A 142,536-nucleotide genomic window follows, 5' to 3' on the forward strand; every position below is an offset into this window, starting at 1 on the left:
AGGGGAAAAGTTAAGTTCTTTTGTTGATGATAGTGATGAGACTGTAAGTGTAGATCCCAAAGCAATATCAACACAACAGTTACAGGATTAGGGATGAGATCATGTTGTTCAGGCCCAGGGCTGTCACTTTGCACTTTGTGGCGTCAGACCAAGCTTGTGCCACCACATTGGCATTGAGCCAAAAGACAAGTGAGGTTGAGAGACTTTAACGTGATATATAAGAGGGGTTCGGTGCACAGGACCCAATACACAAATTAGACACAAATTTGTACACAGCATCAGGCTACAGAATTCACATCGTGCATTTCATACATTTGTTGCTACTTCTTTGGACCTTTCCCCAAACTGATTTACTTTGTTTTCTTTGTCTTGAACATATGGGACTGAAATTTTAACCATGCCCCCCACAAATGAAAAGAAAGACTATCAATAACACTGTATCATACCCAGCATATAAAGGGAAAGCAAAATTAGTTGTCACATATGATAAACAAACAAAAAAATTTACATTTTCACGTCTTTGAAATAGTAGTAATTCTACCAGTACAATCTTCTGTCATCAGAGGATTCCATTTTCTCACATAATCAAAGGCATTTAATATATGGAAAATACCTTTAAGCTTTTACCCTTGTAACTAATTTGTATTTTTAACAGTCTTAATAATTTCACTATTTCTGAAACATTCATAATGAAATTTTAGTATACCTGTGTATGTAGAGTATATGAATATGTGTTTAGACACATAGCCTGTGTATACAAATAACATATATATGAATACATCACAGAAAAAAAGAAATTAGATAAACTTCATAATTTGCTACTATGATGAAAACTTGAAGTTGATGTTCACATCCCTTATTCTAATTGGTCTCATGCATATTTTAACTTCTCGCATTCAAGAGAAACGTCAGTTGCACTGTCCTCATTAACAATGATCTAGAGAAGAAATTATATTTCATCAATTTAACTCTGCAGCTATTCCTAGGAAATGTAAGCTATTACTCTGTGGAATTTGCACAAATTTAAATATTTTTGATTGATTTATAAATATGCATGCTTTAATAGTTCTGTAGATGAAAAGTGAATGAAAACTGCTACAAATGTGTAGTGGATTTGAACAATTAAGTAAATGGATGGCAGGTGGTAGGAGCCAGATTTCACACTGTTGGAGTGAGAAGTCACAGATAGGCAAGGGGAGGAGGCTAGAATATTTCACATGGGGAGAGATTAGACTTGGCAACATCAGCATGAATTCAGGTTTAGCTTATTCTAGATTCAAATGGTTACATATAATTGGGGGGGGATGTATATGGTTATCTGCACACAGGATCCTCTATACATACATGTATCTTCTTGCTTCACCAGCTGAGAGAGCCTGGAAGCAACAATAGCTTAATACTCAGATCTTGTTTATCAATATCGTTCTCTAATAAAAGGATCTGGAGCTCCTGAAGCTTTGGAGAAATGGTAGATTCTAATACCAAGGCAGGAAATATGCAAGATAAACCTAGAGCATACTTAGTATCAGAAAGTAAGAAATGTTTGGGGGAAAAAGGCAAACAAACCTCATAATTATATTGATGGAAATATGTTGAAGAATCACAAGGCCAACTGGAAGCACTCCACGTGGCCAAAGATGAAAAATTTGAGCTACAAAATAAAGTAATACAATGTAAAGTATAAAGTATATGTGCACCAATGAGCCCATTCTGATATTAATAAATGATTTGAATAAATAAGAAAAGATGGTCAAATATTCCATATAGAAGAATTTCAAATAACCTATGTTGATACTGATCTCAGAAAAGTAATTCATAATGCTCCATCACTCCAGTGTGTACTGTGCATAGTGAATTGCATGTGTCCACTATGAAGCCATACATTGAAGTCCTAGCACCCAGGTGAACTTATTTGGAAACAGGGTTATTGCACGTGTAATTAGTTAAGAAAAGGACATAATGAAATAAGATGGCCTCTGATCCTGTATGATTGGGTCTTTATTTTAAAAAAAGAGGTTTGAGCACAGATATATACCCAAGGATACAACATGAAACAGAAGGCAAAAACTGAGATGATGGCTGTACAAACCACAGATTGCCAGCAAACTTCCTGGAATAGATTTTTTTTTTCTCACCCTCAGAAGTGATCAACACAGCTGACACCTTTATTGACTACTTCAAGCCCCCATGTTATAATTTGGATCTTGGCCCATATGTTGAAGGCTAGTTCCTTAGAGTGGCACTAAGGGAGAGGGTGGAATATTTAATAGATGGGGCCTAGTGGAAGGAAGTAGGTCATTACAGGTGTGCCCTAGAAGGGTACAACGAAGTACCAGGCCCTTTCCATCTCTCTCTTTCATTTCCCAGCTGCCATGAGGTGAACACCTGTGCTCCACCACAGGCTTCCACCATGATGTACTACCTCCACACAGACCCAGAAGCAATGGGCCAACTCTCCATGGTCTGACACCTCTAAAACTTTGTGACAAATTCACTTTTCTCCTTTTACATTAATTATCTCATGTATTTCATCAGAGTGATACAAAGCTAACACAATTCAGGGTTATGAGACAATACATTTCTGTTGTGTAAGCCATCCAGAGTATGTTCCTTATTGTCAGCCCTTGCAAACTAACAGTTATTTGGTTCCAAAAATAAAGAATGGAAAAAAGGAAAAAACCACTAATTATGCAGTGGGAAAGCCTAACCTACAGTCTCAGCCACACATGCAGAGCGATAACAACCGTGATGAATCAAATCAATAATACATACCCTTGACATGATGTGGTGACAAAAGTGCTTTATCCATGGTTGTCCTAAAAAAAAAAAAATACCATACCTCACTCTAGTTGGGAGAAAAGTATCAGACAAATCCCAAACGAGAAGAGTTCTTAAAAAAATGCCTGGACAGTACTACCCAAACTGTCAAGGTCATCAAAATCAAGCAAAGTCTGAGGGACTGTCACAGCTAGGAGAAGCATAAGGAGACATGACAACTGAATGTAATGTGGTATTTTGGATGGGATCCAGGAACAGAAAAGGACATTAGGTTAAAAGCAAGGACATTTGAATAAAGCATGAACCTTAATTAACAATAATGCCTCAATATTGGTTAATATGAAAAAGCATCACATTAATATAAGATGCTAATTATGGAGAAATTGGTTATAGAGTACAAAGGAAGTTTCTGTATTATCTTCTCAACATTTATGTAAATCTAAAATTTTAGAATAGTAAGATTACTTTTAAGAAGTGAAAAATATTGGATCAGCTACACATTAAGAAACGTATTTAAAATGCGTAAGATAAAGTACTTGAAATACAGGTATATTTTATATGAACCATGGCTTGCAATAATCCCCATGTGCTCATAAAAGTTAACATCCACATTAAATAAAAAATAGTATGATCATAAATTATTTATACAAATCACACAATTCATGTGGCAGAATGTATATTTCAAACATGATCTCCAACACTTTTTTAATCCTTTTAAAAACACAGCTAATGAATTATTTTCTCCTGTCAGTTTACTAGAAATCATAATAATCTCTGACATATTATCCTTAGACTGTTACATAAACAACTTGCGGTTCATTAATTTCAATTGAATTTTTTATGTTCTACAATAATTATCTAAAATAAAATAAAAGAGTCAAAGATTTATCAACAGATTTCATCTCCTATATTAAGTCAAAAATCAAACTTGTATCTGGCATGGAGTTGTTCTGTCTTTCATCATCTGTCAGAACATCTCAAAATCAACAGAAGCCAAATTAGACCACCTAAAAAAATATCAGAGGCTCAAAAATGCCAAGTCCTGTATAGTATATTACCTTTCTCAGTGGAATAACACTTTTTTTAAGTTTAATTTTATTGGTTCTTTTTATTTATATATGATAGAAGGATCCATTTGTGGGTTTCGTGTTTTTTTTTTTTCCTTTTTAAAAAATTTTTCTCTTGTATTTCAACATATTATACATACATAAAGTACAACTTCCCATTTTTGTAGTTGTACTGGTCATGCATTCATATATGAACATAGGAATGTTCTGTTTGATTCATTCTACAGTGTTTCTTATTCTCATCCCCTCTCTCTTCCCCATATTCTCCCTGTCCAATCAGGTAAACCTCCACTCCTTTCTCACCTCCACCTATTGTGAGTCAGCATCCATATATCAGAGATAACATTTGACCTTTGATTTGGGGGAACTGGATTATTCTACTTGGCATGATAGTCTCCAGTTCCATACATTTACCAGCATATGCCATAATTCCATTTTTCTTATGGCTGAGTAATATTTCATTGTGTATATATGTCATATTTTCTTTATCCATTCATTTATCGAGGGGTGCCTAGATTGGTTCCATCGCTTAGCTATTGTGAATTGAGCTGCTGTAAACATTGATGTGGCCATGTCACTATAGTATGCTGTTTTTAAGTCTTTTGTGTATTTACCAAGGAGGGATAGCTGGGTCAAATGGTGGTTCCATTCCAAGTTTTTTGAGGAATGTCCATACTGCTTAATAGGATCCATTTTGATAAATTATAGAAGTACGGAATATATTTTGTTCTAAATCAGGCCCCAGTACTTCTCCTTACCCTTCCCTTTCCCTACCACTGCTCCCTTCCTTCTATTGATCTTTCTACCATTTACCCATAGTTTTTTTCTATATTAATTTCTTGTGGATGTATGTGATGGTGAGATTAACTGTGGTATATTTACTAACAGTTCCATACATCCTATACAGGAATAAATAATTGCCAACTGGATTCACCCTTCGCTAATGATTAACATTCATCTCTCCTTGGTGAATCAACCAAGTTTCAACAGTGAAGACCTGTCAGTCTGAGAGTTTGGAAATACATTCATCACAGGAAATAGACTTTCCATAGCTATAGGAAACAGAGGACCAGAAAAGGGATTGAATCAGAGATCAAGTCACCAAAGCATTCAATCAGAGAAGCCATGTTCCAGTAGCAGATATGGAATCACCAAAGGGGAGTCACAAGTAGCTGTGGTCAGCAGGCCCAGAGGTCAGGGGAATAACTGAACACAGTGCTGGTACCTCTATGATTGTCTGTCACATATGGTTAGAAAAAGGCATTCAGAGAATAATGAGCATTGCTTTCTTTTTGTCTTCCACGTTTTAACAAGTATTTTCTACCCACTCTAATTTAGATCCACACCAGGAAATGTAGCTCTCACCTATAATCATTGTAGCCATTGTGTGTGCCCTGTGTATGTCCTGCCCTTGTAAAAATAAGACAAAGCTATGAAATGAGTCTGTGCTTGAAATCTTAGCCCATGTGTGTGCAGGACTTTGTTAGAACACTGCTTTGGCCAGAGTGCTCTCTTCATTGAATGACTGAGTTAACCCAAAAAATGTTTTTTAAGATGGATCCCATAAGTTGGAATTTCACAGTGGTGCTGTTTGACAAAGGTTCTCATCAGATATCTAAGAAAGCAAACAAGAGACGCTTGTGATGTGCTATATTTATGTCTAGTCTCGGTGCAATCAGCAGACATATTATATTGGAGACCAAATCTATTAAGAAGCAGAAACACCTAGGGACAAGATAAAGGAGGCAAGGCCAACTAGCAGGCTAGGGTTAGCAGTAGAGGGCCAAAGTAACCCTGAACACAAATGAGAGTAGTCGCAGCCAGCACAAATGGCTTTTAAAAGTGAGCATCAGACCCCTCAGGCTCTGAGTCAGACAGGCCTAGGCCTGAGACTCGGTTCCCTTGCTTAATAGTCATGGATCTCCTTGATCAGTGATTCATTTCTTCTAAGGCTCATTCTTGTCACTCTGTAATTGCATAATACTTTCCAAAAGAGAAACTACTTCAAACTTTGAGAGATAATAATAATAAATGTCCTAAAATCCAGCTCACAATGACTGGCTGACAGGAGGAACTCCATAAACGGTGGTCCCATGAAGACAGAAATTTTTATCTATTTGGTTTTTGCTAGATCCACAGCTCCTGCTTACTAACCTTTTGCTGTTCTTGTACTTCTTAGTATAAGATTGTGAAATGTACACTATTTATCAGGAGAGAGATCACGTCGTTCGATTTGTTTTGTTTTGCTTTTTTATCTCCAACACACTCAGGCATGCCCTACCCTCAAAATGTTTAAGGAGAATAAATTTGTTGATTTCCCAGTGTACTAGAGGTCCCAACATTCTGAGCTCAAGCATGAGAATCGGTCTGTTCTAAGATCCTCTCTTCAGTAGCACAGTTTTGCCACAAAACTCCTCACATGAATGCCTTCTTAAAGGTTTGTGGTGACCATTTTTGATTTTTACTTCTGACCTCAGGCACTGTGGCATATCTTTGCTGAACAAAAGGCTGTTATTTTTCCAACACTTGAAGTTGTATGTCATGCTATTGCTATTTTTTTTCTTCTTAACTTCTAGGAGTAGCAAATGCCACTGTTGTTTCATGTAACCTTTTCAGTGTCTTGCATATAAAGTGGGGACAAAAGTATGTCATTTTAAAGGCTAAAGCCATTTCTAAATTCTAGGGTGAATGTCAACATTCTCTCTTTGTTTTTATAGGGGCTTCTTTGGTGACCCTTTTAGTCACGTAGACATAAGGCGGTGAAGAATCGAAAATACAAGTGCTACAGGCCAAGCTACTGAGGATTCCATTTTGCTATAATATAAAAGGCTTTCTTTACTTTGAGTTGAGTCTGTCTTTGCAGAAATTATAATGTCATTAAAATATATTGGTTTCCTCTGGCTCAGGTTAGACAGTGAGAGTGAAAATGGAGTTAATAAAGTCACCCCAAACAACGGGATTCAAACTCCCCAAATATGTAAATAAACCAGCAGCTTGAAGAACACATCCAGTGTCTAAGAGAACACCAATCAGTGACCACAGTCAACATACTAAGAAAGAGAGTTCACCACCAGTTTTGACTTTTCCTTTTTTAAGTTACAATGTCTCTCCTTCTACAATTTAGATTCCACAGTCAGGCAGCCTGGACTTAAATCCTGGGTTAATTATTTATTTGATAAATATTCTTGGGAAATGTATATATACATCCTTTCTCAGTGCTTCAGAGTCTTATCTGTAAAATATGTATTCTCACCTACATCGTAGCATTGGTGGGATGATTAAATGCACACACATACAGTAGAAATAATATTCTTAGAACAGTGCCTAGTTCACAGCAAGTACTGGATAGGGGGTTGTTATTGATACCACCTGCAGCATTATCCTCAAGGGTTAGTAAGATCTTAAACACGCAGCATTGCAGAAGCTATGTTTAGGAACCTGTGTCTTTGCTTTGGGACAAAGTGTGCTCAGGAAAAATAAAGCAGTCGTGAGACAGACTATGGCAGGGAAGTGGTGAGGGAGAAAAGGAGGAAACAAGGAAAACCAGATGGATTTCTGGGACATATAAAGAATGAGCTCAGAAATTTGGGGAAGAAAACTAAATTTTCTGCAATTATCCTATAGAACAGCTCAGATTAGTTGTTTGTATATGAAATGATCAGGGAACTTGGCGGCATTGACTCTAACAACTACATATGAAAACCTGTGCATGTGCCAAACATTCAATCGAGTGTTAGAGATAGAGTTGAAATTTACATTTTCATGGGGAAGAAAGATAATGAGCAAGTAAACAAGTACACACAAGTTAAATACCTACCCACCAATGGTGGCGATTGCTTCTAAACATAATAGAGAGTAACTTCTCAGCATATATGTTACATATAAGAGGTCAAGAAGAGATTTTCTGAAGTATTTAGACTGAAAACTAAAATATAAGAAAGAAGAAGCCAAAAGGAGTTTACCAGGCAGAGGGAATTCAAAGTTCAAAGGCCGTGAAGTAAAATTTAAAAAGATAAAATTAAGAAAAAGAGGCTGGCTGTGTCCAAGGCGCAAAAAGGGAAACTGAGACAGAGTTTGGTGTGGCTGGGGGAGTTGCAGAGATGCTGTAGGGAGAAAGGCAGAATCCGAGTCATCTCTACCTTGAAGGCTTGTGGGAAAGGGCAAGGATTGTGAATTTTTTTTCTAAAACACAAGTCATACACAAGTTTTAAGAGGCAAAACGAAACCAATATTTTCTAATGCAAAATATTTATATAGCACTCATTATCAGCGAAGATGGACTATCCATGATGCTAAAGCCAATCTCTCCACTTATGCCCTAAATTTCATCCCTCCTTGCCTACTGCACCCCAGCAATTCTCCCCTATTTTCTGAATCACCCTGTTCTCTTAGTAGCTATTTCCTAACATAGAGATATGCTGTACTTTTTACTACTATCTTTAAAAATTCCACACTTTTCCCCTCTTTCCCACTTTAGTTACTACCAGAAGAAGGAAGGAAGGAAGGAAGGAAGGAAGGAAGGAAGGAAGGAAGGAAGGAAGGAAGGAGGACAAAATGACTTTTATAAGTTGTCTTCACTCTCTGGCTGCAATTTACTTCCATTTTCTTTTAATCCCCCTGTAAGTAGACTTTTGGCCACACTATATCACAAAAATTGCTCAAAGCCCCTTCATTCAGAGTTGATGGATCAGCAACCTTTGTCAAGGTTTGTCACTATCTCCTCCAGGAAACTTCAACCATTGGTTTTCAGGATACCACTGTCTCCTAGTATTCCTCTGACTTACCTGGGTGTGATTCAGTCCCTTGATGGGTCCTACCCATATCTTGTATCTCCAAATGTTGTCATATACTAATTTCATCTTTATTATGTCTATACCCCCTAGATTATTTATCCAATGTCATGGCTTTAAATAAAATCTATCTTGTGATATCTCTCAAATGTTTATCTCCATCTGAGACCTCTACCCTGAACTTCAAATCTACAATAAAACTATTTAGTGACAACTTGGATATCTTATAGACCTGTGATATAAAGCATGTTAAAAATAGCAATTGATGCCCATCCTTTGCCCTAACAAAAAGAAATAGCTCCATTTTTGTTAATGGCAACTTCATTAATTCAATCATACACATGAAACTTGAGGTCATTTTAACTCTTTCCTGTCATTCATCCTTCATCCAATTTATTGGCAAACCTATTTGATTCAAACATCAAAATATAGTCATAATCAGACTACTTATTGCCTCCACTTCTAACATCTCCAGTAAAACCCCCATAATTTCTGATATAGATGAGTGCAATTGGCATCTCTGCTTTTGCTTTTATTCTCCTAAATATATTCTAATAGAGAGAGAGTGGCCATAGTGATCTTTTTTTTTTTTTGAAAAAATTATGTCATACTTCTTAAACTTTTCAATAGCTTTTCGTTTTCTTAGCAGTTTAAATAAGGTTTTTTTTAAGTTTTAAAATTTTCAAGCCAGAGTTTTTTAAGTTATTTGGCCCTGTTATCATTTTGATGACATCTCCAAATACTTCTCTTTCACTTTGCTTCAATCTCAGCGGCCTGCTTGCTGTTTCTTAAACAGAGTTTCTGCTCTGTACTGGCTCTTCCTACTACTTGGACAGCTCTTCATCTAGACATTCACATGTCTAGTTCACACAATTCCTACACATCGGAAATAGATGACATGCTAGATATTTCCAGGGAGGCTATTTGATGTGGAATTGTTTAAATAGGTTTTAAAAGACAGGAATAACCAAAGACATCACAAAGGTTCATGTAAGAGAGTAAATACAGGAAAGAGTTACCAACTCTACAACTGGGAGAAAAAACAAACAAACAGGAAGTGTTTGGGTTATAGAACTTCCCAGCTCAGAGGAGTAGCCATGGAATTTTGACTCAGTCATCTGAGGATGGTGTTGGAATCTTGGGAACTCAGGAAAAACCCCATGGGGTTTGGTCCCAAGCCACAGAGGAAGAACCATGCTGCAGTCTGAATTATGTCCCTCCCAAATTCATATGTTAAAGCCTTAATCCCCAATGTTAGTGAATTTAGAGATACAGCCCTTAAAAAGGCAATTACAGTTAGGTAAAATGTCAAGGTTCATGAAGCAATATGACTGGTGTCTTTATAAGAAGAGACAAACGGAATAGCATGCACAGAGAATATCCATGTAAGAATATTTTGAGAAGGTAACTGTCTACAAGCCAAGGACAGAGGCCTCTGGAGAAGCCTTGATCTTAGACTTGCATCCTCCAGGACTATCAGAAAGCAAGTTCCTGTTGTTTAAACCACCTGTCTGTTGTATTTGGTTTTGGCAGTCAAAGCTATCTAATACAGACCATGATCCTTCTGGGCCTATGTCTCAGGGGATCAAATTAAGAGCCCAGGGAAGCAGGCCTAAAATTCAGAGATGGGGAGGATTCTGATTCTCCAAGAAGCCAGAAAGCCACTGGTTCAGAAAGTGCCAAACAAAACAGAAAACTAAGCTTATCTCTTTGTTCTAGAGTGAAAGGGTCATTTCTAAAGTGATGCTGACAGAAACAGAAAGGAAATAGAAGAACTCCCTTCTTTCCTTCTCCTGCATTCCAGTCTCCCTCTAGATTCTATTGGTAGAACTTAATAAGAAACTGAATGAAAATGGAAAAAAAATATGTTTTGCAGAATCCCAACCATCACCAACCAGAAAACTGCATGAGAATCACTTGATTCCTGGCTTCTACCCATAAACAGAAAAGATGAGTCAAGTCTCAAAATTGTGTTTAAGGTAAGCCCTCTCAAAATTGTGTTTATCAGATTGTCCAGTTGATTCTGAAGTTCAGCTGGGTTAGGAAATCTTTGACCTGAAACAAACTCTGCATTACATAATAGGGAAACTAAGCAAAGAACATCAAAGTGTTTTATGGCCTTTGACTCAGTTCTGGCTAAATAGAAGAAAAAAATAACACTTAACATCCTAAACATTTGTCACTAGCAATCACTGCCTGATTAACATGGGCTATTTGTTTACCATAATTGTTTTATTCACCCACTGAGGATAAACTGAATGTTTTGCATCCATTCAAATGCAAATATAATCAGGTATATTAGACTAAAATGTTGCATAGTATTTTGTTCAAATGCTTAGAAGATGGCAAATAGGCAAGCACCACAAACCCAGCATTTAGCCTTATAAGGTCTAATACATTGTTAGGGAGCTTGAGGAGAAATATGATAGCAAATTGATAAAATATTTAGGGGATAGAAATACTGAATGAAATAGCTCACAGCAAAGGGGGAAAGTGGAATAAATAGATCTAATGGATTTTATTTATACAGATTGAACAAAGTGGGATCTAAAATTAAAAAAAACAGATCTACACAAGATAAAATAAAATAATTATTCCAGTAAAATCTGAGCAACATTAGAAGGGACATAAAAACCCTTTCCTGAGTGAGTGGGAAAGCAACTCTTTGTGTTTAAGAAGCAGATTTGGTGATGACTAATAGCATTTCTTCAGTGTAGAGCTCTGAATCATAAATCTTTATGATGTAGTTTTAGAAAATGCCCTAGACCATTTATCAAAGGAACAAAATCAATGTCAGTGAAAAGAGCTCCATATTTACCCGGACCTCTGTGCATTTTGATGTAACACAATTTTTAAAACAATTTGCAATACTGGAACTTAATGGAGAAAAAATAGAGGATTTTATATTTAAGATTGAGATAAAAGCTCAACAATGTCTAATTACTACTCTCCCAAAAATGTATTAAAATATAATACAATTTTTATTAAACTTGTAATTTACAAAGGAATGACAATACTTCTTGGTGTTGGAATCTTATGAAAGTTTTTCTCTGAATTTCAGGCATTCTCCTTCCACTGACCACACAGTAAGCAGAGAAGTGCATGCACAGGACTTTGCATGACATCTGCTGGTTAAGTGTGTGTATGATGCAAAAGCTCATTTTTCTTTCCTCCAAATATATCAATGGATAACATCCCCAAGGCTACCCATGGGAGGATAATGCCCATAGGGCTGGAAGGCTTCCTTTCTGTCACTCAAAGTGTTCCATAGATCCATTATTTAATCCATGAGATTCTATTTTACCCAAATAAAAACTAATAAATTGGAGAATGAAAGCTAGCCTACATGGGACATTTGAAATTTCTCACAACCTTTGTATGATTATTTCCTTGAGTCCTTGTGTTTTCCTCTGAAATACATCAACTAGTTAAACCAGAAAAACGAACTGGTTTGGAAATTTGTAGATAAAGGAAAACAGGACAGAGTTCTAGTAATGCAGAAGGTATAGTTGGCAGCTTCTGATCTGAGGGTCAGGAAGAAGCCCTCATCAGTCAAAAAATATTTAACCTTACCTAATACCAGCAGCTCCAGAGGCTGAGGCTGGAGGATCCTAAGTTCAAAGCCAGTCTCAGCAATTTAAGGAGGCACTTAGCAACTCAGCAAGATCCTGTCTCTAATAAAGTATAAAGAAAGAGCACCTCTGGGTTCAATCCACAGAACCACAAAAAAAAAAAAAAAAATTCATAGTAACTTTTGGTAATAGCAGTGCTAATACGTTCTTCAAAGGAACTCTGTAGAAATATGATGGGAAAAGTGGACTAGAAACAGAAGATGGGCCTTCCTGCATCATTGCATAAAATATCACTATTAGAAGACTGTATTTTTAGTTCAGATACTTTCCACTGTTGATATGCAGATAATGCAGTGTATCCATTTGAAAATACTTGTAATTATTTTTGTTATTTTTGTACTGATAGTTTCTCCTACTCAGATCCATTCTCTGCTTTTCTGTTTCACAAGTAATGACCTGAATCATCCAGTTTCCCGTATTGACTGGTTTCTGAGTGGAATGGCCAATGAGAGGACCAGCAGGAAAACAGCTGGCAGGAAGAGTTGGATCTCATGGTGTTTCTCCTCCCTTTGTCTCTGCTCAAATGCTGTTTCTTTCATAAGCACAGCTCCTGTCTAGGGGCTCTCCTTCTGGTTCAGGAACTTCCTGTTAGTTACTTCCTGAGTACCCCACTCTCCTTTGTTTCCATGGTTTTTCCCATGCCTTTTTAATTAGTGACTTTAGTAATGACTCTTTATTTAAACCTTCTCTTAATGTCAAGACTTTTGATGGTGTATCTTGCTATCTGAGACTCAGTTTGCATAAAACAAAAGAAAGAGAGCAGCATGAGAGGGAAAAAGAGTTATGACAGGCCAGGAGGCTACCAGGACAAACCCTATATGTCATATATGAGCATGACTTCCACAAAGTGACACACTCAGGTCCGTGAAAGTTTCTACACCTAAAATAATATTGTGTGCATGGAGGTGGCTTTGTGTGTTGCTTCATTGGAACTTAAGCTCTATGAAAGAAAGGGAGTTTTGTGCTTTTAGTTTTGTTTTCATTTTCTTGTTATTTTTTGCCTATTGTCCACAAATAACCAAATATTGAGAATTGAGCATAAGTAGCTATTTATTAAGTATTTCATAAACTAAAGAAGTCACAGGATCATTATTTGGCTTCACAAATTACTGAATAAATGGGTGGCTGGATGGATGGGTGAATAAATAGTCATTGCCTGATTCTCTGTTTTTTTTTTTTAAATCATCTACATATTCTTGTATCCAACCTTGATTATTTCTCAGAGGTGTAGTAATATGTACTTAGAACTCAATAGACGACTCTTCGGAGATGTGCTATAATGGAGATGGCTTCTACTTAAATATATTGCACAGCAATAAAGAAATAAACTTCCTCTGATCTGAGGAAGTTTATTGCGAGGATCAAAAACATACTTACATATTAATTGTCATAGAAACATTTTTATAAAAACAATTGAGTCTCTCTTTATTCTGTGTTTTGGTTAAGTTATTTCACCTCTTCATTTCCTTGTCTTTTTTAACAGGATACAGCATCATACAATAGTCAAGAGCACTAATGTGTTGATAAAAGTTTAACAGCTGTCTCTCTAGGAATTAAAGACTAATTTATGCCATTTGTTGACTTCTGTGTTGTCAGCATCTCTCCTCATCTTAACAGTCTTATCTCTTATCAGACCCACACAGTCCCTTTTCCAGGTAAACATAGTCACAAATTATGAGCAATCAAACAAATAACTTTTTTCCTGAGGACATTATTCTGGCTACCATACCCACCATGGACAACTTCATGCCACTTACGTGACATCAAGTGGCTCACAAAGTTCCTAAAAATTTATTGGTTCCTGTGAATCAGAAGGAACTGACTCCTGCTACCACAATTCAGAGTGTGAGTTCCAGAGTCAGAATACCAGGATCTGATCTTGACTTTGCAATATACTGTTTGACATTACTTAACTTCCCTATAGCACAATCCTTCCCTCTGAAATGGTGATTGAAAAGATAGTACTTTTTCATTGGGTTTCAGAGTCAGCAACAGAGAAAATATAAGTACGGTAATTAGAAAACATAAATACTCGCTATGGGTTAACTATTATTTTTATGTTTGCATCATCTTTTTAAACATTTTTATGTTTGATATTAGGAGGACAAATGTTCCTTATACAAATAAGCTAACTACTAAATCCCCATATAAATAGTGATCCAGTAATTGGAAAGCTCAAAGCATTTATTTGTTTCCCCAAGGCACATTAACTTATGTTCATAATGATTACTTTTAAATGTATCAAAAGGCTCACAGGCCTTTGGAAACTTCAAAGGAAGATGCAATCAATTTGGCTGTTAGCATTACTTCCACTTTGTACTAGCCAAATTATTAGATGCCACTATGTAACTAAAATAACAAGAGTTAGGAAGGAAAAGGTCCCCTTAAGTGAACTGTAAAGATGGAGTGAAGTGGTCTTAAAATGTAGCCTTGGAAACACTTGGGGGTGTACTTATCTCTGTAAGTACAAGAGTGAAAGCTGAGGGAGGGCTGGCAGAGCAGGGGAGGATACTGACAAAACATCATCTTGAACAAAGCCCACTTACAATATTTTGTGTATTTGACATAAGGGGTTGGAATGATTACCCTATGTCCCTCTGAAGCCCTCTAACCAAATAAAAGTTCCCAAGTATTCTTCTCATTTCAACTGACCAAAATATTCCACATCTCTGGAAACAGAAGAAGACTGCCAGACTGTTCCTTTATTTAGTTGTTCAACTAATCTCCAATGTGAAGGTCCAGGAATTATTCTTCACAAAGGCTCAAACTGGGAAAGGACATGTGAGGCCCAGATGGGATGGACAAGTTTGCTTGTTGTGAATATAGGGAGTCATTCCTGAAGTACTAAGACCATGCAGTGTCAGGTCCATTCTGGACTAACTTATGTAAAGGGAAATAGAAATCTGTAGAGGAGGCATCCAGATCCCAAGTGCCTATGACTGAGGTGGGGGATAATGGGATATGAATAGATGGAGGAGCTAAGTAATCAACAAATAAGCTTTGGAATCCCACAAAGAAGCATGTCATTAAACAGAAAAAGATGATAAGAACAGGAAGTACAATGAATTCAGAGGAGATGACTGTAAACTGGAAAAGCCATGAATGAGGGAATCCGTTGATGTGTTTGGGGGACAGTGAGGAAGTCATTGGGCTCACCTTGCCTCTTATTTTGAATTCTCTCTTTTCAACTCAAAATATTAGATTGTTAATTTAGCCATCTTGCATTAAATTTTCCAGGTTTTTTTAATAAGGAAAAGAGAAAAATTCCTAAAAGCTATCAGTTTTTTTGTGAATATTTTTCATTTTCCTCATGTCACTTTCTTAGCATGGCCTGAAGACATTTTTCAAAAACTCTTTAGCCTCTTCTAGCGGGTGTACTATAAAGGAAACCTATATTTTAACCTCCTGGCCAGATTTGAATTTTTCAGGGATGCCAAATGTCAGAGGCCAAAACAGTCTGATGGAGGGAGGTTTCCAAATCAAAAACAGTAGGTGTGCTACTGTTCTGTTTCTTTTCAGGCCTTTGTGCCGTTTTTTTTTTTGTTTTTGTTTTTGTTTTTCTGTCATTTCAATGTGAAAAACAAAGGGTCCTGAAAATAATGTACTGATAAAAAAGATACTGAATAAAATCAAGGAGGTATGTTTATTATGGTTTCTCTACATTTTTCATCAGTCTTATATTTATAATTGTACTTTCCAAAATTCATTGTTTTGACCCTAATATATATTTTGGCATAATACACTGATATGATACATTTATATCAGATTATTTGGCTTAATTAGTAAACCTTATTTCCAAGAGCAGAGTTAATTGTTACTCCCTTTCTCTTCCTGATTCTGTAATTAGAAAATAACAGGGCCCCCTATGGAAGCATATAACCTGCTCTCCCAACAATGAGCAACAGAGAACCCAATAGAATTTATTAAGACAAAAACTCCAAGAACATGAGGGCAAAGACCTGGCAGTGTCTGATTTGTTTACTACTATATCCTCAGAACTGGATGCAATATTTAGCACATAGTAGACACCACAAAACATGCATTAAATGAACAAATGACTGGATGGATGGATGGATGCTTCCTAAAGAAAGAAACTTCTTCAAGTCATTAAAGTCATAACACTTAGTATCATATCTGACATGAAACTGGATGGGATTTGGTAATTAGCTTAATGAAAAAACAATTATGAATTATGACTGACTGAATGAATTAACTCATCTCCACTGGGGGGAAAAATGCACTATGGTCCAACAGGGATGGAATCTGCAGTGGTCCCTCCTTATCCACAGTTTCACTTTCTATGGTTTCAGTAATCCAAGGTCAACTGAGATCTGAAACCATTAAATGAAACAAAAGTCCAGAAAAACAATGATTTTATGTAACATTTATTATCATGTATTGTTATAATTGTTCTATTTTACTATTAGTTAATATTGTTAATCTCTTATTTTGCCTAACTTATAAATAAAATTTGATCACAAATATGTATATATAGGAAAAAGCATAGGATTTTCAGGCATCCGTGGAAACGTTCCCCTATAAAGAGGGACTAATATATTTCATCTCTGATGCTTTCTCTTATCAAATATATATTAAAAATTTCAATCTATCCACTGACTCTATCATCCTAATATTTCTAAAAGAAAGGCCACCTTGTTTGCCTGGTGAGCAGAAGCCCTAGCCTTCAAACTAACAAATAGTGAGTGTTGCACTTCCTCATTGATGCTTGTTAAGGGGGCATGGCAGGTTTGCATCTGCATGTGTCTGTGTTGGTCATGATGCAGATATTACTGTAGTTGGGCTCCTGGCTTTTAAGCTTCCAAGGAAAGTATCCTGTCAGAGTCCAGAGTCCTGGGAGAGATGTATATGTTTTCATGTATGTCTCACTTTCACTTGTCAGATTAATAAAAAAATTTAAAAGTGATAGAATTGGTGTCCTTCTCTGAAGCAAGGACCATAATCCATTGGTTTTCTATTTCTGCCAGAGCTCAGGGAGAAGCTCACTCCTGTTCTCACTTCCACGGCCTCAGGATCAATTCAGGAGTTTCCAGTGGATAGAAATCATTATTGAACTATAGTGTCCTTTGTACTCAGCCATAGTCCCTTGGACCTGCAACTCCAAATTTAAGTAAAAGCCTACCAAGAAATAGCATTTCTTCCTTTTTTTATTTCTTAGAAAGCATTGATATTTAGGGGCTTAGTGTGTGTGTGTGTGTGTGTGTGTGCGCACACTTCAAATATATTTTTTTTTCTCTGAACCCTGGGAAGACAATAATTGTACTTCTTGTCTACTTACAGAAAGCTATAGTAGAAAAGCTATTCTCTTCTTAGACACCTTTAGAAAATTTAGAGTATTGAAACATGAGCATATAAGACCATGTTGCCCTGTGCCTTTATGCCCTTGAAGATGATGATCAGTCTAGAGAAGAAGCCTATCCTACCTTATGTGCCTGGTAGGTTCATTGAGCTTGAATTGTGCATTCTCCATGTTCATGTTCTACTCTATATGAAAAGTATCACTCCTCCCATTTCCATCCATGGTACACTTTGTTCCTCTCTTCTAACTTGTAACATTTAAAGCACTGTATTATAATGATTTATGCTCGAATATGATAGTTTTGAGACAAAAACTGATTTATTCATCTCCTTCTGTCTTGTAAGACTATATACTAAGTAAAATGTTGGTTGAGTAGTGTGATGGATGTATGGATGGAGACAGAGATGAACAGATGGGAGGGATCTGCATACACTAGAGCCAAGGAACCTCAGCTCTGAACAGTGAAAGGGCAAACTCATTAACTTGCCTCAGGCCCCAAAGATGCAAAGGTAAATAAAGAATCTTCAATTATTCAGAGTTTTCAATAGAGCTAAGAAGTGATACAATGAAGAGTTTGTCTACTCGGTTTTCAAGAAATGCTTTCTATTAATAAAAATGGTAGAAAGTTTTTGAGCAGTTAGATCTGATTGGTAAGAACAGCAACAAATGTCTCAACCAGCAATAAGCAGGTGGCAGATGAGGTAAGATGGGGAGGGAATTGATTGCCTTTTCTCCCACTTGTATCAGTTGGGATGAACTCAGTCAGAGTGACTTAAATTGGCATATATGATAAGTCAAAGAGGATTCAGAGCTTTCCCAGAAATCAGAAATGGGATCATTGCCAGATGTACTGGGAAGCATTGTTTAAGTATAAAGGATTGCCATTTGGCCCTTCTTCTTAAAAAAAAAAAATAAAGTATAAAATGAAGACTTTTGTGAGTATAGATAATAATAATGTATTATGTATTTTAAAAGCTAGAAAAAAGGATTTTTGAAGAGTCATCATAAAGAAATGAAATAATGGCCAGGTACAGTTGCATGTGCCTGTAATCCCATCAGGAGGCTGAGGCAGGAGGATCACAAGGTCAAAGCCAGCCTTCACAATGCTAAGCAACTCAGGAGACCCTGTCTCTAAATAAAATACAAAATAGATATGGGAATGTGGCTCAGTGGTCAATTGCCCCTGAGTTTAATTTCCAGTAAATGCCCCCCCCCTCAAAAAAAAAAGCAATGATAAATGTTTGAGGATAAAGATATATCCAACTGGATCCATTATCGAAGGGCAGGTCCCTTCCATCTGATCCATTTGTAGACACAATGTATACGTGTATTGAAACAGCACATAGCAACCTATGAATATGTCTATGTATCAGTTAAAAAACACAAATTTAATAGATATAAAAATTAAGATAAAATGAAACTTTCTAGCTCTCTATGTTCATATGAATACATTGTCTTGTTCCATCAGTAATGATAATAGTAACTCACTAGTGATTCTCATTGAATTTCATAAGGGATTTTAATATGAAAGTTATGAAAAACTATCACCAAAAGAATCCTCACATAGTCACATTTAATACCTCCTTTTTGGTAAGAGGTAAGGTTCTTCCTTACTCCACCTGCCAACCAATTTGGATTTGTACATAAAGTCTATAAATTTTCACATTTTTTCTTTGTTGGGCTGAGAATTAAACTAAGCTCTTCATGTATTCTAAGTGCCCACTATCACTAAAATATGCCCACAGCCCTAAGTTAATATATTTTAATATTACAATTTTTAAGCTTTCAGAGACCACTTATGACATTGGTGTCAAATAGTCTTCAAGTTGACTTTTTCAGATATGTGACACATAAACTATAATATTGTCACCATTCTTCCTCCTTTCCCCATAGATCAACCACAAAACTCAGGGCCTCAGTATCCTGAGGACAGATTTCCAGGCAGCCATTACCAAGGGGTTTGAATTGGCGTGCAAAATGATTCCTGTTTATTTTCTCGGCCCTAAGCAGATTTATTGAGAGCCAGTACAGATGAAGAGATTCACAGGTTTTTATCTTGATATAAGGCAAAGCAGGTGATCACAGAAAAAAAAAAAATCCCTGTGACAAGCTTGTGATTATCAGTAACCAAACTGTTGGAGTGACTCTAAAAGAAAAAAATAATCTTCTCAACCCTTGAGAGGAATCAGTGGCATAGAATTAAAGAAATGCACAAGGAAACCTTTCTCATCTTATCAATTGACTCTGAATAATTACTCCATATTAATTTTGAACAACATCATGCTATGAGAATTGAAGAAGACATGCTCTGCCCTGGAAAGATTCCAACCAGAGAAAGAGCTCTGATGTTAAGCTAAGGAGGCATCAAGCACTATTAAGGAATAGAGCAAAAGTATAAACCAGACAGAGAAATCAGGTTTAAAAAAATAAATCAGCAAATGGCATGGTGTATTAAGTAATTTAAAAGTTTTAATGCAATGTTTCCCAAACTTCAGGTATTTTAAAAAATATTTTAATATTTCTGCATACTACCTGTATAACTATTTAACTGAGTTTTAAATTAATTAGTTTTTAATTAACATTTTTATTCAGTAGTTTTTGAATTACAGAAAAGTTGTAACATTTTACATTAATATGATGCATTTGTCATAGCTAGTAAACCAAGACTGATAGATTATTATTACCTAAAGGCTATAGTTTTTTTGATAATTCCTCAACTTTTACTGATTGTACCTTTTATAGATCAAAATTCCATCTGGAATACACATTACATTTAGTCATCATTGTCTCCCTAGAATCCTCTTAGCTGTGTCAACTTCACAGATTTTCTTTGTTTCTGATGACCTTGTCACTTTGGGAGAGTATGGGTTAGATAATTTTGTAGAGAATCTCTTGGTTGGAATTTGTCTGATGTTTTTCCCCTGACTGGGTTTATGGATTTTTGCAAGGAAGACTGCAGAGTTAAAGGGCCTTTCTTATCACATCATATCAGGATTACACACTATCAAGGTGGTTTACCTCTAAAGATATAACATGTTTACATTTCACTTCAACCTTCTATAAGTAGCAGAGTTCAGGTCCCACTTTTGATGGTATGATTGCATTTTCAAATATATTTTCACTCTATTTTCCCCTTGTGTTTCAGGGGGGACAATTTTCTGTCAAACTATCTTTAAGTTCACAAATTCTTCCTCTGCTGCATCAAGTCCACTGATGAATCCACAAGCATTCTTCATCTCAGTTATTGTCCTTTGTTTCTAACATTTCCATTTAATTTCTTCTCTGGCTTCCACCTTTCTATTGAAATTCTTTTCTCCTCATATAAAGCCTTAACATATTAATCATGGTTCATGTAGAAGTGTTCTGATAGTTACAACATCTGGGTCATATCTGAGTATAGTTTTATGCATTGCTTGGCACGTTGAGAGTATATTGTTATTTACTCATTCTTTTGCATTTCTCAGGATTCTGTTGAAAGTTTAACATTGTCTGCAGAATACTGAGATTAAGAAATGGGTGCCCTTCTTCTCTAGCTACATTTTCAGCTTGAGAGCTTGAAGGCAACAAAGTTGTCATTACAGTCAGAGTTGATTTGGATTTGAGTCCTCTTTTTGCTATTATCCCTTCAGTGGTTTACAGGATTCAACTTCCCCTAGTGTTACCTTGCAGCTAAGGGCAAGATTGATTTGCAGGAGGACATATACCAACCTTCTACAAGGAAGTTTCAGGTCTTCCCTGTGCTCCTGCACTTCAAAGAGGCTCTTGCTGCAAGCTTTTCTCCTTCCCCATCAAGAAATTGTTGTGATTTTTATTCTATTGTGTGCTTACTGGCCTAATGGTATATTTTTCTGTTACCCTGATGCAGCCTCATATCACTACTTAGGGCATTCTCAAGGATGCTTCTCTTGCAGTGGTAGCAGGCCTCTTGTGATCTGACTCAAAAATTCCCTGTGACTACCAAGATATATAACTTTTCCTGTTCTTAACCTCAATAGGTCTTGACCTTTGACTCGCATATGACAAGAGTTTTCTGCCATTAGCCCTGTGACAGAACCTCTTTTTCCTGGGGAGAAGCAGTCAAGTGAACTTTCTGGCTTTGCCAAGAAATGACCTCTCTCCTTCTCCAGGATTGAATCATGAGGGAAGCATTCTGTCTCTTCTCACCTCCCCCTAATCTTTCTTGTGAGCATATATGGAGTGCTGTGTAGAGCAGCCTACAAGGGAGTGAAAAATCCCCCTTGAATTGTCAGTTGGCAGAAGTTCTACATTGTCATCCTTACCCACATTCCACTTTTAGTAACTTAAAAAAAAGAAAAGGAAAGAAAGAAAGAAAGAAAGAAAGAAAGAAAGAAAGAAAGAAAGAAAGAAAGAAAGAAAAGAAAAGAAAGAAAAGAAAAGAAAAGAAAAAATTTAGGTGATTATAAACTTGCATGGAAGCCCCGTTTTATAGTTTGAATATGAGTAGTTCTCCAAAAGATCATGTGTGAAACAGTGCAACAATGTTCCGAGGTGAAATTATTAGATTATTAGAGCAATAACCTTGCTGATTAATTCATCCACTAAGATGTATTAACTGGATGTAATGAGAGGACAAAGTGTGGCTGGAGGAAGTAGATCACTGGGGATATGACTTTGAGGTTTATATTTTTCCTCTTGTGAACAGAGCTCTCTGCTTCCTTACTGTCATGTAATGAACTGCTTTCCTCTGCCATGCCCTTCCACCATGAAGTGCTGCCTCATCTCAGGTCCAGAGCTATGAGGCTGACTGTCTATGGACTGAACTCCTGAAAGCATGAATCAAAATAAGCATTTTTTTTCCTCTAAATTGTTCTTCTCAATTTTTTTGGTTACAGCATGAAAACTTCACTAAAAAAGAAATTGGTACCAGGAGTGGGGTTGTTGCTGTGTCGAACCTGAGCATGTGGTTCAGCCTTTGGAGCTGGTTTGGGGTGGGATGGTGATTTTTAGAACTTTAGTGATGACAATCTGGAAAAACTTTAGAAGGTTGTAAGTAGAGCTTAACGGGTGATTCTGGTGGGCCTCAGAAGATCAGAATGCTGATAAGACTGTGGAGAGTAAAGACTGAGCTCATGAGGTTTCAAAACATGAAGATTCTTATTGGAATTTGGACTAGAAGCCATTTATGTTATGTTCCAGCAAATAAACCATTTACATTTTTTTTCCATGTCCTGATACTTTCTATAGACTAAATTTAGAGGTGATGGACTAATTAATCTGGTGGAGGAAGTTTCAAAATATCACAGCACTCATGCAATGACATGGATATTTCTGATGGCTTTTAGCTAAGTTACCTATGATAACAAGGAGAAGAATGCAGAGCAGAAATATTTTTTAAAATATTTAGCCAAAAAAAAGTGCATGTAGAACTAGGACCAAGGAAGTTGTGGTTATTGAAAAGATTATAGCTACTAAAATGATGGTAAGTATTTTACATAGATACAACAGGAAAGACAGCTTAAGGGCATCTCATGAATTGATAAGACCATATCCATAACAGACTCAAGAATGTAAAAATAAATACTCCTTTGAGATGAGATTGTGGGAGCACCCTACTTACACAGGAGACCCTAGGAAGTGGTTTCCCTGTGTCTGGGCACACACACACTCAGAAGCTGCTTCAACTGTGGTCCCAGGAGGACTATTTACTACTAGATACACTGACAGATCTTGGTATCAATCATGATATGCTGATTCTGCAGGAATGCAAAATCATAGAGTAAGGGGGTCATGGAAGCTTGCACCAAGATTTCAAAGAAAGATCTTGGAGTCCAAGCAAAATTTAGCAGGATTGAAATCCCTTCAGGCTGCCCCTGAGAGGGTAAAGTATGAAGATGTGAGAAGGAAGTCAAAGCTGCAATGGAGACCCCCAAGATTAAGAGATGCCAGTAGCATGGAGTGCCTGCTCAGGAAAGCTCAATAAATTGAACAGAGGCAAGCCAAGAGAGAGGCCATGTGGGCTGCAACCAGAAAGACCATATTGGCAGAGCTCCACAAACTCTTTGCTGAGAATAGCACAATGCCCTATGCCACAAATTTTGGACACGGAACTACAGAACTTGTTTGCCCAGTGGAATTTTGGTCTTGCTTTAGTCCCGTCCCTTCTGTTTATGCCTCTACATTTTCATTGTGTAATGGAAATGTTCATGCCATTACATATTTATATATATAAATATGTAATGGCTCCTGTGTAAGCAGGGTGCGCCCACAATCTCATCTCATATATATATATATATATATATATATATATATATATATATATATATATATATATATAAATATATAATAGCATACATATATCAAAAAAGATCAAAAGAAAGTTCTATATGTATATATATAGAACTTTCTTTTGATCTTTACAGGGGAAGAGTTACTCTTGAGTCTCAGATGAGATTTGGATTTGGATTTTGAAGAAAACTGGAACCACTAAGATGGGGATTCTTGGAAATGGGATAAATGTATTCTGCATTGTGAGATGTGCATGAGTGGAATTCTGTAATTCGAATATGAGCTATCATCCAAAGTTGTGTGTGACAATGCAAGAATGTTTAGAGGTAAAATGACTAGATTATGAGAGCTATAAACTAATCAGTGAATTAATCCATTTGAATGGATTAGCTGGGTGGTAACTGTAGGTGTGGCTGGAAGAAATAGGTTCATGGGGGTGTGCATTGGGGGTTTATGTTTTGTCTTTGATAATCAGATCTCTCTCTCTCTCTCTCTCTCTCTCTCTCTCTCTCTCTCTGTGGGTGTCTGTGTGTGTGTGCGTGCGCACATTCTTCCTGGCTGTCATATCCTAAGACACTTTCCCCTGCCATGACCTTCTGTGATGTGCTGCCTCATCTCAGTCCCAGAGCTATGAAGTCAGCCAACCATGGGCTGAATCTCTGAAACTTGTAAGTCAAAATAAACTTTTCCTCTTCTAAGTATTTCTTATTGGGTCTTTTAGTCAAAACCATGAAAAACTGACTAAATATCTCATATCCCATGTGACCTTTTGAGTAAGTCATTATTTCTGGCTTCTACCTGATTTCTTAAAATAACTTGTCCTTCAGTAGAATGAGAAGAACATTATTACCCTATATACATGTATGATTGCACTACTGGAGTGACTCTGCACCATGTACAGCCAGAGGAATGAGAAGTTGTGCTCCATTTGTATACAATGTGTCAAAATGCATTCTATTGTCAAGTGTAACTAATTAGAGCAAACTAAAAAAAAAAAAATTAATTCAAAGTGAGATCAGTAGAATAGAGGAAAGGGACCAGGGAGTGGGAAGAAGAAAAGAAAAGAGGAAGTGTTGGGAAATTATACTAACCAAATAATATTGTTATATTGTGTGCCTGTCCAACTAAAATGTGCCAATAAATAAATGTGTGGGAAAAAATAAGATAAATAAAATAAAAATTTTAAAAAGTACCTGTCCTTGAGCAATTTGAGAGAACAAATTAAAGAAATAAAAATAGAAAAAGAAGAACTCACACTATCCCTATTTGCTTATGGCCTATTTAATATTTAGAAGACAAAAAAACTCCACCAGAAAATTTCTAGAGCTCAAAAATGAGTTCAGCAAAGTAGCAGGGTATAAAATTCATACTCATAAATCAATTGTGTTCCCAAACATCAGTGATGAAGCAACTGAAAGAGAAATTAGGAAAACTACCCCTTTCACAGTAGCCTCAAAAAAAAAAAAAAAAAAAAAAAAAAAAAAATATATATATATATATATATATATATATATATATATATATATATATATATATTTGTGAGTCAAACCAACACAAGAGGTGAAAGACCTCTACAACTGAAACTACAGAACACTAATGAAGAAATTGAAGACCTTAGAAGATGGAAGGATCTCTTATGTTCTTGGCTAGGCAGAATTAATATTGTTACCAAAAGCGCTATCCATATTTAATATAATTCCTATTAAAATCCTAATTAAATTCTTCATAGGAACAGAAAAAGCAGTCATAAAATTCATTTGGAAAAATAAGAAACCCAGAACAGCCAAAGCAATCCTTAGCACAAAAAGTAAAGCAGGAGGTATCACAATACCAGAACTTAAGTCACACTACAGAACCAAAGTAACAAAACAGCATGGTATTGGCACCAAAACACACATGCAGATGAATGATAAAGAATAGAAGACACAGACACAAACCCACATAAATAGAGTTATCTCATATTAGACAAAGGCCCCAAAACATACATTGAGGAGAAAATAAACTATTAAACAAACAGTGCTGGGAAAACTGGAAATCCATATGCAGCAAAATGAAATTAAACCCCTATCTCTCACCCTGCACAAAAATCAACTCAAAGTAGATCAAGAACCTAAGCATTAGAACAGAGAACCTATGCCTACTAGAAGAAAAAGTAGGCCCAAATCTACATCATGTCAAATTAGGAACTGCCTTCCTTAACAATACTTCTAAAGCATAAGAAGTAAAATCAAGAATCAACAAATGAGATAGTATCAAACTAAAAATCTTCTGTTACAGCAAAGGAAACAATCAAGAATGTGAAGAGAGGGCCTACAGAATAGGAGAAAATCTTTGCCACCTATATATACCTCAGATAAAGCATTAATCTCCAAGGTATATAAAGAACTCAAAAAACTTAACACCAAAAAAAAAAAAAAACAAACAAACAAACAAATAACTCAATCAATAAATAGGGGAAAGAACTGAACAGACACTTCACTAAAGAAGAAATGCTATTGGTCAAAAAACATGAAAAAATGTTCATCATCTCCAGTACTTAGAGAAATGCAAATTAAAACTACACTGAGATTTCATCTTACTAGAATGGCAATCAAGAATACAAGTAACAATAAATGTTGGATGTGGGGTAAATGGTACACACATACATTGTTGGAGGGACTGCAAATTGGTGTAATCACTCTAGAAAGCAGTATGGGAATTTCTCAGAAAACTTGGAATAGAACCATCATTTGATCCAGTTATCCCATTCCTCAGTTATATACCCAGGTCTTAAAATCAGCATACTGCACTGCTGTAGCCACATCAATGTTTATAGGAGTTCAATTCACAATAGCTAAGCTATGGAACCAACCTAGATGCCCTTCAACAGATGAATGGATAAAGAAAACGTGGCATATATACACAGTGGAATATCATCACTAAGCCATAAAGAGAAATGAAATTATGGCATTTGCCAGTAAATGGATGGAACTGGGGACTATCATGCTAAGTGAAATAAGCCAATCCCTCAAAACCTGCAGGCTTTTCTCTGATATGCAAACGCTACTTTACAATGTGGGGTGGGGGATAGGGAAGAATAGAAATTAATTGGATTAGACATATGGGAATGAAGGGAAGGTAGAGGGAATGGAAATAGGAAAGATAGTAGAATGAATCAGGCATTATTTTCCTATGTTCATATATGAATACATTACCAATGTAATCCACATCATGTACAACCAGAAGAATGGGAAGTTGTACTCCATGTATGTATATTATGTCAAAATACATTCTAATATCATGAATAACTAAAAAGAATAAATAAAAATTAACTTAAAAAATAAGTACCCGAACTTTCTTCAACTTCAGGTCAGTTTGTAGAGCTGTGGCCTCAATTCTCTGTTGGATTCAAGAAATTTTATGATTTTATTGATCATCTTTCTTGTAACAACAACAATAAAAGCAGTTAGAGTGTAGACAATGCTTTTCCCAGTTTTTGTTCCCCAGTTTTTCCCCAATTATTGGCAGAAACCAAAATTCTCCAGTACATTTTTCAATGAACATCTAATAACTATTTAATGCTCATTTGTATCCACCTGGAATCATTGAGTTCACTACCAATATTCTGAATATTAGACTGTACTAAAAGAAAAAATGGGCTGGATATTAAGAAATCTGGATTATACCCTGCTTTAGCACTAGGTATGTGGCCTGTGAAAAGTTACTTGAATACTCTGGACTTTATTCTTCTTGTGTGCAAAATAATGTCACATCATGTTGATCCCTAAGATCTTTTCCTGCTCTTTCATCTGTTACTTTTCAGTTCTTAGAAGCAAAACCTATATTTTTACAGGCTTTTAATTGTGTGTCCACTCTCTACTTAATGGAGAGTTAAAATTAAAACCCAAAGAGACAAATTTTCATTATAAGTAAACTACTTCTGGCAGCAAGTCAGATCTTGATCAATCTTACTAAACGCTAAGTGTTACTTTAAGTAGTGAGGACAATCATCCCCAAAGAGCACCTGCACTTTACTGGCTGAGTAGTGCATTAATTCCAACAATTTATCAAATTCTTGGCAAACTGTAGATCCAGACGCTGTGACTCTACAGAGTGGAAAAGTTGAGTTTTTCTAAAAATAATAGTCACAGAATTGTTCCCCATATTTCCAAGAGGAAGTGGAATTTATATTTCACATGAAAGATCAAATTATATTGGATCTCTATATTTCATAAAATATATTTATGTGTTCACTTTATTATACATTTTTACACTAAAAGAAACATCCAAATGCTACATTTGGTTGAGTTAATGTTTATCTTTTCAAGACTTCAACTTAACTCTTGATTTAAAGCACAATAAGAATTGCTTGCTGAATATTTACAGTAGAAAATATAATAACATTTTTCATAGTGAAAAATATATGCTAGGATATTTAGTCTTTGGCTTGTCATCTCACTGCCTCTAGAAGAAATATTGATTTTTTTAATCTACCTGTCTCTTCTTGTTCTCTAACTTTATTTGATAAATGTTGACATAGAATTTGTGCAAATGTCAACTATCAATGTTAGACATATTTCATTTTTGTTAATAAAATGCAAGCTTGAAACTAACAGACCTCTTCTACTGAGCATTCCCTGATCACTGTGAAAAAGGAGTGCTCCTGACTGATGTGCATGGGGGTCTAGTGTTAAGTGAGGCACAGATTCTCCCACCTTCTGAGAATAGTCTTGACTCCAGGTGAGCTTTCAGATGTGCTATACCTAAAGCCTGCCTCTCTCCTGTGTAAACTAGTGTCAAACACAAGGATTTCTGTGCATACGTCATCTTCTAGTTCTTTGAACCAACTCACTGCAATCAAATTTTTGAGTGAAAATTATGCACAAAATATCATGTATGATGAGATGAGGCATATAAATGTAAGTAATGTAATTTTTGCTTTTAATATGCTTGCAGTTTCAGGGAAAACAAAAGCAAGTAAATATACAGCATTACAAGGCAGAGTGTCAAACCTGATAATCATCAGCAAACTCTGTATTTCAGGAATTATCCTATACCCTTGTTACAGTGCTTTAAAGCAACGATTCTGAAACCCAACTGATTGTCAAGAGTCTACTGAAATCCCAGATGTAGATTTGAATTTTTAGAAAACTCAACAATGATTCTAATGATCAGCCACCTTTGGTAGCCATTACTTTAGAGTTTTAAAAAGCAAATAACATTTTCTTTAGCCTACTTTTTCCTGGTAATATAGTTGTATGAAGGGGAAAGCCTTAATTAGTGCTTAGGTATAAAAGGAAGCCTCTCACCCAAGGTTGGAGCCTTAATGGTAACAAGGAGAATAGACAAGGGTCGGCATCAGCACAGAAGGACATGTTGACTATGTTGTCCCTTGTCACCAGTGTGCCAAATAAGCCAGGCCTATGCCAATCAGCCCTGGCAACTCTCCTGGTCACGAAGATATACCTACAGTTCTTCAAATCCTATGAGATGAAGCTTCTTAATTATTGTTGTTACAGTTTGGATATATGGTGCTCCCCAAAGGCTGATGTGTGAGACAAGGTGAGAATATTCAGAGGTGATTGGGTTCTGAGAACTGTGAGTGGTATGGATTAACTGAGTGGTAACTGTAGGCATCTTACTGTGGCTAGAGGAAGTGGGTCACTAGGGGCATGACTTGAGGCTTCTGTTTGTGCCCTGCAGTGTAATTTTAGCTTGGTCAGCATTTGAATGAAGTCCAAGCCAGTGACTAAGCCCACATTCCCAAGGTATTTGCACTTTTGCATTCTTTGCCTGCCCCTAAGTGGTGATATTCTAACAGTCACAATTTAGTGAGAATTTTACTCCATGTATTTCCATCCTGAAATATTTCTACTTTGTCTTATTTCTTCTTGGATAAAAATTGTTGAGTCAGTAAAGGAGACTTAGAAGGAGGAAAATACTTACCTCTAACTCCAGTTGTAGTACCACTTCCATTTATCCTGTATCCCCAAAGCTATTGGATCTTAAAAAAAAATATTTAAATCACCCACATTCCTCTTTTCTGTTCTATTTTGTTTTGACACTAGTTCCTGCCAATGTAGACGGTTTTGAAGCCAGAATTAGATTCAGTATAAATAGGTAAATCAAGTCAGGTTAAATTGAGTCAGGCCTATATTGAGTGAGTCCCACAAGTTGAAGGCTGTCTCCTGAGGGACTGAAATGTTAATTCCTGCAGAGCCCTTCCTCCACCCTTATCAAGAACCTGCCCTTGCTCCAACCTGTTGCCAAGGTAACCTGTCCCAAGAATTACCCCTCCCTACAGGGAGCTCTAAGGTTGTTAATGTGTCCTGGGCTGTACCATCCTGCCCTTTCCCTTCAGCCCACCTGTGTCCCACCTTTGGGCCATCCCACCAAGCATTCCTGGGACTAGTCCTGGGCCTAGTCACATACACAGAAAGGAGAAAGATAAGGGAGAAAAGGCAGGAGAACAAAGGAAGCGGACATATAAAAACAACAGAACACCTCGCTTCTGCTGATACTAAGATAACAGCTATGGCTCTCTTCCGCCCCCCAGGGGAAGTCTATGTTACCCCTTTTTAAATAAACCCTGCTTTATAAACTGGGTAACTGGCAGTATCAGTTTCAATAAATTACAAAAGGAAAGAATTTTATGTACTTGATTAAAGACATGGCAAAAGTACACAACTGAATATTCATGAACTTTTTGATATCTTGCTAATTATGTTGCTTAGGCTATTAAGTCTCTAAAAATGAAACAAAAACAACACTGTGGTTCAAAACTCCTTTACACTCTTAAAAACTGATGACCTTGAATTGCTTTTGTTTGTGGTGATTATTCCTAGTATATTTACCATACTAAAATTTAGGTAGAAGATTTTGTCATTTTTATTAATTAGTCCATTTTAAATAACAATTATACAAACTATGCATTAACAGAAATGACATCATTTCATTTTTAAAAAACTCTATATTTTCTGAAACAAAGTAATAATGAAAAAAAGCATTAATTAATTTTTTTTCCAAATTGCAATATCTGGCTACATACACACACATGCACATAAACAGCTGGCACACAAACAGCTGGAATCGCCTATCCTTGCATTCAACCGTCACACATCATGTAAACTCTAACTCCCTACATAGAAATGAGAATATAAATGGAAAAGGTAGATAACATCTTAGTAGTATTATAAAGGGTTTTTATGTTTTCTTCTAGAATTCCTTGACAGGGCTTCTATAACTTGCCCCTTTCCCTCCCCCCTCCCCACCCCCACCTCCCACCCCCCACCCCCCCCCCCGCAAAAAAAAAAAAAAAATCCCTATTTGAGAACTGCTGCCCTAAGTAGTAATCACACTTAAAAGAACTATCAGTCTCATCTTACTATTGTGTCATCTAGAAACACAACAGTGGTACATAGATTTTTATCACGGGGAAAGTAACAATTAAATGTGCAGATTCATTTTTCCATTCATGTACCTTGTTTACTTGCTCAGGTGCAGAGACATGGGAGGCATTTCATTCAGTACCTCCAGTTTTGCTGCCATCAGGTCTTCTAGCAGTTTGTACATGACCAGGAAGTTCCCATGGGTGGAATAAAACTTGCCTTACTATGTTTATTGCTCCCATACTTTAGGTTGGAATTTCGCATCTCATTCCAAAAACTATTCAGGGAAAATGGAGAAGGCCTACAAATTTTATTTGGAGTAACATTTTCAATGTGAAAAATAGAATTCATAAAATCACAAAGGAAACATTACATTGAAATATAGTGTCATTACATTCTTCATTAAGATATAATGAGTGGTCTTTTTAATAATACACAAACTCACCAAATCTAGAGATGAAAAACCAATATCATGTCAAAGTTAATGTGGTTAAACCACATTTCAAGATATCTGGAACAATTGTGAACTAATATGAAAATGTCTTCTATTTCTATTGTGACAAATCAGACACTACTAATGCAGATGGAATTACTTACCTTCTTCTTTTTTTTTTTTCATACACACCCTAAAATCTATCTGCAGATGCCTTGGAGACCTGTGAACTCTAAGTGAAAGAATGTTTTGGGGTTTTGCATGATCCTCAAAAGAGCAGCAACACAACCACCTGGAAACTTGTTAGAATGAAACATTTGAAAGCTCTTCTTCCACCCAGTAAATCAGTAACTCAAACTGGGTTCCTGTAATCTGTATTTTCAACAGATGCTGATGCACACTAACATTTGGAAACCAACATCCTAGAAGTTCATTCTGCCTAGGAGCAAACTATGCCCCACAGTAAGGAAGGGCAGGCAAGGAGGCACAGTCAAGAAATGGAGTACAGTGGAACACTGTTGGAGTTCATGCCAAATCCCTGCATAGGAAACACATGCGAGAATCATGAAATACTAGAAAGAGATGACCTGGAGTTCATCTATCCCAAGACTGGTGTTTTATCTTGTGTTACATTATAGCTCAGTGTTGTTCATAAGTATATTGGAAATGCCTGAGTTTAAGAATGAGGTTCTGGGTTGAATCTGAATAAATGAATGAGTGATTCATGTCAAGACCAGCTGTCTATATGGATGAATGTGCAGATGGTTAAAGAATAACAACACTTAAGCAATATATTTTCTCTTTCAAATATAGCCAATTCTTTTATCTTTAAGAGAAAAGAATTTATGATGGGTATTAAGAAGTTTGTCCAAAGTCAATGGCAAATTAGTCTGCAAGACTGAATTAGGCACTTGGGGCTTCTGACCAGAATCTAATGCTGATACTCTTACGTATGTCACAGGGCAGTGACTTCACAGCCTAAACTATGAAATTTTACAGGCTGTGACCCCAGAGTCTCCTACAGACTGATTGCTCCTCTCTGAGATAATATAAATTAGATAAATAACTCCTTTAATGTTGAGTATAACATTTTATTAAATATCTACTAGTCGCATTTTAAGGTTGTTTTTTTTAACATGCTATGCAAAACACTTTAAACCCCAAATAGACTCCACAAGAACAAGTCTCTCCAAGAAAGACTGCTTGAGATATTAATTGAAACAATGTATTGAATCCAAAAGTAATTATATCCCAAAATACTTTAAAAGAACCAAGAGAAAGGAGGATTATTTTCTTTAATGGAGCTAAATAAAAGGAATTTGAAAGTGGTAAAGGGCCTCTGACAGTAAATACTTAATAATGAAATCTTCTTCAAGAAAGACACAAGAGAAGATCAATTGCTTAGGACGTTTAGGAATAAATTCTGATTGCAAGGTTTAATTTTGTAGAGCTATAGGTTTGCTACCTACTAGGGAGATACTTTCAGCAACAAACTCCCTCTAAAAAAATAGTTAATCTTTCCAGTTGTTTATTTAAGACAAGGCCCTCCAGAGAAAACCACAGGAACTGATCTAAACTAGCCAGAGCCTAAGCCATCTTTCTAGGTGACCTGAAATAAAATTTGTCATTATAATCTTATTACAATACTAAATTCTCTGCCCAGAAGGCATTCCTGCCGCCCACCCCCGTTTTTAAAAAGTTGCAATCTGTGAAGCTGGATGATCTTGAACTGAGCATGCTCAGGAATGGGCTAACCTCCATCAGTACTGACAAGTCTCTTCTATATGAATAAGTTGCCCTCCAAAAAGCACCTTGCTTTTGTTATTTTCATTAGGTTAGTTTATGTGCTTTTGAGATGTGTTGTGTAGGGACATAGTTGACTTTGTTTCTAATTTATCTCATTAAATATATTATTATAAAATCACAACTGAAAATAATAGTCTGAAAAAAAATCACCTGATCATTTAAAAAAATCATAATCCTATATCAGAAATTCATTTTTAGTGTATGTGAGCCACTTTTATTTAATGACAAACTAAGGCAATATCCCTGTTCAAAATATTTCAAAAATTAAAAGTCTTTAGAAATCAGGTCAGTCAATAGCAATTGATGGAAAGTGAAGTGAGTCAAAAATATATTGATTTCAGAGTCAATAGTTTGGAATTTAAAACTGGCAAAAGGGCCTCTGACAGTAAATACTAACAAATAATGAAACCTACTTCAAGAAAGATACAAAAGAAGATCCATTGCTTAGGAAGTTTAGGAATGAGAATTTTCTCATTGCAAGATTTAATTTCGTAGAGCTGTAGGTTTGCTAGCTATTAGGCAGAGTCAATAGCTTAAACTTTCAGTCATATTGCCAGGCAATTTCAAAAAAGCTACATGTAATGTCAATAATCAATAATACATTGCATTATCATTTAAATTACCTTGACTAAGAAAACAAATTACAGTGAAATATAAAGACCTCTATAATTGTATCAGTTTCTATATACTTTATTTCTTCATATCAAATGGGAGAGATTTCAGATCTTTGAGCAGTAGTCAGCCACAAAACAATGTATTATTAAATTGATACTCTATTGACCATAGGTAAAATTATCCCCTCTAAAATGGCTTCATAATTTACATAAAGGATCATGCAAACAGATTTTTCACTACGTAAAGAAATTCGTATCTTGATAGCATTCTTAATTTTTATCTGTGACACAGAGGCCCCCTTGTGGTTGCATCTGGGCATTTGCACTATTTTTAAAGAAAGATTTCAGGTTGCCTGGCACACACAGAAACTTTCAGTGCAGCAAGGTTCGTCTCATTTCCAATTTTTAATGTCCTCAGCATATTTTAAAATAAATCTCAAAAAGAATAGAATATCATGGTGCATTTTAAGTTTTTAGCACACAGAAACTGGAGTATAATTTTATTTTTTTCAATGACAGAAGTGATCAAAATATTAACTCACAACACATTGATGAGTGTTCAGAAAGTAGCTTCCTGAGGAGTCGGTTCATATTTGTAATATGGTAGACTTTTCTTATTTACTAAAACTAAGTCTGAGTTCTTCTGTCCTAGAGGACTGGATAAAGTGTTTCTCCTTGTCAGCTGTTCCAATTCCCTGCCTCAGCTCCTGACTCCACCCTGCTTATTCTCGAGAATAGATAAATCATCACAAATGATGACTCTCAAAGAAAAGCCTTTGTATTCAACATGACACACAGTTTTCTGTGCATCACTTTCTTCTCTCCTGCTAGTTTTGGTCTAGGGCTAATCATAAAAAAGAAAGAAGAGAAAGAGAGAGAGATGAGAGTGTGCTCTGGACAGAAAGTAAAATACAGTCAACAATGTCCTTTTTTAGCTTCCCTGAGATAGTCACTGACCATGCAGACTCCTCAGGTCTACAGCCAAAGCTTCTGATGTGGAGGGTAGAGTTTGGATCCTGAGAAACTGAATTTTAGTACCTATTCCACATTGCTCTTTGTCCGCATGACCAGAGAAAATCATTCCTGATCCTGGCTGCATTTAGGCAGCTTTGTAATTCTGATTCCAGGGCCTCAACCCAGACTGATTCATTTTGATTTTCCCGGATTATGTCCAGGCATCTCCTGCTGATTCTAATATGCCATGAATTTGAGAACCACTGGGCAAAACACCCACCAGAGGATAACATGAGTGTCTCATTCAAGGAAGGACCAAAAGGGACACACCCAAAATTTTTTTAAAAATTGAGTTTTTGACTCATTGCAGTAAGCCCAACTGTATACTAGGAGAATGGTGGTTGTGTCATTAAACAAAGGCAAAGGCTTATTTTGGAATATAGTACTAACTAGGGTGGAGTTTAGTGTCTCCACAGGCTCAAAGCAAAGCAGAGCTGGTATAAAGGGGTCAATGTTAGGTCGGCAGTGGGAAGGGATCCACAGTCCCATTTCTTTGGAAACATTAATGTTGAGATACTTGTGCAATGTTGTATCCAGAAATTCTTTATCTGAAGCTCTGCACCTGGTTTTTAAATCAAGAATTCATTTCTGTGTCAAAGTGACTGTGATACTCTGAAGGCAAGAAAGGGATATTTCTTCCAAACAGCAACATTTGTGAAAGTCATTTTGATGATAAAGTTTTTCAGTATGAACAAAAGCAGTTACTCAAAGAAGGGCACACTTTACTGCTACAGTGTGTTCTTGGAGGAAATATTGACTTCTATTAACTTTGCAGCTGGTGTTATCTAAGTCTGTTATTCTGGCTTGATGAATGGCATGGCAGATTTTTACAATCTGAGCTAACTTTTTGCCCTTTCATGCATGACATCTGCCCCCACAGGCCTGCTTCCAGAAGAACAATGACACAGGAAAAGTGAAAGAGTGTGTAGATGTAACTTGTGCATTAATTCAACAAAGAATTATCATCTACTGTGTGGTAGGCCCTGTGCAAGGTGTTGGAAATTCACTGATGGACAAAACTCAAGGCACTGTCCTCAAGGAACGTACAAACTGGTTGGAGAAAAACAGGTAAGTTGACATAACAGTTTAGAGAAATATTATAACTGGACTAAAAAAATAAGATGTCATGGACAATAAATCCAATCCTAAGAATTCAGCAACCTGAAAAAAATCCCAGAGGGCTGGGGGTATGACTCAGTGGTAGAGCGCTCACCTAACATGTGCCAAGCCCTGGATACGATCCTCATCACCATATAAAAATAAATAAATAAAATAAAGGTATTGTGTTCAACTACAACTAAAAATATATATTTTTTTAATTTAAATATTTGAACAGAGAAAGAAATAAAAGACTGGTGAGGGGGTTTGGACTGGGGGTAGGCAAGGGATAGAAAGATGGCAACAGAAGAAAAAGACTTTGAGGGTTTTCAAGTTGGCAGATCAGAGGAGGTATCTTTCCTGGCTGCTCTGTGGCATGAAATCAAGAAAGCAGACAGGCAGCTTCTCAGCAAGGTGGATGAATAACAAAAAGAGGGAGGACTTTACTGGAATTTAAAACTGGACATTCAAAGCAGATCAGGGATTCAGGAGGTTGGATATAATAAAATAAGGAAGAAATCTCCAGTGTCAGAGCTGCAGCCAAGGCCAGGCTAGAAGTACCAGTCAGAGCCATCCCTCTGCAAGCAAAGTGGAGGGATAGGGAATTGAAGGAACCCATACTTTTTGGAGGCCTGAGGTGTATCTAGGTATGGAACATTTAGGGATCAAGGACATTGCCTGACTGAACTGAAAGGCATGCTGCATAGAGAATCATGACATCAACAAATATCTAGAGAAACATGACCTACCCAAACTGAAAGAGGAAAACAGAAAATTTAAAAAGATCAATTACAATCAATGAAATTCAAGATGCCATCAAAAGCCTACCAACAAAGAAAAGTCTAGGACCACATGGATCCTCAGCCAAGTTCTACAAGACCTTCAAAGAAGAACATACCAATACTCCTCAAATTATTCTATGAATAATTCCACTCCTTGGCATATCCCCAAAGGACTTAAAAGTAGCATACCACAGTGACATTGCCACATCAATATTCATAGCAGCTCAATTCACAAGAGCTCAGCTATAGAACCAACCTAGGTACCCTTCAACAGATGAATGGATAAAGAAAATGTGGTATTGGACTGCGGTTGTGGCTCAGAGGTAGAGCACTTGCCTAGCATGTGTGAGGCACTGGGTTCAATCCTTAGCACTACATAACAATAAAATAAAATAAAGGTATTATGTCTACCTACAACTAAAAAATAAATGTTTAAAAAAGAAAAAGAAAATATGGTATACATACAATGGAATGTTACTCAGCCATAAAGGAGAACGAAATTATGGCATTTGCCAGTGAATGGATGGAACTGGAGCCTATAATGCTAAGTGAAACAAGCCAATCCCCCCAAAACAAAGGCTGAATGTTCTCTCTGACATGTGGATGCTGACTCACAATAGGTCGAGGTGTGGGGTGGGGAGGGGAGTGGAAGTTCACCAGATTAGACAGCGGGAAATGGAGGAGAGAGGGGGAGTGGGAATGGGAAAGACAGTACAATGATTTTCACATATAACTTTTCTATGTTCATATGTGAATACACGACCAGTAACTCCATATCATGTACAACTAAGAGAATGGGAAGTTATACTTCATGTGTATCTGATATCAAAATACATTCTATTGTCATGTATAACTAAAAGGAAAAAATAAAAATAACAGTAAATTTTTTAAAAACAATCAAAAACCTTTGAGAATAAAATAATCTGAGTTATAACCTTGGTTGTACCACTGACTATCACTGTAACTCCAAGTTGCAGTTTCTCACTTAAAAGATAAAAATAAGAAAACATTTTTTGACTGCCTGACAGAGTTACAGGAAATACATCAAGAAGCAAAAAAGACAAGCACCCTGATCCTGCATATGTGCATTGAAGTGGGTACTTATTTGCAGAAAATAAATAATAACCGTAATAAGTAAGTAAATCTTTAATATATTAGATAATAAGTGGGTGATTGCCAGTGAGCAGACTGGGAGATGTGGTGAATTAAAGATCACAAAGCAACAAGGGAATCCCCCAGCAAGCTCAGCCATGATTTTGACCTCACTCAGTATTTTCCTCTTCCCCTGCACTTCTACCCTTCTATGGAAGCCTGCCTTTGTAAATTAAGCTGCTCATTCTATAGCTCAGCTCCAGACTCCTCACTGACAATCCTTCTGAGCAAGTCAGCAATCAGCAGTTAACATTCCTCCTAAACACAGGTAGCAGTTCCAGTGTTTGAGTTAGACCCCTTCTGGACTCTAATGTTCTAGATTTCCTTAGCTTCCTTTTCCCATCTGTTTTCATGCCCCACTTCAAGCCAAAAGTTGATTAAAATAGTTGTTCCCCACACTCTCCCTTTGTCCCCACCCCTACCCCTACCCTCCCGGTGAGCGGAATAGTGAGCAGAACAGTATGTGAGGAATTTTGCTTGTGGTACTTGCTAAGGTGAGGGAGTAGGGAGTACCTTGAGCATTTGGTTGGCACATGTTAGGGGATGTTGAATGGCCAGCAATTCATGAACCAGTTCAAGTTAAAAACAAACAAACAAAAAAGTTGCATTCAAAAATGCCAATAACCCCACTAAAAAAATACTGGGTTACAAAAACAGAATTTTTCCCATGAAATTTAGCTATTTTGAAAACTGAATTATTATGTTCTCAAAGCATACCTATCTCAATTTTTAAGCTGTCTCTATATCTTTAAAATACATCAGAAAATATAATCTGACATTATATATGTTTTCATTTAAGCTACATTTTTAAAATAGTCAATTGCTCTAACCAAGAATTAATACTCCAAACATAATATTTAATCACAATGACTGTCATGAACACTAGGTTTTGTTAATTTAGATAATAAATGTTAGAACTATATTATTTATAAAATTGGGTGCTTAATAATTGGCATAATGATGAGGTTTTGTCAGTGAAATTGGTGATTCAAGATGCAAAGATTGGCTGTAAGTGGTAGATCATTCTTACCCTTCTGGTTTAAAACAGGAATTTCAATAATAATGACCCAGGATTAATTGCTAAGTGGCTCTGAATGGACAACAAGGTTAAATTTATTATGGTAAACTATCATTCCATTCTTGGAATATACCTGAAAGAAATGAATATTTAGTTTGTTAAAAGGTATGTAAAGAACATTACTAACATCCCTATTTATGGTAGCCCCCAATTCAAATCTATTCAAATGTCTATCTGCAGTGTAATAAATTTGTGACATTTAGTACTTGAACATGCTGGAATATTATACAATAATGAGAATGAGGAAATCATTGCCACACATGTAGCATGATTTAATTTTAACAACATAAAGTTGATTAAAATGTCAGGAATAACAGAGAATCTATTGCATCATTCCTTAAACATTTTCAAAAATGTGTAATACTAAAAATTAATCATATGACTATGTAATGGACTATTATTCAGCTATTAAAACACCTAAAGACATTAAAATGCTTATAATTGAATAAAACAGTAATGTATAAAATTGTATATGTAATAAATGAATCCCACTCTCAGACAATATGCATGTATAAGTTGCTTATCTCTGTATAAGGAGTGCAGAGGTGTTATCAGTCAGGCTCTCAATGAGAAACATACAATACACTGACACTAGAAAATCAAAGGAAAGTTTATTTTAAAAGGGGAAGAAAGGACACAAGGGAACCACAGGGAGCACCCAGTTATTCTGAGCAAGACAGCTGGGCTACACCTACAGCTAAAGAGATAAGAGGAAAACCAGTTACCAGGACCCATTCCAGAAGAGAGAATTCCAGAAGAGAGTGGTCTGAAGGGGCCTCTTCCAGAGAAGAAGGGACTGTGGGATGAGGGACACAGCCTAGCCATCATTCTCTTGCTACAGCTCCCCATTAGCCAAACCCAATGAGAAGCCTGGAGCATCATCACTGATGTGATCCATACACACCAGCCCACGGGACAGATCAGGTGCACAGGCTGGGGAGGGGCAGGGTATGGCTGTGAGGGTGTTCAGGGGTAGTTTCCCAACACAGGAAAAACAGCACATGTCACCACATCAGACTGAATCCAGGATTATCTAAAGATATGATACACTGAAGAGAAGATCATTTTTTTTTCTTTTGATACCTTTGTTTTGTCTTTCTATTATAATAATATGTGCAAATTATTAATTCTGGGAAATAAATGTGTCTGTGTGTGTGAAGATGTGTTCATGTGTGTATCTGCCTATGAAAGTAAATATGGGAGTTATATGAGTGAGTATATGTGGGAGAGAAAGATGGGTGGGAGCAGAGTGTGTGTGATGGGGTATATTTGTGAGAATGTGTGAAGGTGAAGGTGTACGTGGAAAGTGATACAGTGTATTTGTGGGTATCTACCTGGGGGTGGGCATGGTGATGAGTATATTCTGTGTGAGGTGTGGGAGAGAACTACATGTGAGAGAGAATGTGAAAATGTATATGAGGTTAAGCAGGTGGATCTGTGTTCAGTGTGTGTGTGTGATTATGTATGTAAGTGTATTTGTGTGACACATGATAGTGTATATGGGAGACGTGTTAATGACAGTGTCTGCATGTACATGAGATGCACAGGTGGACATGAGGCTGTGTAGTAAATAATAAGCATGTGTGTCTGAGGCAGATGTGTGGAGGTGTGTGTGTGTGTGTGTCAGAGTGTGCACATGAGGAAACTAAGATGCATATGAGTAAGAAGGATGTGACCATGAGATAATGTGTATCAGGAGATGTGTACATACTAGGGTGTACACATGTACGTGAGCTCATGTGGAAATGTGCTTGTATACATCGATAGCCATAGAAATACAAACATCTCCTTCTAAGAAAAAATAAAAACCACAAGAAAATATTCATAATAGTAATCTCTAATAGCAAAATAAGAGGCAAATTCATTTATTTCCTTATTTATAAAACAATGAATACTTTAAGGCTCTTAGTCTTCATTCCAGAACACATGAGAAAATACCTTTAGTGCCTTTTTGGTAATGTAAAAAAATTAAAAACAAAACAAATCTAGATTAATAAAATGTTCCTTCTTAGGAATATGTTTGGAAATTGGAATCTCCTTTTTCAACATATAGCCATGGATATACCCAAGTCCCTGATTATAAGAAAATTTGTCTTTAAACTTGAGAAACATCAATGTTTAATTTTTTAATGTGATTTTGTTAATTTCTAGGTGTCAATAATTGAAACTAATTGCCTCTGGTGTTTTCAAGCCAACACCATATTGGCCTGTGCTATTAGGTTTCTGTTAACTAAGATTTTTTTTTTAAGTAGGTAAAATAGGCCCTGAATTCTTTTACTTATACTTCATTTTTTTCTGCACTGCCTCATTTCACTAATAATAAGATAAGAATATTTCCCCATTCTAAGCTACATATTTTTAAGAGAAGCTTGTGGCAGTCAATAGTTAAAGAATTTTTCTATTTTTAATTTATTACAAGTTTTTCTGCTTTCTAAAAGTGACTTGCTATTACTAACATCAGCCCCACTTATTTTGTATTGTTACCTGTGGGTCCCAAGGTATCTCTGTAACTTGATTTGGTTGCTTGGAGTCAAGGGAAACACATTTAATTTTCCATAGATAACAATTTTTAAATAGTGATTTTGTAGTAATATCTTTCGTGTGTACATAGCAAGCAGCCTTGGCTATGAAAATATAAATAGGACCAACTCTATTGAAGATGTGTGCATGTGTGTATCTGCCTATGAAAGTAAATATGTTTTCTGCAACTCTGAAAGTAGCTATGAAGTTTGGCCAAACCCAAGACTTTCAGAGTTGCAGAAAACATGTCACTCACAGTGAAGAAGCCCGCAGAACCAGGAATGTCTTATTGTCTGTTAATATTTCTCCATTGTTTCAATTGATTTCTCAGTTACAAGTCTATCAAACAAACCTATTTCAAACAATGTCATTTGAAAAATTCTCAGTAAACGTTGACAGAAACAGTCTTTAAAACCATGAGGCTTTTTCTAGGGCAAAAGGATGAGTCACCAGCTCTTACTCAGGTTCCATATCAAACCACTGTTGGGGTTCAGTGAACACTTTATTTTCCCACTTGAACTTGAACTCTCCTGCAAGATCACTCCTGCCCATCTTGCGAAGGTGACGAGCTAGGAGGCGAACTTTGTCAGTGGAAGTTGGGAGAGATTTTTTCCAGAAGCAAAGAAGTTCATGGATCTGCTCCGTGAGGTCATCAGGGTGCTTGAGTTTGATGAGCTGAATGGTGCTGCGGCGCAGAGGAAGGGACGAGGTAAGGACCTCAGCGTTTTCTTCTGAGAGTTCCTCTGCCAGCCAGTGGAACAAGTTATCCCAAAGGGCTTCTGGAGGCACACACAGAACACCCAGTGTTAGGAAGCTTGCTTGAGGGATGTGCTAATCCCACCCTTCACACCTGCTCACGGGAATATAATAGCCCTCTGGTTTGGCTTCTGAGCAGCAGAGAAATGTGGGACCACCCAGGTGGACAGTTGAGAGCTTTAGAATTCCTGCCAATGCTGAGGTCATCATCTGAGCTTGCTAGCTATGGTAAAGGACTAGAAATGCTCCTCAAATTTTAATGTACCTGAGAACCAGAAGGGCTTGTTAAAATGTTTCTTTGGTTTCCAGCCCACAGTTAATTGAGTAGGACTAGCATGGGGCAAAACATGGCATCTTCAACAGGCTTCTAAGGATGCTGACGCCGAGGTCCCTAGCCATTCCTAGCCTTGTAGCACTTTGTCAAAGGATGTTTCATAGGTTCAAAAAGATATTTATCTTTATTAGTATTAAAGTGATGAATAAATTATGCCAGAAGCTAGCTGGTCCTCACATATTCATGCAAATACATATACGTGCACACATACACACACATACACACACACACTGTGTGTGTATGTGTGTGTATACACAGCTCACCAATTTCACTACCCGAAGAGCATTCTAAACAAAGTTCATTACATCAATATTTCCTCTGGACCTCTGGACTATTTTCACTTGAACACATCTCCTCTGAATATATCCAATATTCTCTGTGTATCTTTCCCGTTAACCTGAGACTCCTGCCTGCTTCCTAATCCATGATTCCATCTGCTATTGCTATGGTTTTCATTGCATAATTCAAAGCCATCACTCTAAGTAAATCCCCTGAACCCCTCTATGTCTCCCCTTCCATATACAAGCCATAATCCATCTTTTCCCTTCCATATATCACACCTATCCTGCATACTTTCTTCTACTCTCAGGCTCACCCCATGCACTAGTTTCCCTGGCCTTGTATGAGCAAAGAATACCATGTCTTTCCCCTATTACTTAATTACCCCTTCCACCTACCTCCTCATATAAATTACGGTCTGATTTTACACTATAAAGTTGCTTATCTATGAATACTTAAAGGAAGGAGCTAAAATATCTTTGTTTGTTTTCAAATAATTGTTCTGCTACCATCATGCAATGCATTCACTTAGATGTCTATGCTACCTAGGTGGGCCTTCCTCCCCCACCCACATTATCTATCGCCAGCCATCAGCCATAACACTGATAATCATTCACGCTACTGACCACATGGTTCCTTAATCTTATTAACTCCAGTGACCTGTCCTGTGACTTCAAATTAGAAATTGACTTTCAGAGTTATTCTTCACATTTCATCATCAGCCAGAATTATGCCTCCTTCATGGCCTCAGCTTCTCTATATTACTACTGACTACTACCCGCTAAACTCCCACAGCTTCTATTCCTCTGCTTCTGCATAATGTTCTCTGTCCCCATCACTAACAGAGCAATCCCTCCTGTCATTCAATCGCCCCTGCAGGGTCTTACATACCTCTGCCAGTGCTGCTCCTAAAGATCAGTTATATACATCAAATATGGTCATGCATCCAACTTAAAATATGTTATCCACCTTAGCCTTATTATCATTATTGTCAATTTGTCAACTCTAATCATGCAGGTTGGGGGATATTGAGTGTCCCCAAATGGCCTCTGTTTTGAAGGTTGATCATCAGCAGTAGCTGAAATACTCCAGCTACCCAGTTATGAAAATATGTTGTTGTGCCTACTAAACACTATGCTATTTTATTCTATTGAGCCCTTAGCACTCACAAATCCATTTAACTTTTTTCTAATCACAATTTAAAAATTTCCATAGCAAAAACCAAAATCTTTCTCCTGTCTCACTCTCCTGTTTCACCCAGCCCCAATCTGTTTTTCCCACTTTACACAAAGCCATTCTGCTTGAGTTCTTATAACCTTGTTTTCATTCCCAAAGTACTTTCTTACAAAATCTCCCTCTGTGTTTGCTGGACTCCATCCCACCCTGCATTTTTCATCCAATATTTTCCCTTTACATCTGTCCCTCAATCTCCTCCTCACTGTGGGTCCTTCCATGGTTCTTATAAACATGCTCAGGTCATCTAGTTCCCTTATACTATAACATCAAGCCACTGTGCTATCTCTTCCCTTTTCTTTTTTTAACCATAAAAATCTTTTAATATCTAATGTGCCATGAGGCCTCAAGTTCCTCACTATCTACTAAGCACTTACATGCTTGCTTTAGGGATTCTATGACCTTTATAAAAACTGCTATTTCGGCCTTTATTCAAACCTTCCTAGAGAATTCTTAATTACTACTTGCAGCAAGTGAATCTTGGCCTGCATCTTCTTAGACTTCCACAAAACATTTAACTTCTTTCCTTGGATTTCATGTTCTCCCCAAGATCTACTGTTCCTTCTCTCGCCCTTGTCTAACTCATCCTCCTGATGCTGCTAAATTACTGCTTCCTACCTCAGGCCTCTTCTATTTCTGTTCTCTTTACTCAATGAATTCATCAATTCTTACTTACTTGACCATAGCTTCTAGGTGAAATCCCAGAACTGTTATCTCTTCATCTTTAACTTTGTTTTCCTAAATCCTAGAATAGTCTTTGCAATATTCATTTTTCTCAAAATCTCTACCAGTGAATTGGAAATTGGGATCCTGGTACCTTCTTACTTGCTTCCTGGCTATCATGAGGTGAACAGGTATCTTCCACCATGTGCCATGATGTACTATATCACCACAAACAGAAAGCAATGGACCAATTCACCATGGACTACAACCTCTGTAATTGTGAGTCAAAATGAGCCTTTCCTCTTTTTAAGTTAATTAACTCAGGCATATTGTCACAGAGATGAGAACTGATGACCACAATGCCCTATCTGTCTTTGCTGGATGGAGTACAACATTCTAATTTATATCCTTGCTATCAGTTTTGACTCACTTTGTCCTCTGCACACAACTTCTGCACAACCATTCTGCATCCAATCTGATCTTGTTAGTCCCCTATTAATAAATCTTTGAAAGATTTATTATCCTATTGTCTAAACTTCTAAACTTGGCATTTAAACTTTTAATAGTTTTATCGTACTGAAAATATCTAGCCTTATCTACCACCAACCTTCCTATAGAAGCTTTGATGACATTGATAGCAGCTCAGGACTTCATAGCACACATAAGAAGAATCATTGTATTCTTATGCTACCCAGTGATTATTGACAGGAGCAGTAATTATGCTTTTATTTGAATATCAATTTCTTTAAAAGTGACCAATAATGAACTTGCCAAGCTTTCATCTATTGATATTGTTATTATTGTTTTTTTTCTATATCATTTTCCTTCTTTTTTAAAGCAGCTGTATTGTTCCTGAGATAGTATATTGTAATATTAAAATTAATTCCTGTTCTATTCTAATGAAGTTCAGTAAAGTCTACACATTTTCTGGTACCCCTAAGTGTAACCTCTAATTGGGATTCTGTGCTATCCATGGTGAGCCTGATAAAGTAGTGAAAACCCACCCACTGATGTCTTTTGAAGACAAGTAAGTGATTGCATTAATAGCTATTAACATCACAGAAAGAATTGCTTTAAAGGCTAAAATAGAATAAAGGTGTCAATTCTACCCTGAAATTTGCATCAGCATAATACACCAACATGCTTTCCTGCACATAACCCTGAATATTATGCATAAACACAGCCAAATATAAAATATGTTCTTTGAAGATTCATACTAATATATACTTCTCTTTAAATCTATTTACCACAAATGTAGGTTTGAATTGACCACACTTAAACATTTACAATTTAATGGTCAAAATTTCAGAATGAATTTTAGCTGTCTATTTAACAAATTAAGAAATTATTTGTTACTTATCTAATTTATATTTCTAAATAAAAATGATTTATGGGGCTGGGATTGTGGCTCAGCGGTAAAGTGCTCGCCTTGCACATGTGAGGCCCTGGGTTCGATCTACAGCACCACATAAAAATAAATAAATAAAGGTATAAAAAAAATAAAATACATGCACATTATTGTGTATAATTATAAAAAAAGATTTATATTTCTTATAGATTTCAGTACAAATTTCATGACATGTATATTTGAGAATGATATTTTGGTTTATATGTACATGACTTTGCAAGAAAATTCCACTTATTAAACATGATAAAACTTAATGATTAAATGAAAAGTCACTTTCTCCATTCTATTTTGTAGAAGGATTCATGCATACATAAAATATGAGAGGAGAAAAAGTACTATAAGTATGGAGCAAATATTCCTTACCTAGAGGATCTTTAGAAATTCTCTTGGTACTCTGTGGACGGTTGATTAATTTTTCATGCTATTGGGAGGGACAGAGAATAAGTAGAATCAATTATTTATTGGTAAATAAATAAAACCCCATATGAACCTCACCCCTACTTAGAAGAAGCACTGAATTGCATATCTTGCAAAATTAGATCTTGTATTTGTGCATGCATGTTCAGCAATTGTTTTCCTAAGATAAGGCAAAGTAAAGCAACCCAATTTAAATTTAAGAATACACATTTGAATATTATTAGAGCACTCACATGAACTCGGAACAAACATTTCCCAACTAAAGCTCAAAATTATTAAAGCCAACTAATATAGAGCAAACTATCTCTATGCCACAAACATGGTTTTGGTAAAATCTCTAGTAGGTTGGTCATTGTTCTTCAACACTCAGCACAGGTACCTGATAGTTAATTAAACAATAGTTTGTGAGAATGAACAGGTGAATGTTCAATGAACAAGTTGATAAAAAACAATCAAGGCACTGAGCATATATTATTCTCAACCAAATATTTTATCAAGAAATAATTGAATATATAATCATTTCTTTTCTACACTATCTGCAGAACAATTTATTCTCATTTAATGAGGGGTGGTGGAAACAGCACAAGAGATAAGTTAAAAACATCTGGGTTTGGATACCAGTTTAAGTGATTGAGAGCAGTGTTACTGTGGAACACTTATCTCTAAATCTCTCTTAAATGTTCGTTATAAACCACATCACAAAAAAAAAAACTTGCACACAAATGTTCATAGCAACTCTATTTGTAATAGCCAAATCTAGAAACTGCTAAAAATGTTATTTGATGATATATTCAAAATCCTGAATATTATTCAATTAATAAAAGGACAATTCACAGCTACATGCAATAGCTTCTAACTTCCAAGGGCCACTAGGCACTACGCCAAGTACAAAATTCAAGTCTCAAAACTTTGCATATTCTGATTTCACTTACCTTATCTTCTTGAAATTATGTAATTTTAAAGATGTAGAACAGATCATTAGAGATTGTTGGTACTTACTGATCTGGGAACATGACTAGAAAGAGGTGGCAAAAAAGAGATCATTGTGATGATGGACCAGTCCTGTGTTTTGAATGTGGTGGTGGGCACATGAATCTACCTACACATTTGGTAAAATTGCACAGAATTATATACACACATCATATCACAGTGTATCAATGTCAACCTCCTGGCTTTGATACTATATTATTGTTATGTTAAGATGTAACTACTGAGGAAAACTGGTAAAAAAAATACTCTTTTGCAAATTCATGTAAACCTATAATTATTTCTGTTTTTTCAGTGCTGGGGATCAGACCCAGGGACTCATGCATGCTGAGCATGGATTTTACCACTGAGCTACATGGCTAGCCCCAGAATATTTTTTAAAAGCGTACTTCAAAGTATCAGATAAGGACAACATAAGTGCTGTATGTTAGTATATGTCACATTGCTTCCTGCTGGGCACTCAGTACAAGTGAGTTGAATCAGAATTTCATTTTTTGTAGGCATTACATAATCATGGAAGCATATAAAACTTCCTTTAAGAAGATTTAATAGGTTGGAATTAGGAAACAGTAGAAGTTAAAGTATACTACATTGCAGCATTGCAACGCAATTACATTTTTGAGGCATCAACGATATGCCTCAGAATTGTGAGATGACTATCAATTTAAACAGGACAGCAGACTCTTCATTCCTGTTAGAAGACATATCACCTGGACTGAGCCTGGGGCAAGAGGTACATGCCAGGTTTTTATCTTTTCTTTATGTTAATTGTTTCTCCCGTCAGTCCATCTTTGTTCACAGATACATCTTAATGCACTGAGACTGGTTCTAGTATTTACTAGATGGATTATTTTTCTCATCTATGAAAATTCAGGTAAGCACTTCATCTGACATACAACCACAGAGGGAATAAGTTGTGGCAGCACAGGTTCTTTTAAATGCCCAGACATAGGGGATTTTCAATGCTACCTTCCCTTCTTTTTACTTCCCGTCTACTCTCTCCCCTTCCAGTCCTCTATTTGCATGATTTTATCTGTGCACAATTTTTGTCTGTGTACTAATCTTCCTTTGCACATTGTTTCTTGAAACTCACTTTTGTCCAGGGTCAGCACCAAGCCAAACAGAAGGCTTCTGCTTGTCCTTCCACCGTCTTCCCTCGCCCACATGCCCAGTGTTCTCACATGGCTTTCTGGAATCCTTCCTCCGCAGGAAGTCTGAAGTTTTCCTAGTCGCTCTCCCCATCCTTCTTCTAATTAGAAGGCATCCTTCTGTTACCTCTACTCAACTTTGCTATTCTTCTCAAGTAACATGTTTTTATGTTAATATTGTGCATTTTAACTTGCAGAATACAATTTCTTCAATGCCACTGTCAACATGTTAGTGCACAAGGAGATGGCTCATTGGGCAAATCAAAATGTGGCTCTCAAGCTCTCTGTAAGCTGTGTCCTTGATACACATCGTCCTTATAAAGAGGTATCGTCCTTATAAAGAGGGAAACTGGGGCTTCTGTCGCACTTTCTCCCTCACTATAAAGCTCTCAAGAAATCTATAAATAATAAAACTATAAGTAATCCAGATGTTTGTAGATGTGTTGTATTTACACTGCTAAGAGCAACACAGGCCTCATCTACTTGGAAGTGATTAAAACACTGAAACCAAAGAACCACTCACACTGGAAGTGGCTGTTTTGGGTGCCAGGAGCTTTCCCGCTGCTGCTGTGAGGATTCCTTTAATTACTCACTATTCTTTACATGCTGCCCAAATATAATCCTCCTATTCTTAAAACTATGTAGATAATTTTATAGGTGGACTCACTAGAGTGACAATTTTATCTGTTGCGTGCAACCCCACAAACTGACTTGGGCATATTCAGCATTTTTCTAGGTAAGGTCCCAGCGGCCTTGCTGAAAAGAGTCTGTCAAGTCCTAAATCATACGCCTGGATATTTCTGAGACTCAGCTTAATTTCATGATAGAGCTTGCACCTCAGCATCCATACAATAACCTTCTAGACTGGGCATTTCTCTAAATGCTTATCAGACATGTATGATACTCTCAAAATTGATCCTGCTTCAGAGATATTAAAAGATTCCTTTCTTTTCTTCTAACTATCTCATTTGCCTTTCATATACAAAGAGTGTGCAAGAGTGCACTTCCTGTTTTCATCTATGATGGCTGAGAACATTTCAGCCCAAAAGTGCTAGTTCTCCTGTGAGACGCCAAGATAGTGCAGAAGCAGACATGAACAGCAAAGCTAATCTTTCCCCAGTGCTACTCTGCTCGACCACGTGAGGGCTCACTTGGTCAGTTCCTGGCTTCTGATTCAACCCATGCCTCAGTTTCCTGAATTTTAAAACCATTATCATCATATTACATAGTCTCTAAGTTTGTTGTAAGCATTAAATGAAATAAAATATGTAGTGCATGATCTTTTTTCCCCCATTGTTGTGCATGTGTTGCTCAGTGTCTGTGGTAATGCTGGTGTGAAAAAAAAAGTACTGTATAAAAGTGCAGGGTGTACAGTTCTGTACAGAACATAATACTTGGCAATGGTATGTAAGTGACTACATTAATGTAAGTGACTACATTACTGGTTTGTGTATTTACCATATAATATAGTACTTTTTAAATTTTAATTGATTCATAGTATTTGTATGTATTTATAGGGTACAGTATGGTTTGACACATGTACATAGTGTGTAATGATCAAATCAGTGTAATTAGCATTTCCATCTCCTTTAACAATCATCATTTCTATGTATTAGGAACCTTCTATTCTTCTCTTCCAGTTATTGTGAAACATAATAAATTGCTGCAGACTATGGTTTTATGGAACACTAGAACTAACTCCTTCTATCTAATTAATTTGGCATCACACTGTATCCTATAAATACACACAAATATTATGAAGCAATTAAAACTTAAAAAGTACTATATTAGTAGGAAGGGGGGGCAAAAGAAATTGTGATACATTTTTAAGGAAACAACTTAGTTCAGCTATTGGCACATGTGCACTTAATAAAAGTCATCTAATTGTTAACCACAGAGGTTTTGCTAGAACTATAGTGTCATTTTTGCAGACAGGCTTTTTCTAACCCTAATTTCTAAGATGTTGGTTCAAAGATCCATCTGTAACTAAAGGTACTCTTGTAAGTATACCCTTCAGTAAATGACTGGGTAAAGAAAATATGGTATATATACACAATGGAATATTACTCAGCATTAAAAGAGAATAAAATCATGACATTTGCAGGCAAATGAATGGAGTTGGAGAATATAATGCTAAATGAAGTAAGCCAATCTCAAAAAACCAAATGCTGAATGTCTTCTCAGATATCAAGATGCTGATTCATAATGGGGATTGAGGAGGAGAGCATGGGAGGAATAGATGAACTTTAGATAGGGAAAAGGGGGTGGGAGGGAAGGAGGGTATGGGAGTAAAAGGACAGTGGAATGAGACGGACATCATTACATGTATGAAAACATGAATAGTGTGACTCTACATTGTGTTCAACCAAAGACATGAAAAATTGTGCTCTATTTGTGTTATATAAATTGAATTGCATTCTGCTGTCATATGTAACTAATTAGAATAAATAAAATTTTAAAAACTTTATGTAGAGCAAGGCAGGACCAAAATGTCCCCATGACATCATAGCACTAGAGACAGCTCCGTCTCTTGGTCTCAGAACAGTCCTGGATTCAGCCACTACTGACCATTTAGTCCCTGAAAATGCTTTGGCCTGGAAAAATCTCAGTGTTTTAGTTGTGGCTAGGACTAACCCTCATTGTAATGTGCTTTCAGGAGCTTAGGGTGGTGCTGGCATGACCCAAGCTAACATCACCGCAGTTCCTGAGGTCTCTATCACAGAAACAGTTTTTGTGTCCAGTGATATGGCAAGGACTTTCTGATAATTTTAACACCATTTAGCACAGATGCCACATGGTATTACAACAAAACAACAGCTTTATACAACCAGCAACAACAAAAACTGTCAGGCTGCTGTTGTTACTTTTATCTTTTACCTTAGGACACATGCACCCAGATCTTTTCTCAGATTATTATTATAATATCTTGTGGCAACAACTCCTTCATCCAATGCTACCCACACCCCTCCCACCCCACACATGTATCATAGATTGTTCTGGTAAACAGTCTTTTATTTTATATTAGAAGACAAACAAGAGAAAGTGATGTGATCAATGGTAGAAAGAGAAAATACATATGATCATTATCTTTCTGTGTATCTTTAACATGGACTTTTAGGAGGTACATTTGATCAGAAGCCCTGGCTTCCACTGCTCACTCTACTCTGTATTTATTTTGCATAGAGGCCTGTTTAACTAAGTAATAGTCACCATTTGCTTAACTTGAGTGCATTTATTGCATCATAATCATAAATTGTATTCTCAGTTTTATAATAATGTGGCTCATACAGAATTTTTAATGGCTCTGCATTGTAAACAAGCTAGATAGAATATTGATCAAAGGAATAATCTGGCACAAAAATTAATGGTAGAATAAATGGTGCTACAGTTCTGGTTTCAACATAACCACCAATCAAATGAGTGCTTACCTCAGTGTTGAGTGAGAACACACGTGTCATTACATTATTTCATCCAAAGCCATAACAATGGTTTGATGTAGTATCAATCCTGTTTTGCTGATGTAACCTCCCCTAGGTGACATGGCTAATTTATAGAAAAATCCAGGTCTGACTAAGGCCTGAAATTAATAAATAATACTTTGTAGTCGTGTGTCTCTGAATGTGTGTGTGTCCATAGTACTTATGCCTATTTTACAAATGAGAGAAGAAGTTTAGGGAGAGAAAATAACTTGACCAAAAACATTCATACAAAATGATACACAGTACATTTAAGCCATCTTTAAGTGTCCAGATCCCTTATCTGTAAGTTAAAACTAGTATGTGCGATGGTATAACTTGGAATCTCCATTTGCTCATCCCAGCAAGCATCTCCAAATTATGCTCCCCATTTTCATATGTCAGATTCTGTTCTCTGGCCTTGGAGGAAGGATTAGAAGGAAGCTAAGGGCTCAACTCCTATTCGGACAACTCACTAAACTGTGACCTTGAGCAAAGTGTGCTATTTGTTCCTCAGTTTCCTCATTAAAAAAAAAAATGAGGATAATAGTACCTGCTTAATAGACATTGAGATGAGTAGGTATTGATAGGTATTGAGTTATATCATATGACTTCAAGCAGACTATCATATGAAATAAGTGCTCAAGGTATTACCTGTTATTTCTCCACATGTTTTCTTTAAAATTACTATTTCTTGCCTACATTAATAGTTTTAAAAGAAAACCTCATATTTTTACCATAAATGGAAAATTTCCACTTGTATAAATATAAGAAAATGCTAAACATAAGTACATTTTAAAAAGTGTTAGTAAGTTTTGCTATCAGCCAAGATTTCCAAACTTCAGAACAATTCTCTGTTAAAAAAAAGGAAGTTTTGCAAGTGTTAGATACAAAAATACATTAACACCAACCTGAGATCTACTCAAAAGATTAGAGAAAGGATTAAGAGAATAAGTGTCTCATCATGTGAATCTATTTTTATTATATATATATTCTTTACAAAAAATAAGTAAAGTACATGCAATTTCAAAATTTGGGGAAGAGCACTATAACTGAGCATCTGTTTTATTTTCTGAGAATGATACTTTTCAGTGTAAACACAAATGGAAAACATCTTTGCCTTTCAAAACTCTAAGGACAGCATTTTAAGGGCATTTGAGTGAAAGTCATCAATAGAAAGCAATAGACATAAACTTGTAACCTAAGCCAGAGAAAGCAGGCCCTTCCCTGCTACAGGAATGGCTGTGACCTCTGCTCTGAAAATGAAGTAAGAGCTTTTGTGCCCAAATGAACAGGACAGGAAAATGTATCAGGCTGCTCCTAAGTAGCTAAGCCTTCAAAAGAAGCTGACAGAGGAAGCCTGCTTCTGACTCAAGAGCTGAAAAATTCCAAGTAAACAGAGAAACCAGCATCCAAGGCCCCATTCCAAACCTTTGTTTCAATAAAAGCTCCAACCGCCCTTCCCAACCGGTTCTTTGAAAGAGTTTAAATTTCCAAACACCCTCAAGGGGCAAAGGATGCGAGAGGCAACACGACATAGTGGTAAACATGTCAGGCCTAAAGTAAGCAAGGATCTGGCTTGCGCAAAGAATAGGAGGAGAAGGTAGGCATGAAAGGAATGGCTTCGCAGTCCGCCTCCGCTCCTGTGAGGTCTGCAAGCTGAGGCAAGCCATCTAGACGCTTCTGGAATTCTCTAACTGGAAAACAGAAAAGATGGTTCCTACTTGTGCAGTGTGCATAGACGTAGGCAAAAATAATGTCTGCAAAGGACACGGCCCACGTGGAGAATTCAACGAAGGGTGGCAGAGACACACAAATCAAATGTAATGTCCAGATTTTATGGAAATACTGCTTTGGAGTAAATCAACTGAAAAAAAGAAATTGAGTCAGTAGTTCAATACAGAACAGAGGCTGCATAGTAGATGATATTAAGAAGTAATCACTAAATATTTTTTTGAGTCAAGCAATGGAACTGTGGTCATTTTGTTTTGTTCTTACCCCTTAGGAATATATTCTGAAGTATTTACAGATAAACTGATATGTCTGTGATTCACTTTAAAAGACTGCCACAAGAAGGAACAAGGCCATCTGATGAAGTAAGCACAGCAGAAAATGATGAAAGATGGGTCCATGTGGGTTCATTGCATATTTACTCTATTTTTGTGTGTACTGAAGTCTTTACACACACACACACACACACACACACACACAACTTTTAAATGAATAAATTAAAAAGACACCAGCATCAGCCAATATCCCATTGTTGTTGTCATTATGCACCTTCTTACAATTGCACAGTCAGTGTACAACTTCCTGGAGGCAAGTCAGAGATGCTTAGCCCTCACAATAAAAGGAAGTGCCTCTGCATAGAGAAAAAATTACTGAGGAACAAAATAAGAACAAAGTTCAGAGCAAGAAGTTCCAACCTGGGGTGGTCTTCTTGGAAATAAAACTAGTGACTATGTTTGGGAAGCAAATGTAGATCCATATCTTTGTTTAGCTTAGTTTTTGTTTTAAACCCATGCAATATTACTGTGCAGCCAATTTTATGTTTTACTTCTCTGTTATTTTTTTTTCATTTGCTTGTTTCTTAGGAAATCACTCCTTTTAAGCCTTCAGTCTGATTATGGTTTTGCCAAGGGGAAGAGTTCATAAATACATCTCTCAGTCCTTGATGAGCTAGCTCAGTCACAAAAGGAGACAGCTTTAGGACTCTGGTCACCAGATGGATAAATTCAGGAAAACCCAAAGAATCTCAGGAACTGGGGCAGACAGAAGGAAGGTACATCCAGTGATGGCTGCAGACATAAAGTGAGCAAGAATCTGGATAATTCAGAAGATACATGTTGAACATATATGAAGTCAGCCAAGGAAAGAAATCTTATTTCTAAACTGGTGTCTCTGGTGGTACATTTTTTATCTGCCAAATGGGTAAAGCAGTAGCTACCCCACATGACTAACAATGAAGACCAGATGGCAACTTAAACAAAGCCCTTCAAACATCAAGTGTTCCATAAATATTAATGCCTGTTATGATTAAAATTGTTGCTTGGAATTCCAATAATTCTGACAGAAGCATATACCTTTGGCCCATAAAGGTAGCTTATGTGGGAGGTGCTATTCATTTTTAAAGCAATTCAACAAATCAAGAGAGATACACAACACAATTAGAACTTATATTACCTTCAGCCTCTTCTCTTCTTCATTTCACCCATAGACTATGCTTCCTAAGGTTTTTGTCCATACAGAAGACCTTTCAAGCTGCCTAATGGAATCTAAGCATAATTCTTTCTAGAATATTCTAACAGAATTTTTTCTGCTTATTTTTTTTCTCTTTTTTTAAAATTTTTCCTTTTGGCTTATAGACAGAAATAGCCTTTTAGCCTTTCTGAAAAAAAAAATGAAAGTTACTGGAAAGTCCTGGAGAGCTACAAACATCTTCCTCTTAGGCCTTACCACAGTGTAAGAAATAACCACAAAGCCTTTCCTTTCAAAACATGAAAGGGTTCTACTAGACATAACCCAACCCGAAAAAAAAAAAAAAAAACCTTGGAAAAGATTTTGTCAGATGTCAATAGATTAATTGCTTTATCAATGCCCCTAGCATGCATTCATTTACTCCTTAAATAGTTTAATGAAGCAATACTGAACTTATCCTAGGAGAAGAGATTACAGAATTGAATGAGGTATGCTTCCAGCACTGAATATCGGCCCCAGAAGGAGAGAGCAGAGTGCCATGGTCAGGGGCACTACCACAGAAATCAGACCAACTTGGTTTCAGTGTGCCTGTTGGTCCCAAATTCCAAATCTCTCCAACTTTGTTCTCTTCCTGCCACCCTTACTGCCACCAGTCTCCAGCTATTTCTCTTTGGGGAAAACGTCTCTGTGCCTTGAGTTCTTCAACCATTCACCTTGTCAGTAAATCAGTTGTCAAATTTCTGGCAGGAAATGAGAATAAATATCTTTTATTATTATTGTTACCTAATTACATAAATAAAATTTGTAATAGACCTTATGTTAGTACATGTGACAGTGCTTTAGTTATACATACAGCGTGGATATATATAACCAAATTTTGCTAATTCTTCTTGGGAATGTTAAGGGCTTCTTCTCAAGAGGTGATAGCAGAGCTAAGTGTGGAGTTGATGTTGTCACAAGGGCCACTATGGAAAGAACCTCTGAGGTGGTCACAATTGTAATGGGTAAGGGAAGTAAGATCTTAAGTAGAACCAGGACAAGAGATTAGTTGGGCAAATATAGTATGGAAAGATCTTGGGACTAAGATGTGGGCATTTGTGAAGGGCCCAGGTAATTGGATTTTTTTTAAGAGAGAGAGAGGAGAGAGAGAGAGAGAGAGAGAGAGAGAGAGAGAGAGAGAGAGAGACAGAGAGAGAGAATTTTTTAATATTTATTTTTCAGTTTTCGGTGAACACAACATCTTTATTTTATTTTTATGTGGTGCTGAGGATCAAACCCAGCACCCGGCGCATGCCAGGCTAGCGTGCTACCACTTGAGCCACATCCCCAGCCCTTGGATTATTTTTTGACAATGGACATTCAGTGTCAATTGAGGAGCTTTAGCAGAATATTGATAAAATAATGCTTGATTTTGGGGGGAAAAAAACATACTGACGATTGTGAGAAAGGTGGCCAAGAACAGAAAAGGGAGCTGGCAATAGGTCTACAAGCAAAGAGAATTATAATCAACAACTAGGGCAATGTTGAGATTTCTGTGGTAGTTCCCCTGACCATGGCACTCTACTGTCTCCGTCTGGAGCTGATATTCAGTGCTGGAAGCATACCTCATTCAATTCTGTAATCCCTTCTCCTAGGATGAGTTCAGTATTGTTTCGTGAAGCTATTTAAGGAATAAATGAATGCATGCTAGGGACATTGATAAAGCAATTAATGATGAAGTCTTCACAGCTGACAAAATCTTTTCCCAATTTTTTGGGGGGGTTGGGTTATGTCTAGTAGAACCCTTTCATATTTTGAAAGGACAGGCTTTTGTGGTTATTTCTTACACTGAGGTAAGGCCTAAGAGGAAGATGTTTGTAGCTGTCCAGGCCTTTCCAGTAACTTTTTTATTTTTATTTTTTTTGTCAGAAGGCTAAAAGGCTATTTCTGTCTATAAGCCAAAAAAAAAAAAAAAAAAAAGAAAGAAACAGAAAAAAAATCTGTTAGAATAGTCTAGAAAGAATTATGCTTAGAGTCTATTAGGGGTGAAATGAAGAAGAGAAGAGGCTGAAGGTAATATAAGTTCTAACAGTGTTGTGTATCTCTCTTGATTTGTTGAATTGCTTTAAAAAGTAACAGCACTTTCCACATAAGCTACCTTTATGGGCCAAAGGTATCTATCTGCTTTTGTTCAGAATTATTGGAATTCCAATGGAGATAAAATGCAAGTTCAAACAACACCTAAAAAGTAAATTCAAAGAAACACTATGTTATACCACAAAACAATAACTCAGACCAGGGTCCCAGAGAGACCCCCTCCACAACTCCCTCTCTCCCCCATGGGCCTCGTGCCTCCCAGCCCCAGACACATTCACTCTGCCACCAATGCCTGTTGGACCCAAATCCCAAATCTCTCCAACTCTGTTCTCTTCCTGCCACCCTTACTGCCAACATCTACATCAAGCCCTCACCATCTCTTCCATGGACTCTTTAGTAGCTCTCTCATTTACCATTGCTAAACTCATCTTTTTCTAATGGCGAGATAGTGATACTACAAACAAACTTGATGACTCTTCTTGCTAAAATTTTCCAATGACTTCTCATTACTAAGAGAGAGATGAATTTAATCATAAACTAAATACCCACATCTTTATCCTCAATTATAGCCATTCCAAGAATACCAATCGATGAGTGATTCATTTGCTTAGTCATATGATAAAGGTCTCTGGTTTGAATGTCTGCCTGATATGTGTTTTTCAGGTCATAAAATTGATCACATTCTCTGGATGAACTTTGACAGAAGGTCTTGCTTATAACAGTTGCAATCATTTGGTCGACCTAAAAGAGCCATTCAAAGCCCACCATGATCTTTTCCAAACTTATTTTCAGTATGACCTTGCCAAATCTTCCACTCTGACCCCACAGGTATATTCATTATCCCTTCTTAAACACACCTTGTACTTTTCTGCTTCAGTTTCTGTTCCTCTCGCCCCTCCTGTGTGGAACTCACTGTCTCTCTGTCATCCTCTCCAGGTCCTAAGCATCCTTAAATCCATCTTGCTAAGTGAAGCACCCCCAGGTCACCTCAGTCCTCCAGAATTGTTCCCTTCTCACTTGCTGTCTTAGCTGTTCTTTGATAATCACCAGTTCCTGTCTTTCAATACTGTTATATTGTATTTGCTTATTATTTATCTCTTGCATTGTTTTACAATTTTTAAAGTATTTATGTTTTACTTCCTGAACTGAACTGCAATTTCCTTAAAAGCTAGAACTTTGACACTTATTATTATTATATTTTAAGTCCTATAAAATATCTTATATATGTTAGGCCCTTATTAGTATTTGCTAATTAATAAGCTGACTGGTGTATCTGCAGGGAAAAAATATAGTTAGAAAATTGCTTGAATTAGTAAATGTTACTTTTTATTTTTTAAAAGTTGAATTTTAAGAGTATAAATGCAAAAATACCAATAACTCTTTTACTTATTAAATTTTCTTAGGCAAGAATTTCCTTTGTAAAAGAATTATTGAAGCCGGACAGAGTGGCACATGTCTGTAATCCCAGTGGCTTGGGAGGCTGAAGCTGGAGGATAGCAAGTTCAAATCTAGCATCAGCAACTTAGTGAGGCCCTAAGCAATTCAGTGAGACTCTATTGCTAAATAAAATATAAAAATTATCTGGGGATGTGGCTCAATGGTTAAGTGTCTCTGGGTTCAATCCCTGTGAAGAAGAAGAAGGAGGAGGAGGAGAAGGAGGAGGAGGAGGAGGAGGAGGAGAACAAGAAGAAGAAGAAGAAGAAGAAGAAGAATTGAAAGCTACATGACAACCAAGTATTCAATTTCTGATTTAGCTATTCTGTCTTCAAATGAGACAAACCCTCCCCTTTGATGAACAAGGGTTGCAGGTTAAAGAAAGAGGAATAGGGGAGAGAGAAGAAGGAAGGGAAGAAGGGAGAGACAGGGGAAGAGGAAGGAATAGGGGAAGGAGAAAAGAAAGAATTTCCTCTGATTAAATTGGTGAACAAAGCACTTTCCAGATCCTGTTTCTGAATAAACTAGCTTTATTCATCTTTCTACCATATCTCTTATTGACAGGGTACAATTGTATCTTTCTCTGAAGCTCATTCTGATGGCTTACAGGCACATAAGACCAGAAGTGTAAGCCATGTCAAGGGAGAGGCAAGAAAAGTCAGAATTAAGACACTGGAAAGAGAGGGAAGGTTTGAAAAACTTTCACAGGCCAAAACAATAATGATAATAATATAATACTTCTATTAACTAAGGCTCTAGTGACTTTCTCCTATTGATAGTGGGGTATGAAGCCCCACACCCATAAATAGAATTCCCTGTAATGTAGCATGAAGCTAAGTTACAGAAAACTTTTTAAAATTGCCATAAGTTAACCATTCCTATAAAAACAAAAGGAACCACAAAACAAAACACCCCTTTTTTGATTTCTTTTATGGGGTTTTAAAAAATGCATATGCATTTTCTAATCATTTTTTTAATAACAACCAGTAAGACAGTAAGTCTATTTTATTCTTGAATTCTAATATAACTTTGTAAACTTATTGCAGCTTAAAAGCTGAAGTAAAGCTGAATACTCTGCAGTTGTAGACATTTTTTCATACCTCAGCCTCACCTCATTTAGTCAAGATCACTTTAGTATTTCACATTGTTAGAAAAGTTAAAGAAAGAAATCATGCCTAGCCAGGCAGGGAGATGGTAAAGAAAGTCCAAAATCGTGAGAAAGTGGTGATTCTAACAAACTGAATCTGCACTTTTCCTCTCTTTGACACAACATGTTATTTAATGCAGTGAAAAATGTAAATGTTGGAGCAGTGTCAGGATTTACTAGAAATGACAAGTCATGAGTTCAGTTATTTAAAAAAAAAAAAAAAGGAAGTTCAACTAAGCAAAACCTGGGTCAAGAGATGGCTTACGTAAATCTGTAGTTCAGCTGTTCCTGGGAAACTCCTGGCCTCAGAGAGACAACAGCCATTGGCTCTGAACGCCTTCCTTCCTTCAAGGCAAAACTGTCAGAAGCAGGTGGGAAGAGTAAAAGGCGGCCACAACACAAGGTAATACAAATGTCACAGTAACCCGTCTGACCTATTCAGAAGCACATACACATACAAAAAAAAACCCAACACTCTTCCCACTTCCTTCCACCTAAAACAGTTTTGAAGTGTTTTTTTTAACTTGCTTTGTTTCTACCAAATTACAAATATACACACTATTAACTGAATTTTCTTCAACACTTCTAAAAGGAGACTGAGAAGCAATTTAGAAAAGACAAGGAGGCAAATTGTTCTCTGAAGCCATATATTTTCACATCCACGGCTGATATGAGCATTTCCAGAAAAGCATCTTGAATATGAAGTTTCACCAAGACCCTGTCTATCTTCCAAATCTCCTGGCATCACCACACGTGTACATTAGCTATGGTGGCCTTCCCTGCACTCTTTCCTTCGCAGAGGCTAGGTACCTGCAGTGTCCCTCACTCTGCCAGAAGCTTTCCCAGCCACGCAGGCAGAGGGGCTTCTGGCCACTGTTTGTCATCACTGGTGGGTCTTTCCTGGCTATGCCACCTCAAATTCTGTCTATCTTCTGATGCTAGCTTATTTTCTTCCACAGTACTTCTTACTTTTCTCCCCACACTTTTGGTATTTAAAATGCAAGTTCTATTTATGAACTCATTTGATCATTCAAAAAAGTTATTGAGCATCTAAAATATGCCAAACACCCAGGATATATTCTAAGACTGAGGACCTTTCAGCACATCCCCATGGATGTACGGGATTGTATTCCAAGTGAAACTGGGTGTCATTTTAGTGTTTGAAGCAGAGCAGGTAATGATTTGACTGATGGCTTCAAGGGTAACTCTTCCCTTTGAAAGACTACAGAAGAGGGGTAGGGAAGGATAAGGTCATACACACAGCAACAACACTGAATGATAGGATCGTGGGATATAGTGTTTAATGAATGAATTAATATATGAATAAATGAAATATGGAAACTGAACGAGTAAAGACACATATCCTCCCAAGCATAAAGTAAAAGCCTAGAAAGTGCCTTCAAGTCTTCTGGGCATCAAACAGCACATTAACATCACACCTTGTAATTATGTGTGTGCTAATGTGTGTGTGTGTATACACATATACAAATTGACTACTTTTATAGAATAATAAATAAAAGTGTAATAATAAGTAAAAGTTTTTTCTGGGCAAAAAATATTATTGCCTAATGACCTACAATAATATCTTTGAGATGCTTATTTCTCAACTTTCCTTAGTCTGTTTCTGTGTTTGTTTAGTTGTGCTGAGGATTGTACATGTTAGACAAGCACTCTACCAACAGAGCTATATCCCCATCTTCTTTTCTTAAACCTTTGAACTTACAGACAAAAGATAACTTGAACCTGTATTTACTCTGTAAACAATCTCATCAGTACTCCAGATCTCTACCGAGTTACAGAGATTGCCTTGTTTGGGGTGAAAGTTTATATACAAGCATCTTTTCAAGTTGGATACTTTTGAAAAAAAAAATGTGTTTGAATTGAATTTGCTCTATGTTTAACACTTTGATATCTTTTTTTATTTATGGAAAAGTTAAACAACAGCATTTATACTGCAAAAAAATATCAACTATTTTTCTTCTGTTATAAAGAACTTTTAGTTTTGATAAATACCTTCACCTAATTTATGCTACATGTACAAATGTATAAATAAAGCTGTGTTCATCTTTAGCAAGGTGCTATAATAAGGCTAGCTCCATTTCCTAAAAAATTGTACATTCTAATATTGCTTAACTGAGTTAGGAGTTTTCAATCCTGAACTTTATAGAAGTATGTCCTCACAAAAATAAAGGTCATGGTTTCAATTCCTGTTTAGGTATGCTAGCTATAAAACAGGAAAAAAAAGTTTCCACAGCCACAAAATTCTTTCTCAACCCTGACAAACCTTTTTTGTGAACACTTTGGGCACAAGAAAGGGCTGAGGGAGTGAATCTGGAAAGCCCTGTGCAAACCCATCTGGGAGAAAAGGAAAGTACAGATGGCATATCAGCAGTGGATTCATCTAGGAGAAGTAGCAGATGTTGAAAATGTACTACTTTTAAATGTGCCAATATAGTTTCAAGATTATCAACTTCAAGGTTGGATACTTTGAAGACTGGTAGAAATTAGCGCATTCATCTAGTCATTCACAAATATTCATCAGGTACACACTATGCAAAGTGGAGCAGGACCAGGTGTGGATCTTTACTCTCCGTGCACACCTGCTCAACTGGGAAGGTGACATCCTTAAAGAAACTTTGTTCTGGGTGAGAACAAGAAGAAACTTACTCTTAATGTTTAAAGCATGGATGCACATCAAGTATATAATCAGATACACAGTATTTCTTTGGTATTAAATTTTCATGGAGAGAGGTGATTAGAGAATACAAAGTCTAAGATGACTCCCAAGGAAGTCAATAAAAATTTTTTTTAAAAGCCTGAGAAACTCTAGTCCATTAGGAAGGAAATAAGCATATGATTTATAATGAAACACAATAACTAAAATGACAGAGGAATTATAGAATGCTGTGACTGCATGTACCAGCAACACCTAACCTGGTACAGAGGGGAAATCCCGCTGGGGTTATGGCTCAGTGGTAGGGTGCTTGCCTAGCATTAGTGAGACACTGGGTTCAATCCCTGGCACCACATAAAAATAAAAACAAAAACAGAGGGGAAATCCCAGGAGAGGTCACACTTAAGAAGAGGTGTAAGGGAGGGCCAATAGGAATTACCCAGGCAAGTGGGTGGGGAGTGGTGTGCCAGAATCAAACAGAGAAAAGACTAGTGAAAATTCCCTGACACATCACTCATAAGACTTTCATCAAAGAAAATCTATATATATATATATATGTATATATATATATACCCCTAAATTGACTAGCTTGGCTACTTCAGCTAATTCTCTAGCTTGGCTAATTCTCTAGTTTGGCTAATTCATGAAGTCAGATAAGCCACAGAGAAAACAAAGATAACTGAGAGCTGAATTTGTGTCACAGTTTTGGACTTTGAGACAGTTCTCTCTTAACATTGGGGCCTTCCTTTAAATTGTCTGCCATCATCACAGTAAGGCCTTGAACACTATCTGCCAAAGAATTCCAGCCCCAGTCATGTCTCCCTCTAAACATCCCATGGAAATGGAACATAGAGCTTTCTGGAAGACCTATGCCCAGTGGAGCTGTCTCCAGAGCAGCTCTAATATACTTCTCCACTCCAAATCTTTTTGTTGATCCAGTCAACTCATTAGCCTTCCAGTGGAGGGTTTGTACAAACAGGTTCCAAATTACTGACAGAAATAATTGGAATAGTCCTTTCAATGACTATTTCTTGAATTCCCCATGCACAGTTCTCATCACTGATGGAGAGATCGACCATGGGGAAGGATAGACCAGGTCCTTCACTCATGGACTTTGCTTTCTCAGGGAGCAAAAGCAGACAGAAAATATGTGAACAAATTATAAATCTAATCATTCCACTTACAAATGACCTTCAGGAAATAAATCTAAAGAGGATTACAGGTTAAAGAGTGACTTTGGATAAGAAGGTGAAGAATAAAGATAACAACAATGTGAGCCGAAATCTGAATGAAAAGAACCACTTACAAAAGTCAAAATCCTCTTTTCTAGCCATTTTGAAAAGATAAATATTTGAGATGATGGATATGCTAATTAGCCTAATTTGATCATTACATATTGTATTCCTATATCAAAACATCATACTATAACACACAAAACACATATGCTTTTTTGGTGCTGAAAATTGTAGCCAAAGTCTTACACATGCTAAGAATATTCTCTACAACTAAATTACATCCCCAACCCAGTATGTACAATTATTATGTCAACTAAAAATAAAGCCAAAAATAAATAAGCACATCAACTATAAAATTTCCAAAAAAAGAAAGAGCCAACATTGTGACTATCAGAGTAAATAGTGCCCTATATGCAAATGAAAACTCATAGAAACAAAACTGATCATGGGTATACTCTTATATAGCTATACAATTATGAATAATATGTTTTTCAATTGGCTCTGCCATCCTAACATGCCTTGCAGGAACCCCAAGATCTTTTTCAAACCAGGACATAAGAAGTTAATGTTTCTAGAAGCCTGTTTCCCTGGTTGGTTTCAATTTGGTTGGTTGGTGTCCATATCATATCATTTGTTAAATATTTCTAACATCATCTCCAAACTAAAGCATGGTATACTGTATTGTCATATAACTTCAAGGATGAATCTAGAAACCCTCAACTCTGTCCTGTAACTTTGACCGAGATAATACCTTTATCTGCTACCTTCATCTGCTAAGGAGGCAACAGCATGATTGTGAAATCCAGGTGAAGAAGATTTCCTGGGTTTGAATGGTAAGCTTTGCCACTGACTTAGCTGCAGAACCCTGGACAATGTGCCTAAAAATTTTCTATTTCAACTTCTTATAAAATGAAAACAATGAAAATGCCTCATAGGATTTTCTTGAGGATTTAATGATAGAATACATGTAAAGCATTTGAAAGACCTTTGGCATATTTGAAACCATGATGGTATTCACATGAAGTATGAATTTCCTTCACCCTGACTTGCTTTTTTTTCTATTAAATTTCTAACAAATTTCAAGGTTCCGATAAAATGCCATAATCACTACAAAACTTTTAGCCTCCAGAGAAGCCATTTCCCACCTGTGAACAACTGCTAATGCATTGCTTATACATTAGTATAACAAGGAACTTTTATGTAAGTCTGTATACATATTTTGCATGCTCAGTTGGGTTGCAAATTAATATCAAATAATTCTGCCCCATATAAGTGCAATTTGAGTCACATTAAAAAAGTAAATAAATGGAATCTATTTTAATAACACTTATATAACTTGATATAACCAAAATAATAAATTTTACCACATAATCAATAGGAAGTAATTTTTAAATGAATTTTTTTTGTACTAAGTCTAAAATTTGGTGCTCTTCTTACTCTTACAGCACGTTTCACGTCAGAATAGCCATATTTCAAGTGGTTGATGATAGTCACATGTAGCTAGTAGCTACCAATTGAGACAATCAGCTTTAGGTCATATATTATCTCCTATAGCTTTGTATTTATCATAATGCCTAGTATATTCCTTGTTCCAGAAACTCAATTAAAAATATTTATTGGTTAGGGGCTGGGATTATAGCTCAGTGGCAGAGTGCTTGCCTCACACATGTGAGGCATGGGGTTTGATACTCAGCACCACATAAAAATAAATAAATAACTAAAGATATTGTATCCAAAAATATTTTTTAAATATTCATTAATTAGTTACTTATTTTACCGGTTCATTTACAAGTAGGACTATCTATCTGTGGAAAACATTTCAGCTATTTATGACATAAAAAGTAAAAACTGAAAAAATAATTTTCTTTAAAGAATAAAGAATTTTATTCTTTATAGGGAGTAATCAAATGAAATTTTCAGTTATTTTTCCCATTAAGTATATAGTGTAAATACACTAAGTCATAAATAAATTGTATACAATTAAAGAAAATGCATGTATTTGTATGTTGGATGTTTGAATAAATATAGTATATTTACTTGTTTGATGTGTTTGAATAAATAATTCAACCCCACTTTCTGATAACAGTAACAATATTACATAGGAGTAATTAACTCACAAAATAAACACACAGGATTTATTAAGGCTCAGTGAAAATATTTGATTCCATTTCCCAATCAATGTAATTTTTCCTTAAAGTGATACACTCCTAATGTATTCAATGTTTTCATAAATGATTTCCCAGCTAGTCAGATGTAGTTACAGAAAATGAATAACATTATTTCCATAGTCATTAACAACATACTGTGAGAAACAGATTAATTTGAATTGCTCTGTCAGAAAAACTGATATGAAAAAAATCAATCCTAATATATATTTTACCACTCTAACATTGGGCCTACCTACTCCTTCTGTTTGAGATTTATTCTTATTTTTCTTTAAAACTCGTATATTCATTTGCCTGCAGAACTGACTGTGATAGAGAATTACAAAGAATTAACAAAATACAGCATCGAGGAAAGTAGAATAACTCACCTTTGGCAATTTCAATGGTAATTTGCAAATTGGCAACTCATAATGATTTTCATTAAGTATGAGAGATTGGTCCAGGTTGGGAACTATCTTTTCCTTAGGTACTTTATAAACTACAATGGTTCCCTTATAATGGGGACAGCTGTAGTTTCCAAATTCATCCACCTCTTTGATTTGGAGTTCCAGCCTGGGTTTTCTTTGCAAGTGAAAAATAAGTTTGTATTCTTTTCCATAATCCTTCCCATTGCCTAAATGGAAGTAAAATGCATTCGTTACCATTAAGATATATCACTTTGTCTTAATTTTTAAAACCCAAATATTCATCCAATTTCTACATATAATTAAAGTTTCTTGTCGTATCATTGCATCTTGTCAAACATAACTTGGAAAAGCAGCAATAGGTTAAGAACAGATTATCACTAGAAGAATGTTTCATTTGTTGGTAGGTGAGGTACTCTGGCTATTTCTAGGTTTAAAAATCTTTTCTTTTTTGTTTTTTCCCCTTTTGCTATAGCAAGGAACTATTAGAAATATTCAGCTCTTTCAGTATTTAGAAAATTATCTTCAGTCTCAAGAATTACCTTTGTCCTTTATCTTGTTCATACCGTGTTGTACATTATCATAACCTCACAATAGACTTTCTAGTACTGCACTCTCTCCTATAATTGTGGCTATTCAGGTTTAAAGGAAAATTAATTAAAATTAAAGAAAGTATAAAATTCCACTCCTCACCACATTTAAAATGCTCAGTAGCCACACATGTCTAAGTGGCTACTTCACTGAATAGCACAGATATAAAACCTTTTCTTATTTTCAGAATGAACCATGCTATTTTAGAACTTCCAAGTGGGATAATTTGGGATTTGTGTTGAAAAATTTATAAGAAATTTGTAAAAACAAACAAACAAACAAAAAATGTAGTGGATGCTCCCAAAACAATAATCTATGTTTTCCTCTCAACTCCTCAGTGAAAACACTGACATGTTTCTGAACACAACCTTTCACTTACGGGAGTTTTACCATGTCAATGTGGATATTTTACACTGATATTGCAACAGCAAAAGGGACATTGCTATTCCCCAAGGTAGCTTTATTACCTTTTGCAAAATATATAGGAAGCTATAATATGGCAGATAAAATAACATGTTTTAGACATAAAGATCTGGAGTCAAGTCCAGCCGCCACCATTAGTCTACACTACACTGTTTGTCAAAGTTCTTTTATGCCTCTGAGTTTCTTGTGTCTTAACTGCCTTTTCTTTAAAACAAGAAAAATAAACTTATCTCGTAGGATAATTCTGGGATGAAATGAGAAAATATATATAATGATTGTCAAAGGGCCTAGCACAGACTATGCTGAATAAACAGTAGCAAAACCAGCAAACAATAAGAAGCAGGCTTCTATTATTTTCATATGAATGCTTAAAAATCAACCCTTACATTTTTTTGTTAAGAATATCAAGATGAAGCTTTAATATCTGGGTTGGAACTTCTTTTGTTGGCCATAATATAGTTGATTACCCAGAGCTCTCACAGAAGACCTTTCTTTCATTTTGCCCAATAAAAGAAGAAGAATTCAGTGGTAGAGGAGAAGACACCTCTGTCCTTCTCCTATTATGACTGCTAGATGCCATTTTGATGAAATTCTAAAGCACAGTTAAATCTAGAACCAGAATATATGTAGGTTAGGGAAAGCAAAGATAGATAGCTTTGCACACGTCTGTATTTGAGGGGCAAACTGGCAATGTGAACAAAACAGACTTCTAAAAAAGGAATGACTAACCAGGGTTGTTTCTTGCAAGAGTTTTATTTTGTTTTTTTAAATAAGATAAATTATCTGGGTGATTAAAATATAATCTAAATCGTGAATGAAAGTTTGCAGATCACTCAAGTAATAGCTGGTTGACTTCTATTTCCTGCCATTCAAGTACTATCAAGAAAAATAATACTACTTTGATCCGAATAAAATCTTGCTTGGTAGATTTCTCCTTCCTTCCTTTAAGAGACATTATATTCTTTGCCAGGTGCACAATTATTCATAAGGAATTATTTATATACAGGATATAAGAATTTAAAATGAGTCATAGCTATATTGTTTCAATTCAGATCTTAAAGTATATACTTCTAATCACCAGTTTTTAAAAGTAAAGATCAGTAATCTCTAAAAATCACATTTACATATAAAACCAGGATGAAATTATCAGTGTTTACTAGCAATAAATAGAATGATCTAATATTAGAAAGCATCATGGAAATTTTTAAAATCTAGAGTTTCACTGTTGTATAACACTGCAAAAAAGGACAAATAGTATGAAGAAATTTCACTATTCCATATTTTTCTTCCTTTTCTGACACATTTAGAGTAGAAGAAAAAAATGAGAATTATTTGCTGCATATCCAAAGCATGAAATCTACCACTAGTTGACTTTTTGAAAATCATTTTCTCTTTTTCAACATACAAAGTACGTAGAACCTTGTAGGACCCTGAAGTACCAGCTGGTCAATAAATACTTGTCACATTAAGCAAAATTCATTTCTATTTTGCAACTGATTAGATGTTTCTCATGGCAATATATTTTCTTATGGCAATATATTTTCTTCTTAATAATGGAAATTGAATGCTTTTCATTTATGTTATAGAAAGTTGCAAACATAGAAATATATGCTTTCACTTAGAAAAGTCAGATGAGGAAACAAAAGGGCTAGCAATAAGGGGAACCCCAAAAAATCCTAATAAAGAGCCTTAGCTCAGCTATTTCTATAATCCAAGCCATCCTCTATGACCTCTACCTCTAAGTTTCAGTTTACTTGCTCAGTTAACTGCAGTGGCTCCTTAACTGACCTCTTTGTGTCTACCCCTTACCTTACTCAGTCATAATCTCCCTCAAATTATGCCACTCCTTTGTTGAAAATCCTTTGTAGATCCCCACTTCACTTAGTAAAAAAGGCAAAGTCCTGTCAAGGGCCTTCAGGGCACTATCAATCCTCACCTTATTTCCTGCAATCTCTCCTCACTCCCTCTGATCCAGCCATGCCAGGCCCTAATGGGCTTCAAATATACAAGGCACATTTCTGCCTCGGCTCACCTGCAGTTACAATCCTTGTGCTGGGGACAAACTCTCCTGAGACAGGATGACAGCTTACTCTCTCACCTGCTTAGGGTCTTTGTGTAAATGCTGTTTTCTCAACAGGTCTCCCCTATGACTATGTAAAATTCAATACTGCCACTCTTCCAGGACTCCCTTTATCCTTTCCCTATACTATTCTTCCAGAACACACTTTTCAGCCATGTTAAGCAGTACGTTTTATTCATTTATTTACTTCTTCTCTATATCTCTTCAATAGCCTATAATTTATATGAGGGCAGAGAATACTTGGTAAAAAAAAAAAGGATGGTTATTTAAGCATCTTACACATGTCTAGGAAAATGACTTTCCTGGGTCAAAAGGTATTTAGGGCAACTTTAGGAGACACTGACCTCCACAGAGCATTCCCTAGTTGTTAGGGGTGTTGCTAAGGTGTCATTATATAAAACCTTGCAAAAGCACTTCTCAGCACTTTCTGGGTTTTCTGTGCACTCAGAGCTTGAGTGCAATGCAACATAAAGTCTAAGTGCTGAACTGACTCTCCAACCCAGGAAAAGAAAGCAGCCTGTAGCTCTGTCCAGAATGACAAAGACCAATACCAAACCACAGAAAGCATCTATCTAGCTTTTATCCTTGAAGGCATAGACATAAATCTAACTCAAACGATTCATCTGTATTATTCACAAGTGAAAAAAAAAGAGAAATGTGGGCATTTCTCAAAGGATAGTCATCTAAATTTGTTAACTAATGTTTTAAATACTTTGAACCATTCTTAGCACTATAAAGTCAAATCTTTCTACAAGCTTTTGTCTCTGTTTCTTCCAACACAGACTCACTGAGGCCTTTTCTGGATGTTAGGCACTATCCTAGGTGCTGGGGATTGAATGGTGTGCACCAGCAGAATAGCCCCTTTATTCATAGGACTGCCATCAGAGAAAATGGCATTGGTCATTAAATGAGTAGATAGAAAATTGTGACAAGGGACATAAAAGAAGAAGTGAAGGTCTTCAGAAGTAAAATAAGACTCTGAAAACAGTAAGGACTGATATAATCAGGGAGGATGGGGAGACATCTTTAAACATGACCATTGAGGTGAGATACAGAGATAAAGTGGGAAAGAATTGAGGGTGAAGGGATTGGGATGGAAGAGAAGGAGAACCCTCCAGGCAAAGATCCTCTGCCTTCATCACTTTGAGATTCTCAGACTACCCCAGGCTCTGATGGAAGGATAGATATGTATTCTTTACTAATGTTCTTGTTCCTCTTAGGCGGAGAAAAGTCCAGTACGGTTTCAGGTCTGAGCATGATTTCTAAGAAAAGCAAAGTAGAAAAGATCCTGGCATCCTGCCTGACTCACTTTCTTTGAGTGAAGATAAGCTCCTTGACTTCACCTATGTGAAAGAATTGTACATGGGCCTGCTGACTTCACGCACTCTTAATTTAGCATGCACCCCATATTCCATTGCAGACAATAGGACACTCAGTTCCCCTGCCTATGAGAACAGTAACCAACTCCTGTTTAGAGCAGCATGTAAACACAGCCGCTGTTCCAAGTATTACAGGAAAATTATTTGCATCATTATTTGGGTGGGGCACTTCTGGTTTTTGACTATCTTTCATTAGAGAGATTTCCCTACGTGGATATGGTGGTTTCTGCTCTGAAAGCTGAGTACAAAGGGTTTTTTCCTACCCTTCATTCCTCTACCTCTTCTTCTTTCCTTTCCCCTTTTCTAACATCCTTATCATTCATGCAATAAGACAGAGGCTCAGAGATAAAGCCTGGGCATGTAGGCAAGTGCCCTACCGTTGAGCTACATCCCTAGCCCAATTATTTTTTAAAGCAGCAAAGACCCATTGGGGCCTGAAGTCATTTCCTGAATTAGAGAAAAAAATTCTTTCTCTATACAATTATTGAAAGCTGTTGACATACCAGGCACTATGTACCAGGTTCAGAAGTTATAAGGCAAGACAGACATGCTCATTGCCTCATGATATTCTGTTCCAGCAAAGAACACAGTATGGTTATATAAACTGAAAGTAAACCTATAGATAAGAAATTTCAAATTATGATAAAATTGATAATGTGAACAAAAAATAGCACTACATAAATATGGGGATGGGAGGTTAGCAGCTTGTATCATCTGAATCTGAGGTTCTTAAACTTTCTTGTGCCACAGATCCTTTTGAAGTTTAGTGAAACCTGTAGATTCCTTCTGAGAGTCATCCTTTAAATATATAAAATAAAATATATGGAACAATCAATAATGTCATTACATTGGAATATAGTTCTATCTGCACATTTCTTGATAATTCACTGACTCCAAACTTAATTCCTTCTAAGGCATGTTAAAAAGCTTGGATATTATTGTAGTTACAGTAGAGAGTAATAATAAGGATTTAGCTGGGCATGGTGGGGCATGCCTGTTATCCCATTGGTTCAGGAAGCTGAGTCAGGAAGATTGTAAGTTCAAAGCCAGCCTCAGCAACTTAGCAAGGCCGTAAGCAACTTAGTGAGACCCTACCTCAAAATAAAAAATAAAAGGGCTAGGGATGTGTCTCAGTGTTTAAGTGCCACTGGGTTCAATACCTACTACTACTACTACTACTGCTACTACTACTACTAAAAATAATAAATGTTTTCATCAGAGAAGTAATATACAGTTGGTACTGGGCTTATGATGGGTCTACTTCCCTATAAACCCATCATAAGTTTAAAGTATCTTAAATCAAAAATGCATTAAATATACTTAATTTACCAAACACCATAGCTTAGTGACAGTGCACTAGAGAGTATGACAATCCAGTGGCCAACAGGGAGCTGCAGCTCACTGCCCAGCACCACAAGTAGAGGACGTGTCACAGGACATATCACTATACCAGGAAAAGATCAACACTCAAAATTCCAAGTTCAGTTTGTACTGAATGCATATAACTTTTTTACCATGATGAAGACTAAAATTTCAATTCACACCATCATAAGTCAGGGACCACTATGATTCATGTTTTTTTTTTTTTTTAACAAATCATAGTTACTGTATGGAAAGAGATGGCATGTGGCAAGAGTTAAGAAAGGAGCATGGAGGGGGCTACTCAGGAAGGAGAAGACCCTAGCTTGGGACTGGGAGATTCATCAAGGAGAAGACCCTTTCTAAAAGACTGTCACTTAGTGGGCTGGGTTGGTGGCTTAATCGTAGAGGGCTTGCCTAGCATGGTGAGGCACCGGGTTCAATTCTTAGCACCATATATGAATAAATAAAAATAAAGTCCATTGACAACTAAAAAATTATTTTTAAAAAAGAATATCACTTAGAATCTAGCTCTAAAAAAAAGAAGAGGCATCCTCTGAGGAGAGAGGAGACTGGAAAGGAAGAAGTATGTCTTTTTCTCTTCCTTCTTCCTGCAAGCTTCCCTCAATTCTCTGAAGGTTTCCTTGGTGATTCTAGTTTAAGGAACTCCTTCTGAAATTTGTGGCTTGAAGACGATAGAAGACTTAAAGAGAATTCTCTATACTTACTTGAACCAAATATGTTTCCAGTAAACCTTAAAAGCAGTTGTTCTCCTTCTCTTACTTGGAAATGACGAGATGACTCTGGAAGTCCTCCAAATCCTTCTAAGAGCAAGTCCTTAAGTGTCTGGTTTAAATCTTTAGAAGGCACCACTAAAACAACCACTCTGTGTGGATTGTCCTTCTGGTGCGACAAAACTACGCAAGCAGTGGTGCTGAGCAAGGCATCCTCCAAAGACTTCACAAAGGAAACCAAATGGCTCTTGTCCACAGTGGAAGAGAGGTGAAGTACAATGAACCTGCACAGAAGAAGAGGGACAAGACCACAGGGGGAAATGCAGCCTCACAAACTTCACCAATACCTAGTAATAGATCAATATCTTTTAAAAAAAGCCCTTATCATCCAAACTTTCCTTAAAAGCAGATGTGCTGATGACAATCCAGTTACAGTCATGAGTGACTTTAGTGAAATCCTTGGCAGTCAAGACATGAGCTCAGATCTAACTAAATTCTAAAACATGATCTTAAATAGAGAAGTCATACAGGCTCAGCTCTAAAAATGACATCATACCTTAGGTCATACAATAATGAGTCACATAATGTTTCGGTTGATGGTAACCACATATACGACTGTGGTCCCATAAGATAATAATGGACCTAAAAATTTCTATCACCCAGTGATATCACAAACATCTCAACATTATAATGTAATACATTACTTAAGTGTTTTTGGTGATCCTGGTGTAGACAAACCTACCACATTTACAGTCATATGAAAGTATGGCACATACAATATGTGAATTACATAATAGTTGATAATGAGGATACATGAGTATGTCACTGGTTTATATATTTCTATAATGCACTTTCTATTGGCACTTAAGAGTGATTTTATTTTATTTATATAAAAGACGCTAACAATAAACCAGATTCAGGCAGGTTCCTTTGGGGTATTCAAGAAGGCATTGTCTTATAGGACATGACAGCTCCAAATATTTCATTGCTCCTGTAGAGCTTCCAGGGGGACATGATGATACCAAGTTGGAAGTCAGATACTCATGACCCTGACCCTGTGTAGATTAAGGCTAATATGTGTGTTTGCATCTTAGTTTTTAACAAAAGTTTTTTTTTTTTTAATTTTTAATTCAAGTTTTAAAAATAGGAAAAAAGCTTAGAGATTAAAGATATAACAAAAGAAAATATTTTTTAAATTGTACAATGTGTTTGTGCTTTAAGTGTTATTACAAAGGAGTCAAAAGTCTAACAACTTTAAAAGTTTATAAAGCAAAAATAGTCATAGTAAGCAAATTAATGCATTAGTGAAGTTTTTTTAATTTAATTTAATTTATTTATTTATTTATTTTGTCAATTTAGTGCAGCCTAAGTGTAAAGTATATGATCCTAGCTCTCTCATTCACTCACCACACCCTCACTGACTCACACAGAGCAACTTCCAGTCCTGCAAGCTCCATGCATGGTAAGCGCCCTATATAAGTCTACCATTTTGATCTTTATACTGTTTTTGCACTGTACCTTTTCTGTTTAGATATATTTAGATACACAAACACTCCTGTGTCAAGATTGCCCGTAGTATTTAGCACAATAGCTTGTTTTACAAGTTTGTAGGCTACAGCACACAGCCTTGGGTCTGATGTACTCAATACCACACAGGTTGTTTAAGTACATGCTGACGTTCACATCATACCACAACTACCTAATTATGCAATTCTCAGAACATAGCCTGTCTTTAAGCAGAGCATGAGTATATTTTAACTAGAATTACCAAAGTATTACTTCAAAATATAGAAGAGAGATACTTTTAAGATAAACTATTTACTCCTTATAGGATGGAAAATATATACCATAATAAAGTGGGAACTGAAATATTCATCTCTATCTCTGTGTGGTAAGTATTTTTTAATACGTTTTTAGTTGTAGATGGATGTAATATCTTTATTTACTTATTAATTTTTTTATGAGGTGCTGAGGATGGAACCCAGTGCCTCACACGTGCAAGGTAGGCACTCTACCACTGAGCTACAGCCCCAGCCCCTGTGTGGTAAGAATTTTTATGATGAATTCTGTTATGGGTTGAATTGTGCCCCACCCTCAAATCCGGAAGTTGCAATACTAACCCAGAGTTAGCTTAAAATGTGAATTTAATTGGAGAAAGGGTCTTTACAGAGGTAATCAAGTTAAGGCAAGATCATTAGGGTGGACCCTAGCCCAATATAAATGGTGTCACAAAAAGGGGATCTTTCAACACAGGAAGGCATACAGAGAGAACGCCATGTGAACAAGAATATTGCTATCTATAAGACAATAAAAACCTTGGAACTGATCCTTTCCTCACAGTGCTCAGAAGGAAAAAAAAACCTACTAACATTTTGGTTTTGGAATCCCAGTCACTAGAACTGTGAAACAATAAATTTCCAGGTTTCAAGTCATCCAGAATGTGGTATTTTGTTACAGCAGCACTAGAAAACTCATACAGACCCATAACCCTAGGTTAGACCAGTCATTTCTCAGTTAATTTCCAGAAGTTGCCCTCCAGTTGCCCCCAATTCAGAGAAGCCTTCTCCCACAGACAAGGACTGACTTATGTGAGGGCACAGAGCCAAGCTCCCTGGTACTCCAGAGCCCTCCTGAGGTATCAGCTGGGGAAAGACTTCAGTTGGAACCAGAGTTTTCCTATCTTCTTCCCTGGCTCTACCTCCTTTCATTTCCTTACAAGACTGGCCTAAGAGGCTCCTCAGTAAATAAATTGCACTTTTAGAATTTTTTTTCTACAGAATTTTGATCCAAGATAATTGTATATGTAAAGTTTTCATTATAAAATAAAGGCTATCTTTAGAGATGGTGATTGCCCCCTCTTCATGAGTGTCTACTCCTCATGAACCTTAAAACTGATTCAAATGCTCCTCATAATGGACCGTCTAGAAAACATGGAAATGAGAAAGCAAAATGAGGGCACTGAAATAACCAATTCAGTTCATCTATACATAGTTATGAGATGAGCATAGATATGAACAGTTAATTATTTTCCCCTTGAATTTCAGAAACGAAGATGCTATTTTAAAAGTTTTCTGGAGTTGAAAGAAACCTATAAAACGAAATCTAAGTTATGAGTGGTTTCCAAAAGCACTTGTTTTAAACTATCATGAAAGAAATTACAAACAGCATATTCATGTCAATTCTAGTTTATATTTTAAGCAGATCTTAAAAGGGATTTTTATTCTTATTTGAGGAATTAAAATCCAATCCTGTGATTGGATTTCCACAAACATCAAAGATAGACCATCAGGAGAGAAAATCAACTCCAATCGTTTAGTACTATATTACCTCTCTAAATGTTCATGCAATTCAAATGATATCAAGCCACTCGGGATGGTTCTCACCACAACATCATCAAGCCCAAACCAACCAGTGTCTTGGCTTCTGTATCCCAGTAATTTCAAAGATTCACAGGTATTGTTCCCAAGTTTTCTTGTGGAAGCACTTTTTGTCCTATATAAAGGCAGCAGAAGAGAAATTGGTAAATTTTATTTAACGTACACCATATATAATGCATTCATTCTTTCATCAAGTGAATAATTCAATAATAATCCATTAAGTATATGTTATGTTCCAGTAATTACACCAGACACCAGGAATACAAAGATAAGTAGATACAGCCCTTGCCTACCTAAGCACATGGCATCAAAAGATTATCTGATTACAAGGTGATCTGTGTGGTAATTAAAGGAAGGTATATAGTGGCTTAGGAGCAAATGTGAAATGCTCAGGGAAGCTTGCAAAGTGAAAATGCTGATTTTAAAAATGAGATTTTGAGAATGAGAAACATTTTACCACTGGCAAAAGAGGTAAAAGGGAACTCTTGAAATCATTAATGATCTTCCTAATATAAACCAAATGTTTTAGAATAGCCAAGAGTAGTCATGCAGTGTAACACATAGCACCACAGATTCTGTTACGGAACTGCCCAGTTTCAACTCTTCAGTGACTTTGCCTCTTATTCACAAATGACCATGGGAATTTATTTGGTGTGCCTATATGCCAGTTTCCGTGTCTACAACATGAGAATAATTGTATTACCTACATCTTAGGTTTAAGTGATACTTGTATAATTATAAATCACTTATAACTGTAGTGAGTATAAGAAGTAGTATTAATAGCCTCAATCTAATCAAGCATAGTCAGTTAGCTTTCCTGCATAATTTTTCTTCTCACATAACCTGTCAAACAAAGGTCCTGAAAGGAGCAGTTGTAAATGCCTCATGATACTTCTCACCAACCAGAAGTGGTTTAACAGTAGATCAACTTCTAACATCAGCCAGTTTGATTCTCTTTCTTTGGAATTAAGTAAGAAGCTCAGAGAATGTAACTTGTCACCTTCCTTCAGCTGTAGTGCGCTGGAGATGGAAATTAATAGATTTAAGAGAGGAAAATAGATGCTACAGAAGAAAGTAGAAGATTAATGAGATGCAAAAATCCTCAAGATGGGAAAATTAGAGCTTAACTATTGTGGCATTATAATAATTTTTTTCTGGAATTCATTTGAGAGGTTATCTGTTCCTCAAAGCCAAAAGATGGAAAGTCCTGGATGCTGAGTGTCTTAGGTGGAAAATGTGCTACAACTCAAAAGGGAATAGAAACATTCTAGCTAAGTACAAGAATGAAGATACAAGTATGAATCCCACATCTCTTTTAGGAGCACATCTATTTTGGGGTTGTAGACTTAAATCCACCATAGTTTAACAGATTTAGCTGTCTTAGTACCTAGCGACTACTAATTGCACAAGATTTAAAATATCTGCCTTGAAAAATCTTTATTGGTTATTTCAGGAGATAAACCAAATTAAAATCAAGAGTAGGGTAAAAATATTTCGCTTTTGGCTGTTGGATTATAACCACAGAGATGGTAAAATTTTAACCCCTGGTAGTTAATTTATTCACACAGGAAGGTTGACTCAATAAGAACCTTGGTCATTTACCATAAATTGAGTTAATTAAGTATAATGTTGACTTTTTTTTTCTGGAAGCAACTATTCACTTTTTTTTCTACCAATAGTTTAAATTTTTCTGTGGGAGACTATAGGTTCCCAAGTGTGATGAGATGACCCCATCCCCAGATCCTGGAGTGAATATAATTGGCATTCATCAGTGCTGTTCACCAAATATCCAATTTCTCCTTGTTCATAGTACATGATGTGAAAAAATGTGCTACAACTCAAAAGAAACATTCCTAGCATGTCCTGGCCCCTGTGGTTCAGTGGAACCATATGTCTAGTTCTGGATAATTAATTGTATAGGAAAGATAGATGTGTCACTTTGAGTCCATGCATTTTGTTGCTAATGGATCCATCCAACGGTCTTTCTTCTACCACTATAACAGCAATCAACCAGTACTTGCTCCATCTGCCTACATCCTAGAGTGAGAACGTTTTGAGAGGCAGCCTACCTCTGATGGCCACACAGTATATGTGAGACATAAAGACTATTGTTACAAATCCTTGGGGTTTGGTAGTTTTGTCATCCTAACATAACCTAGGCTGATCTGCACTATATCTTCCTTCTTGTTTCAGTGAAATTTTCAGAGATGGATTTATATCAGATTCGGAATGAGAATTAAGCCATGGGCTTTTATGCATATACTTGGAGAAAAGAACTATGCTCTTTCCATGAACAGTAGCTCTAAATATGTAGTAGAGCCACATTGCCAGCATAAGGGGCAGGCAAGTCAGAGACTGTAGTTGGCACAGTCAAGAAAGAAGAAAGAGGAGGAAGAGAAAGAAAAGAAGGAAAGGAAAAAAAGGAGGAGAAAAGAAGAAAAAAGAAGAAAAGAGGATCTTCTTGATTAAAAAAAATTATAAAGATGAATGTAGCCATAGACGTTTTATTTATATAGACCAGAAAATTTCCTTTTCACTTAAACACTTTCAATTTGCTTTTCTGCCACTAAAAACTGTTTTCAGGAATAAATTTAAGGGACTGAGATTGTAGCTCAGTGGTAGAGCACTCGCCTAGCATGTGTAAGGCACTGAGTTCAATCTTCAGCACCACAAAATAATAATAATAATAATAATAATAATAATAATAACAATAATAATAATATTGTGTCCACCTACAACTAACAACATTTTTTTTAATTTGACAGCTATTATTGTCTAACAATGAATGGTACTTTTAAGGATCCACAAAACCTAACTATGATGTCATCATAGTTGCATAAACTATAGCAAACCCTTATTAAAACAATTTGTTAATTCAATAATGACCAGACTTTATCCTGGCCAAAAGGTACACTGACAGAACCATGCTCATAGAGAATACTGATTAAAATGCACATGTTTCTTTATTTGTGAAAAGAAATAGTATAATGCATAATTTGGCAAGCAATCATATCATCAAAATCACATATCATATTTTACTTTCAGAATATTTCCTTTGTGGTATGCATAATGCATAGTCATTTAAATGTAAATGTCATTAACTTTTTCTCAGAAAACTATAATTTAGCTATTAAAGTACTGATTTTAAATGGCATGCTACACTCAAAAAATTAATTTTTTTCCCATTCTAGGTTATGCATGTTGATTATACAACTATTTTAAAATAGAAAAGTAAATGGAAAAAGAAAAGTACACCTAGTTACATTGCCTAGAGCCAAATGCTACAATATTTTAACGGATGTCTAGTAGTCTTTTTCTACCTGGTTTTTTATTTGGCTTGTAAAATAGTAACTATATTCTGTGTCAAATCATGCATCCTAATTTCAACATTTGTAACTAATATATAACCTTTGGATATCAATTCAAATGACCAGTCCCTATCATAACACTAAGAGAAAAGTTCTTTCTTGATTCAACTATCACTTCTGACTAAGGCTCATGAACTTTCAGGGTTTTAGTCCTAGGTGCCATTAGTCCCAGTTACAGTCATCTTGCAGAGAACACAGGCAGCATAATCTAGGCAGTGAGCTGTCTTTTGCATGGTCTTCCTTCTCTTATGCTTGGCTGTGTTGCTGTCTCACTGCTGGTGAGGGCAGAGGATTCGTGTGATGTGATGCCACACTGCTCCACTATTGTACCAGCTCAGGTCACTAATTTAACTGTAGTTTTTCAAGAATTAAAAAGAAACTATAAGACAAATCTTTTCTCATTATTATGCTTATATTTAATTCAGTTATCCCACCCTGAGCTTAAGCCCCCACTGTATCTTAGTGAGCCCACTGACTCTGGTCCCCAACCTGCACACACAGTCTTTATTCCAAAGGACTGTCCGTGGTGCTAGAAAGTCCCCATGTTTTGTTCATGGCCTACCTATTGACATACGTAGGTCAGGCATTCAAATTCCCTTCTCCTTTAAGCCATTTTTTTTTTCTTGCTAGCTGACTTCTGAATATCCATCTCAATCCAACAGAAATGTTTCAGTAATGCTATCCCTCACAGAAAAAGGTAGCAATGACTTCCATCCCTTCTTTTTCAAGAAGCTGTTTCCACTCTGCACATTTACCCATCATTCCCAGGGATAAAAAGCCCCATGCACCAAGAAGTATGTAGATAAATTCGGTGTCATTGTTAAGATTCTTTTAGGAAAGTAATAGAAACCCAAAACAATTGTACCCAATTATAAAAATGAATCAATTAAAATAATACCTGTTAGTTAATGGAGCAAATATAGACAAATATTGAAGATTTCAGAGAAAAGCTGTATTTGATTTCAAAATCATCTTTTTTTTCTTTTTGTTGAAGTGGATTTGTTTTATTTTTAAATGAGTATTTTAAATTATTTTATTTGAGCATATTAATTATACACTATAGTGGGTTTCACTGCGGTATATTTATGCATACATTAAAAACATAATTTGATTAATTTCACTCACCATACACCCTCACCCTCTTTTGTCCGTCTCCCTAAGTCCCCTTCTACCCTACTGGTCTCCCTTTTTATTTGTTTATTTTGTTTACTTTTTTAGATTCCATGTATGAGAGAAAACATACTACTTTTCTGAGTCTGACTTATTTCACTCAAAATTTGGTCTCTAGATATATAGACAGAGATAGAGATAGGCATATCTATATAGATATAGATATGTCTATATCTATTTATCTATACATATTGCACATTTTTATCTATTTATCTGTCAAAGATCATCCCTATCTATTTATTTTTTACCTCTGCATCTTTCCATTTTTTTCCTCTCAGTTACTAGTGAGAATTTTTTTATACAGTAGAAAATTCAGAGTTTTACATTCGAGAATTTGACTACCCAGGAAACTGACCTTGCTATTTCTGGGCCCAAGACCCTTCCCACATCAAACTTTCAAACATTAGGGAATTGTGAACAGCCTATTTGGGGCCAAGTGTTTAATTGTAAGTAGTGACATGGATAAACATGGAAGTCACCATTGTACCCACATGGACAGAAAGGGCATTTTCTAGAAATTGTAGTACAATTCCCAAAAATAAGGTGTTATGTAGACAAAACTTTATATATATATAAAAACTTTATATATATATATAAAACACTTGAGATATATATATATATATATGTATGTATATATATACATATATATATATATATATCTCAAGTGTTCTTTCTCAAGTCCAAGAGTGCCCTGTTTTACCTTTCCTATCTTTCCACAAATGTGCTAATACCATACAAATAACATTCAAAAGTTTTTCCTATGATAAAAAATTTTTTTGCTCCAAGTCATCTCAATACTTTATCTTAATAAGTAGAAATAGATATTACTAAGAACTTTTCAAAGGTTGTTTCTCTTTGATTTAAAGAAAAATTAAAATTTCCTTTGACATTTCAATTCACAACTTTATATTCTTAAGGACAATGGTATATATGAAAGTAAGTAAAAATATTTCAAATACTCTATTTTCAAGTTTGATAAATAATAAAAATCTTATTTTTTCAGAAAACATTTGTTTCAATGATTTACTGAAACTATTTTATTCTAGTAAATGAGATTTTCCTGTGTTAACCATATAGTACATAAGCACAAGGGAAAATACAGAACATTTGCTTTCGTTATCTACAAAATTATTGTTTATTTCTTTAGTTGCTTCTCTAAAATATTACTGATATCACATATAAAACAGAACTATAAAAGACAAATTGGAAATGAATGATCTGAGACCTGTCGCTCCGTAATACAGAACACCTAGATGCTGACGTACTTGATTTTTTTTATTTATACAATTTTTTGGCTTTGCAAGAAGGGGAATCTTAAAAGAATTCCCCAAACTTCTTTACAAAAAATGTGTAAAGCCAAGATTGCACTTATTAGCAACCAGAAAGGAACAATGGGATTACTATGAGGAAAAATGCCTGTCCAGCAATTTAGTATTCATGAGCAAACAACTAGAAGCAATAATCAAATAAGCAGAACATAAAGCTGCCAATCCTTGTCATCACAGCCAAATGGAAAGATGCACCTTCATAAGGAGGCTGAAGTAGTTCCAGGGAAGTAGCAGCTAATTCTCAGCAGAGGCAAGAACAGATACCATCTGGAGGAAGGTAGCTCCAATGTACTCAGGCAAAAGTGCACCAGTACACGCTCACAAATTAAAGTTCCCAAACAAATGAGGAGGTGAATACCATGGACAGTCAACAGAAGGAGGCAACAAATCAAAGTACTTCAAAGACTGAAGATGGGGGATGAGAACATGTGGAAAGTCAAGTAAAATAAAGGACACTCTCAAGAAGAAAAAAACAGGCAGCAAGAGACTATCAGAAATGACTGAGGAAATTTCAATAAGAGCCAAATAGAACTTTAAAAAATAAAAAAGTAATATTTGTCCAAAACAGCAATTCAAATGACATATAAAAGTAGATTTTTAAGTGTAAAATATTTTTGGTATTGTCTTTTTGAACTGAAATGTGAAGAAAAAAGAACACAGAGCTTATAACACAGAAACAGATAGAAAATATAAGAAAAGAAAGGAAATATGGAATTTCGAAAAAGGCTGCTTCAAATACATATATTGAAACTTGGGCAGAGTGGATAAAATGGAGAAGTGTACCCACTGCTTCATTGTCTCCATTGTGGTCTTTCTAACATCCATAATAGTATCCATAAAGAGTGAGTGCAGTTACAGCCCCAGGGATTTTAAAAAGCACTGTCATCCTAGAATCTTATGCCACACATGGGAGGTAGTCGCTGAAATGGATCCCTGGTGACTGGTTTTCTCAGAATCCATGCCCTTGTCCATCTGGTACCTTCCCACAGGACTACAGCTGTCTCTGCAACTCACTTGTGGCCTGCAGAGCACTGCAGAAAAGGAATGAGACCTTGCATAGGGATGCAAGCAAGTATGTTTGGTCAAACAAAAAAAAATGAAAGCAAGCACTGATGTAAAATTTCAGACTAGCATTTAACTTTGGTGGGGATGAGAAGCAACTGAAGTGGGGGAAAATGGGATAGGACAAGGGAGGGACAAGTAAGGAGGAGAAATTTCATTAATGATGTTTAGTTTCTTAAGTTATGTAGGAGCATAATCCGTTATCTCTTTTATTATGTGATATGATTTATGTATATTTTACAAATATTCTTGGTATGACTCACACATTGCATTCAAGCAAGATATTAAAAACAATAGCAGTATATAGAATATGCCATGTTTCATGGGCAAAAAGGTATTTTCCTTACTACCTCTCTAAAATATATCTTTCATAATATGGAATGTTTTTATTTAAGCAATGATTTTTCCTTTTCACTGTCATTGTGAAATATTTCCTAGCTCGTAATTTTATTTTTCACTTTTTGGTGATTCTGGGGATCAAACCCAGGGTCTTGTACATACTAGACAGCACTCAATCACTGAGCTACATCCCTAGTCCTCTGGCTCATAATGAAATCTCTTTATCCTTTTTCCAGAAATCATTCAGATATGAAAAAATGTGATCAAATACAGATCTTTTATTCTTAATATTCAGACTATGCTTTGGCCTGAAATAATTTTGATCCTTTTTATTTTGTGAAGTATGGATTAGTATTTCATGATGCTTCTGTTTCCATAGAAAATGTTCGATAGGATTTCACTTTAGGGGAAAAGAATGTAAATAACAAGTTGAAATGGATTCTCATTTGCTTGCTTTGTGTTCCACTAGATGGAGAAAATGTATTTACTATGGCACTAATAATAACAAAGAATTTGACATTGTCAGAAAGTATAATCAAATTAGTCATGCAATTTAAACTTACACACATTCGCTCCTGTTTATTTAATTTACCTAATGTTTTTAAAGCACCATCTTGCAATTGTCCTAAGTAATAATAAATGGAAAAAAAGAATACATATTATTACAGTAAAATACAGGTTGAAACAGAGAATGAGCTGGCCCAAAGAGAAGAGCATTTAATCTCTCCTAGAGATCTCAGGATGTCTTCACTGAGAAGGAAAGAGCTCACACAGTCAAGGGTTCTTCAATTAGGTGTGGTAGAAAAAAGATTTCCTTAGTAGACAGATCATGTGCAAAGGCAAAGAAGTGGAGACTGCTGGAAAATTTGCAAATGAAATGATAACAAAGAGCCATCTTCCCATTACACACACACACACAAACACACACACACACACACACACACACACACACACACACAAATATCAGAGCTGAAGAGAAAAATCCTTTAGATTTGAAATAGAAGATCACAAAAAGCAAGAATTTTCTTCCTTCAAGGGAATTTGAGCGACTAAGCCCATGGACATGCCTTTGGCTGTCAGCCTCTTCTCCCTGACCCCAACCATGCACCAGGAGCTGGATGCTAGAGTTTAAATCAACAGCCTCAAAGAGGGAGCTGGAACAAATTCAGTCATAAAACTGGAAACTCAGAAGGGTTCCACTGACCATGAACATGGAAAATAACAACCAAACATTTTTTCCTTTTTCTTTCTTTTTTTTTTTTTTTGACTTTCATATTATTTATGTTCAATGCTGGATTTTTTAAAAATAAAGTTTAAGAGTTTATCATTCTTGCTATCTTGAATTTATTTTATTTAAATCACCTTTAACTTTTATCTGCTTATCTATTTAAGAATATATAAGTAGTACATTTTTGAGCCCTATATTTAAAAAAAAACAGCAAAATATTTTACTTTATCTTGGTGAAAATTCTATTTCCACATGTTTCCTTTTAGGACTTTGAGTCTGTTCCCCCTACCACCCTCCCCACTGATATTAGTGCTGCCAAGAATAAGACTGAGTTCATATTGATTGTATTCCTTTTTACTTAATCTATTTTTTGCTGATGGAGGCTTATGGATTTATGTTTTATTTAATCCTATGTTTGAGTTTGCCATGCATGTTAGTCAGCTTTGTATTGCTGAGAATCAAATACCTGACAAGAACAACTTAGAGGAAGAAAGGTTTATTTTGGCTCATGGTTTCAGAGGTCTGAGTCCATAGTCAGCCAAGCCCTCAGCCTGAGGTGAGGCAGAAGGGTGTGGCAAAGGAAAGCTACTCACATTATGGCAGTTGGAAAGCAGAGAAAGAGAGAGAAAGGGGCTGAGGGTCCTTTCCAGGTGCAACCCCAGTGACCTACCTCCTCCAACAAGTCCCACCTCCCCGCAGTCCATACACCAGTGGGTTAATCCACTGATGAGGTGAGAGCCCTCATGATCCACTCATTGCCTCAAAGTTACTTCTCCAAGTCTTGTTGTATAGGGGACCATGCTTTCAACACTTCAGCTTTTGGGAGATATTTTGGACTCAAACCATAACACCACATTGAAGCTAGATGTAGATCGCTTTACATGATTATTTTCTAGTCATCAGTCAGCACTTTCTAACTCAAGTCTTTAATCAATGTCAGAAAATTAAATTCAATTATGCCTTTGATTTTTGCTTTTTTATGATTGTTTGGTCTCCTTCAAACAAATAATTAGTTTATGCCACATTGTAATGATTCTTTATCATACTTTGATCCTTTTTCATCTGAGCTTGTTATCTTATACTACCTTATCCTAATGTCCTTTTATCTTTTCCTGGTCTATCCTGATGACTTTCTGTTCCTGGGTTTTGTTTTCCTTCCTTCCTTCCTTCCTTCCTTCCTTCCTTTTTCTTTCTTTTTAAGTATGCTTACTGAGCAACATTAAACTCACAAAATAGAGTTCTATAATAATCTCCAATAATCTGTAATTTTTATTGTTCCAATGACTACAAAATATCAAAATGACAGTCTCTCAATATTTCTATGAGTTTTCAATGTTGTCTTTGCTCTTCTTTTGAAATCTTGTTTTTTATTTTGTTAAAACACCATGTAGAATTTTTTTTTTCCTATCCTTGGTTAAATGTTCACTAACCAACCATTTTCAGTGGTAGCCATTGAATCTTTTTCTCAGATTTGGAGGGAAATCTTCAGTGTTTGGCGAAGATTTCCTCAATATTTTTCCTCAGTATGATTCCTCTAGATTCAATAGAGACCTTCTCCTACATGTGCTGACTAGGTTTCTGAGGTTTTCAATAGGATGAGTTCGTGAAAACATGTCACCTCCAGGACATGTTTCTACCAGGCTCTTATTGCATTTGCCTCTATCTGTGCATTTGTGGGAGTTTCATTCCTGACAATTCAATACAATGCCACCAACTTCTCTCTATATTCTGCCCTGCTATTTGTGACAGATGTGGAACTATAGAAAAGGAGGGGCAAATGAACTCATAACTCAAAAATTGTATTTGTGGATAAATGTAATTTACCACTTAAAAATGAATTAAGAATAAGAATCGTATGACTATATCTCAACAGATGCAGCAAAAGCCTTTGATAAAATCCAGCACCCATGCATGTGAAAAATGCTGGAATAAACCCAACTATTATGTGTAACTGTAAGGTTCGAATTTTAAAAATTCTGGAGAAAATAGGGATAGAAGAAACTTATCTCAACATTACAAAAGCTTTATATGACAGAATCTAAGTCAACATCATCTTGAATGAAGAAAAATGGAAAGCAATTTCTTTAAAATCAGGAACAAGATAAGGATGTCCACTCTTGCCTTTTCTATTCAATATAGTTCTTGAAGCTCTAGCCAGAACAATCAGGCAACAGAGGAAAATTAAAGGGATATAAATAGGAAAAGAAGTCAAACTATCTCTGTTTGCTGATAACATAATTCTATATCTGGAAGAACCAAAAATATTTCACTAGAAAGCTTCTTGAGCTAATCAATGAATTCAGCAAAGTAAATAGCACACAAAATCAATACTGATAAATCAATAGCTTTCCTATACTCCAACAGTGATTTTGCTGACGAAGAAATCAGAAAAAAAATTCCGTTTTACAGTAACATCTACAACAACATCAAAAAATTGGGGAATTTATCTAATCAAGGAGGTGAAAAATCTCCACAATGCAAATTAGAAATTACTACAGAAAGAAATTGAAGATGATGGAAAGACCGCTCATGTTCTTAGATAAGTAGAATTAATATTATCAGAATAGATGTATTACTAAAAGCAATCTATAGATTCAATGCAATCGCCATAAAAATACCAAAATACTAATGACATTGTTCACAGAACTAAAAAAAGAAAAGTCCTTAAATTCATTTGAAAGAATAAAAGATGAAGAATAGTCAAAACAATTCTGAGCAAGAAAACTGATACTGATGCAGGAAGTATCACAATACCCAATCTCAAATTACAGTACAGAGTTACAGTAAGAAAAATAACATGGTATTGGCATCAAAGTAGACATGAAGACACATGGAACAGAATAGAAAACACAAAGACAAACCCATATACTTACAGCCATCTGGTACGTGACAAAGTTGCCAAAAATACATGTTGGAGAAAAGATAGCCTTTTTAACAAATGATTCTGGAAAAACTGGATATTAATATGTAGAAGAATGAAACTAGCTTTCTATTTCTCACTCTGCACAGAAGTCAAATCAATATGGATCAAAGACTTAAGAATTAGGACAGAAATCTTGCAACTATTAGAAAGAAACACAAAATCAACATTCCATCATTTAGGTGCAGGCACTGACTTACTCAACAAGACTCCTAAAACTCAAGAAATAAAAGCAAGAATCAGTAGCTGGGATGCCATCAAATTTAAAAAGCTTCATCTCAGCAAATAAAAATGACTAAGGGAGTCAAGAGAGAGTGTACAGAGTAGGAAAAAAGTCTTTGACAAGGAATATTAATCTACAAAGAACTCAAGAAAGTTAACATGAATAATCGGGCAAAAGAACTAACATTTGTCAAAAGAAGAAACACAAATGGCCAACAAATGTATAAAATAATGTTCAACGTATCTAGCACTCGGGGAAACAAAAATAAAAACAACACTAAGATTTCATTTTGCTCCAGTCAGAATGACAATTATCAAAAACACAAATATATTAAATGTTGAGGGGGGGGGGAAGTGTACACTCATTCATTATTGGTGGGACTGTAAATTAGTACAACTACTACTCTGGCAAGTAGTATGGAGATTCCTCAAAAAACTAAAAATGGAGTCACCGTATGACCTAGCTATCTCACTCCTTGGTATTTATCCAAAAGTACCAAAATCAACCTGCAATAACAATAATGCCATATCAATATATAATAGCCATATATATTATATCTATTAGTTTTATAATATATATATATATATATATATATATATATATATATATATATATATATAACTCCAGAGTATATATGAATTTTACTTAGCCATAATAAAGAAAGTAATTATGGGGTTTGCCAGTAAATGCATGGAACTGGAGAACATCATGCTAAGTGAAATAAACCAGACTCAGAAAATCAAGTGTCATATGTTTCCTCTCATACGTAGAAGCTAGAGCACAACAAAGAGAACAAAGTAGAGAAAGTGTGGAGCAGGGATGGAATACCACCAGAATATAGGGAAGATCAGTGGAACAGAAGGAGATTGAGAGCATAGAAGGAAGGGGGACAAGAAAGGGGAGGAAAAGTGGAATGAATTTAATAAAATTATGTTATATACAAATATGAATATGTCACAGGGAATTTCACCTTATCTATAGGTAAAAGTATCAATGAAAAATAAATAAACATGCAAAAAGAAGACCAGTAGGGTAGAGGAAGGAGAAAGGAGGAGAGAGGAGAGCATGGAAAGGGGGGAGGAAGGGGAATAAGATAAAATTCCAAGCATGTATGATTTTGTCAAAATGAATACAAGCACTACTTATAACTATAATGCTTTAAAAAGAATAATTAATGAATAAAGGATGGTATTTATGGATTATAGAGGTAAATTTGTGTTCACTTTGATATATATATAAATCAGAAAATATAGACACACATGGTTTTTCCTGTTATCTTTCAGGCCAATGGAGTTGCTTTGTTTTATAATGTAAAGTACATGGTAATCACAAGTTATTTGTATTAATTCTTACTGTACACTCTATAAATAGTAAAAACACTTACTAGATTCTGGCAATAGGTTACCAATCAACTACAATCCATTTTTAAGGTTGTTTAAACTCTTTATCTTTTTAAAAAATATAAGTATAGACATTAATGTTGGAGGAGAATAAAGTTCAATCTTTAAGACCACTATATTTTAAACTGGAATCTCCAAAATTCTTCTGATTAAAAGTCTCACTTTAGCACGATATGCAGGAACATGGACTAACTAAATTACCACTTGGGTTACACACAATCTATATAATTTTGGTAGCAAAAGACATATCACTAGATACTTCACACCAGAGTCCTCTTGATTGCTTCCCCCAGCCACATTCCAACGTTTTACTGCTGCCTGCTTTCTAAACTGCACACATTTTAGCAAAGAACAAACAATCTACCCCTTTCTTTCTAACCTTGCTAGCCCCAAACCAAAGGGATGATAGCTACATAAAAGGCATGATTGGAAATGGAGATATGTGAATCCAGGTCAAGATTACCCACTTGTTAGGGCACTTGTATGAATTCTTAATGTCATTGAGTTTAAGTCTTCTCATCAATAAAATAAGATTGTACGACATAATGTACATAATCAATTTGGCACATAGTAGCCCCCCAATTAAAAGTAGTTTTTGTTTCAAGTAAGTTTCTGCAGCCATTTTTTAGTTTTTAAAAGAAAAAAAAATTTCCTTCACAACTAAAGAAGAGAAAAGTCTCTCTCTGCCTTTTCTGTTAGAAACAAAAGGATAAATATTCAATGAAAAGACAGGAAATAAGATCAAGATTGCTATTAATTAGTATATTATATTTGTTGTTAGTATTTTCTTTCTTGGTGATAGCTTAACACGTGTATTTGACTTATTGGTGGAGATTTTGTTTAAGCAATTAAACTGGGGAAAGAATATACCTACAGATAGATTTATCTATAGGGTAAATATTAATTCAAATTTAACTTTTCTTTTAAAAAGTCAGGTTATTTTTTTTCCTTACACTAACAGAAGATTTTTTTAAATACAATAATTACAACAGTATGCCACATCTTTGTAATTCATCATAAGTTTTTGAAAGGAAGCATTCATTTGATCTTTTTTTATATCAATCATTGAATAACCTACTTTGGGTTCATTAGAACTAAAATTTTTATTTCCTTTAGTAGATCAATAATATTTTATCTCTAAATTAAAGTTATTTCATAATATTTCAATACTGATCTCTAAATAGAAGACATTTTGTTACAGTTTTTAATCATTTAAGTTTCTTTGCTTACCATTTTATCAGTGAGCAACAGTGGGGTCTTACTCACCGGTAGACATATAGATGTGTGATCCTGTTTGTTGTGGCAGTAATTGCTCTTTTATGATCTTTTTCCGACACAAGATTCTTCTTATCTTGGTGTGGAAAACAAGGTAGGAATACAGTAACGGGCTTCTGGAAAGGATGTGTTGATGGGTGCTGAACATGAATCAGAGGACTTGTGGACAGTACTGAGTAGGAAGCTTCTTGCTGTGCTTTTAAATATGCAATCAGAGATGGGTCCACTGGTTGGATCTAAACAAAGGAAAAACACTGTTTACATTTCTATATTTTAAAAGCAAAATATATAAAACATTAGCAAATATTGCAGAATATAATTCCTAAGCCATTTTCTTAAAATTTGACAGGACATATCTTCATGCATTACTGTGTCCACTGTGGACTGGTAACAACACTGTTTATATTACAGAACAGCCTCTGGATCCCTGTTTACAAAGTCTTTCTGAAATCTGGCTTCCCTGTCCTGTGTTATAAATAACTAAGGAGCACTCTAAATTGTAGGCAACAAAATGACCTAGAAAACAAAAGAGACATTTTATATAATTTCTAATTATAACTATTGTTAAATCAAGTGATCTTTAGAAACTAGAAAAACAAGACTATATTTACTTAAGTGTTTCCTTCTCATATAAAAATGGTTAATAATAAAAATAGATAACATAATGCCAAAATTTCAAAATTTATGGAGAATATGAATAAAATATTCATATTATGTTTTTTCTCCAATCTTTCTGCTTCACTTAGCACTTAGGATGATAATTGGGAGAAATATGGGCATGAGTTGAGCCTGGAAAAATAGGGAATCTTATTTGAAGAAATAAATATTCAAAAAGTGACAGTGATATATCATTATACTCTTTGAAAATGGATTTTGCATATGTTAAATCCTGATTCAAAAAAGGCTAATGTTTCATAATTAAGTAAAATCAAACAGTCATAATAATAAATATTTTAATTGATTAGCTATTTTTGTCATACTCTCAGATGCAAATCTTGAGTTATGTAAATGTCCACAAATCTGTCATCAATTGTTTCATATATACTCAACATTGTGTTTGATGATAAATATAATAAACAAGACAGTGCAAAATACCAGCTGGGAAGGCCTTTCAAACAAAGCATGGATTTGTTTGGGAGTGAAACTCTACATGCTCAAAATCATCATCTTCACTGATATCGCTGCATGCTAATCCATAACAAGTACAAAAGAAAAACCCGTTTACTGTTACACGAAATATTTGCATCTTGTTCATCTTTAGGGCCAGCAGAGCCAGGAGAAGGAGCTAATTGATTTCTCATATTTACCTTTAATTGTACCAGCACCGATGAGCTGAAAACTCCTGGGGGGTAACTCAAGGATATTCGGGAATCCACACTTGACTTCACAGTGAGGCCTTTTTTTGTTACTGTAAAGGACTCTCTCTTTAAACAAGACACAACTGAAAATATACCCAACTTGTAAGCTCTCACGGCCGCGCAGGTTCCCTGTGTGGATTACAGATATTAAAACAAGCTACATCTCTGTCTGGGGACGTACATGCTGTCCACACTCTGTGAACTCTCAGAAAAACCCATATGTTGTCAATATGATTACCAGGATTTGGAATGATCCAATTAACTGAAAATGGGTTCTTCTGTGAGATAAAGTAGAAACAGCTAACTAAAAGCTTCTCAAATTCAGATTGCATGACACACAAAAAAGAAAAGTCCATGTATTTTTAAAATTAGATCCTCCCAAATGTACACGTATGATAGGCGATCATATTCAGTGTTCTCGAAAATATTAATTGCTTCTGGAATTCTAGACTCCTTTAGCTAGAATGGATTTTAAATACTAGTCTTTTTTTATTCAGAACATTCAGCCCTGTCTTAGGGAATTCTGAGGAGTAGAATTTCATTATTTGGGTAGTTTATTCAAATGCTGGAGCACCTGTACTGTTAGCAAATTCATCCTTCTGACAGCTCAGAATCTTTTAGGATGCCAAAATTAAGTCATTTTCTCTATTTCTCTTCATGTAGTGGGAGCAGATGACTGCAGAAAGATACATTTGCGTTTCTTTTTTATGTAGTGACATTCAAATGTGTAATCATATATGCAGGCACATATTCAAGCTTTTTATATCACACAAAAGAGAACTGAGTACATAAATGAAAACGAAATGACCTCCTCATGTAATCACCAAAGCTTAAAATGAGGAGGCAGACTTAGATGTAATTCGGTGTATTCATGCTTCCCCAAACACCAGCTGGACTCCGCCCTAGCATGAGTGGATAATCATGCACACACACACACAAACATTTCAAGGACAATCACAATGGAAAATAATCTATCATTTGAAAGCTGACTAAGGAGGAGATTTCACAATATCACTGCATGAATTCATTGTTGGGAAAATTCAAGGCATGAATGTTCTCAACTGGCCAGAGGGAAAATAGTGAGAAACAGGCAAGAAAAGTCTCCTGGAAACCAGGAGAACACATTTGGCAGACACTGGACAACAAAAAGGGTTTTTAGGAATTAGAATTTTTAAATGTCATAGGACCCACAGAAAAAACTGGAAAGAATCCAGGATTTAAGTTTTCTTGAGCTAAAACTAGGGATAACTACCATCAGAATACTGTAAGAGGAAAAGTATACGGTTTTATTTTTCATGGTAGACAATGATTCTCTTTTTCTTTTGCTTTGATCATCCATTTACTGAGCAAATTTCAAACTCATTTTGTGGAAAGCCCACATGCTGGGAGCAGATTTTACTTTACTGTGGCAGTCACGCAAACTGGCCAGACTAAAAAGTCTAATAAAGGGCAGTGTGGATCAGACTTTCATACTTAATGACTTGCTCGACTAAATATAAAATGAATTAGTTGAATGAGTTGGAAAGGGTGATTAAAATAGGCTTTGTTTGCTTATTCAATTGCATAATCTTGTTTGTAGTTTGGAAAAACCAAAACCAGAAAATGTAGAGATGTGTTATAAAGATTTTTGACATGTATTCCCCACGCTCTGTCTTTTCCACTTACATAAAGATGGAAAAGACAAATATTTTAATAGGTTAAAAAGAACCTCAAATATTAGTCCCCATCAATTCTACAGTACTAAATTTAATAATTGTGTATATTCTTTCTTTGCAACGTATGAATTTGTGATCATAGAGAGTTTCAGATTTATTACAGTAGAATCAATAATGAAAAGTGACAATTTATTAACAACTAGCATGTATTTGTAGGTTTCCTCTTAGGCTCATAAATGTGTTGTCTACTTAATACTTACAATCTTATCAGGTGGACACTATTATCATGTTCATTTTTCAGATGAAGAAACTAAGTCATAGAAAGAGTTTTCAATTTACACAAGTTCATGCTGCCAGAAAGTATAGAAACCTGATTTCAAACCCCACCAATCTTCCCCCACTTCCCCAATACTGACCACCATGCACACTATCTTCTATGTGCAGGCTGAATTCCATTTATAGACTTAATTACTAGGTCAAGGGAGGCACACACAAGCCTGCACACACAATTTTTTCTTTTTTGCATAGTTTAAAACTCATGAATGATAAAAATAAAGTCATTAACACATGGGGATTTTAACACTCTTAAATTTAGACAGGGTCCAACACATTAGATATGCTATTCTAAAGCTAGGCTAAAGCATGAAGTTAATTAAACTATGATGTCACTTTTGTTTCTCAGGTGAAAAAATAACATTTGCTGAGTCCTAGATCCAAGTTCTCAATTCCTGACATTGGCAAGTCATTTCTGCTCTCTGATCTTTATAGATGGCAAAAAAGTATAAATGTATTGACACAAACCTATCCACCCTTTGTTATCAATGGAGCCATTATATCTACAATACAATCTATTAGTCTGCCCTACAGCAAATGCAAATGTAGCCAAGGATTTACTGACCTTGTAACTTCCTCTCATTCCTTCTAGTGAATTTGGGGTTAGGTAACTTGATTGAAGGTTTATGTCAGACACTTTCACCATGATATCTCTGTAATTTCCCCTGTAACGTGCAGTAAATGGAATTGCAATGCATATTGGAAATGGAATTTTCTCTTCCTTATCTGAGCATTCAATGGAGATGACATTGCTAACCAGCTCTTCATTATCACTCACTATTAAGCAACTCATGCTGTTAACTATCCGGCACTCCAGCTGCTGTAGGACACGTGATGGTGCTGTAATGTAGCAAGACACTTGGGGGTCAGACTCCTCTATCAGCATATGATACCTGCAGAAACAACAGAATGTCATTTTTCCAATTATTATTATTTTTAAATGTACTTTGTAGCTTTCTGCAGAGGGCACAAACTCTAGAGCATATTGCCTTGGTACGAACCTCAGTTCTCCTTATAAAACCTGTGACCTTAGGAGAGGTACTCTACCTGTCTATGCCAGTTTCCTTAACTATAAAATAGTATTAAATGATATCTACCTTATAGGAAAACTGTGGGTTAAGTGACCTATTATATATTAAGTAATTTGAAAGAAGGCATTATACTATATGTTAGCCTTAATTATTGTCTACTAATGTGACTACTATTGTTATTTATGTGATTGATTTATTTCTTAGTATCGTTTACTTCATAATAAGAACTTGAAGATTGCTGATGCTTCTTGATAGACCAAGAACTAATTACTAAATGGTTTCCCACATTACAAGGTAAGGGAGTACTTGTGTACAAGGTATTATAATTGTATAAACACACTAGATCAAAGAGTGATGTAAACTCTATTTTTTTTAGAAAGATTGAAAATGGTTCAGAGATTGAATTCAGTAGTAATTAGGAACAGATTGTTTACAATCCTCAAATAATCATTCCAAAAGCTTAATTTGACAATATTTTTCTCATTTTAACTATTATAATTACCAAAGACTTTTAGAGCCTTATAGATTTAAACTCAAATTTGAGATCAGTCACTTTCTATTTGTATGACCATAGACATCAATAATTATTATTAAAATAGCTAAAACTTAATGTTTTCTGTGGACCAGGTTTTAAGTCTACATAATATCATTAATCTTCACAACTATTGTGTCAGATGGGGACTATTATCATCACCATTTTACAGACAAGGAATCAGGGTTAGAAAATCTAACCACAGGGCTGGGGATGTAGCTCAGCGGTAGAGTGCTTGCCTCGTGTATGTGAGGCTCTGGGTTCCATCCTTACCACCACAAAATAGAGATGGAGGCCGAAAAGAAAGAAAGAAAGGAAAGAAGGAAGGAAGAAAAGAAGGAAAGAGGGAGAAGAAAGGAAGAAAAGAAAGAAAATTTAGCTTGCTACAAATCTCACAGGTTGTAAATTTTAGAACCGATAATTGGCTCCATCCATCTTTAACACAATAACTCAAACTCAACTCTTACACTTCCTCAAATGATTCCAAAGTACTGTTTGCTTCATCCATAATAATGTGTTGTGAAGACTGAATGAGACAAAACATCTAAACTTCTTATAGTAATGAATTAGCATAAGCTGAGTATTCAGTAACTATTAGATCTCTATTAAAATTACCAACTTGAGTTTCTCCTCTTCTTCTATTTGTCATTTTGTACTAGGGAAATGATTGAAACATAGCAGAGGTAGAGAGAAATAAAAGGATCTATATATAGCACAGCAATATTTTACAGTTACAAAATAATCTTATCTGGGTTTGGTATATAGAATTTTATTAGTATATATTACATATTGGTATGTATCAGTACCAATATATATATACTGATATTATTGGTATATAGAATTTTAAAGGGCACTTAAATGCAGAAATCTAAAAAAGATGCTCATATTACAGAGAGGGTCATTTATTTATATTTATAATTCTGAACTCATAAAGTGAGAAGGAACAAAAGATTACACAGAGCATTGGTCTGCTAGAGTATTCTCTAGTGATAGTGATGAAGTTAATTCATAAAATGAACATCGTTCAGTTGAGGGTACAGTGACTTCAGGAATAATCCATCTCCGTGTCTGGACACTCTCTCAATGCACTCTTCTTCCAGAGCTATGGTTCCCAATCAACAGATGAAGTAGGATGAGGAGAACTACAAAGGCTTCCCATTCTCCTCAACCCTAATAAAATATTATCTAGTCTCTAGTCACTAAAATAATCATGTTGGTTTATTCTAGTCTTGTTTCTCCTTTGTGTACACACCAGGACAGCTACTCTGAAGAAGATAGGGTTCTTCTGGAAAGGTAACCATACAGGAACTACAGCAGATTCTGAGAAAGGTTTTGTTTATGACATGTACTTTTATGTGGTGTGATGGCTTCCTAGCCTGGGAGACTGGAATGAATAGTCATCTTCTTAAACATGCAAGCCAAGCACAATTGATTTGGATGCCATAAAGAGGAAATCACTAACTGGGGAACACCTAAAGGAGGTGTTAGAGGGAGTGGTTCAGGCCTATGACTCACTAACTGATGTTTTGAGTCATTTCTGAATGTGAGGATATAAAGTGTTGATGTTTTTCTCAACTGAGATGGGTAACCACATGCTAAAAACTGTAGCAGTTGGTTTGCAGGGACAGTAATTCTTACAAACCACAGCAGTCTTTCATATATTGAACGAGTCATCTATACACTTCATTAGAGTCTGACTGTGGGGACATCACAGCAAAACTAACCGAACCTCTTCATTTCATAGATAACTAGGGTCAATGTGAGCATATTGACTTGCCAAAGATCCCCGACTCTGTTAGTGATGTCATCCTGGAAATGGTACTGCAAATTTATCTGAAAGAGAATAAATACATCATAGCAGTGATGTGGAGGGGATAGGTGAAGAGAGGTAATGAGGAGGAGGCAGGGAAAGTGAGGGCAGCTGAGGGTGAAATGAAATAGCACACTAACATTTAGCTGGGCACCAACACCTACAGAGTGGCATGGTGGTAGGCCCTTTCCATGATTTTCTCCTCTGACCTTATCAAATATACCCAGGACATATATATTATTTCTACAAACAAGAAAAATGAGGTCAACAATGGAGCAAATTGCTCAGGGTCACAGAAATAGTGTGTAATAAAACAGAAAATAAAAATCAAGTCTATCTAATTCCCAAAACAAGTGGTCCCCCCCTGTCCCTATTGCTTCTAGGGGTATTGTTTATCTGGGAAATTATGGTTTGTGGATATTTTGTTCTACCTAGACAAAGGATACTTGCAATTTTGGAAGGAATATAATTCATAAAAATACATCAGATTCATAAATCTTTTTCCCTTTATTTAAATCATGGACATTTAGAGAGTCTCATGAGAACTGTGAAATTTTTCCAAGGAGATAAAATTGGCATGAACATACAGAATCAAATTTAAAAACCAGGTTAAAAAATTATGGTGATTTTCTTGAAATCACAAAAAAATAAATAAGAGGCTAGAAAATGTTCTTTTAATTTTTTTTAACATTCTGCAATCTTCTACTTTTTTCTTACAATTCAAAAAGTAATGATTTGAACAATTGTTTTTATTATTTTCTCATCTAGTTCATTCTTTCTTATTTTAAAGAAACATTTAATACATATGTTTTCTAAAACTGTAAGAAACAAATAATATAAGTAATGGCAGCCACACCAATTTCTGAGGGGGGAATTTAACCTGAATTACTGATGTATAATATGTGTCAGAGATATGACATGGAAATGTAAAGTCGTATTCATGTATAAATAACATATATGTGGGTATGGTCCTGATGATTGTGCTCTCTCAAAATTCATATGTTGAAATCCTAACAACCAAGGTAATGGCATTAAGAGGTGGGGCCATCTGGAAGGTGCTTAGGTCCTGAAAATAGAATCCTGATGAATGGGATTAGTGCCCTCATAAAACAGGCCCCCAAAAACACTTCCACCCCTTCCGCCATGTGCACACACAGCAAGAAGGTGCCATCTATGAACAAGAAATTCTTCACTACACACTGATATGCCAACACCTTCTCTCTCTTCTCTGCTTCCAGAACTATGTTGTTTAAAAGGTCCCACTTGGTGCTATTTTGTTATAGCAACCCAAATGGTCGAAGACATTTCCTAACTACAAAAACACATAAACAGGTAGATATTGAAAGGCACATCTCTCATTGTGTTTACTTACTCCTTTTCCATTATGCTACTCTTTTGCTTTAGACTGTCTGAGTCAATGGGAAGATTATTCACAAGTTTACTGGAGATATCCCGTGTTGTTGAGGATGTGGTAATCTCTTCTCTTTGGTTTTCTGAGGTCCCTTGAATTTCTCTTTTTGTTATCTGGATTATGTCATGAATCTCCTCCTTGTTGCCATTTATGTTCTCAGCAGTCACGTGTCCTATTTGTTTATCATCTTCATTTTCTACATTATCTGGGAACATGGTGTTCTGTGACGTTTCTTGCTCTGTAACATTTCCATTCAATGACACATTGTTTTCTCTTTCCACTAATTCAGAATTTATGTGTGTTTTATTTTCTTTTAACTGAACCTGATTTGTGTAATGGCTTTCCTCCTCATTTGTGGGAGAAACAGTAGCTGTTTCTATGACATTTAGTTCCTCTCTTGCAGCAATGTCTGTTGCTTTGGTGTCATGAATGGTGGTCATTGTCCGATGTGGAGTATGTTCATCATGCATCCTGCATAAATTACACATCTCCTTTTCTTCTTTCTTTAGAAGCAGAGCAGTATTCCCCAAATGCTCCTTCATTTTCATGAGGCATTCTATGAAAGCAATAATTTCTACACACACACACACACAAAAGAATAAGTACGAAACTAAACCAAATCATGCTTCTCCAATGAGATAAGGCAAGAAAATCTTAGAAACCTACCAAGACCCTTAATGGGTACTTAAGCCAATCTCCTGAAGAAAGGCTGATTTGCACAACTGACACTTTAAACACTTCTAGGAACTAGAAACAAGCTACTTTTAAACATGATAGAAAAAGTACATTTGATCTTTCTTGCTCAAGAAAATGCTTTGAATTGTGAAAACAAATACCATGACCTCCTTCTCTGGGGTAAGAACTGAAGTTGGCTACTCCCTCAATCATTCCTCTTTTGGTGTGATTTTGAGATTTGTTCCTTTGCCTCTGAAGTTACTACAGTTAAACAATTACCCATTCAAAATGATGAGCCTAAAATTAGCTAAACACTCCAAATGAGGCTTGGAGAGCAGAAATGCTGTAGCTGTGTTTTTTTCTGCTGATATATTGGGGAAGAGCTGTTTTCTCCCATGAGAATAGGATTAGGTTTATACCATTTCTCCTACTGGATTTGTGGTCATTAGAAATTTTCAAATTGGTCGTTCAAAGAGCAGTTCTTATTATGCCTACAGGAACCTATGGTGTCTGTTCAAAGGCTGCTCAATGAAGTCCAGCCTCTTTACATCAGTGTAAACCCTCGTTAGGACCTGATTTGATGCCATCCGTCACTCCATTCCCATTTCATAACAGTCTCTGATCTGCACATCCTTCTTCTTGCAAATGACAAAGGTCACCTGATGACTTCTAGTGGGCTTAGCATCTCACCGGTTTTTAGGATTCGATTCTGAACTAAAGAATTTGTGATTTAAGTGTCCATAGCTCAATGTTTTCAGAATCATCACCAAATTATCCCTTCACTAGTCTGGGCTTATCTTTGGGCTCCAGTTCTGACAACCTATTCTTCGTCTTTTACCTGAGACCCTGTCTTTATTTTGGACTCCCTGTTTTCTGGTAGCTGAAGACTTGTCTTGACATTACCTAAGATCATGTTTGATGTTCTCTAGAGACAGTGGAAACCTCATCATGAGCTCCAGCTGACAGCTCCTGGACCCTGCTGCCTTTGGCAGATTTCTTTGATGTTCACTATTTGTCCTTTAGACTGAATTTCTTAGTAATATTCACCCTGCTTTCCTGATGGATTGAGACTGCCCCTGTAGCTTGACACTATTATTTACAGCTGGACTTCAGGATGCCACCTCTACTCTTGGGTAGAGTAACTGCTATTGTCTAAGATTGTATTCATCAGATACCACATTTTTCATGCCTCACTGTATGTTTCAGCATCTATAACTGGGCCCGTTCCCAAGAACTTGCCCCATAGGTGTGGGGGGATCCAGTTTCCTATCCCACATCACCCCGGTCCTCCAAGTGCTTTTGTAATTAGTGATCCTGGCTCAAATGTCTCTAGAAATAGAATGTTATATTCCAATATAGAAAAATTGCTTTTCTCTGCCCCAAACTAGGCCTCTAAGCCTTATATCCAGTTAATAATATACCTCAAGATTCTCAAGGTTCTAACTACATAATTCCAATTCATTACTGAAGTTTCATTTCAAATATCATGTTTTGTTTTTTGGGTCTTTTTTTTCTGGAAAAATTCTAAATTCATCACCTAAAAATAGGATCCTGTCTGATTCCAAAGAGATAAGACTTCAGTCTTTTATCTCCAGTGGGACCAACTTGCCACTTCCTTGCATTATTGTGCATTTGTCTTACCATACTGCCCCTATTCTATTGCCAGTCCCTTATAAACAGAGACTCTACCATAGGCTTGTTAGTCTGCTTGTAGCATCTCTTAGATAGTGTCCTATCAATATTTCTTAGAGAAAGGAATAAATCAAAAAGATACTTACCTTGCCTCCAGATACATGCGTTCTCCTTGTCAAGCAGCACATACAGCTGCTGGCAGGTGGAACACAGTGTCCCTGCAGTGTGCTCCAACAGTTGGTGAAGAGCCCCACTGAGTTCCTGACCCAGAAAGACCACTGTGGCCATCCAGGTGGCCGCCCCAGGCCCCTCACAAAGGTCATTACCCAGGAGTGCCTGTTTTAGCATTTGGTTTTGTCTCCAAATCTGCTTCAATATTTGGCCTAGTTTACCTGAGCCCAAGTCTTCTGTATCCATTTTATGCTCCAAAAATAATATGCCTCTTTCCTGCCAGCAAAGCCTAAAGGTTTAGCCAATTCAAACCTGGTGATGGTTATTTCTTCTAAAATCTAGGAGAAGATCCAAGTCAGCTAGCCAAGCACTTTCCTGCAACATAATAGCTTATTCAGCTTGTTGTTGACTAGTGAAAAGTTACTAGGTGACCAAAGGAGGGGCGTTCCCAAACCCCTTGCTCTTGTGTACAGAATAGATTAATCACGGGGATACAGCTAGTTCACACAACCCAACTCTTCAGCTCGCTTTTGCAAATTCAACACACTAATGAAGCCCAAATCCTTTTCAGCTTTGACACAACAAAATATGGATTCCAGAACTGGCAATATGCATTCTTAAAAATACTTGTGAATGAAAAAAAAAAAAATATGATGTCCGGTTTGTTTCAAAACAAAGTATAGGAATGGGATCTAGATAAAATAAGATCAGCTATAAAAATTGATAGTTGTCAAAACTGGATATAGTTACACATGGGGGTCCTTACAATTTACTGATTAGTATATATGTATAGTATTTTTAGAGTAAAGAGTTCAAAGAAAAAAGATTCTTCTACTGGAGCAGATCCTACTGCTGTTGTTTAGGTAAGTATAATTAGTTCTCTTTTATATGGTAAGTTGGCAGCTAGATGGAGATAGGAACTTGGCCTTCTTACTCCTTGATAATTTCCCTCTAATTGGGAAATACCTTCTCAATAAAAGAGAGCAAACCTGAAGAGTGGCTTTCTCTGAATGAGCAAGGAGTTTTTGCCATATATAATTAAAAAATACAGCCACTGCAAACTCTCAACCCTGCTGCCCGCTCCATGAGCCCATTACACATGGGGCGACTGCAGTACAGGACTCCATGAAGGGCCCCCCGGGAGTGTACACCAGAACAGGCTGCTTCTGGCTCTCCAACCCTGCTCCCTGAAGAAGGGAGGGCACACACCAAAGGTACAGGGTGGTACATTTGAAAGAGGCTCCTGTTCCCTCAGATGTACTGGAGTGGAATGAAAGCTTTCCAAAGGGACCTGGAGTGTTTCCCTCCCACGGGCAGCACATTATCTCAACTTTAGCACTGGGGCTCTTAGAGCTACACTCATGACACCTGGAAGACTAGATGGGAAAACAAGCCCAGGGAATAAAGACAAGAAAGAAAGCCACAGGTCTGGGCCTGAGAATCTAAAGGGGGAGTTGAGGAGCAGTGTGGGGACTATTGGCTCCAGGAGAGAGTCTCTGCTGACCATCTTGTTTTGCAGTGACCCTCCGTTCCTTGTGAAAGAAACCCTTTTTTGAAATATGAGTCCATATCACATCATGGATCACATTTTAAAAATATTTTCAGGCTCTTCTCAGTATTAAAGACTTTCTGATTCCATTTTAGTTTATTTTCTCTAACTCCTGAAACATATGTGTAATTCCCAAAATAATGTACATATGGCTTTAATTTGGTGCCAATTCTGAAAACTTTCCACTGCATTTACAGAGGGCCAAGCACTATTTAAGTGCTTTGGGGACTTCAGAGAGAGAGAGACAACTGCATGAACAGATTATTAAAATACAGCTTAGATTGTTGAGAACTAGGGCAGAAGTATGAACAAAAACTTTAGGAGTAAAAAATTAATTTTGATTAGAGGCTTAGATGTTTGAATTAGGAGCTAAAGGATGAACAGGACTGGGTCACTTAAGAGAACACAGGGAAGGGACACTGCAACCCAGGAGACAATGTGATCAAGGCTCGGGTGCAGAAAACCCCAGAGCGGGCTCACAGAAGGCAAAGTGAGGCTTTAGAGGAAAGTTTTGTTCATGAATCAGGCAAAGTAGCAAGAAGAAGGGCAGAGAGTCAGGAAGGGAAGTTAGAATTTTATTTTGCACACAGAAGAGAGGAAATATTTTCAAATTAATCTACAATGTGACCAAATCTGTGCTGCAGGGATGCAGATGGCTTAAATGTCAGAGACACAAGAATGGGGAGGCTTGAGGACCTGCAGAAAGGAGAAGGAGATACCTTATGAGGGACTTTAAGTGGAGTGGATAGAATTTTCAACTGTCAGGTTGCAGGAGAGGAATAAAAAGCATTGAGAATCCCTCCATTCACTTATTTTAGAAATACTTCTAGATCACTGATAAAATAATTGTGCTTGGTAGTGGCATATAACTAAAATTTTCAGTTTAGGGAGCTTCATAGATTGTAAACCCATTCAGGGATTTAGGAGGAACATTGGGATTGGTGGATAATCTGATTAACTTTGGATTTGTAGAGATTCATATAATTCAGAACAATCCTTTAGAATGTGCTATTAGATGAAACGTCAGAATTTACATATTTTTTTTTCATTTGGTACTTACATTTATTTATTTATTTATTTATTTATTGGTTGTTCAAAACATTACATAGCTCTTGACATATCATATTTCATACTTTAGATTCAAGTGGGTTATGAACTCCCGTTTTTACCCCGTATACAGATTGCAGAATATCATCAGTAAATAGGTGATGAATGAATTCCTGGAAGTAGAAAACATCAAAGAATTTATACCATGTCTATGTTTTAGTGTTGAATGAAACTGATAAAGAAATGCCAGGTCACTGGACCAATCTACATTAATTTCCTCATAGACTTGTGAGAAAATCCTTTCTCAGGGAGGGGGAAAAAATAAAGAAGGAACAAAAACTAACAACCTTTCTTCTCAGACTCAATAATGTTTGCTGTCCTCAAGCCTCAACTTGTTCTCAGTTTAGCTTCATAAGAACAAGTAATATTTACAAAATGAGACCTACCACAAGCCACGCTGTTTTGACTTGTTAAAACAAGCATCTGCATGTTCCTGCATCTTGTTTTCAATTAGTTGATGTCACTAACCACAGGAAGAACTGACATTTTGCGAGTTAACTGCACAAGTTCATCTGGATGGTTTTAGCATTTGATTAGCATCTTCACTGTCACTACTAGTTATGATTCCTTTTACTTTCTTACTGAAAATCCTGTGCATTTACTGACTTTAAGATGTTAGCAGTCTTGAACTCATTCGAAATATTACGTGGTTGAAAGAACAATAACATTTCTTCACATCAAAAGCACCAAAATGTGCTAAAGATAAAATTTAGGTAGGCAGGATAGTCTCTCCTTTGCAATCTGAGGAAATAAGGCTCTGAAGTAGACCTGACCACCTATTAATCCTGTTGGAGATGAGAACAATAAAATTTGGGGGCCTAATAAAGTATGCTGTTTTCTATGGATTTTGTGGTAAATACTAGTGGGTAGGTCCAATGTAATAGAGTTATGAATGCTTGTGATTATGACTCCACATTATTAGTTCTATTATCTGATGTTGTCTTTTTTTCTGTAGTTGGCTGCATCAAAGATTTTGTGCAATCAGCCATTGAGTGCCCATCTTGTGTCTGTTGAAGACAGTCTCATACAACTGGAAGAAGGGTAAAAGGAGAAGGAAAAGGAAATTTTAAAAATTTTGTCTTGCTTTTGCTCTCCCCCAATAACTTAGTGCACTGGAAAAATACAAATGAAATATAAGAATTTTCAAAGTGCTTACCAATTGTTAAGTGTTTTAAAGGAACAAATGGTAAAAATCAAAGCTAACATTTCTGGTTCAAATGCATGTATTTTAACTGCTTCCTTCTAAGATACCAATGAAAAATATGTAAACAATATAGAAAACAATATATAACAATATATAAACTCCAAATAAAGAGAATGGGTGACAAAGGTATCAACAAACTCCTAGAAGATTGAAAGTATCAGACAAGTGATAAATGATTTGGTCAACAAGGACAGTTGACATCTAAGCATGTAAATGATGAGGAGGGGAGACAGTTCTTGTCAGAACCTCAGAAGATTCCAGCATTTGGACACACCTACCAACTCTGAATGTGAGAGTGAACTTGAAGCTATAAACAGAAGTTTTCCTTGTGACTGGTTTTGGGAGCAGTAGATTTCTATGTCCCTCTCCTCTGTCCCAAATAGCTAGGCAACTCTCTACCACGCATTGAAGCTCTGAGGTTTTCTCTATGAAGAAATAGCAGCAGAAAGGTCCATGGCTTAGGCTGAGTGGAGAAAGGAATGGAAGTACCATGTTAACTATAAGGATTATATCCATAATTTTATTTTTCAAAGTTTATTTATTTACCTATGTATTTATTTGTTTTACTGGTATTGAAACTTGAACCCAGGGGTACTTTACCAATAAGCCATATCTTTAGCCCTTTTATCTTTTTTTTTTTTTTTTAATTTTGAGGCAGGGTCTTGCCAAGTTGCCCAGATTGGCCTTGAACTTGGTGATCCTCTTGTTGTAGCCTCTGAGTCTAATGAGTTTCCCCTCTGCTCTTCAGCTTAGCCCTAAGTAAGAACACGGGCTGACAAGCATAACATGCTAGGCATAAAATTGAAGACTTCCTCTCTGGAGTAACCAAACACTCTAACTAACTGGTAGTGAATCATTTAGTGTCCCTCCCCCAATTCCCAACCCCTCACAGTCTGCCCTGTCCCTGCCAACCTTTCCACAATGAAGCTCCTACTCATGAGCCTCATGTATGCAGAGTTTCTAAACAATGTTCCTCATGCCTCACCTTTAAGTATGGAGTGACAGCTCAAGAGGCCAGACATTTGAATACGACTCCAGCACAAAGTTAAAGACTAAAGCTAACAAACCTGAATAAAGGACTTGGAAAAAACAAACAAAGACGACACACGGAAGAGAATAAAACACCAAACACATTTATAATTACTACTTTCAGCAGTTAAAATACATACATTTCAGAATCTAGGATAAGACCAGAAAATGTATCCATAAAACAAGAAATTTTCTTAAAAAGGAAACATCCAACCAATGAGAAATAACTCTCAGAAATTCAAATATGGTTACAGAAAAAAAAATTTTTTTTGTACTGAGGATTGATTCCAGGGGGACTTTACCACTCAGCTAAGTTCTCCGTCCTTTATTTATTTTTTATTTTGAGACAGAGTCTCACTAAGTTGCGTAGGACCTTGCTAAATTGCTGAGGCTGGCCTTGAACTTGCAATCCTCCTGCCTCTTCCTCCTGAGTTACTAGGATTATAGGTGTGCACCACCACACTCAGCTGATCCCAGAAAATTTTAAGCTAGTAAATGGGCAGAAAGAATCAACTGAAAAAAAAAAAATCTGTCAAAAGGTCAAACAAAAAGATGAAGAGATAAAACAACAGGAAAAAAGGGAAATTGAAAGTCAAATCCAGATGGTCTGACAAATATGAGTTCTAGAAAGAGAAAACAGAAGGAAATTGTCAAACAAAAAACATATTTCTCAAAATAAAAGGATGATATTTCAGACTGATGGAGCCTGGAAAGATATATACAGAAAGGAATCACAATTGGTCTTGTCACCATGAAAATCTAAAACATCAAGAACAAATATCTTAATAGCCTCCAAAGGAGAACAACAGGTTACATTTAAATTAGAAGTCATTAGACTTCTCACAGCAGCACTGGCACACAGAAGATAATAGAGCTGTAATTTCAATATTAGAAGGCAAACCTCTCTGAACTCTCTTTGGCCCAAGGTGTGTGTGTGTGTGTGGTAAAAAAGGGCTATTTCAGGATGCAAAATCCAAGTAATTGCCTTCTATGTATCATTTCCTGGGAAGCTTCTAAGCGACTTACCTCTACTAAAAGCAACAAGGTAAAACAAGAAAAAAGAAGGTATTGAGGTCAGGTTAACAGAAAATCTAGAAGGAAACAGCTAAATTAAATGCATAATATGAAGTCTCAGGGTGACAGGTGCTGGGGGCTCATGAGCCACCACTGTGGGTAGTCATCTCCAGGAAGCTGTAAGCAGGAAAAACTGGAGAATTTCCAGATGTTTTAAATATTTGAAGATAAGTTTTGTTCTTTCCTTGGAGAATTCGGGGGAAAGATTATTGATAACTGAGCCAATGAAATGCAAGACATTTATAAAACCAGGATAAAACCAAATTGAAAGGGAAGGATATATATTTATAGTATACTGTATAGTTCTGTTATGAATATTATTTACATAGCCATAATAATGAAAATGTTTATATAATTAGTTAAAATAAAAATTGCAATGTAAATATATTACCAGGATGGGTCCAGGAGGTGTGTATGTGGGAAATATATACAGTAGTATAGGTATAAGGGAGTTAAAAGTGTTACTTCTACAGAAGGAAGTCATGTATTTTAAAAATAAAATCAAATATTTGAAAACCAAGAGAAACTAATATTTAGGAATCTGGAGGTAAGTCCCAAAAGAGATTGCTAAAAAGTTGGATGTAACTGCCTCTGGGAATGAGAAAAACCCCTCCTGACTTATAGGAACTACCCCAGGACCACCACTAGGCTGGTGGAACTACCCCACTACTACCTTTGCGAGTAACTGGCAGTTCCATTTGAGTGCTGACATCCTCCTTCTGAACATAAAGATCTCACAGAACATCACCACTCTGATGGATCAATGCAACATAAAGACCGTTCTGTAATCATGCCTAAATGAAGATAACAAATGAACATTGCCCAAGCCCTAAAACTACAGCACAGATCCTTCTCCCAGCTGCTGAAAGGATTGCTGGTTAACAAGGTCATCCTGAGCTTTAATCTAGTCTTCTCTCACTATGGAAAAAATTTACTGAGGGGCTGGGTAAGTAGTTAACTGATACAGTAATTGTCTAGCATGCATAAAGTCTTTCATTCAATCATTTGCATTGCTGGAAAATAAAGATTTCTTTAGAAAACTGAATCAGAGGATTGTATTCACTCTTATACAGCTTCCAATTCAAAACCGGAAACTAACCTTGAATCACCCAAAATATCCAGATCCCTTTAACTGAGAAACCTTGTAGCTCCCTGTGGCCTGGGTTTTCCCTTACTGAAATTATTATTGAGTCAGTTGGGACCTTGTGGCCTTTGCTTCGAAGACATTGATCCAGTTTGGGGTATTTGGGGTGAGAGGTAATCAGGGTGCAAAACATCTATTGCTTTTCTTCAAAGTTGTTGTCACACTAGATGATTTAAAAATATATAGATAGATAGATAGACGTATTACTTTGGTATAAACTGAATTCACATATTAAGAAAGAAGTAAAGCCAAGTGTTGTATTCATCACAGATCCTTTGGCAATAATATTCAAGTTAACATATCATATCACATCCAATGAGTTACTTTAGAACAGCTAACACAGTCTTCTTTGACTTCATAAAGAATAATTTATCATTTTGAAATGTTTGGAATTCAGTGGCAAGTGCTCAAGAGTGAACTAAGATTTAAAATAGCTAAACAATCTGGGCAAGACCTTTAAACAGAGATGGAGTAATTATCACCTGGTAATGGCCCAGTGTCAAATACCTCATCTGGAACACAGAGCTCTAAATACAGAAGGTCAACAGCTCTTCAGTGATTAAGCCAATGACAAAGCATAATAAACAATCTACTTAGTCTTACAAAAAAATAATAATTGTCCTACCCTCAAAATATTAACAAAATTCCTTAATGCTGTCAAATATTTGGTCAAGGTTCACATTTTCAATTGTTTCATAAAAGTAAAAAAAAATGGAACAATTATTTAAAAATCAAGACTCTAAGTATCCCCAAAGGCAACCAATAATTAACACCAGGTAAATAATTTTCATACAAGGGCTAGGGCTGTAGCTCAGTGGTAGAATGCCTGGCTAGTGTGCACAAGGCCCTGGGTTCTATGTCTATGATGATAATAATAATAATAATAATAATAATAATAATAATAATAATAATAAGGCAAAGCATGGTGACCTATGCTTGTAATCCCAGCAACTTTGGGAGGCTGAGGCAGGAGGATCACAAGTTCAAAGCCAGCCTCAGCAACTTAGTGAGGCACTAAGCAATTTAGTAAGACCCTGTCTCAAAAAACAAACAAACAAACATGAAATGGGCTGGAGATGTGGCTCAGTGGTTAAGATCCCCTGGCTTCAACCACTGGCACCAATAATAATAATAAAAAATAATAATAATAATATTTATTATTATTATTATTATTTTCATGCAAATTAAAAGTGCTAAAAATATTTTTTTAAAAAATGTATAGATCAACAAAAATGGTAAAGGAGCAGTTTTATGAACATGATTTGAAAACTTTTTTTTTTCATTTTGGCATGTTGATGAGGTATAGAAGTAAAGGAATTGAATTCAAATGAAGTCACCAGATTTGACATATTGACAAAGACGTTTTCCTTGCATTTAATCAGATTTCTGAGGCTCTACCTTGCAGCTACACCTGTTAACTGATTCTGAGATGTTTTGTTCTACATGGCAGTTTTAGTATTGAAAGTTCTATTGGCAAGTTCGTCATTCACAATATAAAGAAAATGGTTTATTCAGGGTGACAGGAACTGTACTAAAATTGACAAGTAATTATGGGTATTTGATTGTTTAGTTAGCAAAAGCTCCTTTTAAAAGCATTAATGGCCTCAGTAGTTAATATCAGATCTTTGGATTACAGCGTGGCAGCACATGTCTGTTGAGTCACTGCTGTGTTTGTGAAAATTAAGACTCTCTATACAGTTGTGGGACTGTGACATGAAACCAATGAAATAAATTTTCATGTGAAATGAAAACTAGACAGTTTTCTTCTCTACCAAATATTCTGAGACAGATTTTCAAAAGAGGGTGTGACAAACACATTGCTGGTGCTTTGTGGCGCTAGGACTCAGAAAATGTCACTCTGCCTTCCCCACTGCCTGACTGCTGGAGACTAGATCTGACAGAGAAAGAAGAAATACACAAAGGAAGAAATGACCTTTCAAAAAAGGAGACAAAGAAAGGGCTTATTATGTTTCCACATTAAAATATTCCCCCCCAAATTCACATCCAGGTTCTCTTCTTTTCCTCTATTCTCAATCTCCCCTCCACAAAAGGTTTCTTCTACCTATACTCCATGGCATCTCTTAGAGACATTATCCCTACACATACCATGCAAAGACCCAGCTCTTGGAAAGTTGAACTGTCACTAGAAATCTTATTTCTCACACTGCAAAAATAAGTTTGCAACAAAAAAGTTTTTCAGCATGAACTGCTCCCTTGACATCATGAAAATGCTTTCTTGAAATGGTTAAAGGATGCCAAATTTGCTGCTTTTCATAAATATTTGACCTCTTCCTACTAAATTTAGATGAGCTGAGATTTGGAACCCTATAATATTCTTCATGACTAAGAGGGATAACACTATACATACTGAATAGTTTTCTCAGAAATTAAATTCATTATAATTTTTCTCCTCTTTTGGAGTGTTGGCCCATTTGATCTATTAACTACTCTCTTACATTACTTTATATCCACTATAGATATTTATAACACACAATATCAAAACACAAACATATTATTATTATCATTATCATTATTATTATTTTGCTTCACCCACTCCCCATAGGTCTTATCACCAGGTTCAGGGCCATTTCAGGATCTCGGTGAGTAGCAATGGTGGAAGGAATAGACATGGAGGCCCTAGGCAAGGTTTTTAGTATGAAATTATCATTGGCGTCTCCTTTCTGGCCCTGTTTCCCACCCACTGCTCCCTTTCAGTACTTTCCATGTTGTTCTTTTTCCCTTGCTGGCTTGCATCACCTGCCAAAAATCACCTGGATAAACCCATTTGCATCAAAGCCTTGGCAGGTTTGAGTTTCCTCACCATCACTATAGAAATGTTTTAAGAATGAATCTTCAATGGTGAAACCTGCTGCCTCTGTGAGATGCCTTTCCAGGTACCTCTCAGCATGTGTGATGTCTGCACAATGAAGAGAGATTGCCAAGAACAATTTTTTTCTCTCTTATTTTGAGCACTGTCAGAAATAACAGGATTACTTACTGGCTCATTTCTCATTTTAGAATTAGCTACGAAATTCCAAGGAAACTGCATTTAATTTAAATAATTTCTTTTTAACTCATCGTGATGAAAGGGAGAACAAGAATGCATTAATTTTCTTCTCAGGAAGATCTCAATCTTTGTTAGGAAACAGACGATCCAAGATTGTACTACCTTTTAAAGATGCTTTTGCAGTTATATTAGACCCAGATAACAGCTCCAGTGTAATCCCATGTTCCCATATTGAATTAAACCTGATGTGGGTTATTTGGGTCACATACCGAAGAAGTGCCCTCTCTGTATAATTTCTCTGTAAATAGTGGGTGTGTTTGAGTTTTCTCTATAATATATATTTATTTTTGGAGCTCATTAAACAGGTTAGGCAATTTAAATAGGTCTAGCCAGTAGACAGGAGCCCAAACTGAGGTTAGAAATACTCTCTGTGGTATTATCTAACAATATAAGATGAGGGTCGTTTTAAATTCTTATCTGCTACTTACAAAATAAAATAAAGAGATATGAAATTCAGCTCTTAAAATCAGATCAATACTTTGGATGGAGAATCCATTACTTTAAAATTGTCATTTCTAGCAAATATTAATTTGCTTTAAAAGTAAACCTTCTAATGGACAATGAATGTCATGAGAACTATTCTGTTCAGATGGGAGTGGGAGTAAGGTAATTCTAATTTTTTTTTTCCCAATACTGGTGATGGAAGTTTGGCATTGTGCATAATACTAGGTAAGCTCTCTACCACTGAGCTACATGTCCAGATATTTTTCTTTTCTTTTGAGGATGCAGAATCTTGCTAAAGTATCCACGCTGGCCTTGAACTTGTGCTCCTCCCACCTCATGCTCCTGAGTACCTGGGATTATAGGCGTGTGCCACCACACACCTGTGTGTAATCCCTTCTTCCTCTTAAATTGATTGTACTTTTCTAAAGTCTAAAATCACACCTGAAAAACAAACAAGGTGCTTAGGGATTACTGATTTAATTGCATCTCTGCAATAATGCCAAATGAATTCATTGGCTTGTACAGGATGGTACAGTAAGTCAGTGCCTCTGTATGAGGAACTTCTTCCTTGTGTCTTAAAGAAGTTAATTCCTTAGTATCTCAGTTATGTCCTAAAAGGGACTGATGGTGCTGGTATATATTAGAAGAATGTTTGGTACTAGAGGACTTCTCTGTTTTCAAATTTACAGGATGAATATTATATTCATCCATGACAAGAACTGTCTCCTTGGGTTCTTTAAAAATAACAATTTCATTCATCAATGTCTTCCAAATTTTAGTGATGAAGCTTAAAATAGTAAAAAAGAATTGACAATATGAATTCAATAACTGAGAGAGAGTTATAAGATTTTAAGATATGCATTCTCGACATGACATTCTCATTGAGAAAATCTAGATGATAAACAAAATAAAACAAAATGACTTCCAAATATTTTAAGGTACTTCACTTGCTCTCATTTCAGGAACAAGCTCTAAAGCTAACATCTGGAAAACAATCTCAACATTTTTAGGGATTCTGAAAGTGAAGCATTTAAAGGAAAGATAACAAGGGAAATGCCAGATTTTTAAAACACACACACACACACACACACACTATCTTCGGTATATTTTTTTGAGAGGAAGAGGTGATCCATGTTAGGGTAATTCACAAATAAATAGGGTTGTTTTGAGGATTTTTATGGGAGTTGAAATTCTTACCCTTGTCCCAAGAGATAGCATGTTTCATGACCTTGAAGACAGATACTGAGCCATTACTTAATCCAGCAGCTGTGGCAATGCCCTTTTGTGTGACCAAAAACAAAGAAGCAGAACACAATCAGGCAAGTGAATTCCATGTGGCAATGTGTATGCAGCTTCTATACCCATGCAATGCCAACTGCTTCAGTGCAAAAGTGTTGATAGATAGCTTGGAAGTCTGGGCCAGTAATAGACATTAAGACTTATTTAGGGACAACATTAATCCCTATCACCTGTGAGTCATGAACAACACCAACAGCAGAAGGTCATCAACAACAATCTACTCCAGAGAAACCAGGCATTTATCACCAAATCTCTGCTATCTAAAAAATGAGCACAACTGGCCTGTACCCCTGCAAATTTACAGAGAACAAGAGCCTGGAAGTGGGACATTCGCCCACCAATCAATATATATTGTAGGTTTACTATGTGCTGAACATTGTCCTAATTCTGAAGTTAGCTTAAAAGAATTAGTTCTTGTCCCTGTGGATCTTAAAACTCTAGTTGGAGTGGCTAAAATTGCTTTTGATGCGACCAAAGGAAACTAAAAATTTTCATTCAAAAGAGCAAATTAGCCCTGTGTTAAACAGGATTTTTTTTTATAAGTTCATGAAATAGATTAGACAAGAACAGCAGAAGAAAGAAGCACAGTAAATAGCACAGAAAGGCAAGGAGAGTGGTAAACGTTATATATAAATAACTGAGATATCCTCAAATGCAACTTCAGACCTGCCCCAGAGTCCCAATTTGTGAAAAGAACAGTAGGACCACAGATGAATGAACAGTGCAGCAACCGGAACTACACAGTGAACCCCTCCCTGAGATGCAGCCACAGCAGGAAAGTTGCCTTTTCCCTCTACCTACTGTATCTGTACCAGCACATCCTGTTTCTGTGGGAACAAGACCTGTGAGGCAGCTGCATTGAATTTAAACACACGAGAATGAGACAGAATGAGAGAGACAGAAAGAAAGAAGAAGGAGAAGGAGAGGAAGAAGAAGAAGACCACTACCACCAGGAGGAGAAGGAGGAAGGAAGGAAGGAAGGAAGGAAGGGAGGGAGGGAGGGAGGAAGGAAGGAAGGAAGGAAGGAAGGAAGGAAGGAAGGAAGGAAGGAAGGAAGGAAGGAAGGAAGGAAAAAAGGGAATGTCTCCAGGTTCCTTACCAACATCTCACAAATGACAACATTCTCATTCTTCTGCTCAATCCTGAGTCTCTCAGACTAGTGGACCTAAATTAATTTGGTTGGCCCAGTGAAGACTATAGATGTGAGTTTGAATGATAATTTCTGTCTCCAGGAGGTCCTGGAATCTCTATTCCTGCCCTATGTTAGTTGTTGATATGACCTTTGTTTCCCTATGTGTACTCTCAAATGATTTTCAGGATACAAAAATGGAAAACCAATGGAAGTGTAGGTTATCACATAATGACTTTTAGCCCTTTGCAGCCAAATCTTGAGATTCAAAGTATTTGGCTTTCTTTCTTATAAGCTTTCAGAAAAGTGTTGTTTTTATACTGTGGCTGATTGCATTGGCTGTAGAAAATACAGTTTCCTTTGAGGTTTTGAAAGATACATCCTTTGGAAAACCTCAATACCAAGATAAAATATAGGTTATAGCACCTCACAAGCTGAGGCTCAAGGGATTTCTCACAAGTAGAGAATTCTGTTTCAGTATTTCAGAAGAAAACTACATCAACCACCTCAAACAGATATATGCTACACCAGAAATGTAGCATATATCAGTAGCATCTAAACATATCAGTAGCATCTAAATATACATACATATTTACACACACCTTTTAACGTGTTCCATGTGCAATGGAGAAGTCAGATCCATTTTGACAAAGGCTACATACAAACACGCTCATTCATTTTACAAATGTCTACTAAGCATCTACTATGTTTCTTTACTTTTCTTGGCCTGCTCTTTTAGGCACAGGTACTAAAGTCCCGTCCTCACATATCTGATATGAAAGGTGCATCTTATATCCTGTTTGTGTACAGTGATCTACCAGGGGCAGCTAGCTAGAAAACTATGTAGGAGAGATTTAAACACATTTCTAATGCTATGTAACCTACTTGTATCATATATTTTTGTTTGGAGTTTGTCCTAGTACTAAAGGTAAATGAGCAGTTTTTAACCTGCTGCAGCATGTAAAGATTATCTGGCATTTCACAACAAAGTTAATACCAAATTCTTTCACAGATGATGGTTTTGTTTATCTTGACTGCTAGAATAAAGTAATTGTTAGCTATTATGTTTGAAACAAAGCAAATCCAAATACTGAAACTATTCCCTGTCTGTTCCTGTTTTGCATGATATACAACAAAAAAAATATAATTTTATGTTGATAATAATTTCACAAAACTAACTAGAACGAATAAGAAATTCTAGCTATTTTAAGTCTCATTTTCCCCCCATAATGAATTAGCTCTTTTGTCTGGTTAAGGATCTACTTTCATGATGCCAGATCATTGAACAAATTTTGAGTTCTTGGAACTTCAAAAGCTTTATTATGTGATAACATTGAAATCTATTTTGGAATGAAATGTTTCATTACAGTCCATTTCCTGGGGGTGTCTTTGTAAATAGATGCAAGTGTGGACACTTCCTCTTCATGTGGCCACTCCTTGTTGTCATTTCTGAGTGTGTTCTCCTTCGATAATTGGGAGTTTAAATATCAAGATCAAACACACTTAAATTTAGAATAGTATAACCCTGGAGCAGAGAAGAATCCCTTAAACCTCCCTAGTCCAACTCCCTTATTTTATGACTGAAGATAATGAGGGGAAAACTAGCCATATTGTTTGAGATCTCACTACAGAGATGGGTCTGGAGCCTATCATCAATTCCATCTTATGGTTCTAAGAACTAAAGGGAACAGTTCATTCTTTTAAATCAAAAAGTAAAAGATGAAAACACACATTGCTTAAACTGAAACAGCTAAATCACTCACAATTCCCTTAAAATGAAAACAAAAACTAAAACTTTAACAATTATTTGCAATCATGGTTTGGACTGAGTAAACATTATATATGTACACCCATAATTTATTTAAAATTAAATAGCTTAATTGTTCCATTCCCCTCCAAAAAAAATCCAAATATTTAAGCATGTTTAAACTCACATGTAATATGATCACTAAAAATAAAATCAGAAAGATTAGAAATCCTACAAAGAGGGAAAAAAATTACTAGAATAGGGACAAGATTATCTTTAAGCCCTGAACTTAACACTGAATTTACTGATCATCAAGGCAATGGTAGAACCAAGCCTTAGTTCCATTTTTAGGTGAAAGGAGGTATAAAACATTTTTGGTGTTGAATCCTATATAATTTTGCATCTAGATCTTTACGTAGAAGGCACTAATATGATGAAGAAGGTCTCCAATAGTGACTTTGAAAAAATATCAAAATTTCTTCAAGATTTTTATATTGAATTTGAGAAAGCATTTCAACATTAAATAAGAAATTATATTCCTGGAAATACTTTTTTTTTCAAAGGCAAAATGCATTTTGATATGCTTATTACTGGTCATCTCAATTGAAGCAGGAATAGAGTTAAAGTAATTTTTAAAATAAAGATTAACTTATCCCTGATGGTCTTCTTCAAATATTAGATTGATTATGCTCTGGGCTAGAATAGATGCCAGTCCATTCAACGTTGCCTCTTGGTCAGTGAGGTGAGACAAAAAGATATATCTCTACCACTAGGATTTCCTGAATTGTGAGAAAAGGTGATACCCTTCCTGGATATTCTTGGGTGACAGTTTCATGTCAAGTCCCAGTGGAAGTAGGCAAGAAGGTAGGATTCCAGAGGATTGTGTCTCCCATGGGCCTGCATCGGTGTGATCTCAGGACAACAGAATTTTCTCGCCTAACCATACACCTCCCTTGTCATAACCTGGCATCTGTAAGGAAGGAGGGTATCTGAACCACCAGTATGAACTCTATTTAAAGAAACTCTTAACTTGTCATTTCAGGGAAAGAAAAAAAAAAATCCCGGAATCAGTATACCTATACCTCCATAGTTTTCATAGTTGGTTGATACAATCAAATTATAAAGGTCAAGTTTTCTGAAATAATTATCTGTTTATTAAAAGCTCCTCTGCTTTTTGTTTGTTTTTACTTTTTGGTCCTAGATCTTATTGTCTCTGTGCAATGACTTTTATTTCTTTTGCAGTTGTGTTCAGGGATATCTTCTAAGAAGCAAGCACCTGTACCAAATTAATTGTGCTAGAAATTTATTAGGGGAACTACCAGCAGGAAAAAAGAGGAGGGACCTTGGAGAGGCTTGGTCTGACCCTGATTGAAGGACAATTGAGGGAAGGAAGAAAAGAAGGAGGAAAGAAAGGGAAGATGGGAAGAAGAAGTTTGGTAGAAGCATCAGAGATGAAACTTGGATTCCCAGGAAATTTCAACATGGCCATCTGAAAGGGCTGGAACCTAAAGACATGCCTACCTTAGTGTCGCTGCCCCACACAGACATTGACTAGGGAACTAGGAGAAGGTGAGGTTCTAGCAAAACTGAAGCAATGGATTCCAGAGCTTTGCAGCAGGGGCCTTGGTTAGTCCCACTCTCAGCAATCAGAGATCTGAGAGGCACATTCCTATGGCAGCCACAGTGGTGTACCTAATACGGCCACAGTCTACCTGGAGCAGAGATAATCACACAACTTTCCATTGTTGCTCATCTGTTGTACATATAATAATAAAAGTCTCTTTTTCAGTGTTCACTGAGTGTCAGGCTCTATGAAAGCTTTACAGGCATTATGTCATTTCCTCCTCCCAAATGCCCTGTTACAATTCCCATTTCAAAGATTACTTGATACTGTTTTTAGTACAAACAGGCTGTGATGGACAATTTGGTCACCTTCATTCATTTAACTGAGAGCGATATTTCTCAGAATCCCCTCTCCTACATGGTTCCCCTTACCTATGGAGGTAGCCAAAATAAGAATTCTCAAGGGATTTGAAAACTGGACATGATACAGCAGATGTTAATCTCTGAGCGGACTCTGTAGTCACCTGAGGTGAAGGGGTTTCAGTGGGTTCCAGTCTGTCTTCACTCTCCTCTGCTCCACTTGCAGGTCTCCCTTCAGTCTCTGGGCCTGATCATCACCAGTAAACTCAGGCATATTCTAGACTCATCTGTGGATTCACAGAGACTTGAGAACAACTTCTCAGGGCCCCCCCTTTATGGTTCTAATTTGGCAATTTGGGTTTTCAGATTTGCTACTTTTGAACTTCTCCTCTGATCTCTCTTATCTAGACTGTCCAGCTTCTTCCATGACTGTGGAAGAAATTGTCTCATGCAATTTCCTTTTCTCCCCTGCTTAATCTCTGAACTGATAAAGTGTCATTAAAGTGGATATCTGTTGAATGAATGGATAATTTAAGCCTAATCCATTGAAATCTGTGTATTTCAGCTTCAAAGCCTAAGACCCCATGTTTTGGATAAAATCAAGCACAGTTCGTCTGTTTCAAATATCCAACATGAGAAGAAAATTTGATCAGAAGAAGTGTGGTAGCACTAGCCTGGTGGGATGAGCCCTGTCCTCCAGGCTGCCATCGAGTAACCCCATCTTTTCCCTTTTGTTCTCATAGCCCTGGGGAAGAGATTTCCTGCTCATAGTGGCTCTGGGCTTACCTGAGTGTTCTCTATTTGCTCTCAGGGTCTCCAACATCTGCATCATTTCTTGTATTAAATCCTCTCCATTGAGCACTAAGTAGAAATTCTGTTTTCCTTTCTAGATCCTGATACTCTCACTATTCTGTGATTTCTAGCAGATAAAAGGGATTGGACCCCCTTTTCTCCAACCCATCAACTATGTGTGTTTCTAAGGTATGTTTTAATTGTCCTCAAGAAATATTTTAGCAGCTATATTGGGGCATCTGCAGTTTTCTTCTTCTTTCTAGTTCCTTGTGATGTCACTTCAAAGCCTTGAAAGCTGTGAAAGGTAGGGAGAAGCCATGGGGGCGTCCTCCTGCTTCCTGTGGACAGGCAGCAAAGGTGGTTCAAAAGAGCCTGATGCTGATTCTGCTCTTCAATCTCCAGCTCCTGCTTCTTGCTACAGGGGCATCCATCATGAAATCATCTCTGTTCTCCGGGGCTGCTTTCTTTGATTTACCTTGTGAATTACATTTGTTCTCGACTCTTGGTATCTTTTGGACATAGAAGGAACAGCTTTCACTTTTAGAGTGTTTTATTGCAAGTCTTACCTGTTGGCATAGGACTGAGTCATAGGCTGTACTGAAGGACAATCTGTGTTGCTGACAGGCTGTAAGACTTTACCAACACTACACATTGCCCTACTTCACCAAGATCATTAATTTTATGTTTTATTTTCATTTCCTCTAAGGATTTCATTTGAACAAAGAAGCCTTCTGATACAAAAGTATATTCAAAACTATTAGCATAGATCCTCTACATGTGCTAAGACTTATCTAAATCTCAGATTAAAATGTTTACATTTCAAGCTAAGACCATCACTACAAATGTAAAAATATGTTCATATAACTCATTAATCTTAGGATTTGGTATAAAATTTTATTTTTTAACATGTAGAAAAAAAAACATATCCTTATTTGGTGAAAAGCATTGCTCTGTGTATATGAACTCCTAGGAAACTCAACACCTACATTCCCTACAGTTGTATTTGTGGGTTCAAAGAACTTATTAGAAAAGTTGTCATTGTTGCATTCAGGGCTTCTCAGAGGTTCCAGAATATAAGAACTGGCAACAATTAAAAAAAATTTTTTTTTAAAAAGGATAAATTTAAATCCCTGGATTTCACTAAATAAGAAATCAAGAAATATATTGAGCTTCAGAGATTCTAAAACATCATACTTTGCATTAATATGTATTAGTTCCAAGAAGTAAATGAAAATGAAATATGAAGAGATTGGAAAGATAGAGGTACAATAAAAATAAGGTGTGAATATTTGCAGTTTCTCTTCTCAATAAAAGTGAACCCTAGTAAAATATTCAAAGAGGTAAAAAAATAAATAAATAAAAGGGAATGAAAATATGAAAAAAATAAAATCAGAACTCTAAGTGGGAGCTACATAAAACCAGGATTTTTTCAGTTAAGCTATTTCTCTTGAAGCAGTATATTCAAAAGTGTTTACTAGATAAAATTTTTAGTTATTAATTAAAATAAGGAAAGTGTCAAATAGTCTTTAAACATTGAGCTATTTAATTGTAATGTTTGCAACAGCTTCTCGTTTCCAAAGATTTTTCATACATATATATTTTTTCAAAAGAAAATAGTTCAATAAAAGTTTCTATAGAAACTTTTTGATGTGTTGTTCCAGCCTCATGGGTTTTGGAATGAATTGATCTTATGTGGATTTTTCTCTCACATGTGTTCAACTTAATCTCATAGGTCACTTTCTGGTTTCCACATGAGTATTTATATAGTTCATTAGTATAAATATTATTTATTGTCTATTGTGTGAGTCAAATTTTCATCTCTATGACAAAATAGCTGAGAAAAATCAACTTAAAGGAGAAAAGATATATTTTGGCTCATGGTTATAGAGGCTTCAGTCCGTGGTTGGTGGGCTGGGCATGAGACTGTGCGTCATGGTGGAGCAGACCTACTCAGTGCATGGCAGCTGAGCAAAATAGAGAGAGAGGAAGGGGCCTGTGACAAGCTCCGAGAGTATGCCCCCAAGAACCTACTCCCTTCAACCAGGTCACACCTTCTTCAGTTTCTACCATATCCCAAGAATTCCATCAAATTATGACTTCATCAATGGATTAATTCATTGGTGAAGTCAGAGCCTTTATGATCCAATCACTTCTAAAGTTTTACCTCTGAACATTACTACACTGGGGACCAAGCCTTCAACACATGAATCTTTGGGGGACACTTCATATCCAAACCATAATATGTACAAATGTGACTGTCTTACAGTTTCTAAACTGCCTTACAGTTTCTAATTAATGATCCATTAATCCATTAGGAATAAATGAGACTGCCAACAGTTTTAATGACTACTCCTTGACCCTTGTAGACCTATATCATTCCTGGTCTTATCTGCACGAGCTCAACGTAAATCCCCAATGCTTAAATAACATCTATTTCTTAATAGCACTGTAGTGATAGAGTGAGCATTTATAATCTCTAGATGGATCAGACTATCATTTCCAAGACTTTATACTTTTGAAAATGTTCAGAGTAACTTCCATCATGATAGTAGAAAAATCAACATTCTATCATTCTTAAAAAGAAAAAATTTTTTGTTTTCTCAAACTTCATACTGCTCCAGCTAAATGACTTCATTAAAAATTTTCTAGCAGTAAAGAGTAAAAACTACTTTAAAGCTAAATCAACCCACAATAAAAAATTAAAAAAAAAAAAAAAAAAGCTAAATCAAAATATTTGGTAGGGATTTCTATATTTAACCTAGCTTGTAGTTGACAATTCTGCAATTGAAATTGCTAATTGGCCGTAGATGGACCAATCTTTTCTTATTTTTTTAGTAATATAACCCTGAAATTTTAACAGAACCATGGAATGTATGCTATGTTTATAAAGACAATGCATTAGTCAGTGCAGGCTATAACAAATTATTATAAAATGGATGGCTTAAACCACAGAAATTTATGTCTCCTAGCTCTGCAGGTTGGAAGTCTGTGATCAAGATTCCTTGAGAGGAATCTCTTCTGTGTTGCAGATTGTTCACAAGGTGGATAAAGGACCAAAGAGCTCTTTGGGGTCAGTTTTATTAAGACAATAACCTCATTCATGAGTGTTCTACCCTTATAACTTAATCACCTTCTAAAAGTCCATCTAATATCAATGCAATAGATACAAGGATGTAAATATGGGGACACATTTAGTCCATAGTAGATGAAAAGAGCGTTACACAGTCCTGAAGTATTTACACCTAAACTAAAAGAGCAATGATCTTACTTAGGTGATACCTATTTTGACCTTTTCTACTCCACCCCAAAAGTATCCTAACTTATAAAACCCATACATAAAAATCCTATGCTGGGCTGTAAGTTGATAATTCCTACTACTTCCTAGTAGTCTATATTTGAACACATTAATTAAAGTCACCTAGTTTTGGATTCCCTTCTCCACAAATAAAATGTGGTTTGCTGCCCAGGGTTAAGATTATTAATCCACGTAAGTCTTGTATCTTATTTTGAAGACAAAATGAGTTTTCAAAAAGTATTAGTTGGTACCATTATTAGAGTGGTATGCCAACCCATTCTGTTAAATAGATATATTTTTGGCAAATTATCATCTCCAGAATTTCTTGGGAGGTTACATTTGGTCAGGTGATTATGGCCTAAAAATACTTCAGTGGGAACTTTTAGCACTATACTCACATTTATTACCATCTACTTACAAATATTATAGTTTAAATTTTTCTGTGGTTTAGAATTTTATAATTGAAATTACATTTTAGTTGTCAATTGATTGGATTCAGAAAAAAAACGTTTTAAGTAAAAATCTTCAATTTATATTTATGGATTCCCTTGTTTCATTTCCATGAAGAGATGGATTGATCTTTCTAGGCCCTTAAGCAGGATTGTGCCCTATCACCAGTCTATAGACTCTGGAAAGCTGTCTGAAGTATATGTACACTGGTAACATTTTAAAGATCATTTCTTTTTGACTCATGACCATCACCAGAAAACAAAACAAAACAAAAAACCCTCAATAGCTTTGCTGAAAGAATGTCTAATGATTCTCTGGGTGCAGTACTTGTAGTATACATAGGATACAAAATTCTTTAGTTACACAGAATAGCTTTAAAAATATGGTTTAATAAATTTAAAGTTTGGTTTTTCTGATAAAATTAATCTAGGAACTGCTAAATTAAAAAAAACATTAAACACATTTCTTTCCTGCAGGATTCCCTTGTAGACTTTAATATGGTAGATGTATGTCATCAAGTCTCCAGAACAGAGTATTGATTCAAGCATTTTCCAGTTCTTATTTGATCAAATAGCTTTTAATTTCCTAAAACAGTACATAGACCTAAAATGAAACTTTTATTTGGGAAGGTTAATTTTATGATTATCTTAAACAGGATAATTGGAGAAATGTATGGGTTTCTGCTGACATAACTGTCCCAACAGATTGAACCATTAGTCAAATGTTTTTTGACTCTTTTTTGTCTCTCTCTCTCCCCTAAAGCTCTTTTTTTCTTTATTCCTTTATTTACTGGTACTGGGATTGAACTGGCCTTGTGCATGCTAGGCAAAAGTTTCACCACTAGGACATATCCATAGCCCTTTTAAAATTTTGTTGTATGCTATTTGATTTTGAGACAGTGTCTTACTATGTTGCCCAGGCTAGCCTTGAACTGGAATCTCCTGCCTCAATCTCCTAAATAGCTGGAACTATAGGTACTTGGCATCAGGCCTGGTTTCCTTAAACTTATTTCCACACTATGCATTAAAATAATGACCATTCCCAGAGCCTGTCCTCAGGCCCATTTCTGGCTTATTTCTATATTCTACCTTGTCACTGAGCTCCCTGTAGGTATAAGAGTCAAGAACCTTAAGTTTTTCAAGGTTTTGACATCGTATCTTGCCTATTTAGCAAAGCACTTTCTTTGAATTTACCATTATACTAATGTGGTTTGTGGATGACCTGTTTTATAATTTAATTGACCAACTCCATTTTTCCCCTTGTGACCTATTATGGATAATAAAATTATTTTTAATGTTCGAAGATGCCACAAAGAACCTATAAATTGAAATTTGAAATGCATAGCTAGACTCCTAGAAATCATAACTAAATAAACCATAAATTTCACTAACTGGTAACAGAAATTTGAATCAGATAATGTTGACTGTATTATTGATTGAATTTGGGAAGAGATGTGTGAGAGAGTGGATGTAATACTTGGAAACCTAGGCTTTTGTGGTAGTTTCATATTATTCAATGAGATGATTATAATCGTGTATAGGCTTGTACCCAGGACACACCTTATTCAGTGGAAGATTTCTATCAGTAACAGAGATGAAAGCCAGTGTTAAAGTCTGTTATCTGGACAAACGTTGGCTATGGATGCAAGTTACCACTTAAGCTAATAACACTCTGTCCTGCAGGGAGATGGGCTGATGTAGTAATTACAGTGAGCTAGACTTCTGCATCCAACAATGGTATTAGGCTTGAGTTCCAACCTTACTGTTCACAAAGTACATGATCATGGACAAGTTACTTAAACTCTTAGACTTTTAGGAATACTCACTATCAAAAAAGGCCAATTATATAATCTAATATAGTGAGATTAAGAGAAAATTTTGCACACTGGGCTTGCATGTGGGGAGTATTTAATAAATATAAACCAATGCTTGTGAACATGGGTAGTGTTTTACAAATACAACTACTCACAGGTACATACATGTATGCATACTTGCAATAATGAAAGACTCCCATCCTGTTGGTGTAGCATCCTGTTCTTTTTCTAATTCATGCCTACAAAATTATGTACTTGGCAGAGAATCTTGTCTATTATTCTTAGCCATGTCAGATGTAGTGTGGAAAGCAGTTTTGAGGTTCAGTTTTGAAGAAGGCAGGACAACAGATCCTCCATCCGAAGTAAATGTTAGCTTGAACTTTGCTAGAGGCCCCAGAGAGTGTGAGTAAAGTTTGACATAGGCCTCTGGAAGCACTTAGCTTATTAAATGAAAAAACTCAAAAGGGACCCAAAAGGGGCATCAAAACTGCTGCCTGAGAGGGAGTATTGGCAGTATCTCAGGAGCAGCAGTTAGAGTTCCGACCACAATAGGGATTGAGGAGATGAGAACTAGGAGAGAAAGAGCCAGGAAATTACTACCTCATCTACCACTTAAGAGACCACCCTTCCTTCTCTCCTTGACCTGACCCTTGAGAAATCTGATGCAGCAACCAGTGGATGAGGAGGAGCTGAGTCCCTGAAAAGAAAATGTTTAGCCCTCCCCATCCCACTAAACACCCCAAAGGAGGTTTCAGACCTGAAGCAGGCTTGAAGGATTTGGGGCTGATGGAGCACAGAATGCCTTATACTGAATGGACTGCATTAGAATTAGTCTTATATGCTAGATAGCACTGCACATTTTTTTTTTTTCCTAAAGGTGCTGGAAATTGCACCCAGGGCCTTGTGCATGCAAGGCAAGCACTCTACTAACTGAGCTATATCCCCAGCCCTGCACATTTTTATCACATAAATTAGACTGTTTATGTCATTGGCACTGTTCAGAAAAATCTAGGGCATCTGTTCCATATGTCATTCAGGGTCAGGGGAAGAGTAAGTTCAAAAACATAGTTTGGAAAAGAAACTTAAAGAAAGACTAAAAAGACTTTTATATTTAATTGTCCCCACTGAATTCTGCTGTTTGAATATGTACCTATCTGATAATTGTTGAAATGTTTTGCTTTATATTGGAAGTGTACTCTGTACTTTATGAAGATAATCTAAGGAATTAAATTGATGTCCTTTTCCAAAAGTATTATTACTTCAGTAAAAATTGTTTCCACCCAGAGCATTAAGACAAGTGACTGATTCCTGTGCTGTTTTATTTTCTTGCTTTGCTGGACATGAATGAAAACCAACAATCTTTTTTTTTCTTTTTTGTTTAGTGCCCTAGAAACTGTATTGAAAAAGCCAAGTATTTGTGGCTGAATGAATGCATGAGCAGTAGTTCCTTTATGAGCGAAAAGAAAGAACAGTTCAGTCAGGCATGACTACCATGGTTTCTTAAAACACTTGCAAAACCTACTGGGCAGAGACTGTGTTTTCTGGTTGCTAAACCAGACTGAATTTGCAGCAGTGTGGGTATGAGAGTTTCCACAGGAAAGAATACAAAACTGTGACACAGGATGCCACGGAAGCCATGTGGAGTAAAGGAAATGCAAACTTATGAGATAGGTCTTTGAAGGTCTGCACCTGCTGTTCAGCAGAACTGAAATGGCATGTTGTATTTCACACACAGAAAAATGATCAAATGGCAGAAAGGTATCTTTTCCAAAAAAAAAAATGTATTTTAAAGAAACTGGGAAGATTACCTTTCAGACATAGAAACAAGATACATGGATCTTTGCTGTCTAAAGAATAAAAGACAGAGCTAGCATCCAAGTTACTAGTAGCCAAAGTACAAACTGAACATGAAGTCAATGACCAATGAAATTTTAAACCACATGTCAACTTCTGGCACTCTCAGGTACAAAGAAAGTAACTGGGTAACTATCTCCACTCTCAAATCTTCCAAATCTTTTTCATGAAGTGCTGAGACTTTCTTATCATCGGTTCCCTTTCCTCCAATCTATTTTTTAACTACTCGAGTTGGGGACAAATACTGAATTTGTTTATATAACATGAAAGAAGCACCTCACATTAAAAAAGAAAAAAATTATGAATCTTCCTTTTAGAATTTTACTGTAGAAACTGGAAGTATGAATTCACCGGATTTTCTACAGTTATTGAAATATAAATACAAACCTAATATACACTTCAAAAAGCTGGTGAATGGTCCATATGTATTATTTTTAAGTTTTTGTCTATAAATGCACATATTTCTGCACATTTGACTGTGAAAGTCCTTTCTTCAGATGGAATAGTAGAGTGGTTAACAGGGTGATCCCTGGAATCATATGTTTGCAACCTAACTTCTCTGCATCTCAATTTATTCAGCTGAAATATGGTCATAATAATTATACTTTAAATCAAGGGTTGATTTGAATATTATATAAAATAAGGACATAAGATTATGTTCTTCCCCCTTTAATGCCTTCAATAATGCTCTATTGTTTTTCTGATAACATCCCAAACCCTAGACATAGCCAATAAGGCCCTACATGTGGTAGCAACCTTTCTAGCTAACTTCATCTTGTTCTGCTCTGCTTTTTTTCACTGTGTAACTAAAAACCTTCTTTCAGTTCCTCCGAAGTTCCTGTTTTTTTGCTGCTTCTGAGATTTTATGAACGTTCTTCTTTGCTTGGAACAAATGTCTGCCCTCCCCCATGCGAGCACAGCAACACATAGCTCACTCCTACCCATTTTTTACTTCTCAGTCTAAATGTCACTTGTTTTAAAAAATACTTTTTTCCTTCACCAATTGAAAAGCATTTCTTTTCCTTACTTATCTTTAGCATAGAATGGTGTTTGTTCCTAGTACCACAAATGTGATACTTGGTTTGAAATGAATGGAAAGATGAAAAGGAAACAGACAGATGAGGACGTATTACTTTTATTATTTTAGACAACACGTCAGCCTGTGGAAAGATTCACATTTCTCATAGGTCATATAGCTGGGAGAAGCAACTCAGAATTCTGGCTTCCTGACACACAGTGAGAAAGTGGGGATGAAAGAGTAGGGCTTATGTGGCCAGTGCTTCCTTCCAAATGGACCAAATAAATAGGCTCCTCCTCTATCATGGGGCACAATGCATGAGGTGGGGTGTGATGGGGCAAAGAGAGACTGGGAATTAAAACTCCCTCCATGTGAACAAAAGACTGGGAATAGGGAAAAAGCACTTTCTACTTCCCCATTTAAATTTATTAATTTAAAGCATACACAAAGACTTTTTAAGGTTAGAAACAAATACTAGCAAATTCATGTGATTTAAACATAATCATGCCTGTATATGCTATAAACGTATCAATATATACATACACATATGTATGCTTAGATATGCTATGGAGTATATATATTTATCTATAATATATACTCTATTAATGTGCATATACATAAAACATACACATACACACACACATATATTATGTACACATGTATATAAGTCAGTGTTATTATTGGGGAGCTATGATAGTGTAAGTTCCAAGAAAATAGTGAAATCTATTTACTCTGATGACCTCTGTGTGTGTGGTTTATCAAATCTTAAAACACCTATAAAAATTAGTTGAATGAATAACAGCTGGGTAGTGTTTCATGTTATTTGACTTAGTTTGAGAACACAGTAGCTATTTAAGAACTTGTGATGACTGTATTGCTACTGCTTCCTCAGATTAAAGTCTTATTTCGTGGGAGGTTTATTATCTGGGTTGTATATTTCTAACATTTCCATTATAGAATTCCAGAAGCTTGTTCAAGGCAAGCTAGTCTTTAACTGATAATAGTTTCAGAGAATATCCCTTGTTGCAACTTCCACAGTTTCTGAGTCAAAACCTCAAGGAGAAAGAGGGTGTGTAGGGACTAGAACAAAGCAAAGAGGAAGTGTCCTACCCAAAAGTTTTCTAATCTGTTGAGGTTCCTGTGGGTGCTGGTTTAGTGCTGTCAGAACTTCTGGCTTTTTAAAGAAAAGCTAAAAACCCATACTTTAATGTAAGATCTAAGTTTTAAAAACCAATTAAAAATTACTGAACTCTATGTGACCTAAAACATACTATGGACTTCCTGCTTTTCTGTTACCCACAGACTGCTATTTTATGAACTCCATTTTTGGAAATTGTCTTGTGGTACAACTTGTCCTCTGTCCTTTTCTTGTGTTAAATGTACCTTTTATATAGATAATATTCAGTGCTTTTGAAATGCATTTTTTCACAGTTTAGTTTCACTGGTTCACAAGAAATCTATTTCTAGCTATTGCTTTTGTATCTTTACCTCCCTTTCTTTTGCTTCTATTAATTCCTCCTTTTTTTCTTGATGAAGAGCTTTGAAAGTTGATTATTAATTATAAGTGTAGAATTTGTAGAAAAGAGAAAATACGCCTCAGTGTATTTTCAAGCTACAGCACACAGAAAAATAATTTTTGATATGCTTTGCAAACTCAACTATATATGTAAGAATAATTGACTGCAGAAGCAGTGATTTTTACACCCAGTAAATGTATTTCATCTGTGAACCCGCTGCGCAATATTTGTTATGTCTTCTGGGATGTCTCTTACAAATTATTTTTCCTTAAGAATGTTTTCCCCCCCAAAGAACAATAAAATTAGAGTTTTATGTAGCAGAAATGACAGGATGTTAATTTCTAAATGCAATTTTTCTTCATTTCCTATAAGGATAATTTTTATTCTACTGAGAGGGAGAAACACTGTGTCCTCAACTTTGCCACAGTGTTTAGCAAGCACTTAGAACTTCTATTATGTTTGTATATGAAAATGTTCTTTGAGACTTTCTTGGACATGGAGATTTGTCAACTATCTGCTCTGCTTCCTTGCTGTTCAAGAGAAACCTAGTGTAATACTTTTGAAGAGATTTATGAGACAATGAGGCTCAATATATGTAGCATTGTCAATGCAAGGACGCGAATGAAGTGATGACAACATAAACCTCTGATGGAGTTCAAGAGAATGTGAACAAGGGCGATCAGAGCAGGACCACTGCCCTTGTAAGTCCACTTTGAGATGAATCCCATTTCAGAAGTAAAAATTTATGTATTGGTATCAATGCAATACTTTCATTTCTTGTGCCTGAGTTTCTGAAATGTTAGTTATAAAGGAAAATGTATGTTTATATTTTTCTTGACTTTGCTTTCTGATATTGAAAACTTATATTTTTTAATGATATTTGAAAACTTACATACTTTAATGTAAATTATTTCCACGATGCCATCACCTGAAGGTCAATTACTGAGTTAACTGGCTACTCTACACTGCTCCTACATCTATAGTAACCTGGGAAGACCTATGGAAAACTAGTCACTGGTTTTCTTGTGGTGAGAAAGAGTTAATAAAACTTTCAAAGAAACTCATGTAACTTGTAGCCAAGTCCCACAAGGAGCCAAGCTAGTGAATATAAGTATTTCACTTAATAAAACAAACACTTATCCAAGGCTCTCTGTTGGGTACTTGAGGGAATACAAACAGTAATGAAAAGAGCTTCTCTGTAGCAAACATGCCAGGCGGCGGACAAGGGTCCTCAACCAATAGTGAAGACCAAGGGCAAGAGCAGAACCCAGGAGACAGCAACACATAGTTCAGAATGTATGGCACATTATGTCCCCCCTCAAAGTTAGGCCTCAGAAAAGAACCTAAGTTCCTTTAGGTCAGAACTTTTAAAGCGTTGTCTACAGCATTACAGCTCGATGCTTATCGCACAGGCTTTGAATCATGTGGGTTTCAGCCCTGTCTCCTTTATTTACTGCTTGTAAGTTCTTAGATAAAGTAATCTTTCCATTCCTTCATTGACTAAAAAGGAGCTAATGATAGTAGCTACTTCTCAGCCCTATTGAGAGTATTAAACATGTCTGTAATGTGCCGTAATGCCTGTTATAAGAATTTACATGTAAGACCATGAAGAATCCAATTGAACTATCTGAATATCTATTTCTCAAAAAAGGACACATAAATGGCCAAGAAGCATATGAAAAAATGCTCAACATGACTAATCATCAGAGAATTGTAGATTAAAAGAATAATGGCGATTATCAAAACGAAATAAGTGTTGGAAAAGGATGTGCAGAAAAGGAACTGATGTACCCTGTGTGTGGAAATGTCAATTGGTAAGGCCATTATAGAAAACAGGATAAAAAGTACTCAAAAAATTAAAAATAGAACCACAATCTGATCCAGCAATACCACCACTGGATAAATATCCAAAGGAGATGAAGTCGATACATTAAAGAGACATCTGTATCCCCATGTTTATTGCAACACTGTTCACCATAGCCAAGATATAGAATCAACTTGTCAATAAATGAATAAAGAAGATGTGCTATATGAACACAAAGGAATACTATTCCACCTTTAAAAAAAAAAAAGGAGTAACTTGTAAAACAGTACAGTAAGTGAAATAAGCCAGGCACAAAAAAAAACCTAATAGTGCATGGTTTCATGTGTGGAATCTAAAAATGTCCAACTCACAAGTATTGAGTAGGAGGGTGGTTACCAGAGATTTGGGGAGATAATAGTCACAGGATACCAGATGCAAGTTAAAAAGAATGAATTCTAAGAATCTGTCATGCAACATAGTGACTACAACTGATACCAATGTGTACTGCATTCTTGAAAACTGCTAATAGAAGGGCTTTCTTCACACAAAGAATGAGGTAATATATATGTTAATTAGCTTGATTAGCCATTCTACAATGTGCACATATTACAAAATAGCATGCCCTACATGATAAATACATATAGTTTTTGTCAATTAAAAATTAAAAAAGGATTTACCCACTTCTAGGCTAAATAGACAAAAAAGGGACGTGAATCTAATATAGAGAATGAGCTAATGAGCAAATAAATAATAGAAAACATGAAGAAAATATATCTTAGGCAAAGACTTCAGACAGCACAGCCCAAGATAGAAAACTTATATGTGAAAACTTTATTGGGGAGATTGATCCCAGGGAATAGGATTGAAGAATATGGATGAGATAGCGTATGGGGGAATAAAACAAACAAATAAAAAAAGCAGATGATGATTCAAAATTTAACCCTAGTGATGAAGTCATTGATGTCAAATTTGTATATTCAAATTTGAATAAAATTATAAAGTATGAGTGGAAAACACATTATTTGTAAATGAACATATACTTTTATTTAAACTGATGAGATGAAGAGAGATTTGTCTATTTCCTATGAAGCTCTAATATGTTATCTGGCAAAAATACAGCATTTTCTTTTAGAGAAAATAAAGGGTTACTTCAAATTCTGCTGTGTGAATGATTCTGGGCATCAAAGATTTGGAAATGTTCAGGAAGGACATGGGATTTATAGTCTTGAAGAACAGAGAAAAGAGAATAGAACTAATGCAAGGGAGGTTGCTGTTTAATTTTTATTTTTTTTGGTAGATGGACACAATACCTTTGTTTTATTTATTTATTTTTATGTGGTGCTGAGGATCGAACCCAGAGCCTCACACATGCTAGGCAAGCACTCCACCACTGAGCCACAACCACAGCCCAGGAGGTTGCTTTTTTACTTAGTGCTTTACATGTATAATCACATTAAGTTCTCATAGGTATCAGTACTGCCTGATTATGTAGGGTGGGGAGGAACAAAACAAACAAATAAAAAAAATGGGGGAAATTCAGGACCAGTTAAATTAACAAGTTTACCCCAAATGCCACAGACTTCTAATGATGAGGCTCCATTCTGAGCACAGGCCTTTCCAAAGCCTAGCACTATTTGCTTTCCCTGAGACAATGTAGTGCAGAGGACACAACCTGGGAGAGACTGGGTTGGACATTCTACCTCCTATGGTCCTGGTCCTAAGAGGTTGACTGATAAGAGTTAACTTCTCTTTCCCTCAAGTTTTCCTATAAGATGATAACAACACCATCTCTTCAAGGAGCTGTTGAGATCATTAAATGAATTCTTATAATCAAACAGTTTAGAATGGTAGCTGGCATGCAAGTGCCCAATGGTGTCAGCCCCAGGAGGTTAAGGAAAGGGGGAAGGAGAGAAGGAGGGAGAGAAAAGAGAGTGGGGAGGCGGGAAGAGTGTATTCTCGGAGAGCCTCTCTCATTGGCAGTGTACCTTCTGGGTACAGGGGTCGGAGCACCAAAGTCATAAAAGCAGGCAAGGCAGTTTTATATTATCTCTTACTAAAGGTCTAGGAACCAGGGGTGAGAGCAGCTCAGTTTGGAATAATTCCAGTCTAGATGGAAATTACTGGGAACATATACCCCAATGGTTGATAGTGAACATATCTTAATTCTTATATAAAATCTGTTTTCTTGTGTACATTGTATCCTGAATATCTCACTGTGAGGGCTGCTAAATAATTTATATAGCCTAAATGTGTTCCATTTACCCATTATTAACTATATTACCTCTTTAAATTTCAATTAAGCCTGCATTTATAAAATTAGGAAAAAAAATCAACTCATACAGTTGTTGCATATATATGGAATTTATATTAGCTATTTGGCTAGAGATTGGTGATTAATAAGCAGTTAGTAAAAGGCAGCTTCTCACCATCTTTTCTCTGATATTTTATTTTTCTTCATATATTGAGATTCATCAACTTATAAACAATAGATATAAAAGGAGAGTACTGTTTTTCTTTTATGTCCCAGAGCTGTTATTAAATCATTGCTGTGCCTTACAACTCATACCTTCATTTCCCCTTAGAAGAACACTAAATCCAGAGTGTATTTATCTGCTATCCATTGTATCTTCAAATGGTTTGATCACTAACTTTTAAAACAATGAATAATTAAATGCTAATCAAGTAATGAAGATATTATTTATTACAAAGAGGCACAAAGTCCCAATTAGTTTATAAAATCTACCAAGAAAAGTAGGACCCAGCAGTGTGTGACCTCTGAGACACCATACCTGATGTAATAATTTTTGTTTATTTATAGCCTACCTTGTTCAGAGAGGATTTAAGATGGCTTACCAAGATAAAAATACAGGAGAAGTATGTGAGAACTCACAGGGAGAAAGAGAAAACAACAACAGAACAAACAAAAACAAGATGATTAACCTAAGATGAACCCAGGAAGGAGCCACATAAGTGAAATTCCTGTTATAAATGCAATAAGAATCCAAAGAAAAAGGCAATTCTTGAGGTTTAAAAAATGTCAAGAAGTCTTGCCTGGCAGAAATGGGGCTTGCTATGAAGTATTTGGCTTAAAGGAAACAGGAGATTTGGTAGCTCTCTAGCTTGCCATAGCTGCTAGAGTCTCCCCAGGGAAGGACTGCACTTTTGATGGGCAATAAAAATGCAGATGATGACTTGAAAACTCCCTGGAGCCTGGCCTCCTGGGAAGCCTCCTACACTCTGGACTTCACCAATTATCTCATTTTCATAATAAGGTCTGCACTTTCCCTAATTGCTTCACTTCCATCAACAGGTGGGTGGATGGGGGGAGGTAAGATTTCACCTTTTAAGGGAGAATTTCAGGTACACTCTCTGGAGAGTTGTTTACTAAAAAGAGAAGAAGAAAAAGAAGAAGAACCGGGGAAAAGAAAAAAGAAAAACCTAAAAATAAGGAGTTGTTCTATGAGCGGTTTTGCAAACAATTCGATTTTACAGAGTCTTCAATATTTGGAGTCCATAAGGGTTTTCTGAGATTTTTTTTTTCTTTCTTCCTTCACATTACATCAAAGAACAGAGTATCAATGTCTGACTCAGAGAGGAAAAGTCCTTCCGGGATAGGATCTAATAATCTCTCTCTCCTCCCCTCCAGGGGAAAAATAAAAGAAAGACGAATTTCAAAAAGCAGTGGTGAGCCTGTATTCCTCAGGGAAAAGAATTCAGATCTATATTGAAACTTACTGTTATCTGCTTAAAACTATGGCTACTTGGGTAAGTTGTACAGTTTCTCAACTAGAAAATGGGAATATCAACTCTTCCCAATAGGGATGACGTGAGAAAGAATCTTATATAATAGGCTCAGCCTAAATATACCGCGGTCTTCCTAAATAATACTGATTCCTGGGCCAACTAAAGGCAAATTTACCAAGCAGCAGCCTGGGGAAATTAGCCACCAGATGAGTCTTCAGTGTGGGAAATGCTGAGGTGCATGGGAAAGTACTTAGTAAGTAGAGTAATACTAATAACCAGTCGCCGCGAGGTTCCGCCCATTTGACAATCAATCCCCCATTACTGCGCACAGACAAACCAACTGGCCCGCAGGAGCCGGGAAAGGGTTGCGGCATCTCCCTCCCGGGAGGGTGGTAATGCCCGCGTCGCTTTGGGCTCAGGGACGCACCCTCGCAGCATCGCCAGCCCGGCTGGGCGACTCCGGGCCGAGGTGCGCCAGGTGGCGAGGGTGTCAGGCGCGGCCAAGTCGCGGCCGACTGAGTCAGTCGCTCAACTATGCTGCGGAACCAGGGCTGCCGGCTCGGCTGCCCCCGCCACTGAGCTCGGGCTGCCCCCGCGCGGGGCGCCGACTCCTCGCCCCCGCGGGGCAGGAGGAAGCCGTGGAGGCGCGGCGCGGGAGCACCTGGGCAGGGCGCCGGCGGCGGGCGCGGCGCTTCCGGAGCTGCGCGCAGTTCCGCGGCCCGCGCTCGCTGCGCTCTCCGCCTCCAGGTGCGGCGGCCGCGGCTCGCGGGCCGGAGTAACAGCGCCGCCCGCGCGGCCGCCGCCCGGCTGCAGACGCGGCTGCGGGCAGCCGGCAGAGACTGCGAAGGAGGAAGCCCCGCGCCGGGGGCAAAGTGAGGAGAGAGCGTCCCGGGCAGGGACAGACGCCAGTGTTGGGGTTCCCCAGCTCCGCCTCGCCTCGTTTTCGGAGCTCGGCGGCCAAGGCGAGTACCCGGGGACGGCGGTTGGGTCGGGCTGGTGTGGCTCGGACCCGGGGTGGGAGGACAGCTTTAAGATGGGCCGGGGCTTTTCGGCACTTCTTTGGGTAAATTTCCAGAGCGCAAAGTGCTCAGCTCTGGTTTCTGATCTTTGGATTTTTGCTCCTGAGAGTGGGAGTCTAAAAGGAAACCAGAAGCCGGTAAGTGATACAAAAACTCCACTCACTTCTGGGATTTGACCCGGTCGGGTGACAATCCAGATAGACAACTAGACTGCCCCTCCATTCCCCCCGCCCTCCTATAAAAGGGAGCTGTAGGGAGTTTCAGGCACCAAGTTATTTTCTCAGTATAGATAATGACTTTGACCCTGTCTCTGTGCTCCCCCACACACTGCTTGTCATACACTTTAAAACAACAGGCCTGTTAATTAATTACAATCATTTGGCCTCCACCTGCCTGAACCCAACTCCTTTCACGGGGACCTGTAGGGAGTGCGTTTACTAGATTGATATTTCTCGTTTACTTTTGGAAACAGTTCTCTTGGGAGAATTGGTGTCCATCCTATTTATTAAAGTAAGTTTTTATTTTATTTCGCTTTGGCTTGTTTTCTTGGACACTTGGCCCACCTCCTTGTGGCGATCTGAAGTTATTTTGATTTGGGGGAAGGCTTACTGAATTCTATTGTGAACTATAGCCTTTGATAATCAGAGAAAAATACAAGACAACTATGTTAGTGTGGAAGAATGACATCTTAGAGTTGTTGCAGATTTGTGTGGTGAGGGCAACTTTTTTTTTTTTTTAATTCTTTTGTAAGCTTGCCCTTGAAGTAGGCTGCTCAGTGGAATATATCCTTTGGGTTTTTTTCTTTCTTTCTTAGTGTATTGAAAATAAGCTATTTTTAAAAGTACATTTAATTGGATGTCATTGTTATTACCAATAATAGTATTGTACTTACAAGCTTAGTATTGATTCCCCTGCACTTAAGCACTCTACACCAGCTCAAATCTATGGAACGTTGCCCATAAGTAATTGGAAGGTGAAGTTATGGGTGTTTTAAAAAGGAAGCTAACTTTTTTAAGGAAAAAAAAATACCTCTGAATTCTCACTTATGACTTTCATACACTTGAAAAAGAAATATGGAAGGAAAAATCTCATGACATTCCACTGTTAACAATGTTTTAAAAAGAAAAAAATTGGGTCATGGAAGTAGGTTAGAGCTAAAATGGAAATAATTCTCTGGCTTTTCCCCAAACAGATATTTAACACACACATTTAAGGTGGGTCTTAACACCAAGAGGATTTTATATAGATTGATTTGTCAGTAATCAAAGATTTCTTTAAATTAAAATGTACCCAGAGGGTAAGTCCAGTGGCTTGTTAAAACTTATTTATGTGGATGTGCGTGTGTATGTATTTTTTCCTTCCTCTGTTATCCTTTCAGATTTTATATGGATTGTCTGAAAGGAGAAGCTGATGGTACATTTAAAAACAAATTCATTTTTTTTTAATATCATAAGTACTTGCAGTGGTGTTCATAGGTATTCAATGGATACTTTGCAGATTTAACTGCTCTTAGTTACGGCGGTTATATACAGAACCTGGATTATAATGAATTGTAGTTTGCGTAGGAATTTTTTACATTAGCATGGCGAAACTCAAGTTTTTGAAACCTACCTCAGACTCAGGGTTGTAGACTTTGTGATATCAAAGAAGGGATTTTTCTCTTTGTTTTGTAACTTTCTAACCCACTTCCTTCCAACTCAAAATTTGGTGAAAGTGACTATAAAAATGCTGAGTATCAATGATAGTCATTGCTTTAATACCTTCTTTTAACATGTTTCCCCTATACCCCATTTATTTATTGTCTCATTTATTGGACCCAACTTTTCTGTATACTAAACTATAGACATTTTTGGAATTCCTTATAAAGTATTAATTAGGTGCAGAATTACGATACTTTGACCAAATGGGATAGATGTGAAAATAGAGGCTAAGGGATGCCATCTTAATTTTTTTCTGCCAGATCGTTTATTATTTTAGTCATTTTTAAAAACTGCTAGCCTGTTTATATATGTAATAGTAGTTTTTTTTTTTAATTGAAACTTTACTCAATGTTAGTCTCTTCTAATTATGTTATAGTTTCAGCATAAGCTGATTTGTTTACCCTTGATTGAGAGGGAGCAGAGGTCCTATTGTGGGTTGGAGTAGTCATTTTGTTGAGTAGCTTTGGAATTAAAAAGCACTTGTGAGAGGTGGAGGAATTATTTTTCTCTCTTATATTGGACCCAACTTTTCTGTATACTAAACTATAGACATTTTTGGAATTCCTTATAAAGTATTAATTAGGTGCAGAATTACAATATATATATGTGGGTAGGTGAGAGAATGCCCAGGGACAGGTTGATAATTTGTCAGTTCTGATGGTTGCCACAAAAATAGGATGCAAAAAGGACAGAGCTGGTTCCATTGCATAGCTTTAGGATGAGGTTTGATCTTTAGAAGAGTGGAAGGAAATTGTGGTCTCCGTTCTGATTGTCAGGTGACCTGGGCTCCTGGGGTATGATTGTGGGAGGGGCTACAGAGATTTTGTCACTACATCTTCAAAAAGTGTACATTCCTTGTGTTGTTGGTCTAAGCCCTCCACAATTAACAGCAGCCTGCCATTCTGGCTTCACCTTTTATTACTTGTGGAACCCTGAATCCTTCCCAGCTACTCTGCCTCCTTTCTGTTGTTAGTGTTTATCTTCTCCTTGTGTGACTCCTTGATGTCATTGGTTCTACTTTCAGATGTGGCATCTCATTCTGTAACACTGTTTCGTATGAATACATCTTGAAACCCTCTGCACTTGCTGGTACATCAACTACTACATTGGCAAAGTGTGGGAAGCCATCCTGACACGTGACTGGGCGACTCCCGTTAAGGGTCTGAGGCTTCTGGCTGTGTCAGAATTTTCCCGGCCCTTTCCTGATGAGAGAACCCGTCCGCGTGGGGGTGTGATGACCACTGACCCCAGGGGCCCAATCACTGACCCTGACCTTGGAGTGCAGTCCCCCCTCAACCTTCATTGGATGGAATTATCCCCTGAATTTCTTGTTCCCCAATAAAAGGCTACTCCCTGGCGTGTTCACTCTCTCTCTCTCCTGCTAGCCCTGAGTAATTCTTGCTGCCCTGCTGGGCGATTAGAGGTCAGAGCCAGAGAGGGGAGCCGTCTTGGACCTGGCAATAGAAATAAGGTAACTGAGTCTGTGTGTTTCTAACTAACTTTATGCCGAGAACCTCATTAATGAAACCATTGCGCAGGCCGAGTGGTAGAGCAAAGCTCTGAAATGCCTCAGTGTTTTTCGATATTCGTGGGGTTGATTTGAGAGGTTTCGAGTTCCTAAGTACTCCTGAAGCATGATGCTTCTTCTCTGTGTGCTTAAAAATAGAACACCACTAAAACATAAACCATAAGAAAGGTCACAAAATTTGATTTCTCATGTTACTGTGATTAAAGTGCTTTTTGGGGGGGGCTCCATCAGATTCTTCCAAAAAATTTTGCTTGGTTTTGTTTTGATATTCTTCCTTCTAGTGCTAAGCAGTCAAGGACGGATTGTTGATTTGCATGTCATTTTTCCTTTCCTCATTGTCATGTCTAATCTACCCCTTTATTTTAAACTCTTCCAGTGAAGACACTGTATCTTCACTTTCTTTGTAGCCCTTGGCATTATTCTCAAATGAGATAATAGATACTGTTATCTTGAATTGCAAATATTTCCCATTATTATCTTGGAGTGAGTAGTGTTCCTTAAATATTTATTGAATGAATAAATCCTAAATAAATGGACCAACAAGTTAGAAGACATTTGTTGAGGTACTTTCATAAGAAAAAAGAAACTTTAATAATTATTGAACTAATAGGAAGGCCTCAAATTCAGTTGGAAAAGAGGTCAGGGTGCTATTTATAAATGCAAAGAGAGGAAATGTTCACAGTAGGCTATTTTGAAACATCTGGTTGTTGGTCTAAAAATGTGATTCTTAAAGTCAGAAAGATTGTGAGTTTACATTTGTACTAAAATGTTGAAATTGGAATATAGTGTTCATACAAAATGTTACACAGTATGAATGTACATTTAAAAATGCTTGTACTTAAATATAATATTATGCCTCTTCAGCTGAGTAAATTTAAACATTAAAGCTCTGTCCAAAATATCATGTAGTGGAACAGAATCCTGAAGGACTTGTGCCCATGCTCTGTTCAAGAGGTCAAAGTCATCTGATTCTCCTTTTAGCTGTTAGGAAACAGATGTGGCATCCAGAAGCAAGTGCCCAGGTATTAGGGCACACAGGTGGGAGTCCTCTGCAGTGACACATGCTTAGCTTAACCTATCCTTCCCTTTCATCATTCCTTCTTCTGCCCCTGGAAGAACTCCAGAAGATGAAATCTTCCTTTGGTTCCCAAGAATCATGACTCTACTTTAAAGATCTCTCCATTAGAATTTAAAAGAAGTCCCAAACCTCAGCTAATGAGCTTAAAATCTAGATGGGCAACTTGAAAGGAGAAAGACCTACTGAAGCTAAGAGATTATCAAACACATAACTATTAAGATATTATCTAAAACACTGAAACCTAGGTATTAACTGTGCTACTAATAACTTCTCATACCAACTAAAGGAATTAGAACTCTTGGCTGTCAAATGGATATTAATTCTAGGTTTTGAGAGTTGTTTTTCAGATGCACAGTAAGAAAAATAATAGAAACATAACTCAGAATAATCCTTTCTCTTTGATCTAAGCCTAAACTGATGTTCCCTAGAACCTATTTTAAAATCAAACCTCAGTTATTCTAGCAGCTACTAACTAAATATTCATTGTTCTCCAGATATCATTCTAAGATCCTTATGCATATTCACTAGTATCACCCTCAAAACAGCGCTGTTAGGTAGACATTCTCATCCCTACCTTTAGGAGACAATAGTAAGGTTCAGCAAAGGAAAGAATTTCCTAAGGCTGCATTGGTTGCATGTGGCAGAGCTGCAATCCTTAGTAATCGCTTAAGTTTGTATCTTAGGTCTAAAGTGTTTGGGTATATCCATCAATCTCAAAATGCTAACCACATCTATATTTTACAAAATTAATAAAACTATGCTTACTGCTATGTTAAGTGCTTTGTGGTTTTATTAGAAGAAGAGTTTACAGTGCTCATTTAAAGGAACATTACTGTGCATCTGAAGAATGCCACTCAAACCAAAAGCATTAATAGCATATGAAGGTGATCAAGTGTAGGATTGTATATAACAGATGAATTAATTATTTATTGTGCACTTGTTGCTTATGTCAGGTACAGTTATATAGACCCTACATATTTTTCTTGTTTAATCCATGAGAAATTTTACAAGATCCGAAGTATATTATCCTCATCTTACAAATGTGGAACCTGACCTTCAGGAAAGCTTAACTTAATGAAGGTACACAGTTTAAAAAGTGGGGAAGCCTGGATTGGTATCCAGACATTGTGATATCTACATTACTGTGTGGGTGGTATTAATGAAGGATTAAGGAGGAATGGAAAAGGCAGGGGAACGTCTTGGAGTGATGGTACTACACTTTTAAGACTTGGCTCTCAAAAGGAGAGAAAAAATTCCAGGTATGTACAGGGAGTTTATTCTATTTTCCCATCCCCTTTTTGTTGAGGTAGAAAACACAAAATTTGGCATCTTAACCATTTTTAAGTATACGGTTCAATAGTGGTAAGTATATTTACACTGTTGTGAAACATTTCCAGAACTTTTTCATCGTGCAAAACTGAAACTGTATGCTCTGTAAACGACAGTGCCCTACCTCTCTGTCTGTCCCTGGTAACCGCCTTTCTACTTTCCATTTCTAAGAATTTGACTACTTATGATAACTCACGTGTGTAGAATAATACAGAATTTGTCCTTTTTGTACCTGGCTGGTTTCACTTAGCATGTTGTCCTCAAGATTCAGACATCTTGTAGCAGGATTTCTGTTTGGTTTAATTTTTAAGGCTCCTTTGGATTCTAGTGTGTGTATCCACCACACTTTTGTTTATCTACTCATCTGCCTGTGTGAGGTGGATTGCTCCTTTTGCTTTTCATTTAAAGTCAGTTCTTTCAGATTGTGGTCAGGTATGTTTAATATCCAGTAACTTCTCTCCTAGTCCAGCAGTTTTTCACCATTCCTGTTGGCTGTTCATGTGGTCGGTGAACACTTATTTTGGTCTTGTTTGATTATTTGATTTTGGCTTTGTGTTGTTGTACTGCATCAGTTGTTCTCTGGTCCTGCATTCACTGTGTTTTGCAGTTATAGATGAAAAATACATTTTAATAACCTAAATTCTGTATTGCCATTATCTTATACAGTAACCTTAACAATGTTATCCATTAATTTGTTATAGGCTTTTCAGTTGCAGGCAGTTACACGGAATGGATATAGGCTTCCATAGTTAACCACTTACACAGACACACCCACAAACTGAAAGGTATATAAACTTGAATTTGCAAGGTGTGGTATGTTTAAGCAGCATTTCCCTAGGGAAGATAAGTGCTTTTTGCATAGAAGATATAGCCAAGGGAAACTCTGAAGTCTTTGATTATCTCCCTATTGTTAGATCAGTTTTACAAGTATAAGGAGGCATCAGAGTTAACAGCACAGGTTGTGGAATCCAACTCTTAGAATTTGGGCTGCACTTTTTCTCTACTGTGTGACATCAGACTAGACCTGGGAATTTCCTCCTAATGCAGCCATGAGAATACCATGAGATCCTGCACAGATGGCTTGCAAACACTTTCCAAACTATTGACTATGTCAAGCAATACAATCCTGAGGGAAAAATACAAGCAGATGGATATGCTTTGTTGAGTGGGGGAGGAGTAGTGGTCAAGGTAGAGGACAAGTCAGAGGAGGTCAGAGTCTGTGGGTGACCACATTTAAGAGAGAAGACCCAGATTGAGGGAACTTGGCTTCCTGTAAGGGTTTTTATTTTGCCACACAATAAGTTTGGT

General features: G+C 36.4%; 1 protein-coding gene across 2 annotated transcripts; it reads right to left on the reverse strand.

The window, feature by feature from the left end:
- Positions 1 to 39,772: 39,772 nt before the first annotated feature.
- Dthd1 (death domain containing 1) lies at positions 39,773 to 101,956 on the reverse strand. 2 transcript variants are annotated; one of them, XM_046423899.2, is made up of 10 exons: positions 101,547 to 101,956; positions 99,055 to 99,667; positions 94,875 to 95,202; positions 92,271 to 92,450; positions 90,955 to 91,199; positions 76,601 to 76,765; positions 73,268 to 73,557; positions 66,672 to 66,916; positions 46,731 to 46,788; positions 39,773 to 42,473 (listed from the first exon to the last, which is right to left on the reverse strand). In XM_046423899.2, exons 1-10 carry the CDS (start codon positions 101,815 to 101,817, stop codon positions 42,151 to 42,153), a joined length of 2,718 nt encoding a protein of 905 aa, XP_046279855.1. In that variant the 5' UTR covers positions 101,818 to 101,956; the 3' UTR covers positions 39,773 to 42,150. The 2 variants fall into 2 exon arrangements, with proteins under 2 accessions (XP_046279855.1, XP_058428358.1); XM_058572375.1 differs by lacking the exon at positions 92,271 to 92,450.
- Between the last annotated feature and the right edge of the window lie 40,580 nt (positions 101,957 to 142,536).

This window comes from Marmota monax, unplaced genomic scaffold (genome assembly GCF_021218885.2).
Source record: "Marmota monax isolate L192 unplaced genomic scaffold, Marmota_monax_Labrador192_F-V1.1 WCK01_AAM20220418_F8-fsc00009, whole genome shotgun sequence".
Classification (NCBI taxonomy): Eukaryota; Metazoa; Chordata; class Mammalia; order Rodentia; family Sciuridae; genus Marmota; species Marmota monax.

Coding starts and splice junctions, on each gene's coding strand:
- Dthd1 (XM_046423899.2), bottom strand. CDS start 101,817: ATGGATACAGAAGACTTGGGCTCAGGTAAACTAGGCCAAATATTGAAG. Junction 95,203..99,054: donor AGTAGCATAATGGAAAAGGA/GTAAGTAAACAC, acceptor TTGTTTCTGCAG/GTATCATATGCTGATAGAGG. Junction 92,451..94,874: donor GAATGAGAGGAAGTTACAAG/GTCAGTAAATCC, acceptor TAATCCACACAG/GGAACCTGCGCGGCCGTGAG.